Below are 122,500 nucleotides of genomic sequence, written 5' to 3'. Positions count from 1 at the left end.
CAATAGGCAGGCGTGGAAAACGTAGGCGGAATTCAGGGCTAGTCCATTACCTGCCGGACATACCCCGTTCTGGTACTGCCCAGTGACACCCGTTAACTGAGGGACAACCAGTCAGCGACATAGGACATTATCTATGCACATCAGAAAAACTGAATTAGGTCTACTCTTCGCTAAAGGAGGCCTAAGTCACCAGTGAAGAAGATATCAACATTTACGTGTGTGAAGAGATTTTCACCCACCTTAAGCGTCCAACATAGTTTGCTATGTTCAAGACAGCCGCCAACAGCAAACCTTGAGGAAATATAGAGAATTGCAGCTTCCGTAAATGGTGATGTCCATCAAATGTTAAGCAGCGTTAAACACTTACACGTGTTGAAATTCCATATAATGTAGGATTTAAAAGGGTGGCGCAGTGGCTAAAAGGAAGAGGCCAGTCAACAGCGGCGGTAATGTGCTATTTAAATGTTGCTTTGAATGAAACAGCCCCCGGCCCCAAAGAAAAAATCCTCAAAAATACAAATTCGTTTTAAAGGAGCAACAAAAAATATGAATTTAGGACTGTAAAGAGAACAGAATTGTTTCCAAAGTGTCACAGGTAAATTGCTCTTGCACTTTCGCGGTTTCTAAGAATATCTGCTCCTCGGTGTTAAAATGGCCTAGCTCACAGTGAGCGTGAGACACACCTATGAAATGAAAGGGAATCCCTTACTACAATGCACCGAAGGTTGCTTTCTAAAGAAATTATTCCGATCTCTCCTCTGAGGAAGAAAGAAGCAGAGAATTTGTATAGGATCGCAATTTGTATTTCCTTTTTACTTATTAGACCTAGCTGCTCAATTAGTAGGAGGCCAGTAGGACCCACCCACCAACTGGCAGCAATTATTTTCTACTTGAGAAAATCCATAATTATAACAACGGCGAGGAATCATGCTGCCAAACCTATCATTCAATGGACATTAAGGCGCCGACAAACTCAATACTCAATAAATCAGTGACAGAATTGGATAAAAATTAATGCCAAGCATTTAACAGAATAATTTTGCTTTCCTCTTACAGAAACAAAGCTGGACATTGTTTTGTTTACAAATACCAAAAGGCTATAGTATTATCTGCATACCTAAAGATAGATGTACGCCATCTACAGATCATGGTTACGGACAAACATATATTCAATACATAATAGACGTCACCTTGCGTTGTCTAATGGAAATTATTATTGTACAATCTTGCAAACACGATTTCATTGATCTCTACGGGCAAGACGCGGTATACTCCAGGTCTCTTATACTTTTCATCATGACAGATGTTGTATGGGTTTAATTTTCTGGGACTAAGCATAAAATACAAAAGTAATTTAAACACACCAAAAACGATGCATTACGTTACTAGATATGTGGCTGGCACAGCAGCGATTACAAGGATGCATTTCACCTGTGTGTGTCCTGTGTGTCTTCTTCTCTAAACAGACGAATACCTGTGGAGGAAAGTTTGTCTAAAGGCAAACTACATTACCACAGCCTTGTGAGACGGAATAAAAAAGAAATCAATTCTGTATAATTTGCTTTGGACATAACGGTATTGGGAATTTAGAGCTTGCCTCGAGTGACGCACTCGTTTTTTGTATACACAGCAATTATTTGCATCTCTTATTAGTGGAATCTTACCCTTGGGGTTATCGACAACAGGTACTCTGTAATTCATGACTATGTACTGTGACAGAGACGAGATCAGGGATTAATTTCAGGTGACGTCACTGAACAGAAACTACACGTGGGTGCCTATACAGCTACACATAGTTAGTTGTTATTGCATATAGGTTAGAAAAACAAAGCAATTTAACCCATCCCAGTTTTGAGATGCCTTTTAATATCTGAAAAATGTCTGTACAATTGAAATAAATCCGTTTATCCAATGAGTATCAAAGAACCACCCACGAGATTGATCATTGCCGTCGCGTCTCGCTTGACAGCCACAGGGTTCCTGTTTCTGTTCTGTATCACAGACAACAGTCGTCAAAATAATGGATTGATTCATTTAATTATGCATCTGAATTGTAAGACGTCTCCAGCCTTGGAGCTGACAATTACTCAGCGTATGATTGCTGTTTCCCTACGTTAACATCTAACACCTTCGTGCCATTTATGTGCCGTACATAGAGACGAGTTATAGTCTGTCCAACATGATGAAATAAGATTCTATTGCTGGGAAGAGTTATAGAAGAGCTGTTCTAACTGGAAAAACTTTCTGCAATCTGTGTTGATATAAATGGGCTGGACAGTAACAGAACACTGGATTTTGTATCTTATTTGGAAGTCGAATGAAATCCAACTCAGTTTGGCAAGCAGTGAAGAAATTTGAAACAATGGATAGCAGAACGAACAGTATCTTATTGGTCTTCTTGGACTACGAGTGGAATACGAATGTGAAACTTAACACTTAGATTTCACACTGTCAGGATGACCAAAAACATATGAATTTCAGTCACTAAATTCTGCCACCTTCCTCTTGTTGAAAAACCTTATGTGATTTACTAAGTGTAAATAATTTCTCGCTTTACATACATCACTAAAATTTTCTGTTAAACTGCTTACCCTACACAGCGGTACAAAGTTGCGTACTCAGAGCAAATAACCCATCGATCACCCTTTCGCAGTGAGTAAGAAGCAAACAACTGGACTTGCTGGTAAATACTGACAAGTCCATTTTGTGCGTGAATGTTTGGACAAAGACAGAAGTCGGTCGTATAAGTGTTCTGTTTGTGTTGGGGACATCAAATATTTTGTTTTATATCGAGAAAGTCATTCTTATTTAAATGGAGGAACTGCATGGAATGCTGCGTGATGGAAACACGAACATATCGAGTACATGCGCATTAAAAACATCACCACAAGGTGTTAAGTACCAGACACACTTAAACCATGTGACATACATTCATGATGTTCAAATATGATATTAAAGGCAATGTATACGCCCGGAACACCAGCCTAATCGCTCACAGTTAAGGTCTCATAACGAACACTTTAACACTAGTATATACTAAGGGAATAACAAGCTTTCTGTACATGAAAACAACCTAAATGTCTTCCTTCAGTTATTTGCTATTTCAGAATGTCTTGCATGGAAACGGTGAAAATTGATCTTGGCGTACATACTGGTCATGCTACGGTCTAACGTACTCTTCGCACCACTGCCTAACATACTGGACACACTACCGCTTACCGGAATGAGTGTGATGCTGGCTACCACACTGATCATACTACTGGCTATTGTACTGATCGCACTACTGCCTACCACACTGGTCATACTACTGCCTGTCATACTGGTTGTATTACTACCTACCATACTGGCCATAGTACTACCAAATGTCCTCTTCGCAGTGCTGCCTGCCTTACTGGTGATATTATTGACTATCGTGATCTTCGCACTACTGCCTACCACACTGGTCATACTTCCGTTTACCGAACTAAGGGTGCTACTGCCTACTGATTACCGGAACCATGCTGTTCATGCTACATCTTATCGTGTTGGTCGTGCTGCTGCCTACCCATCTATACTTACTGGTCGTACTGCACCCTACTGTACTAGTCGTACTACCGTTTTAATCATGTTGTTCACACTATATCCTACCATGCTGGTCGTATTACTGCCTACCGTTCTAGTCTACCGTAAGGGTTGTACTACTTCCTGCATTTCTAGTCATACTTGTCGTACTATTGCCTACTTTCCTACTCATACCAGTCGCACTACCATTTGCGGCTCTTATCTTACTGTTCATACTGCTGTCTACTGTACTGGTTATACTACTATCTACCGTTCTAGTCATGCTGTTCATACTACATGCTACCGTGTTGGTCCTATTATCGTACTGGCCGTACTACATCCTACCGATCTAGTCATACTAGTTGTACTTCTGTCTACCGTTTTAGTCGTGCTGGTCGTAACACTGCCTACCGTTCTAGTTATGCTGTCCATATATCTACGGTGGGTCGTACTGCTGACTACTGTATTGGTCGTACTGCTGACAACCGTATTGGTCGTACTACTACCATTCTAGTCATACTGGTAGCACTGCTTCCTGCCATGGTAGTCGCACTACTGCCTACCGTGTTGGTCGTACTGCTGGCTACCGTATTGGTCGTACTACTTCCTACTGTTCTAGTCATGCTGGTCCTACCGTGGTGGTCGTACCACTGCACACCGTTCTAGTCAAACTAGTCATACTGCTGTCTACCGCTCTCGTTATGCTGTTCATACTACATCCTACCGTGCAATCTACCGTACTGGCCGTACTACTGGCTAGTCAATATGGTATTTACTTGTAATGGTTACGAGCGTTTCAGGCAACCCGCCACTGGATCTGTCCATTTATGGGTAATGATTGTTATATATGTCAATTACACGGCGCCTACATTTGCATAATTGTATCCAATGAATATATACTTCATTACTGAGGATATGTCTAGAAGCCTCGAGCGTGTAAATGTCCTAAGTGAATATGAGCTCGCCATCACAAGAATGTGTGATGGGTTGTGGGTGCCCAGCTATCTCTTCTTAAATTCTCATTCCTGTTTTGATTAAATCCCCTTCATACAGCCTTAGTTTTTTGTTTGCCTATAATTAATACATTCGTCTAAACAGACATACGTATACCAGCCATCAACCAATAAGGCATTATTTCCATTTAGTTCAAAATATTTCTTCTCATTTGCTGATCTGAATCACAGTTTGTTTACTTAGCGTGCACTTTTGTCTGAGCTTAAATTCCTTTCAGTGGTGCTTTTTCATTTTATTAAAGGCAAAGAAAACTGTCCACAATTGTTTACAATAGAAACACGTTTTGCCCATAGATTATAAATGTATGTAAATTCCTAAATAAGCTTCATATCGCACTCAAAAAGTAAAAAACGACGGGTCATAGTGGTATAATAAAACCGTGGCTAGAAGCTAAACATTTGATTCTTCTTTGTGCAAAAAGATCCGAATGCATTCTACACCGGCTACGGATATGACGAGAAAGGCGCTAGTGGTGACAGTGAGTCAAATGGTGGATGTAACGGTGGTGCCCAGAATAAACCACTCGCTTTTGGCAGGTAACTAACTAGCTGTTCCCTTGTGTGTGTGTTTGTGTATACCACTTTGGTGGACGGCAATTGTCCCAGTGGGCGCCAACATAATTCTACAGATGTCGATTTCTTCCTGCAACCAAGGTCATGCGAGCACAGTAGGTTACTTGGGTACTGGAAAATACCTCTTTGCAAGGCTGGAATTGAATCAGTGCCTCATTTCTCCCAAAGAATGCAGCCCAAGAAAAAAAATGCTTGTACGTTTTCACATTTTTGAACAGCAAATGAAAACGACAGAGATGGCACTGATGTACCCTTCCCATTCTTTACCTGCCTGTTTCGCGTTACCGATATAGATAAAACGAAGCATAAACAGGCGTACTCAAGTCCCACAGATCTTATCTCGTGTAGCGTTTATAATGCCTGAAAGCCATCATTAGAACTAAATGATTTCCTGGTCTTGAAACCTTGAACCCAGCATAGTGCATTTTGCAGGATGTTGCATTTGCTTTAGTTTTTCCTAAAACAAAGCACGTGCAATGAAACGTGTGCTAGTAGAAGTTTCATGAACAAAAACTATACATTTAGAATGTTTACCTTGTCGCAAATGTCCGATTCCAATATAAGCGACTGCGAAAATACTGTAAACGCTCGGGCCACGCGTTCACCAAGCTAAAAATGAAATATGAACACGAACAGCATTGGTTTAAGTTTATAACGGGCAGATAACTGAAAAGCAGACGTAAATGAAAGTATTATATACGATCAATGGGTTTATTGAAAAGAATAATGAAGAACTAGCTCAGGTAGAGATACAACACCCGTTTGTGACCTTATGATGATGGCTTCAATAAAGTGAATGGCTTGATGAGATCCTTCACGACGGATAAAATATCATTTAATCATGAATGTCACAAATGTGTGGTAAAAATCGGGCATTTTTGTAATAAAATATTGAATGTGTCAAATATTTCAGCTTCTGTCAAAGAAAACGGTTGTACTTAAAAAAATGTTTTGGGTCAAATTTTAATTGCAGTGTAATTTATCCTGTCCAATTTTACGCCTACATAAGTGAAGTTTTATGGTGACACATTGCAAAGGAAGGGTTATGGAAAAGAAGCTTTCAGTGGCCTCACCGATGTGTTCAACCATTGCTTTAGGAGCATCTATTATACGTGTCGGATGTAAAAGTTGGCAAATGAACGTCCGGAGTTGACAATATGATGTTAACAATCATATTAAATGTCAGCAGTTCAACATCAAAAACTTTGTAGAAACAATTACAAATAAAAATCGAACTATGGATACAGCAGCATTTTAGAGAAACGAATTAACCTTATCGTAACAAAGGAGAGACGCCATCAACGTGTGACGGTTTGTCAGCTACCACACTATCGTCGCCGCTTTGGTTTTAGTCTCTGTACAAATTAATGATATTTGAACATCATTAATGTAATAATGAATAATCACAGAAATGCCGTGTGATGTTTTTTTAGTTGTGAAAGGTATGCAATACAAACCTTTATATAAGTATATAGTACTCGCATCTAATAAGACTTAATTCATCTAACTTGTAAACACTATGCACAAGAGGTGTGTTTCATTTTTGCAAACTTCTTTTGTTTGAAATAGAAATGTGGAGTTGGTGAAAGTGGAATGGGGGATGAGGGATTTCACCATCTTCAAGTCTCTGCTTCAATTCCCTCAGGTTTTTGGTCAAGGGTGAGATACTTCCTCTGTCTTGGGGCGACATTAGGTCGATGCTGCATATGGACAATTTTCATTCTAATTATATGAATATATTCATATTCTTTAATTTCAACTTTTGGAGCGAGGTGTAAGAGAGCTGCTCGCCTTACAAGTTTTTTTCACATCACAGTCGTTTTGGTAAAGAGTATGCAGGCCTTGCTTCTGACAGTTTCTCCAAACACACTGGGTATAAAGAAAGAAAGAACCTTTCATTTTTGCATAAGGGAAGACAGAGTTCACTGCCTTTTCAAAGCCTGACACTACCGTCACGGCTCAAACTGAAGGTGTAGTCTTGTAGATGAGTCATGAATAAGTCTCAGCATTCTTTCGTATGTTGTTTGCTGTCTATTTGGTCGAAGAGCATTCACCAGTTCTTCTCTTATTCTTCTCTTGCTCTCTTCTGCATACGTCTTTTCACGTCATCGACATGAATTTTCTCTCTTTCGCGTGACCCGGTATTTGTACCCGCCATACTTAGCAGCCTGCCGCCCTCCATGTTAGAACAAACTCAAGTCTGTGAAAATGCCACTGTTTGGAATGACCATGTTCATTGTTAGCTACCTTTATATAGCAAGAGTGATCGATTTTCAGTCAATAAATTAAAGTATTGACAAAACTGTACTCATGCTAAGTTGCTGGATTTATACCACACGTGGATAAACCTTTCACTACATGTTGACTCTACACAGTGGGTGAATTGAGATGTGAAAGTTGGTGAAAGTGGCATAAACCGCATCGTGTATGCACCCAAATGACACAGGTGTTGTCACAATGCGTCTGACAGTTTAGTGTGTCCAGGAGTAATACAAATCCGATTGTTTTGAGATTGTTCTGCTGGGGGCAGGTGATCAAACCCAAAACAAAAGGTATTAAGTTAATACTTGCCTCTATCCATTCACCACATGCATTTAAACTGAAAGTTTGAGGCGCCAAATAAACAAAACAACAACAGTAGTAAAACTGGTTCCACCGTTTTGGGATCGGCAATCCATCACTTCTTTTGGCAAGTTGGATGCTATTTTAATAAAGGTTGTGTCTGAATGTTCAAAATACACAAGTGGATAATGACATAATGTAACATAGAATACATGTATATAGAGCTACATTTTATATCCTTCACAGTATTTACCAGTTTTATTCTTATGAAGAGCAGTGTAATTATTTGCTGACTCATGTGTGAGAGTCCTTTCGTCTTTATCATGATTATCATTTGAAGAAATCCTTTCACAGTAAATCGGCCCACTGGCTCAGCACAATGGCCAAGGTTCCTGTTACCAACGCGATCGCTTTGTGTTCTAATCCAGTTTTTGTTAGTTCTGCCAGCAATCTGCAGGTAGCCGTGGGTTATCCTGGTCCCCCCCCCCCCTCCCATAATGCTGGCTGGCGCCGTATATGTCAGATGTTCTTGAGTACGGTGTAAAACTCCAATTAAATAAATAAATAAATTTAACAATAAGCCTCTGCCTTACGTTGAGAGAAGAAAGTTTGATATCATCTTAACAGGTGCAACTGAAATTTGAAATTTCCTTTCAGAACTCTTAAACATGCTCTAAATATGTCCTGTTGTAAGCATTTCAACAAATAGGTCGCTTTTTGCTTTTAAACGTCAGAAACTGTGGCGCCATCCCTGCTATTGCTTCTTTGTTGTAGCTTACAGTACATTCAGATAATCGATTTTCGCATTAAGCCAGCACCATCATATTATATGCAATGAGACTTAAAGACCAGTAGGATCAATGTAATCTTGTTAGCTCTGTGCGGGACAACGCTCTCGGCAAAGCTCAAACAACCTCTCCTCATGTCACGGTAAAAAAAGGAATCCGATCACACAAGCTTCTAAGTAAATTTTCGTCGCATGTGTCACGTCAACAAGCCTTATTTGTTTATTCTTCGGTGTACAGCTTTCTGGCAGTGCCCTGAGGTACGCACGTGAAAACAGCGCATGAAATCCTCTCCATTTCTATGCGAATAACAGTAAAAGTGCACTTGTGAACATACTGCGTCTAGAGTATAATTATTATCATGCAAATGAAAGCTACCGTCCTGAATGATGTCTGAATTTTGTTCATGTTTAGCAAATCATGTTACCAAGTGGTTATATAAAAATATCTTTACCTTAACCAACAAACGTGAATCTGAGAAAAGGCAACTTAAAGACGTATAACCTCCAGTTTTAACTCACTCTTTGTTTCTCCAACGAATGTTGGTAATATATGTCAGAATGTTGCCATTCTTCTCTGTAACAAAGGGCTTCAAATATTGATTTTTTTTCAACCTTCTTAAATGTTTACATCAAGGTAGTGTTCTGCTTAATTCATGAAATTCATGAAGTCATAATTCTCCAAAAAGTAAAAAACAAAACAAAAGAACAACGTGATTAATGTAATTACTTGATGACATTTGCAGTTACATTTTTGAAAAACATATCTTCATGTTCAAGTCAAAAATTTATGCCAATGTGCCATACGTATATCAAAAGTCGAACTTCAAAGTATCGGTAAACTATAAACCATATATTGGCTTATATATGTACTTCATAAAAGCTTCATTTCAAATTATGGGCGCACGGTTTAAAGGTTTATTTGATGTGAATTTAAAGATAATTCATATGGACGCATGTGGTGAGGGGTGTATGACAATTGCTGGACGGTAGGCGTAACTCTGACAAGTAGGGAGCTAAATATCCCCTAAGTAATCGTTCACTTTTACCGACGCAAGAAGTGTCTTGTTTGAGGTTAAACGCGAAGAGATTTAATTATTGATGTGAATAGAATACATCTGGAATCAACGAAAGGAAGGCATTGATAAATGGACATGGACAGCAGAGAACGTTCGTTTTTACTGCTGACAAGAAGCGGAATGCCATTTATATCTTTCATAGCTGCTTTTTCTCCTCCAGTGTATCTCACACTTGACAGCAATACTCCCAACTGACTTATTTACAACCTTGAAAGAACAAGAGTACAAGCGGAAACCCATTTGTCTTGGATACATACAACTGTCCTTAAAGGAGATATTTGAGGTCCTCCAAAAGTATCATTACTTCCAGTTCATCCAGAACGAATTAATGGAGGGTACATTATCAAAAACTTGAATGCCGTGTACCATCCACAAGCAAACCTGATATCCACTGAAAGTCGATGAACATCAAAAAACTTCAAGGGCCATATAGTTCGCACTCAAGTGTTGTCATTTCGTTTTACTTCATTTCACTAATTAAGGACAAATTATTCATGGTAAACTTGCTTTGGTCGGCAAAAACCCATTGGCTTATAATTCTTCATTAAAACGGTAAAATATGTATACTTTATGGGTATGTAAAGTACACTGGTTTGCATTGTATATGATATTATGTACTTGCAATTAACATAAAGATTAAGAAAGGCGGGTACTATTAAATTCTTAAAACTCCTTAAGAGAATTCCTTAGCAATTATTCACACACTTACCTATATAAATGACTACAGGATTATGAACAGGGCGCCTAATTAATAGTTTCATTTTGGTTGATATATTTGTTTTTATGTTTGATAAACTGATATATTGGTTTCGATAGCTTTTATATCTAAATAGGTAAGTCCACAGAGGATTAATTCAAATTGTTTTGCGCTAATTGAATGTTGATTTTAAGATGTTACACATATTTTGATATAAAATATTAAATTCAGTCACAATTACTCAAGAACGCCAAAACTTTGAGATGCGATAAACCGATTGGTACATTAAGACAGTCTCAGCGATCGAGAGCTTTAGTTGGAATATGTCGATGTGGAAGCTTTCTCTTAAATAGAGGTCTGAGCTGATCGTTAAACACCAAAGGAGGTTTTTATGGTGTCCTCGCTCGTACCTCGTTAAGGTCCCAGTAACTTAATAATGAAGCAAACCCAAGTTTGTCACGGGAAGATGGATGACTGCCGGCCTGAGCCGCCACCTCTTAGACCAGCGATCTTATGATGTGACCAATTCTTGGCTCGCCAGGTAAACAGTACTACCTTACCGGCCGACAGCCTTCGCGGCCCTCATCTGTCTTTGTCATGTCGGCAGGATATAGGGCTTCGCCACACACCTCTCCAGTCATTTCTCTGACAGAAATTCTCGGTGTAAGATTCTTCTGATTTAAAGTCTGTTGAATTAGCAAGAAACTTTCGCCTACCTTACACAAGGATAATAAGCAATTAAGGGGGGAAAGCTGAACTGATTTGTATCCCAACAGAAAGGCTGTTTTCATTCTCTTAACAGGTACTTTGTTATTTCCAGATTTCCAGGCCCCGGACACGATTAGCGTGGAAAAACGTACGCCCACTCTACACCTATTGATGTTGTTTTCGACGGCGTCCAAAAAACCCCGTAACTAAAGTTTGTTGCAATCGTACAGTTAATGAATTTGTGTAGATTAGTTACATCACCCATTCCGACATCTGATATCCTTTAATACTATTAACAGGCGCCGTGATGGGTTTGATGAAGGTCAGTTACCACCGTTGCAATTCAATGGATCACGTACAAGATAAGCTGGAGTCATTTATCTGGTCTGTCTTTGTCAAACAAGAAAACGTTTTAGACCTTAACAGAGAAACCTGCTAACAGACCTTAAGAACGCTCTGCTGTAAATCCAGCCTTGGGCGATGGACAGCTGTTAAGTCCCCTCATTCCTCAGCTCCCTCCGGATATTATATAATAAAAGAATAGTAGTTGTCAAACTGTAGCATACATTTATGGTCGTTTGTACAGCTGTTGTGACATCCATTCAAGGGTACGTCTAATAATCAATGCGATTCCCTTTAAAACGGAATATCCAGTGGTTAAGATCGAATATTTAGTTTATGACCGTTAGATTTCAGTACCTAGCGTGGGATAATGATCTGTTTTATGTATGCATAAACTATCCACCATAACGAAAACATAGGTTAAGTGGAGGTGGAATGCTCCGTGCAGGATTCGCCTGGTGAAGCTTATTATACCGATGTACCATCAATGTCTGCTTCAATGTTGGATGTTCTCTGATATACAGCATAGAATCACAGTATTCAGGCAATTTTTCGGACGAATTCGAGTAAATAATCTTGAGCCGTCGGTAGACGAAACATTTGCCTCAGAAAAATACGGTATAATACGATCGTCATTACATACGAAGCAATTTGTACAATTTGACCAGTCAATGTGGAGTCACGCAAAAATAAATTAAAGACAAAAGGGTTTACATTAATTCCGCACAACTGTCCACATCTTACGGCAACAATATTCATTGTATTTAGTGCTTCAGTCAAACCTTAAAGAGCGGATTAAAGGCCAATGTGCCACGCTATAAAATATCAAAAATATATTAATCTATATCATAAATACCACTATCTGTTTAGGAAATTGCACAATACATATGGTTCATATACAGCTGAGTGAACTTGTCAGTCCAAAGCTGAAGTCAAAAACAACTCACTGAAACTAGAGTTATAAGCCTACGGCTATATTACTGTTATAAAAAATAATGTAGCACTTCTGAGCTATACGGTACAACTTCAATTAATAGGATTTGAATTACTGCCCAAAAGATTTTTTTAACTTCTTTCTACTCTTAATCCGTCAGCAGAACAATCGATTATGGAGGGAAGTAACAGGGCAGGTGCCTGGTGCTGTCTCTAAACGTATGATTACATGTAACGTTTGAATAATCTCCCATCAGTACACATGTTGACTCTTTCAGTGGCACTTGGAAATTGGGATCAAACAGAAGGGAAATGTTCTTCAGTTTTATTTAAATTCTATTAATTCGCCTTAAATAAATGGGAATTGTAATCCATACGAATCCCTTTCCCGCCACAACCAAATTCTGCAGCCATAACTATACTCCCACAAAAGTGGAAAGCAGTTTGCCCCACTGATTAAGAGCAGAAATGAAAGCAATGAAGAGGCATTTACATATACACATGAACGTTCATTGTCTGATCTCTAAAGTTCTAACGGCCGTAGGCCATCTCCTACATAATTTTATCCATCAGACGTTAATTTTAATCCCCGTATAACGCGATGAATTTCTTGTCTTGCCAGTGATGCCTGATTTTGATGACTTACCTGCGTGGCCGTTCATGGTGAGCCGACTGTGGACTGGCTCCCTCTATTTGCTGGATATGCTGCGGTTATTCTATACAGCGTTGTCTGATTTCCGATACAGTCAGCCTTACTCCATCCAACAGACAAACCTGAATGACAGGACGGGAGATTGTGCTGCTGTTATTGGAGACAGGTACATCCTACTTCATCTTGGTCCACTGCGGGGAAAAAATGGTAGAGGATCATTCGGAAAGTAAAATAGTCTCAATAAAATTCCCTGCAAAGAGCCAGAAATCAAGGAGATAGCGCACTGCGTACGAGATTTTTTAATGCATTTTTGCATACGTGATAATCTAAGTGGGGATACTATATATACGATGGGGCGAACTGACATTAGACTAGCAGGATTTTTTATTGTCCCAGAAAAACAGCCCAAATCTCGCCTATCATATTCATTATTTAAAGCAACCCACTTCATTTATTCGTGTTGCTTTTTTTTACTTTATATTTCAGATGAAATATTTATGGACTGCTGCAAGAGAACTAGACATTCACCTTTTTGAACCCATTTAAACGTGAAATTTTAATACACTTCGTTGGAAAACTAAAATTTAGCATTAGTTGCCATTTGCGTTTAAACGGTATCCAAAGCAATACTTGCATAAGGAGTCATCACTTGCACACTGTGGACAATCCCGACCAATAGCATATCATTTAACACTTACAGCGTGGGAAAACAGCAGACTGACGTGTCTGTGTCTCCATCAATTCGGTAGCAAGAAACAACGCTGGGACGAACAAAGGGTGCACCATTGCAATGTATTCAAATCGATAGCGTAAAGCAACCTTGTCTTCCGCTGGCCTGTAGGTATTACAGTTAAAGGACTGGGCTTGACCCTGTGAAAATCTCATTTGTCAACATCATAAACCACTTAAAGATTTCCGTACAAAACGGGTAATCTCGCCCTAAACCTTAATTACGTTACGCCACCCACGACAATCAAACGAGGTGACCTGTAATCTGGCGGCATATCTTAAAAATGTACCGTGTACACCATGGGTGTATGCATCATGACATGAACCATCACGTGGTCGCTCCGACAGCTTATCCACCAGTCCATTAGCCCCAGGAACAAACACCATTAACACTTTTTCCCTCTCAGAAAGGAGCTTGCTGCATGGTAGCGCTCAAAATTTGGACTACGAATTTGGTATTTAGACTCACGGGCATGTTTTATACGTAGAGAACAAAAGAGATAAGTCCAAAGCCGACGTATATAGCCGACGTATATATAGCCGACGTACAGATACGTTCTCAGTAAAACAAACAATAAGCAGGACTTCTTAAATACTACGTTTATTATAAATTTACCATTAGAGGCACATACACAGAGGACTCACAAATGGTGTCTGATTTGTTTTGTTGATATGATTGGCCATAAAACTGTCAAATTAATTTTACGAAACAGAAAGTGTAAAACCTGTACGTCGTCACCAAAAAGAACATAGTTTAAGATAATGCGTTTTAATTTTTACCAACTGACACTCGAACTAGATGTTATTTTCAATACTCAGCATATCTTGTCACCAACCTCCTGCAGATTTCGAAAGGATATTTATCGTTCCTTGTATATGTAGCCAACGTGCTATCTTTGGCGTACAGAGCTCCTAAGAATCCATTTTGGTAAACTAACCACCCCCGCAGGGAGATTGCCGCATGCATCTGGCGTGAGATCACACTGTCGTGTCACCCAATTTGTAACAAAACATCAGGACACATGTATACGAAAGACTCATTTTTGGCTGAAGTGTTATTCTTTTTTATAGGGGAGTTGCGGTATGGGGCCAAACAAAGAACTATCTTCGTCCCAGAGGTCTCGTTACAGACTGCTCGCACTTCTGCTCAGTTTGCAATCTGAGCTTCAAAGGGTTTCTTCAAAGCCACTGCCTCCGGCAGTGTATTTAAACACTGTGTCTGGCGCAGTACAAACCGCGTTAACAAGATGAAATTGCCACAGCCAATACCCTTATGGTGAACGTATGCTTTGTATACTAATTGAACATTCATTTATCCTGACATGGTAATCGTTGTGAAGCCCCAAGAAAGTAGACCTGTCCATGAAGTGTCTTCTGTTGTTTTCTAGCCCTGTTGTTTGCCTTCTTCGCTCACAAACGTCCTTCTGGGTTAACAAATCGTAGATAAAGGATGAACAACGTCAAGATATTTAGGGTGCATGTAGTTTTCTGTTTCGCATAATGGCGGCTTGACACCACCACAAATTACTAATGCCCACTTTTCCATTCCAGATGCTAATCATTGTTAAACTAATCTGAATACATGCATTGCCTTGATAGTTGAAGTCAAAAGGGAATTCGTGCAATTATAAGGTAAAGTAACTACAGAGCATATCAACAATCTTATATAAAACTGACTAACGGCGATTCGTGAAATGTGCATTTGCGGTGTGGTTTTCATCAGGTTCAGTCCTAAACAACCAAAAATTACCATCTACTATACACTTTATACAATGCGTCATGCAACAAAGCGCGTGGAAACTAACGACTTGAACTATTTTTCGTTCGGGACATGTTAAGCAGGCGAAGTTTGTCGAATCGACTCGATAAATAAAAATATGACAAACACTGTTTCAAATGTGATTTGAAGACAAATTGCAGAGTAGCTTTAGTTGCCACAGGTAAACAGTTGTGTGTTTGGTATTTGAAGGAACAGGAGAGAAAAAGTCGACAATTCGTTTCACTCAAATACTGGGGAATCAAGGGTATAGTGTGGCGGTCAGATAAGCACCTACAATACCATCTGTTAGGACACTATACGTCTTACATGAGGCACACAAGTAGAACCAGGGCCCGAAGACATTCACTGCCTCGTGTTCAGAAATGTGTTGCTCCTCTTTCTGCACTGTAGCATTCCCTAGTTTAGTAAAATCAATCTTTTGCCTTCATACTGTGGTCTTTCGCTACTATATGTTTTGAGCTTTATCATAAATTTTTCATAAATATTTTAAATTATTCTGCTTTTTACAGTTCATATTGAACGGTGCACGTTCATATAATTAAAAAACTACATTTTGTTACTACGTTGTAAATCAACTAGTAATTTTGTCCCACTATCTCTGCATGGGCGTGCCACTATAATTTCCGAATGATCGTAGCTTCAATTGTTTTCTCTGTCTTTAGCTGCATTCCAAAGTTAAAAAACGGACCCCCTGTCAATCTTTTCAATAAAAGAGGATATATTAAATGGCGGCCATTGTCGAGACAAGTATGAGCGGAAATAATTTAATCAAGGGCTGTCATGGGTACATACCATGGGCCCTTGTACCACATAATCCTAGCTGTAGATGATGCCGAATCTTTCCCGTGTGGATTGTAATCGGTGAGCAGCTTTAATTACAGACGCATTAAGCTTCGAGACTCGTGCCTAGAAGTTTCACTGAACATCCCTGTGTTGTTGGTCATCTTTTGAAGAACGAAAATGTAGCCCGATAAAAATACGGGAATCACACAAGACGGCAGATAATGCTTTTATGGGGAGGAACTATCAATTTTGCCGGAGGTTCAGCTTGATTGTGGTACAAACCTCAAGAAAGGACCTTGATCGAGGTAGAAATCAAGAGTATCACAAACAATAATTACAATAAAACTGGCCGTCGGCAGCCGTTTGATCTTTCCAACGCACCATTCGCATAGCGATGGTAATTTCACTCGTCATGCAAGGTAATCTTGTAGACATAATTTGATCACATCATCTTCGTAAATTTCGGTTATTTTGCCTTGAAAACGTACCATGTTAGGTGGTGGATGGGCCAACTATGTGCCGTTATATTAAATGCTTACTTCCACGGCTGTAGACCCCCTGTTACATGGTATCAACTTTGTATCGCCACTCCCCGAACACTCACCTGGCTTTACATTGACAAGCTTATCCGTAACTGAGTGTAACTTATGTGGACTTTCCATATCCGTAGGTATACCACTGAATGGTCATCCCATTTCTCAGCACGCACGCAGTAATGTCATTATTTCTTAACTGCAGAGCAGTTTGGACAGAAGGCCAAGAATGAATCCAAACTGCGGTCATTAATACTTACCGAACATAATGGCATTTACGATATGCACTACTAAGACGATAAACTGTCCCCTCGGGTAACTCAGACCGCAGTCCATTGTTGAGAGGAGAATTTGTCCTTCGTCTCCATCAGGGAAGCGTGGCGTTTCGATGATAAATACGAGGAGTGGATATTCTTAAGTTATTGGATTACTGATAAAACAGATCCCTCTCATTATAGCCGATGGTTCCATGAGAGGATAGGCCTGCTCAGTACGGTAAACACGAACATCTTGTAAACGGACAGCCTTTGGCCAGTGATCTTATTATCTAGTTCCTCTTCTGTTTATATATAACGACTGTGACAATATCTAATGCCTAAGTGTTTAACAATGACAGTTTCTGTCATTCCACTTTTCTTCATGTCTGAATAATCATCGCAATGTGTTCCATTTTCAGGCCTCATTATTCACATAGATGGAATCTAAAACAAGGGGAAATGCTTTGTTTTTATACTGTTTATGACCCCAAGATAGCAATGCTGTGTTATCTACAGTATTAGGTATCTGGTTTCATCTTGCAAATGATACAAGGTCAGCCTTTTTTAATCGTGGGTCTGTGCCAGGTAGTTCAAAACTGTCTAAACACTTAATACCAGACTTAACTTTAAGTAAAGTTTTCAGTTTTTTACGCTGACCCGAAGTAATCGCGTAACAGCATATTAAATATGATCTAAGTCTTCTGTTATTATACTTTGGATTTGGATAACTACAATAGCTGCCAAGTTTCCCTCAAATTTTAAATATATAATATGACTTAATACCAACCTAATATATTTTAACATAGTTTTATGATACTAGTATTACTTAGTTTGATTTTGATGTTCAAGTGATCACAGCTTTGAAATGCTTTCATTCAAGATTTATTTATTTATTTGACTGGTGTTTTACGCTGTACTCAATATTACTTTAGTAATATGAAGGCGGCCAGCATTATGGTGAGAGGAAACCGGGCAGAACCCGGAAAAAGCCATTCAAGATATAAGATTCGAAAATAACTGTGTTTTAAATTTTGATATAAATTTTTAAAAATGACTTTGTGAATTTCACATCTCCGTTGGAATTTCACTTATTTCCATATTTCCGTTGGAACGTAACTCGTGACAAAATTGTTATCAGTCCAGCTGGTCACATTCCTGAGAAAGCTCATACCTAAAGCAATGTCTCTTAATTAAATCAAATGCCACTCATTCTTTTAACCCTTAGATTCTGTCCTCTTAATTCCATAAGTCAAATAAGTTTCATTCTCACAAATGTCGAATCGTTCAACTCTATTTCTCTACAGAGGACAGAGTCACATATAAAGTCATTTTGCCATGCTGTAGTTCAAACGCCTCCGCCGGGAATACTCTCCCCATACTTGTACACTGGACATCGTCCCCCCGGTGCATTTCATCTTTGTGCAATGGATCGAAGCTTCCAATTACCGTCAATCTGATCAGTATATTTCCCTTGTCGCATACCTGATAAGCGTCCTCCTTAATGTAACAATGTGATCAAAGAGCCATTCCTTCATCTGTACTCATCTATCACGGACATGTTTGACCATAAAGTCAACAGTCGATTGTAAACGTGCAACAGAACAGGCCCATTGTTTACAAGTATGATTAGTGTTTCCTTACACTCTTAATCATGCAGATAGCTTCCTGTTCAAGGGATTTATAACAAGGGCTTCAGTTCTATATTTTTAGTTTAAAGGCGTCTTTTGTGTATTACACTATGAATTTGTCACCTTAAAAATCATTAATGCCACAGTTGTGTCAGTAACGTGACTTTGCACGTCAAGATCTTTAGAAAAACGTTTGTCTTCATAAGTGAATTCATGCTGTAATTACATAGGTAGTTATGATCTTCGCTAGTACATCTGTTTTCTTTTTCTCGTGGGCTGCTACATTGCTGATATGCCAATATATTTTAAAGTTCGACGGAGCCTTGATGCTACTTCATGAAAGATAATCCTACGTTAGCCATAAATGACGCCGTAGACTAAGGCTTTTGATGTCATTTGAGTGAAAGTCTCAGTTTTTCAAGGTCACAAAAGTGAAACAGAGTCTTCAGTTATAAACATTAAATGGCGCTTTATATCGTAAATATCTTTGAACCATGTTGCCAAGTCTGTTCTGAAAGATATCCTTCATATAATTTCAAAATGGCAGTTGACATATTGTATCGGAACTGGAGTAACTCTTTAATAACACTGTTTATTTTGTTAAGTGCATTTATTTTTTAAAACCTCTGACTTAGATATTTTAAATAACTCCTGCATAGTTAGTACTTTGTCATCTTGTCAGGTGATACCATTGTATTTGCAACATTTATAATATCGATTTCAGGTTTGGTTGTCAAAGATGGATTGCTTACATGATACACGTTCGCAAATGTTAATAGAACGACAACATGACACCTTAGCTTATCGCAGTAGAATAATTTACCAACCACATCGGTTTTGATTAGTTTGACTGTAAACAGAGATGTTATGTCAAAATTGATGCCAACAGACAATATGAAAAAGGTTGAGTGTAATATTAAAGTTGCACATAAAAACGGAACTGCTGAAATATTCATTTGTTTTCATAAATAACTTTTGTATAGAGATAGAGTCAAGGAATAAAAATTGATTTTTTATTTGTTCTTCGAGTTCTGGGCTTCTCACATTTAGAATTATTATCAGCTTTGTATACTTATACACTGTTACGTGGTTGACAAGGAATGTATATAAAATATTCCCATATATTTTGACATTTTATTAGTTAGACTCCACGAATCTTAGATAATTTTTTCTGTGAGACAAACCTCTTTAAATTAGCAACAATTACTGTTCTGCAGCGATGGCCATTTTACTTAAGCATGCAAGGATTCATATCCATTATTGGTTAAAAGTTTACAGCTATTTATGGCAGTAAAAGCACAAATTACTCGCTACGGTAATTGTTTTTTATTTTCAATGTCTTTGATGTTAAATTTCTCTTATCGGTTATCTCAGTAAAAAAAACTTGTCACAGTGTCCTTTCGTCAACTACTGGTAAACCTGCATATCTCAATCCCACTTCTGTTTCAATACCATGTTATAAGACAGTTTGGAGCTTCTCTCGGCCAATTCATTCCAGACTTATATTCATTCCTACCTATGTACATTGAAAAATATGTCTTGCTTTCTAAGAGTACCTTGGGGTTGAACTTACCTTACGTATTGTTAGCCCCCTTTGAGAATCAATCATTATAAACTATGCAGATTCTCTTGATAACTATGCTTTTAGGTCAAGTTAACTTTCCTACTCAGTTATGAGAATACAAATTTCACATTTATCCTTTACTTCAATTCAGGTTTCTAACCAAATAGTATGTCAAAGCTACTCACACTTCAAACGTCACTTCATTGTAAATTATACGATTTATAGTCACGTTGCAAGCCTTGGAACAAACAGCGCTTACTGCCATCGTCACACGAGTCTTAGCCATTAATTAAGATTTCCATGTGATTGATGAAAGTTAATATCCGGGCATTACTTGTTGCTTACCGCCTTCTAAGATCTGACTGTGCTCATAGGATATTGCCTGCATTCCTGCACTGATGTATGGCATACTGGATACCAGACACCACCATAAATTTAGTTACTTGATAGGTCTATTTTTAATCTCAAATCAGTCTGAGAATGTTCTAGTACATCATGCGAAACATTTTATCTTCCATATATACAGCATTTTTGCATCTCAATACTATAACTACCGATCAAAAAAATCTTCAGGAAAATCATACAAAATAACACATGTATATTCCTGTGCATTAACCTGTGATCATTTCTAAGTGGTAATCATTTACAAAAAACGTAATCTTCATAAATTACTGTGTTGTCAAAAGAAAATGTGCGTTGGGTGTCCAGTGATGGATTGTTTGTATTTTAAATAAGGCGGTCATACAGTGTTATCTTCTGCAGCGATAGTTCAATGTAATGGATACGGTTCACCTATACTCACAAGGTTCATCTTAAAACTCCATCTCGCTGTAAGATGACAGGTAGTTCCTGCTAAATGTGAAATGTAACCGAATGTTCACATCAACAAAAAGGTCAATGGGCTATTGCGTGTCTTAATATAAATAACAGGTGATTTAGCTAAAATAATTCCCAAGAAGGAAAAATATAGAATATCGGTGTGCACTAACTAAAGCCTTCAACTCCGGTTGAAAAAAAACTGTTGATGTGTATCGAGTTTACGAAAGGTTCTTCTGTGCAGTGGTCGTAATAACCAAATCTATATACTCGCAAGCACAGTTCAATGACAGCGAAAACTTCTGCATCATATTCATCTACTCAGTCCTAATGTCCAAGATGCGTTAAATGTAAAATGTTCCAGCCACGACCTTGATTTAAGATCCGTTTTGTGTAACAAGCATTGATCTGCTTCATTAATAGCTTGACTCTCGTAATCAAAGTTCCATTACTGACGTGTCGGTAGATATTATTGACAGAGGTAATCGGTGGATTCGCAGACTGGTCGATGATATTGGCATGCATGCTTCCACCTTTGGAAAAATGTGAGCACACGCCGTCTGTTATTGCAGATTTATTAGGCCTTGAAGAAAGTGTGGCTGTAAGGAGAGAGTCAGTATGATCTGGTAGATTTCAGTTGTGATTGATGATCCAGAAATCACCAGATCGACAATGACCTCTACTATGTCAAAATAAAACAAGGTCCAAAGACAGTTTAATTAACGCACTGCGTAAATCAAGTGTACTGTGCAAGGGTGCTAGAGCGAATTTGTAAGAATTGGTATAATGTGTCACTTCCCACAACAATGTTCAGGAGTCCATGCGAGGTAGATAAGCACACTCACCTTATTCTGATTTACTTTATTTATTTATTTGATTGGTGTTTTACGCCGTATAACCCCATTTTGACTAATGCCACATTTAGTGTTCGGGGTAGCATGGAAACACATTACCTTAAAGATTTCACACTGTTTCCGTGTACTCCGTGCGACTAACGGCTTTTAATCGCATTGACATAATATGTCTTGGTCGCAAAAGAAATCATACCGCATGGAATAGAAACTTTAAACTCCGTATCCACGTTTGGTTGATGATGATCTTTACTCTCCTGTTTAAACTATGGTAATTTGAATTAAGTATCTGGTTTTTCTAGCAATCACCTCTGAAATGTAAATTTAGGCAACGTTCTCACAACAGAAGGCAAAATACATTAGGTATGATCTTCAAATTTAGTATATATGTTCAGTTGAGGTTAAGCTAGATTCCAATTTAAACTGGTCATTTCCATCAATTTTCTGGTTTCTATGGCAACCAATCCCAATAGGCTTGCAATAGACGCCAGACTGCATGAGGTATAGGGACAATATAGTTGTTAGATATGTTCAGTTAGGGCTAAAGTAGATTTCTGTTCAAACCATGGTCATTTTTCGATTAAATTTATGGTTTTCATCAAAAGCAACCATAAAATGATATATCGGACGATGTGATCGCAACTAAAGCCATAAAGTCTGATATATGTGTTCAGTCTGGAATGAACTATCTTCTTTGTCACTATTTTGTCCACTTCTTCGCTAAGCGGATTAAATTTCATATACTAGCAGTACTAGTCGTTTTAAGCGTGAATGAGTTTGCGGAGGCCTATTTGTTCTTATATGGAACTGTTTTATGCTTTGAATGTCCTTGCGCTCGGTAATGCGACACAAATGCATTTACGCTGACATGCCTCTAATATATTTGCTTTGCATGTTTTACCTCTGAATTACCTAACAGTAGTATCGTCATATATTCAGAAAGTGTTATCCCTAATAATGATAATACAGTTAAGTATTTCCATGCACTTAAAAGCAATGTAGCATAGCTAAATAAGAATTTCACGCGCTGGACAGTTATACATTATAATAAACGCTCTGCAATACTGTTCTTAAACTGGAATGATCATAGCTATGGACAGGGGTATAAATTGGCTTGTCTATCGTTAAACAACAAGTGTCGGTAACTATAACACAGCTGACGTAAGAGCTTGATAAGAATCTTTGCGCTAAAAGTGGTTTACTACCGATATAAAGCCGCTGGGGCAAAGCGTAACGTAATGACCTCGTGTGATGCGCTGGCGTCTGTCAGCCAGGGCAAGAGGTAATCACACCGGTGACAGCTTTGAAGAGTGTATAACTGAGCTTCATGTTAAGGAGGCCAAAGAAGCAAAGCCGACATTTTATTTATTGGATTACTCGGTCAACAGAGCCCCGGCGTTAAGGTTAATAGCGTGGCCTCCCTGGAGATTTGGGCTGGTTCAGGAAAAAACACCTTTTAAGCGGCTGGTCACGTGATCCAGCTTTGCAGAACATGGTGGTTGAGCCACTGTCACCTTGTGGACTGATGTTCGTCTGCTTACCTATATTATGCTGTTGGCACAACAAATTGCATGCGAATGATGAAATGAAATATGATATGGCTCTGATTAAGGAGTCGTGATCAAATCAATTTGCTGCAAGCCATTTAAGAATAAGAGAAGTGATGAAGATCACAGGTGGGTGTATTATCGGTGGCACATCGCAATATGAATACTTTTACCCTTTTTTGTACATGATGTTTATGGTGACAGTTATTTATAGCCTCTGTTACTAGTCTCCTGAACCCCCTAGGTTGTTAACGCATTCCTTGATTAAATGAAGCATCTAAACGTCCCTGCTGATATTCGTGAATTTAGCTGACCCACTGTCGATCCATAGCACATAAATTATGACACTGTACGCATAATACAATGGTGAATAATGTAAATGAATATAAATAAATAAATCAATCACTAAGTGAATAATACAGAGCCAACTACCTTCCACACCCACACCTCCCTACCCACGCCACCCGTGGCACTCTCATTTTTAATGACTTTGCTTACCACCCGACAGAATGTTGTTATTACGTGAAGTGTTTCTTTCCCATGACAAGGAAACACCTACGGATAATTAAGTGCTGCCAAACAGTCACAGGTTCACACGGTATAGATGAACTGATTCCTGAAAATAGTCCTTTGCCATTCAGATCTCTTCTTTTAGAATTGTATGTCCCAAGGGGGGCATTACAACAGGTATTGCCTATACACAAATGGATTTACATTTAAACCCACACGCCGACATATTAAAAGTAATAGTTCAAAATATTCCTATAATGTTATAGCCGACTACTCAGAACAGAGGATATGCTCGCCTGTGTAGGTGTAGGATCATCAGCCTCCTATTTATTCAACATGACAAGACGGACACCTGTTACCTGAAGCGTCATAATCTGGTTAGCGTTGGCCAGAGTCTCCCGCCATATACAGCCGTGGGACCCTCTCCCGGGCATCTTTTCGAAAACTAATTATTGAGATGTGTGATGGGTGAAACCAGAGCAAGCATCGCTCGGTCATTTTCCTTCACACAGGTAGCCGTTGCGTTCGGAATCAGAAACATAGACTGTTACAACAGATTCGAAATGCGGCTTTTATACAGAACAACCAATCATTATTTACTTAATTCCTTGTTTAACATTGAGATAGCAACAAGAAAGCGATACATCCTAAATGTTCAATATATATATATGTATCGGATTGGCCTTTGCTAAGCATCACTGAATGTCTTCTTTTTATCTGCTATTTGAGACGCCCAGAGACCCCTTGTGGCTTATGAGTGGTATATTAAGGTCACATTGAAAGGCTTTACAATGAATATGTAGCCTTCCAGGAAAAAAAAAAGAAGTGGGCTTCTGAGATCACGATACATTCTTCGAAAAGGAAACAAGCGAAAATTCACAACAGCCGCGACATCTCGTAAAAAGTCAATGTCTTCTTGCACTTAGGCCTCTCATTAAGGGAAAGGTCGATGTTAAAAGATAGGATGTCAAGAATGTGGCAGACACAGTGACTGGCTGAGCTGCTTGTCACAGTTAAATTGGACAATAGTGTCGCCACAGCATTGACCTGATACTGAAAAAAGACGTACCATATCGCACAATATTAAAAGATAAAGAAACAAAAACATGACCATGTATCCCTATGCTTGGATATTCTCAAAAGATGTGCGCCAGAGAGCGAGAAAACTATGAGAGACAGTAAGGCACAATTTGTGTTGCGCATTCTAGGGATTTGACTCGGTACAAAACAAGGTTCAGCGGTATCGGGTTACAAACAAACACCGCTTCGGCGGTGTTATACCCTTATGTAGTCATGATTTATCCCTTAAGTGTGTCTATATACCAGTCATTACACTCTCACTGATGGTTTGATCAGTTTTGTGTGGTGCTTATGGTATCTATCATTTGGACAACCCTCAGGCGTTTTTCTTCTGACAGTATTAAAACTATGTGGGCAAGATGTTATTTCACGTAAAGAAAAGTGAGGAATATCGTATATAATGTTACTTATTTATTAGAGATAAAAGTAAATGGTCAAATTTAATGGTCCAAAAAAAAGCTTTTGAACCAAACTTCTAATTCAACTCATATTATCAGTTTTTACTCACGACTATGCTTTAGACAAGTTTTATACTAGAGGGCCATTAACTTTCAAATGAGTGTATTCACTGATTCTAAGACAGCAATTTATTCATAGCTTTTGTCGGTTTAAATGAATTTTAGGACACGTGTTCAATGCCTAACCCATTTCTTATTCATGGTCTTCGTCGTGAGAAAAGATGTCACTTAGTAGCATTAACGCAATTAACATAGATTGTCATCTGTAAAACAGAGGCCAGGACAGTAACCTACAGATCCGTTCCCATTATCATTTCGCCTATCCATTCCTGTAGTTTCGTGCGCAATATATTTTACACAGTGGATGTCACGGCAGCGCAAGGAGCCGGACACGTTGTATTTCTTAATTAAATCAGTGTTCTTGGTTCAGCAGTTGACTTGCCACATCATCACACGCATGAACTACTATATATGCATAGTCCTCTTAAAGAGTTCTAGACAGAACCCAGTTTACCAAAATCGGTCTGATGAACCCTGGCAAACAGTTTGTGGTACCTAAATTTTAACCCTTGAATTTACTGGGTTAAATGAATATGACGTTCGTCTGAATATTGGAAATACTATATTCTGTTCGCATTGTCAAATGATAGTGATTTACGGAACTAACCCTATGATATCTTGGTGGTTGTATGTGTAGACTAATCTCCTTGGACGTTGATTACATAAAACATCAATGTCGGTATTGTCAGTCTCTCCGCATTTTCAGGTGAAAGGTGAAAATCTTCACTAAGCCACAGATGCCCATTGAGATGTAGCCTGTACAATAGATACAGTACCATAATATTAATCCTTCACTCCAGGCACCGGCCTCTCCAATTGAAACCCACCATCATGCCTCGTCTTAGATTCGAGTACAGTTTTCACTCTGTAGTCCTACAGTTTCACAAGCAACAGTTACACAAGCAATTTTCTGGTGGATAAATCTGGTTTCTGGACGTAATGAGCGTACAGTAACAAATGACTAGACATTACGGTGCACTTGGTAGCATGGTGGGGTCACTTTTGAATTTCACAGGGACTAACCAGCTGCAGTGGAGCTTATTCAGTACCGTGTAAACTACCTCTCGCATTCACAACAGCAACGCAATGTTGTCTCATTGACTACCTAACGAACACGAACACAGCATTCGTCAACCTACGCCATTGCTGTACCAACATGGTACCAGTTCTGGAACATTCTGGAGTTGAAGCCTCAAGGGACGAAGTTCGATGGGACTGAGGTTAGGTGAACTCGATGGCCACTCAATGGCGTCAATACCAGCATTTTGCATTAAATTTCGTGTCAACGGCTGTGTGTGGTGTCGCATTGTCATTTTGGAATTGGAGGCCTGGAACATAAGCAGCCATGAACAGTACCCGATCCGGGGCAAGGACCTGGTCATGATATCCCGCTACATTGAGGTTCCCACGAATTAAGTGAGCGCACGTTCCCACAGAAAGCTCAACAATCCATTCTGCTACCGCCACGAAATCGATCAACTTCCTTTACGCAGCAATGGGCGCGACGTTGACTGGTCCAGCGCTACGCTCGCACCCTTTTGTCGGCAAATGACAGCGTAAACCGTGATTCGTGAACGCAACCCTATTTCATTGTCTCTGGTTCCAGCGAAGGTGAATTGTGCCCAGCGCAGATGTTCATTACGGTTTACCTGTGTCAGAAAAGACCCAACATGGACGAAGATGGACAGCGTGCTAGCGGTTTCGTATGGTCTAGGCAGTTACGCGATCCCTAAACAATGTGTTACTGGTTGACGTTGCAGGCGTAAAAGGATTACGCAGATAACGTAATCGAATTTGATTGTCCTCGACAAACCCTTAACCAGTGATGTCTTATGGTCGCAACAAGTCGCTGAGTAGACAGCGGCTTGGCATCAGTTTGTGTGGTATCCGGCGAAGGGCAGCGTTTTTGTCCAGGCTATGTGCAGTTATCCCCTACCATATACTTTTACACAGGAATAATAGGAAATATTTTACTATAGATATCCGCGAGCCTGCCCCTGGTTTGTTAGTACGCAATTGAAAATTGCCCAAATGTACCTGGGCCCAGTCCAGACTGGTTGATTTTGGTAAGATTTTGTGTCTGCCAAATTTAAAAATTTAAGTTACATGATAAGATGTACGTAATGAGAATAAAGATGGTTGACTGGAAATGTAAGTTGTTCTTTATATAGAAACAAATCCGTTTCGAAACTTCACAGTGGGCCCTTCGTGGTAAGATGACGGGAAAGATACAAACAAGAGATCTGAGCAGATATCCCACGTCAGCACGGATGCACGGATTACATTATGGAAGACACGATTCATAGCTCAGGAAAAAGCCTTGGTCACTCCTACCCATAGTGCAACACATACTGCATTATGGTCAGAATGCACTGGTAATGCTACCCGTAATGTAATAATTATTACACCATGAGTAGCTACCCATTATGCTATAATGCTGCACACAGTGTAGTGTGTATTGCATTACGGGGTTTTATTACACTACGGGCGTCTACACCCCCTCCCACCCTACAACAACCCTTCAATGCAGTATATCATAAATCATGAGTCCTTATGCCTATGTTTCGTTCCAGATTTGGTTCTATACCGGGGGGTTCACACCATGTTTTCGGCGAACTCTTCTTGGTTATTATTGAAGCGCCTAGCCATCTGGACGAGATTTACAATTGTTGCAAGTTTCATATTCTTGGGAGTGAATCAGTGTCTCACTCCATACTGAATAGTAAGATCTCGAAAAGAAAATATTTTCCGTTAGATTCAAAATTTCTTTCGAAACAAACAAATGAGCTCATAATTATGTATTTCCTTTACGTTACCCTATTAAATGGAGATTGAGCAAATAAACAACACGATACATATGATGCTATCTTTCTCACTGGCAAATTAAACTACTTCCCTTGCCCAAGACGTCCTGGTTGCTCAGCAGTATTTGCAGCAAACTCTGTATGAACTGTCACACGTCCGAAGAGAGGCAGTTGAGAGTTTAACTACAAGTCCAACGATGTTATATTATAATATAACCAATGGTGGTAAAATTTGCAATAGTAATATTGAAAGTGTATTTTAGTGATGGTGACTAACGATAGAAGGTTGTTCTACACATGAAAAATATTTATTTATTCTAACGGCTGTGCCGCCTTCACTGCTTATCTGACAAACTGATCTGACGTAAAGCCCTAGGCGGTCCAGGGCAAACGTGATTCGAGAACTACGCCGCGTCAATGGTCAACGGCTACATGTGATTTAGAGCGACGATTATGCCTACGATTGAAACTCATACTCAGCTCAGATGTTCCCCAAGTCTATTCTGTCTAAACTCCAATGTCGTCATTTGACATTCGTAATAATCACATAGAGAGATACAGCTATCTTTTCTTCTGAAATTTATTTATTTATTGTTTGTCTTGTATTGGTTGTCTATCAACCCCATACTCAAGAATTTTTCACTTATCCTACGGCGGTTAGTTTTGCAGGTGGCAGAAACTGGTAAGTTAATGACGAACTTTCCCACGCGTGACGAACAGATATTTTGTAGAAGACAGAGGTCAAAGACAGCTACAGACTGCGCAACCAACCACAAGAGCGTCGCCGACCCTTGTTGTCCCCAAGGCCCATTGAACAGTGGGAACGAGGGAATCTATAAATTACTTTAAACCATCACGAACTCTCGTGTATTAAAGGCAAGTAACCTAACTACTCGGCCACGTCCCACTCCCTTCTCTACTATTTACGAGTCGCTGCTTTAGGCAGATCCCGATTAAGATCCTGACTGAGGTAGCGATGCCATTACATATCTGTTCTACAAAGGCAGGTGTGTCTTCTCGCTTGAAGCCTTGAAACTAAAGAAGCCATGCGCCCCGAATTGCTGAAAGTTTTTCTTCTGAATTTAATCAATTTGAAACGCAATCAAAAACTGCTTTGTTTATTGAACCATGCAAATAACGATGCAGTCGTCAGTGTCAAGTAAATTCGTATACATATTTAACAGCATTTGAGTTGCACCCTATAAACACACTGAACCTATAAGAGAAGAATGCATATTCTGGTAGAATTGGCTGTGGACCACACAGCTCCCATATTCCTCATTTTTGATTTCTGTATTAATCACCATTTTCATCTAAAAAATCAGGAAGTTTACCTCGGGTTAATCCGTTTGCCTTCTGGGTATCAGCTTCCAAAAGTCGGTTAACGATCAGCATTATAGGGAAGACCACATTACCTTCCGGTGTGTGCGTAAAGAACTAGAACAACCAGATGCGCTCCTACAATATACTGACATCTTTATAACCTTGGTTCTATGCGCCTATACAGACATTCGTATACAATTTCAATATTATACTGTATTTCTTGTAGTGCCTTCGTTTAGAGAGGAAGGCGCATGTGACCCAAAGATTCGAAGGCAAAACCCATAACCAAACCACTAAATCCATGTACTAACATGATAAGCATAGTGGGGGTATAAATAGTTATTCATAAATGATTGTCAACACAAATCTTATAGCGTTGCACTGGTTGGTCTCAAACTCTAAATGAGATAAAGATGCCGTATTTCACCGGTTACGTGTGACCATTTACCAACCATCATCACACTGTCGTCGCTGCTCTGCCTTTGTTTTCTATAAGCTGTAGTTTTGTATATCACAATGTGGTCACATGTACGCTTTGAATTTCTGTTTACTTGTACAAATAATACTGTATTGAGCGCTACAAGTAGTATACAGTATTCTGGGGAAAATTCATACAGGCCTGCGCGTTATAAATGTGGAGAACAAATATGCCCTACAAGTAAGTCAACTATAATTTTGATTTTTCTACAAGTTGTTTAATGTATAAAAATGCATGCTACTTTGAACATTTGCAACATCTGGAGGGTGTTTATTCAAATAGATTATTAAAGTGAAAAAAGTATCAATGTTGCAAGGAATAAAATACTAATTGCAGGTCCACGGTGCCATTAAGGTGAAAACATTATTTCCATGAGAAATATATGAACCCGGTACATATTCAGGTAAAAAATTACACTTTCCCTTGGTGTCCCTACATTGTCTTAATTTATTGTTGGCATGTGTTGCAGATCTTACACGATATCGACGAGACGATAATCCCTGACAACATAGCCATCAACATGCCGCAATCAGTCGGAGTTCTCTCCCCTTTAACTTTCATTTTAACCACCTTTTTGGCATTCGGCGTAATTTATAATTCCACATATATATAACTCATCTTCGGTATTGTATAATCAAAGAATTGTGCTTTGTCATGCGTCCTAACATCCTTGTACCACTGACGACGCAAAGCACGTATCTGACAAGATAGACTCTGCTGACTCTCTGCAAGTGATAATTGCTTCACCCTCAGTTCTCTTTTTGTGTCCTGCGGTGTCGCTAATCGTCGTAATCTGGATAACACGGACATTAAAACAATGGGTGATGGATTATCACTACGTAAGATTGCTTTTGTACCTACTCTCAACCAGTATTCAACGAGATGGCACTTGTTTTCGTACCTTTGATGAGTGATTTAATCAACAACCAGTATTTCAACCTGTCATTATTCCTTGATTGAGAAATTGAGCAACACGATTACTTTGGGATTGTTTTCGGGTTTAATCGTCTAATGTCATCGGTCAGACACCGCTAGCATAGCGTAGCTTTCAATCAGCCATTGCGTTGTTGCACACAGTTCACAGTTTGTTCATTCATTGGTCCACAGGAGTGACACAGCCAGTGGGAAAGCGACATCCATTTTATCCACTTTTCTTTCACTTTACGGGCATACAGAAGATTGATCAAACCAATGACGAATGAACTCCCGTTTTGTTTAAAACTCACCAAGCACTACCACCTGAGTTTACATGTATTTAAAGCCTGATTCTTCCTCCATGCTGTTAAAATTGAGCTGCCCGCCAGGATTTCCAATCCCAACCCCTGTCAGCCCGGTAAAGATTTGGCTGTATAAAGCCATGGTGGGTATAAAACCATTCCGTCTTGTGGCGTGAATCCACGATTTCCTGAGGTCCAAATCGTCTGGAAACTTGAAAAAACTACTTCCAGGGTTCTTCGACGACCTGTTTTTACAACAATTTACAGAAGACCAAAGCATTTCGTGCAGAAATTCGATATGCTTGTTGTCACTTGCGTGGCTTTTTAACTCTGAGTTAAATCAAAATAAAATGGCGAAGCTCTGACAGCTCGTAAAGGTTGGCCTTCATTCGGCGGAGGATACAGAGTGTTGGCAGAAAAATGCGTCAACCCAACCTAATTACCTGGTTATTTTAATGCCATACTGCTCAGATCACTGTACTTTTGTCCAGTATTTTATTACACTCAATTTAACAATATATACAGGGGTAGCTAATTATGAATAAATGACCAGTCTGGACATTAATCCTTTAATAGCAAAGTATGGAAACTTCCATAGGCTAAATACAGCGTAACTTCCAACTATATGAATACGTAGGCCCCTATACAGAGTGGTTTCTGTTATCAATTCATAAATTAGCAACCTCACTTTGTCCTGTGTGATACTATAATGAAGTTGTTCTCCAACTTTCAGTGAAATACCAATACGTCAAGCATAACATCAAAAGATGTGAAGCATATATTAAATGAAACCGAGACTCAAAACACGCCCAAAACAGCATAATTTGAAAAAAAAAAATTCATAAACCATCAGCAAGCTGGAACTTATCCTATATCACCGTGGACAAAACATATACGCAGTCTCAACTAAAAATCTGAAAGTGTAACGAAAATAGGTGCGAAAGATCAACAAACGAGGTGAAAACCTATAGCGACCTCTGTAATCACTGATTTGCAGGTTTAACCATACAAAACACGAGATACGTGCTTCGTAGTATAGTTCGTATGCATAAAAACATATGCTAAAAGCCTATTACCTATAGTTATTTTTAAGAACTGCACACTATTTCTTATATCTCTGTGGTGCAGCTATAAGATCACACAGTATTACGTATCCATTTTGGTCACTCGTTTGAACGTCACAGTATGTTTGGTGGGACTCTCTTCCATGTTTTTCACGATAGTCAGCAAATAGAGTCCCATGTAGGGCAAGGTAAACTTCGCCCTACATATGCCATTCTTCGTAGATCCAGGCATTCTATTCACAGCCACAAAGCTGTTCATGGCAGCATTTCACCAGCTGTACAACCCAGACCAATAATCACACCAGCAATTACCAATTTGTTGCAAGTTACAGTATTTCAGGTTTTATAGACTGACTTGTGTTCCACGTCATTCAGAAGAGTTTTTCACTTGCATCATGGCGGCCAGGTTTGTGGATGGAAGAAACCGGAGTGCTCCGAGTAAACCAAAGACCACATCGTCACCTAACAATCATCTTAACTTAAAACAGCAGGTGTTGCATTCAAACAAGTGACCTCAAGGCGCAGCGCAGAGCGCCAATGGGCCAGCGATGTTTCTGTAAAATCTGAGCAATAAATTTTTTTTTACATGTGTGTTATGGATGCTTTTTGAGTATAGAAGTTAACGATATATTTTTTTTAATGTCAATACTGTCGTTAATTCAAGATGGTCTTATTCGGTAGTATTTATACATGGTTCTTTTATCGCGATAACAATCTACAGAGTTGTTCAGTGGAACCGTTCATGATCTGCCCTGGATATGTAGTCTTATCAATATAGACAGGCAAGGCCTATACGGTTTGTACCTTTCAACTGAAATCCACTGAAACTAATAATGTTTCTATTCGAAGATTTGATGCATGCAACAAATCTTACCGCATTATAGCGGCTTTGTTAAGATTTATTTGTTAATATGATTGTTGCTAAACGACTGAGTTTTTCACTTATACGACATCGGTACGTTTTATGGGTAAAGGAAATTTCGAGAGCCCGGGTTAACCCATGCACCGACCTTCTGCAAGTCATTGACTATTTTCCCACGTCGTTAGCCACTTAAATTGTTGTCTCAAGACGAAGTAATCCAAAAATTCGCTGGCGAGCCTTGCTTGTAGCAGGAGCTTGGTCAGTGGTCATGGCATAGTCAACGCTTTTTTTCTTTTCTTTTAAATTTAATTAAACTGAAACTCAATCAAAAACTGCTTTGTTTGTTGAACCATACAAATAACGACGCAGTCGTCAATGTCAAGTAGATTCGAGCTTTTTGCATAACCCACACGGAACAGCACATTTTACGGTACTTTGATCTCTGATCTTGATCAACAAGGCTCAACTTTTGATCTTCAATCCGCTTTATATGCACCAAGACAACTCACAATATATATATATATATATATATATATATATATATATATATATATATATATATATATCCACTGTCCATTCCTGTTATTCATGTACTAAGACGATCCACAGATGGGCTATGCCAGATCTGAAACTGATTAATTCCGCCCTGTTAATTTATTTACGTGGTCGCTTTGTGTTCCATCCCCTTTGGCCTATTTAACAATATTTCACAAACACGCCTGCAGGCATGGTCAAAAGCCATGTAACGCTATCAAAACTATAGATATTGGGCTTGATAATCACCTTGATGTAAAGCCATGGCCTATTCAGGTGGAACAGGACGAGGACACGCGACATCATTGAGTCGCACACAACCAGCTGACCATGTGATAAATAAACGTTTCGGATATTATCTGAGGATGTCACGCTCCTCAGCTCCTGAAGAGACATTGTGCACCTGGTTCAACTTTTGATCTTCAATACAACACAATACTCTATGGCATCTACCTTCTAGAATAACAAAATATAACATCCACAAACAGGAGTGAAATGTGAATATCCAGACATATGTATTTTCATTGAGTGTGCACCACCTTCAGTTTATAAAGTCAGACCCTTCGCATCGATATACGTAATGTCTGGGTTGATTTAATGAAGACGAATATCCCAAAGAGAACAATCTATCTTTATTACGGTAGTTTTATTTCGTGGGGCAGGGGTGCAATATATAACTTTCACGAAAGAAATCATTCATCCTTTCTTAAAATAAGAAACAAAAACACAACACCCCCCCCCCTCAAAAAAACTGATTCGCCATGTCATATCCTTTTATGTGATTTCCTGGGCTTATACCAGTATTTGTTGACTTTGGAGTTCTGTGACACGTATTAACCATTGTTCAAGACTCATCTAGATCAATGTTCAATCTTAATTAAAAAGCACTGTTATCAAATTTATAATCATCTTCACATTAAACATGAGCTGTGAAGATGTAAGATGTAGAGCGACCTATACAACCAGTGTATTCAATAATCTGAACCATCATTCACTTTCATACTTAAACATACATAAAGTTTGTTAAAAATCTCCATACCCATTACTGACCTTCTGTATCCAAAACATGTGTGACACATTATCCATAGAGTGAGGCTAACAGGAACTACCCCAATTCTTCTAAAATTCGGGACAAATATTAGTACTGTTGAAAGCAGAATATTACATTTCTTTACCAGCCTTTTTGAAAAGTAAAGATATGAGTTTGTTGTTCATTAGGTCTAACCATGTGAGAAAAAAGAAATATATTCCTGCTAGAATTACATATATATTAGCTAAAATGTGCGTCCCAAATTTTAGCAGAAATAGGGTATTTATACTTCGCAAATTCTTGTACGCAATATAATTAGGGTAATAAGATTACCTCTTATCCAGAATCAAAGCTTTCCTGCTTCTTTAAATCTGTTGTACAGAGGATCATTCTCTTTTACAGTAAACATAAGTGGTTTAAGTTTGTAGTAATCAGGTAGCAGCTTAATATTATTGATAACATCTGTAAGAAGATGTGCCCGCTCAACACCTGAGCCAGGTGCTTCCAGTTTTACATGGGTAAAATGTACATGCAAATGGTAGTAAGAAGGCTGGTAGTGGAAGTATATCCTCAGTTTGCTTGGTGGAACTCCATATTTATCCTGGATTGCTTTCTAAAATACAATGAAGTCAGCATTCAGTTAGAAAACTAGGCCATATATTATGGAGATGTTCAGGATATTACACCATTTAACACAAATGCCATTCATTATAATCTACTGCCCCCATGTTAATAAATAATTTCAAAAGACAATAAAGTGTAAAACAACCAAGACATCAAGATGAATGTGAGTATCACTGTACATAATTTACTATCTACTTGGACTGCTCAATGGAGAAGTAAAAAAGAACAATGTTTAGGTGAGTCTTCATTAATAAAGCTTCATGAAAACATTTCTGTGACTGTCCATAAACCTACAAGGTAAGATTATCTATGATGGCAAAGAGTAAACAATAATGTACTCACCTGTCCGCTCATCAAAATATTCTTCAAGAGAGGCAAATGCTCTGGGCCAAGATCCCGCAGAGACTTTAAGGCACGATGCTGCACAATCGCGGACAGATATAACCGACTTGTATCCTTAAGGTCCCATTTCATGTCAGGTATAAGAATAAAGCCTGTCTCTGGATCGCAGTCCTCATACAAGATCCTCTCAGATTCCTTCTTCTTCTCCAGAATGTTATACACCCACTGTATAATTAGCCCACATGATTATAATACAGAAAATGGCAAAATTATCTTCAACAAACGACCAAAAAGATAAGAGTGTATGTGAATTTCTAAACTTTATATATTTAACATCATACTTAACAATTCTTCTGTCACATGACGATGAGGAGTTTTTAGGTGTATACATGTACATATACTGTGTCTTTTTGTGGCAGGGCAAGTCCAGGCTGATGAAAGTGCTGCCATGACTGAAGTATCATACTGAAGACATCCCTCCTAGTCATTAGCCATTAGGTCACCAAAGCTGTCTATGATTTAGAGTCTATGTAATACTGTAATACATGATGCTAAATGTTTGAAGTTCTGAAGTGATTCACCCCATAAAGCTCTAAAACTCAGACATTTGTTTGACAACAAATACTGCACTTGGCCAGGATATGTTCCCCATTCCCTTATAACTGTCAGAGAAATGAAACCAAGAGAAATACTTTTCTCTTTGTGAAAAATGTGTGCATAATGCACTTCAGTACACTAGCCTACAGGTAAAAGATGAAACTTTGGTCATAAATTATTATTATGTCACTGAAAGTAGTGTAGAATCTTTTTCATTGTCAGGATCAGTGATGTTATCCATGCTTAAATGCTCACATGACTGTACTAACTCTACTTAACTGATTGTACACACTATTAGCATTATGTCAATCTAAGGTTTCTCACCTGTACACTAAACTGTGATTGGTTTAGGTATGGCAGAGTGATCTTTTCATAGTCTTCAGCTGTCTCCTCAACCAAATGAACATCCTGAGCTATGTACTTCTGTACATGTTTATCTGTGGCAGGGTAGATCACTGTTGCCTTTAATGCTGAAAAAAATCACATACCTTTTGCAAATAAATGTGTTGGTAAGAAATAAAATAAAAACAGATATTGCTATTTTCTTACATATTAATTTGAAACGAATTCTACCATTATAGAATGGTATTCAAAAAAATCCTACATAAACGTACAGGTATTAGAGATCAGAAGTAGTTGATCAATCATCAGACGATCTAGCTTTCACAGCTGATTACAACTGTGCTTGAATGCACTTTACACCTTTGGTGGCATCAGTTTCTGTCGTTGGTCTGTTTCTCAGATGTTCATTGTAAAAAGCAGATTTTTCAATGAATTGATGTCAATCTACCACTTGACAGCTCCAAAATAATTTATAACTCAAAAGATAATGTATCATCTTTACTTTCCTCTAATATTAAAATCTGCTCTTAAATCTTAACCACCTTAATAAATTCCCCCAGGATATTTTCCCTAATGAACATTTCCCCCTTTGGACATTACCAAATATAACATATTATACACATTCAAGTTCCTTGATAGAAGATAAGAGTGCATGTGAATGTATAGTTTTTGTTTTGTCACATAGTATATTTAATCATGTCTTCACAACATTATTAGGTTTTGCAGCACAGTTTTACCTAATTAATCTATAAAACTATAAAAAAATTTTATAATCTTGTGGATTGGAGAGGATCACTCACGAAAACAAGTCAACACCCTTTGAATGAATGATCTACTAAAATGTATTTGGTACTAAGATAACCTAATATTAGCCCCAGAATATACTGAGTGTACTGATGCTACAGATGTGTGGAGAACATTTTTTTTTTGACAAATTCAGCCCTTGCAAATGCCAGATGGTGTTTCCCGCACACCCTATTAAAAGTTCACGACACAACAATTGCTGAGGAGGTCCATACGAACAACCAACGTAAATCCAAATTTGTTGGCCACTAATATCCTTCAATATGGATTATCATTTATGAAATTATCAAAGATGGATAAATGAATGAAGAAAGGGCTTCAAAAATTATCAACTACACTTGCTATTAATATGTATAGTACTGATAATTTTAAACAGAACTACTGTAATCAGGAACAATAATGGACTTCAAACAAAAATTAATTAGTTAATTAGTGGCTCACGGTACCAACATCCACTTAGGTCATGTACAATTGCTTGAAGTGCAGTGCATTATTCCAAATATTTCTACTGGGCTTTATGAAATTGGTTATTGCCGCTCAAAACAGTTATATTATTAAAGCATGCCAGTTTTATGAACTGCCTTGCGACACTACTCCCAAAAATGTGTGATGGATGACTACCAGTCAGGAAATCCATTTTATTACAGCTGAAGTACCCAACATGAAAATCATTTATGGCCACCTGGCTCTATCAAGACACAGGTGGCTCACCTCTTATGTTTTATAGTTTTCTTCATTTAAAAATCTGGGTTGATCACAGGTGACACTTCATGAACATGGAGAGGATCACTCCATTATTATTTTTTCACACGGTGCTTGTAATAAAATTCTCTTCAAACGTTTGTAATCTGGGTCTTTTGTAGCACTATCTTGAACAGCTGTTACCGGTAGGCCTACACTACTGCTGACCATTACAAATTTATACACACTGGATGTGCGAATTCGACTTTTTAGTCCGAGTACACTCACTGTTGGCTGACAAATATTTGGATACGACATATTCATGGCTGCTCAACAACCATCGGTGCCTTGAGCCATTGAAAATAAGTATCCAAACATTTTTCAATCAACATTTCGTGTACATGGACTACCGATTTTTCTGGTGCATTATTTAGTTACAACACTATGTTAAAGATATGAATACTTTTGGTAGACTGACATGAATTTTATGAAGACGGCGTGCAAAGCATTCATGCAGTTTATGCAGGGAAAACTTTCAATAAACCCAACGAGGTATATAACTAATATATGCACCCGTAGCTCCATGATAAACCATACCAAATTATTACCCAAAAATTTCATTTCCTTGTTTTGTAAAATTATAGTATCTTTATTGTTCTTACCGTTTAATTTTGGATCCGGATAGACGTCATAAGTGTGATATATGTCATTCTGTAGCGTTTCCTTCAAATTAGTGTCTTTACACAGCAAATGATTAGCATTATCTGTACAGAATGGTGTCTTTTCCAACAACACCACGGCTTTGTTTTCACTGCCATCAAACCGACCCTGTAAGAACAGAATTTTGTTCTGTGGATTATCATTCAGAACTTTATCTATTTTGAATCCTTCAAACGTGCACCTCGGTGAAACCTCAGATTCTTTGTCGGCTTCGTTGTCTCCCGAGATGTCCAGCTTAGCGATCTTCCGAGGTGGTTCACACGCTCCATCTTTCACTTCGAAATTTCCGCGCACATCGTTGCCGGCATCCATTTTGTCGGTCACTTCCGTTTGGCCATACAGAGTTACTTCCCTTGCTGCCTCAGTGAGCAAACATTTGCAATTTTAGATCCTTTTGTTAACTCTTGTAAGCTACGTTTTCTACTGTGTGCACATGATGCAGTTTTGGACATAAGAAATTTAATGGCAACATCACCAGTGTAAGAAAGAATCTAGCTAGCCTGGCTGATGGTTACTTGTCACATGAAATCCATATTTTTTTTTAGTGCCGGGGTAAGCCTTTAAGCCGAGCATTTTAACTGCACATAATCATCACACTGTAGGCTAGCCAGTAATCCATTTAGCATAATATAACTAGTAGATAAACAGAGTTTGCCACACAGGAATAGATATATCTGATTAAAGCCAGTTTGATCTCACTTTCAGAAAAGTGCTGGTGAACTAATGCTGTTCGGATGTCGGAACATTTAGTGCTGCCTCGAAGATTCATCAACTAAGGACACCAGACAAGACACTTTGTAAAAGAGGGTTTAATATTGAATTTCTGCCGTAGGAACTTTTTTATGATTCCTTCACACAAAAAAAATGAATTTGCGAGCACTACATGCAACAGACACCAGTAATATTTATTTCATTGTTTAATATTCACAACCTCACTATCTGGTAATATTTTGATCATAGGGGAGGAAATCAGTGACCAGAGTTAAACCACCTATCTTTGGCAAGTTTTGACAAACGAACTTTCCCCTTTGCATGATGTAAACATTCACACCTTGGTGGAGGGAGGCAAGTTGTCTTAAATATCAGACTGTGTGACGGCCCCATGTTTGCTGTCCACTGCTTATTGTCATCAATGCCCCGCAAGCATTGAGAGCCGGGGATCAAGAGCCAGCCATTGTGCCTACATTTAATGTGTCCTAACAATACAAAGACAAGCATCTTTACCACTCAACCATGACCTGTTTCTACACCGGTCATACAGTGTGCATCCTTCACATTTTAAATCTCAAATGCCATCATATAACTTGTCAGTGCTTGCGCAAGAGACTGTGCACTGAAAGCCTAGCTACTCACAAATCTAAATGTTTGCTAAAAAACTGTTTGTATATCATTATAGACCTTATGACATGGGGAGTCCCCTGTTAACTTGTAAGGAATATAACACCACTCATTATAGAAGCTCAGAACAAAGACAGATAAAACATGCATTTTTAATAAGAATAAATAAAAGATGCAACATACAGCAATTTTAGTGATTTTGCAAACACAGACTCAACTTTCTTTAATAATTTCTACATGGACAGTCTTAATGATAGAGCTAATGTCATCTTGCATGCAGAATGGCCTTTCTTTAACATCGGGATGCTTCTTCTTCATATGCCAGTTCATGGAGGACTTCTGCACACAGGAGTATGGGCAATGGGGGCACTGTCGAGCTTTACATCCAACATGAGCTGAGTAATGAGTCTGTAAATTATACTTGTCTCTAAAACTTTTACCACAGCCTTTCCACGAACATGAATGGATGCCAGTGTGGAACACTTCGTGCTTTTGTAGCTGTCTTGCCGACTTGAATGATTTATTGCAGCCAGATGCATCACATTTGTAAGTTGTAGTAGAGTGAACAGAATGTTTATGGTCATTCAGGTCAAAGTTCAGTTTAAACACCTCCTTACAATCCGGATATGGGCAACCTTTTAGTTTAGGGGAATCTCCATGGTGGACGTAAGCTTCATGTTTATAATATCTGTCTATCGATACAAACAATTTACTGCAAATACCACAAGACACTAGCATTTTGTGCACATGGAGTAGTGATTTCTCCTTTCCAACACATGCAAATTGACATTCAGTGCATTTAAAACTGATGTCTGTGCAAGCCCATGATTTACACTTATTAACTGTGGCTCCAGGCACTGATGGTGGAATGACACTGGATGTTTGTTCACACTTATCTGCCAAATACTGTTTTTCAAAAGAGTTCGTTACATCACTTGAAGCTGGGAGATCTAAATCTAAAGCCAAAGAGTAAAGGCTGGAAGAACTTTGGGTCACATTACCTTGGTACCCTGACTTGACAACTAGAGGTATTACACCATGTTTGTTTTCAGCTTTTGCTAATTCATGAAATTTATTCTGATATAAAAGTGTTGGACTTTCTGATAATTTTATTGGGCAGGAGATGGCAGCTAACTCATTCACATCATCAGCCTCCTTACAAGTCTTTTTATGATGGACCCGTCTACTATGCCTGAGAAGGTTTCTATTAGAGTTAGTAGAAAAGTCACAGGTGTCGCAAGTGAAAGTGACAGACTTTCCATGTTTTGAAATCAGGTGTTGCTTGAGTAGGTTTTCCTTACGAAAGACTTTTGTGCACTCAATGCAACTGAAGCCAGGCAAAGGTGTGTCTTGTTTACTTATCTGTCCAGCAGGGAAAGAGATTTTCCACTGCACATTTTGACCAATAAGTGCATGTGAACCCAGGTTAAGTTTTTCAGGAATCACATATTGCGGGTCATCAATGCACTCCAGGTAAAGGTCAATATCGGGAAGAAGAATCTCTTCAGCACAGGTCAGCATTGGGTCAGTGGTAGTACAGGTTCCTCTTGGGATGTCATCTAGACATGCTGGGATAATGTTATTTGCACCAGGTTCATTCTCTCTGGAATACACATCCTCTTCCATTTCATTAATGGCAACAAGAACTGACTGATGAAGCTGACTTCTGGTTTTCACTCTGTGTTCAGTTCAGAGAGAGTATTCTTCTTATGCTCTGAAAAGGAGAGAAATTCAAAATAGATGACAGATCTAATAAGTATTTTAATCTGATTATCAATTATGGCAGGCCACGTAATCACAACAAAATAGCGTGTCTGGACTAGTCTGAAATTTAAAGATCGTAGAACATCTCTCGTCATCTTAACAACAAAGGGAGGAAACCTGGTCCAAAAAATCCATTTTGCTAAATATAGCAACTTGACTGAGATTATGGTTGAAGGGAAACTGTAGATAAACTGAACATTCGATTGTCATTTATAGTCAGATACATATACAGTACACATTTGGAAGTCTCAACTTATGTAAATGATGTCTAAAATAACACCTAAAAACACACGCACATCATATGCGCTGCAACAGTGGGGCTGGGGGCTGACCCCCCCCCCCCCCCCCCCCCCCCCCCCCCCACCATGTTTTTTTTATTGACCAACTGACATCGGCTGAGCAGTTTGAATAAAAATGCTTAATAAGTAAAGGACACTGTGTTACTAAATTGCGTCACCAGCAATGTAGACGGTGAGGGCTTTCGGGGCCCTTGGCGGCCCCTGGCTGATGATCCGGGGTACTGCTTCCGCTGCCTCAGAGCCCTCAAATTTCGTAACCTTCCGTCGCTCCTGTACATGTATGTATTACTAGGTCTTGCATCCTTAATAGTAGCCTATATTCCTAAGATGTCACTTGGAAAACAACATGGCATAGATTAGTGATGTCTAGTCGTATAAAATGTGACTGTGTCAAGTCTACATTCATAACGATTTTTACACCTGCCATGTCACCTAGCTTTGTGGGTCTAACACACTGCGGGTGAATGGATATCAAAGGCCAAGGAAATACCCCAAAATGAAAAATCTAGAGTAACGGACTGGCCCTGTCTCTTCTAAGGCAACTTAAGATTAAATTACTTCAGGTGGTTGCATGTGTGCATCCGTGCAATATACATTTTATAACAAGAACAATATTCTATGCATATCACTGTAAACTTCCGTCTTCGTCAAGAACCACATCGCGCATGCGAAAATATTTTTCTGCGGTCTCAACGGACAACATGCGATTCTCATCCGCAATCCCGAATGTAGGAGAGGTCCATAGAACGCAACCAATGAATGCCTTGTTTTCACACATCCGGGCAATTATTCACAACATGGCAGCCGTCTGCGGAGTGACTTGGTCAAAATTCTCTGGATAAAAGAACAGTTAACTCAGGTACTTTTTCATATTATGGAAATTTTATGAAGCAGTTATTGAAAGTAATGAAGTGGCGCACCCAATAAGTCATCATCTATCAGCAACAACTCAACAGTAGAAGATGACGCACGTCTGCACAGTTCGTGAATTCCGCCATTTTACTACAACCTATTTTCCATATAATTTGGGACCGGAGTACATAACATAAGTCGGTCGTTTTTGCTGACACACAATGTCATTAATGGTTAAATTGACTCTGCTGAAGGTAAAAGGGTTTTATAGCTCTGTTTCAGAGGAGAGACGCGTTTGTCCGTCAAAAGTACTCGTATATTGGGCCTTCGATAGCCACGTGCGGTCTACACCAATGCTTCCCTAAAATTATTTTATAAATGTAAATCGTGTGTTATATTAAACTGGGTGTGTTTTCTCTTCTGATTAGAAATCTGTTTTTTGCCTTTAGTGTTGTGGCCCTTGCAGATGTTAAAGTAAGCAAGAAGGGATTTTAGTGATAAATACTCTTTAGTTACCAGGTCTCTTAACCTTTCTCTGCTCATTGCATATTCGTAGGCATAGGCATGATAGGGCTTCCTCATTCATGGAAGTTCTAAGAATAGCATTATTGGTTTATAGTGTTATTAGCTCTGTAGGGCTGTGATTACGTATACCGTCACAGCCCTGTCTTGTTCCATAAGTTTACCTTGAACACCTCTGTACTTTCCTTGCTGACTTCAATATACTACTGCGAGGTACCAAGAAATTTCTCTGTCCATAGTCATGGTCGTTTCGGCTATCAATCTAGGTAGATGTTTCCATGTGTCATCACTAAAAAATCCACACAAGCATGAAACTAGTGGAAACTCGATAAATTCTAAGTCCAACTGCCATGTTTGAATGCATACTTCTCACAGTGATGTGAATCACGTATACAATTATCACTGCCACTATTAGGCAAGTTAGACCTTTAGGCGTGCACACAGGATAATTGTTTAGGATCAGTTCTAACCAGTAATGGCATAGAGGGAACCCATAATCAACATTGATGAATAAAAAAAGTTTCTCAAACAATTGATTAAACAAGATGTACAAATTGCTAGCTATGTCAGTAGTTATCTCCCTTGTATGGGCTGTGAGGAGTATGTATTCAAACATGGCGGTTGGAGTTGGAATTTATCGAGTTCCCACTAGTTGCATGTTTTTGTGGATTTATTAGTCCTGACACATCTGAACACCTGCCTGGAATTTATAGTTGAAAGGACTATGAGTACAGACAAATTATTTGGTGCCTATCAGTAGTATATTATTTCCAGCAAGGGAAATACAGAGGTGTTCAAGGTAAGCTTATGGAACAAAACAGGGCTGTGATAGTAAATGTAATCACAGCCCAACACAGCTAAGTGTATATGTACATAGATGTTGGGCGAATCGAACATGTCAGTAAATTCAAGTAAATCGCTCCATTGCTATTTGTCGGCCATAGGCCAGCAGTGCAATATTTGACGACCTTACCCCATAAACCATGTGGCAGTTTCGAAACAAATAAATTGGCAGTTTCGAAATAAATAAAATGTCAGTATCCTACTCTGTGGATAAAGAACATTGCTTGGCTTCATGTTGAAACATATTTTATTCATTTCCCTGATATATTAAATCATTTGATCATTTGCTGTCAAGAACAGAGAAATCTGGTCAATTTAAATATGAAACTGTCTAAAAACTCTAACCCTAACCGAACTAGTTAAACGAGTGAAGTTGACGCCTGATTAAACAATATACTAGCGTACCAAGCAGGTCAACATCACCCACTCCTCAGATGAAATCACCAATGTTGGAAGCAGAAAAACTTGCTCCTTGACACAAAGCTTCGAAAATGCATTGTAACAAGCACTGATGTGGTATATTTTTTCAGAGACAAGATCAAGCCTATCTGAGCATTTCTCCAGCTTCGTATTGTAGGTTCCAGTCAATGTATACAGTAAATCCATGTATTTTCACTACTATCTCCATCTCGGGGAACGAAAGCCAGGCTAACTGCACAATCTCCTGTAATGTGATGTGACGTGTGCTTGTAGGGTCTTACCACACAGGGAAGCCTGATTTTGCATACAGAACTCACCGATGGCGAAGATGTCACAAATGACCCATTTAGTAATGTACTGCATACATTTCAAACCGATCGCTTCATCTAGTATATACAAGTTATGATTTTGGCTATGATCTTCAATATTGTCTCTTATCTGCAAATGCCTTCCCACTTTATAGTTTGTGTTGTTGGGTTCCCTAAATATGCACGAGATACCATGTAAGCCACGTACTTATTTACAGCTGATGATGTATCTCACAGGAATCTCCAAGTCACATGATTGCCAGAACATTTCTCATTTGGTCTCATTTCTACCAGGTTTGATTGGTGTGGCTATAACTGAATAAGTCTGCGTATTAGAAAACCAAAAGAGACAGGGTTCAGAATTCATATATCACATGTTTTTATGTTGTAGAGTGATTGTCACACAGGCAGATACTGGTACAGAATATATAGCATGACTTATACGTCCCATGTCTTTTCTAAGTTATAGGAGAGATAAAAATAGTGCACCTAAGACCCCCATGACATGTGTTCACAAGAGTGAAAAATCGCTCCTCAAAACATTCCAAGGCGAGTTATTGTAAAATGAGAAAAAAAATCACGCCAAATTTCAGATATGGGTACTATATTTTCATGTGTAAGTGACGCACCAATAACTGATGAATTAAATTTCGGAAGGAAAAAAATTTGGTAGCCACATAAATTGCAGAATAATTTTGAGGATTTTGCCCTATGCCCAGCTAGTTATCCTGAGATTGCCCAAAAAGTGTGTGATTAGCATGAGTGGTGTGAAAGCCATAAACTGATAAAACCATAAACCGAGAAAGCACAGTGGGCAGATTGAACCAGGAAATAATCTGACGTCCTGTGGATCCATCTATGAATTGTTGCCATTGACAAATTATCTGGCATGCCTGGTTTTGTCTTTGCACATTGACAGAGCCACTAGTCCTAGAAAACATTTGGGGCTTTCAGCATCCTGTCTATTGGGCAAGAGTTAAGCAAGTCTGAAAATTTTGCCACAGAAACTAAAAATTTTAAGGTTAGTGTAAGTTAGAAAAATAAAAATTGGATGTGTATGAATTATTTATGGACTAGAGATGGGCTGGCAGGGTGAATTGTTTTATAGGCGACCAGTCTGCACTTCCCCTCAACAGTGCAAGGGCTCCCAAGTGCGCTCATTTCATAAGGACCCTCTTGTCCCTTTGGTACAAAGTTAAGCAGCATACAGTTGGATGCCTATTTTTGGAGATAAAGTAAAACTACAGTTATCAAGTGAAATGTGACCAAATTCAAAATAAATCTGAGCAGTCTTGGAAAGAAGAAACATACTTTCTACTAAGAACACTATCAACTCTTCTTGTAATGCAGATTTTATTATTCGCTTTAGAGAAGCAGTATTGCCAGTTTATATAGTGGGTTCATTAATTACAGTACTTGAAGCAATTTTTTTTTCCAGTTACTAGCTCAAATAATTCCAATTCTCTGCTATTCTAGTCACACCAACAGTCCTTAAAATCTCCTATAACAACAATACAATCTGAATTTATGATAACATTGTTGACCAAGTATGTCATAAATAGGTCTTGAAACTGTTGCCTTAATTTTTTTGTTTTTTTTTTGTTTTACTGTCCCCTTTCAACCAGTGGAAGCCCAGTTCCAGGACTTGAGAACAACCATTTTGTAAAAGTAGTTGTCAGACACAAGCTAACATTTTGAATTAATGAAATTAAAAAGTTATAAGATTACCATAATAGATTTCCAAATTTTCTCATCATTGGGTGCTATCACAGGTGTAGTCTCCCTTTGCTCATGGTACTCTACAAGATAAATGAAACTCGCCATCAACAGATACCATGCTTTGAGGTATACCTTGTAGTGTGTTCATGTTGAAACATGAGCTCTAAAGCATTTGGCATTTACTCTGTGACATTGTCAGTCATGTTGGAATGGTATTTGGCATATGTTTTTTATACATTTCTTAGTTTCCTTTATCTTTGATTCCTACTGAGTTAAGATGCCTTAGTGAATACTTAGTTTACTTCTGTGTCAGCTTTACCTTAGTCAAGAACATTAGTGCTGTTTGGGTACTGAAAACAAGGCAAATGTATGACTTCCTATTCTCAATACAACAACGTGAAAAGTGACTGCTATGATTCACAGGTTGCCTTTTGAAATAAATTGATGTTGTTAAAGGCAAAGAGAGAAAGGAGTGTGTTATGCTCTTTGAAGATACCGATTTTGGAATCCAAATTAATATGAAATCAAGCTTTTTTTACTAAAAATATTCTTTGAGTTTTGGACTCAATTTTATAAATTGAATATTGATTCGTAAATATGATGTATGAATCCCTGAGCTGGACCCAGTTTCACAAAGATGTTGTATATCTGTGATAATCCCACATATTGGACAATGGTATGGTAATAGTGAACACCAAAATATTGTAGACAAATGTACGATAAAATAATGTTATGTCGCTTTGTAAAGCAGGCCCTGATGTGCCATTGGTTTGGCAATCCTGTACATAGTATGTGGATAGAAATGCTGTAGGGAATGGGCCAGAATAAATTAAGTTTATTTTATAATTTTTTATTTTCTTTCACAGGTAACATGTGGGCACCTTAAAAATAATCTATGGATTTGTGAAAAAAGACCATCAACATGAAGATTGATCGAACAAAGCTGAAGAAATCTTCAACAGAAGTGGTGAGCTATTAGAACTGGAAGAACTAGCCAGTTGTTTTTATTCAAAGTTTAGGTTAGTATTTGAGAATAATAAAATCAGTTTGACATGGAAATGTCTGCCAGCAATCTGCGGATGGCCTGGGTTTCTTCTGGGCTCTGCCCGGTTTCCTCCAATCACGATGCTGGTCACAGTCTTGTAAGTGAAATATTCTTGAACAGTTGACAGTGGGGATGACATACAGTAAATCTCCTATACTTAAATTTCTCACCATAATATTGCACATCGGAAGTAGATTTTCTATTCCCAGTTGACTTAGACAAAGGATGATGGGAATAATTTACAGGGATTGTTTTCTGGTGACACAGTTGGTAATCCAACTTTGCTAATGTTTTCATTTAATTCTTCTACAAAGCGTGCTTAGTACAAAACTGAATATCTTATTCAAAGTTTTGTTTTATGGTTCAGATCTTTTGTAAAAGTATTTGCAGACTTTTATATCTGGTGTCACTGTTACTTTATAGATAGGAAATGACTTCCAGCAAGTACATGTAGATATTATAGATATAAGATGCCTTTGGAGTATAGCAAACTGAATTTGATTTCATTTTTCATGTTTGTTTTTCAGCCCGCTGATTGTAAGGTTTTAATTGACAAGCTAAAGGAATGTAGTAACAGTGAATCAAAACTGTACCGGGAGTTAAGACAGATTCAAGCTTGGACTTATGGCAAGGTGAGCAAAATTTAATTGTATGGGTTCATGGATTTTCTTGACAATTTTGTTTTGAAAACTCAATTTAAAGGGAATGGAAAAATAATTTTGGCACAGAAACTCAATTTCTTTCACTGTATTGTATTGCAATACAAAGGAAACTTATTTGGTGTAAGTTTCCAGTGGATTTGTTCTATCGCTAGAGAATGAAGCATTTACTGATCAGTGCATAGAGACTACAGCATAACAATTTTTTTTCCAAAAATCTCCAATATAGTCTCTTTAAGTAACATTTCAGGATGCAATTGACTTTCCTCATCTTATTTGAAGAAAGTCTTTTTTATTTACAAACTATTTACATTTTTGAAAATTGTAAATTATTTTAATATTTTTGTAAATTGTACGTCCATTACCGACTGTATTTCATAAATTTGAGATGTTCTTTGTTTTGTTATTTTTATCAATTTATTTCTTGATCAAGTGTGAGCTGTATCACTGGGCAGATGTCCTGGACATATTTGATGATGTTTTGGACAAAGCATGTAGGAAAGAGAAAGACAACAAGTGGACTCTGGCTTGTGACTTGCCTGTTAACCCAGAGGTGAGGAAAAATCTCCTGAAAAAAAAGAAAAACTAAATAAACTAGAAACAAAAATTCCTGGATCCAACAGTGACATGTTATTTGTAATAACACAGATTTTTTCCTATTGTTTGCATTGTGTATCTTCAGTCTATTGACTTTCACAGTTTAGACTGACCGTTAATCAATGCTAGAGAAACTGCAGAATTTGGCATCGTTGGTAAACGGCCGTTTCGTGTTGTCTTACCTGGTATATACAGCTGCCACAGCTCGTTTGTTTTGTTTTTGCATTTAGTGTCCTATTTTTGGCGCGTTGTCACTTTCATACATGTATGAATAATTAAAAGGAGTGAGTTCAAAATAAGTTAATAGTTTTGGAAGTTACATAAATCTTTATTTTAACTTCTTGGTATAATTCACTGCTTTGTTTTTTAACTATTCTACAGCTGAAAGATCTTATGGTCCATGTCCTCCAGTTCACAGCCCTGTTGATAGAACACAGCTTTTCGAGACATCTTTACAACTCTATGGAGCATTTGACAACTCTTCTATCCTCTTGTGACATGTCTGTAGTGTTGGAAGTTCTTAATCTTTTGTATGTTTTCAGGTAAGCGAGTTTGACTAATCTTGGATAGTAAATAAAATTGTAATGTAATAAATGAAGATGAAAGTTTAAAATATTTATGAGTCTGTTTTTGTTTAGGGGGCAAATCCTTCAAAGCAAAGAAAAAAATCTTGAATGTGGCATTAGACTAATTTGAAGAATGGAAGCCCTCCCTGGCTAGGTTTACACATCAGTATAATTGAAGGAATGAATAAATGAAGAATAAAAGCAGAACGCTACTGTAAATCCTTAAATTTCTGTTTCCTTGTTTCAGCAAAAGGTCTAACTTCATAACAAGGCTAGCTGCTGATAAAAAACAAGGATTAGTTGTTAGACTGACCCATCTGGCTGAGGTATGTTTTACATTATTCTTTAGCATAAGTGCGTGTGTTCTGTCCAATTGAATGTATGTCTGTAAATGATTTGAAATCTTATAGTGAAACCTTGCATGATATATGTTAGAATTTATTTAGTTAAAAAAAAAAGTGAAACAACATTAAACTATTTCAGGTAAACTATCATAAAGTCATGTACACGTAGGTTTATTACAAAGAAGTTTTAACAACACTTATTTACCATGGGAGGGGTCTCCGTGGCCGAGGAATTAGCTCGCTAGCATGGTGCAATGTCCCAGTAGCCTCTCACCAATGTGGTTGCTGTCAGCTCCTGCTGGATTCCTCTCTGGCCGTACAATGGAAGGTCTCCCAGCAACCTGCAGATGGTCATGGGTTTCCCCAAGCTCTGCTTGGTTTTCATCCACCATAATGCTGAAATATTCTTGAGTGCAGCGTAAAACACCAGTCAGATGAATGGAGGAATTACACTCAGCCAGTTATAGACTGACCCCTCCTCTCCCGTAGATGGATGTAAAGAATGCTATTGTTAGGTCATCAGAGCCTACATTGGTAAGGCGTGAAGATGCATGAGTGTTGTGATGTAAACAAACTGGGTAAATATGGATTTTCTAGATGTGTAATGCTTTGAGTAAGTTGGAGCAATATAGTGGCTCGTGTTAAACAAAGTTATGCAACATTTGGAAAATACAGAAAAAATTCCCCACTTAAAATTTTCAGCCTGCCCGATTTTTGCGGGTTGGTCCGGTTAACCACAACAGACAACTTCTTAATGATTGCCTAGTCTGCCTTTTCTCAGAAATCAGTAAACATGTTTATTGATGCTTTGCTCAATTCTTCACTCGAATGACGCCTGTTTACATGATTTTTTTTTTTTTCCTAACTTTTTAGAGTTGGGGTGGGAAAGAAAATGGATTTGGATTAGCTGAATGCTGTAAGAACGTACCCCTGTCGGTAAGTTTAATTTGTATGTAAAACCTTGTCAAAAATAATGCAACAAATTGCTTCTCCTTTGTGATAATGTACTTTAGAGGTTGTGTGGTTAAACTTAATAGTTGCATTCGTACATATTTTGATTGCTATCTGAGTACTTCCTAGAATCTGTTGCTTATCTTACAGAGTTACCCACCTAGTGCTACCACACTGCATTTTGAGTTCTATGCTGAAAACAAAGATGAAAAGTCTGGAAAGAAGGTAGGAAAGGATTTCTTGCTTGTTTCTTTTGAACTTGTACTGGGCATTGAAAATTCTATGTGAATATATCGCGTGGAAGGTGAATGTATAATTTTGTTTTGGTTTATAATTCTTCAGTGTAGTTTATTTTCATTAAGTGTTGGACATTCTTTCTCCAAATTTGAGGCACCCTGCTGAGTTATTTTGGCTAAATTTCGGACCAGGAAATCATGCAGGTCAATCTCTCTTGATCCTATTTAATGTATCATTTCACAAGATATAAAAATAAGTCCTTGCCTGTTTTTTTTTTTTTTTTTCCAGGGTTCCTCTAACACCATCACCTGTATTCACATGGAACACCTAGACAAGGCCAACAAGCTGTCATCAGAAATAATGGAAGACCTTCTTGATCAATTCAAAATACCAGAGGATAAACATGTAAGGAATTCTTCAGATGTGTGGTCATATAAGCTTTACATTCATTGATATAATATATATAAAAGTAGTTAGAACTACCTGTAAATGTATATGGAGGAGAAAGGTTTATTGAAGCCAGTAAACCATTTGATGTCCTTTTTAACTCATTTAGACAGATCAGACTCGGACTCCCTTGAATTTGAAGGCTGGGGGAGGTGCTGCAGTGTTCAGCTGGAATATAACTACAAATTGGCTGCACTTGAATTTTATTTTTCTCTCCTGAGAAAATAAGTAATTAATATTTATCTTGCAGATGCTGTTGTACACACACATTCGCTTGGCTCAGTCTTTTGCATCCGCCAAGGCAAGGATCCAATGTGTGCAAGCCAGACTTCAGGCACTCTCAATTTTGGGTAAGCTGAGTAACCTCCACTATTCAACATTTTGTCTTGTCATTTAAATTGTACCTGAAGATAGAAACATGTTTGTGACACGAGTCAACATCTGTTGTCTGAAGTTCATTTTTGCTTAGTTGATAGCAGGGGTAGCCATTAACAGGTATTGTAACTGTTGCTTTCCAAGATTATGTTTGTTTGCAAGGTATGGGTTAAAGTTTCTTTACATGGCATTTAAGCCACCACAGGCTACTAGTAAAATTTAGTGCATGCAACAAATATGAAAACACTGGCACTGTTATGTTATGTTATGTTATGTGGTGACAATACATGTAAAGTTACTGCTGTAAAGTGGGCTTTACAGGAGTCTGATTATTTATTTCAGTATACTCCAATGCAATACAAGAAAATCTTAACACACTTCTTTACAATGGACTTATAGAAGAATTGGTGGATGTTGTGGAACTATCAGATTCATATCTTGTGGTAAGCACCAATAAATCTGTATTATGTAGAAGTTAAATTTCAGTATCAAGGAAATGGAATTTGTCTTTGACAAAATTTTGATCTGTTTTGCAATATAACAGTTTCACTGTTTAAGACATTTCTTTTTCAGTTTCAAGAATGTGGAAAAGTATAAATTTGTCTCTTTATTTCAAGGAAATAAAAGCAGCTGCCCTAAGAACACTGACTTCTATTGTGCACCTGGACAGAAATCCAAAGTAAGTTAAATATGTGAAAATATGAAACCAAAAAATATATTCTGTGCTTGGGTTTGTCTTTGCAAACAGCTGTTTGCATTGTGTATCTTCAGTCTGTTGACTTGCACAGTTCAGACTGAACGTTAATCAGTGCTATAGAAACATTAATCAGAAGAAGTTTAATATTTGTGAAGTCAAGTAGTGATGCTTAGTTGTTGCTTGTCTGTGGATCATGAGAGTCACAGGGTGTGAATTAGTCCAAGCTTTGGATAGAGAATTCTGTAGATTCCCATGCTTCCACTAATATTGGAGGACCATTTAGGGGGGTCTACAAAATATAGCATACAAACAGAGTTTGCTCTTGTATGTGGCAATGTGTGTCAGATTTAGAGACATTTGTCCGGTTTATAGTAGTCAAAGCTTGAAATAAGACCTCACACCATCGGGGCTCTGGGTCAGTATTTTTTTTTAAATGCACGGAATTGGATTGTTTTCATAGGGAAACTAGCGAAAATACACTTAAAACCCCAGAAAACTCTCATGCCTGTAAAGTACTAGGAAAACTTTTGAGGTAATTTTTGTATAACGTTTGTACATTTTCTTAAGTAAATAAATTTGTTGCCAAAAGCATTCAAATTTTATCGCCATTTCAAAAAATTGTTTTAAATTCATGACAGTGGCAAGTGCCACCGGAAGCCCAGCATCAGTAACTTATTTTTAGGTTTGCAGGATTGTTAACCTATAACCCATTAGTTTACAGGGTATGTTACAGTAGTTCAACCCTGTTACGTGAGGGTATGTATTATGAAGTGATAGCATTTATTCTCTATTTTTTATTATCTTGAGTAAGACGTTAAACACAAAGTAATTACATAAGTTAGAAATTATTTTCTCAAATCAAAATTATTTGGCGTTTTCATTTGTTATTTTATTTTAATGTTAATTTATTGTGATGTAAGTTTAATTTATTTCATTTTATGTTTTATACCAGAACCAAGAAAGCATGAAATGTACAGTTCAATTTCTCCGGTCTAAGGTCTTATGACGCTGTAAAATGTGTCGTTTACTTAAAACTTAGCATTGCATCATTACAGTTAACTGCAATGATTTGTGAACATAGCTGTCATTTAAATTATTATGTTAAAGAATTTAATACAGCTCACAGTGACACAGTCAGTGCCCAACTTTTATACACCCCGAGTGCAATGCACTGCATGACAGTAAATGAGCTAACATTAAACTATTCGACTGACAACATGTTAGAAGTAGATCACGTCAGTGGCCTCATGCATCACATTCTGGATTTCAAAACAATTCAGTTTTGGACTTTATAAGAGAATTTTCTTATAATCTTATAAGAGAAGATTAGAAAAGTGGCAAGTTAATTATCGTGGAACGAATGTCCTCGAAAGATGTAGGTAACTGCATTCATTACTGTGATTTTTAACCTTCCTTACTGTGCACCACGAGTCCAGTTGCGGTGCATGACGATAGTTGCGGTGCATGACGATAGTTGCGCGATGCATCAGTTTTTAAAGTTAAATTTTTCAGTCATCGGGGAATTGGATTTACAATACTAACGATTTGAAATAAATTATCAAGGGGTTGTGCAGCTCCACTCAACAGATTTAGTCATTCAGGTTTTTTAGTATTTTATTTTTCTCCAGTTTCGTCAGTTTGTCATCCGAAAACTGTCATTGTGTAACCTTCCTGCATCCTGAACGATGGTTTGAAGCTTATTTCATGCCCTGAGTGTAAGCCCTGTAATTTACCCTGGCCACCATAGATTTAGCTAGAATTTGAAATCTGGCTGTCTCCATTCCAATTCTCACCTATTTTCCCTGTATCTCCCAATAACTTACCTTATATAATAGTGGTCAGATTTATTTATGAAAGAAAAGTGGCCAGCGTAGGTTTAGGCAGTGGGGTGCCTTTTAAGACACTTTATTCTGACAAAATAAGCATGAATAATGCATTAAATACCAGTCAGTGTAAGATTTGTGCAATTTTTCTGTCTTAATTGTAGATTGAATGCTATTATTGATGCCACTGGAGCAGCTTCCTATCATGGCTTTTTGCCAGTCCTTGTGAGGTCCTGTATTCAACATATGACAGGTACTAGTATGTTGTCTACCTTTGCCTTGCATACCATAAACATACATACATACATGTAAGCTTAATGCAGCCGCGGCCACATAAAAAATGTTGAACTGCAATGATGTTTCACTTGCTGCGTTCTATTTGGTAAACTTCTAACCCAAATTCACTGATATAAAACTTCACTGCAGGATTCACTTGTTGTTGCCTCATACCTGATCCAATTTTGGTCACTGCACATGATCATTGGCCTAGTTTCTTGGATCATATGGTCATATGAACAGTGTCTTCAAAACTGCATACTGGGCAATAATATAAGTAGTTAGTAAGTCTCCAGATATTATGTATGCAAATATATTTGAAGAAAAATTTAAATTATTTATAATTAATTATTGTCCATGTTTTCTCGTACAACTGAAGCGGTTTTGTTGATCTTCTTCTGAACATTTAGGTCACAGGATCAAATCATGGGCTCGGGTTGTTTGCAGACACTCTTGTTCCCTCCACCAAGTACTTTACCATAATTGTGCAAGTGAACAATCAGCATTTATGCATGAACAGATAACATTTAATCATGTTATGGAAAGTTAACGAAGTTACAGAAAAAAATAACTTGTGAAACCTGTTTATTTCATTAGTGAAATCTGCATTTTCGACCGGCATATTTATAACTATGTTTTTCTCATTTAGATCCAGATCTAGTACCATTTCCTCAGCCATTTGCAACGGCATTGTTCTCCTTCCTTTATCATCTTGCAAGCTACGAGAATGGTAAGTAATAACCAGGAAATCTGCACATAGACACTGGCTTTGTTAAGCAGTTAAATTCAGGAGCTTTCGGATGTTGTGAAATTTGACCCCATTTATTTCTTCCTATTAACTTGACCGCAGTCAAAAAAGTGAAATATTTTTTACGAAACACCATTCAGATAGTCATTTCTTATTTGAACCCAATTTCTCTTGTAGGTGGAGAAGCTTTAGTATCCTGTGGGATGATGGAGCCTCTTCTCAAGGTGATCAACTGGTATGGTGAAGGACAAGAACATATAACGGTATGTAGCATTTTTTGTACATCTTCCAATGTTGGTGTCCAGTTTCATCTGATGCATAAAAAAATCCTCACATGGTCTCACAATTAAGTAGGCGTCCAAGCTGCAAATGAGAAAACTATTATTCGTAGCTCAAATATGGTTAGATACCACGAAAAGTGAATCGGAACAAAGTGTTGGTATATGATCACCCTATTTCGGGGACCGAAATTTAACCTGGGCTTAGAGGGTAACTTTACAAGTACATGATCTTGAACTTCCTAGGTAACTGTCCATGATTTTTCAAACCATATTGTGTATTTTCACATATCATCATGGCTGTGTTGATGAATGACTTACGTACATTATCATGCTGCAAACTGCTCTGTACTGTAGCAGTAGCTGAAAAACAATCCTGCAGACTGCTTGGAAACTGTGATCAGTTAAAATTTTGCTGTGCTCTAGAATATGAAATGTATTTTGATGGAGTTTGAAATATTCCTGATTAAATTCTTGTGTTTTACAGTTTGTGACCAGAGCAGTGAGAGTTGTTGACTTGATAACCAACCTGGACATGGCTGCATTCCAAACACACACAGGACTGACAGCATTTATCAACAGATTAGAGGTAAATCAAGGAGAAGAGTAGAAATATTTTTGCTTTATATTTTATATTCAAATATGCCTTTGACTTCAATATTTCAGTGCATTGTTTACACATTTTGTGGCTTCATTTCAGCATGAAGTTGGATTATGCCGCAAGAAGCAGCCTTTTGTGATAAGGATTGGTAGACGTACATCATCGTTCTCTGACATCAATCCAGAGTCACCACCGCGTGTTGCTATGGAAACAGACTCCTGCCCCTTGAATGACAAGAATCGGGTAAATGAAGGGGCCTCATCTTCCTCCACTGGACTCCCAGATTATAGTGCTGCCAAAACAGGTGCGTAAATAATATCCCTAAACCAGCATGCCAACATTTACTGTTGTTTATCCCTTACAGAATACTGTTCTGAGCTCCATATAGGAAATTGATGTGAAGGAATGTTATATTTGGAAATGTAGTAAGATTTGAAATAATTTATTAAAATGGTTAGTGTAAATCATACAATGTACAGTAAATGCATTGTGTATCTTCAGTCTAATGACTTTCACAGTTCAGACTGGTCGTTGAACAATGCTAGAGAAACTGCAGAACTTGGCATCGTTGGTGCACTGTTTGCTTATGCAGTGACACCTGGTATTTACTGCTGTGACATTGAAGTTACATTGTTCCTTCTAGTAGGAATTTAAAAACCTATGTTTGTTTTTACATTACAGGATTGCTGTGCTTTCCCCAGAGAGCTGCTTTGCTCAAATCAATGCTAAATTTCCTGAAAAAAGCTATTCCTGATGCAGCTTTTGCAGAAAGCATTAGGCATTGTAAGTAAAAGGTCACTCATATACCTAAGTAAACATATTGTTAAGTGTGTCATGTGTATGGCACTGCTGGAATACAAAAGTTAAATTGAATTAATTTTCTCATAGAATTCTTGTGTGGTATAAGTTAAGAAAATTAAGTTTATAGCTTTGTAAATTTTGTTTTCCAGCTCTAATTACCAAGCATGTTTTGAAGTCAAATGTTTTCTTTTATTTCAGTAATGGATGGATCCTTGCCGTCCTCGTTGAAGCACATTATTAGCAATGCAGAGTATTATGGACCATCTCTCTTTCTCCTTGGTGAGCTTTTACTAAAAGATGAATTGTGTCAGCTTGTTCTATTATGTAGTATACGGAAATAGTTGGATTGTTTTTATCCAAATAATTTTTTTTTTTGTTTTTGGAAAAGAGGCATTGTATGTTTTACTTATACCTTTTACATTTTGTGCTTTATTTTTCTTGGTTTCAGCCACAGATGTAGTGACAGTGTATGTGTTTCAGGAGCCCTCTCTTCTCTCCTCTCTACAAGACAATGGATTGACAGATGTTGTTCTTCATGCTTTGCTCATCAAAGATGTGAGCAGCAATCTGACATGTATATTGTCATCAACAATCTGCTTAATATATTTACACAAATTTGTTTCAAGGTTAATAGATGGAGTAATATTAATGGGATCACTGTATCCACTTTGGTTTAATAAATGAAACAATGTTCATTTACTTCAAAGATTTTTGTGAATTGCTCATTCTGAAATTATTCAGATTGTGTTATGCATTTTGCTTTTGAGAAGATACAGCCACAGAAATTCTTTTTAAACTTAGCATAAATTTGCCAGTGGATAACAGTCAAAAGATTAATTTCTTCAATTTGAACTTTGTAGGTGCCTGCAACCCGTGAAGTTCTGGCGTCGTTACCAAATGTATTTAGTGCCTTGTGTTTAAACGTTCGAGGTTTGGAGTCATTTGTTCGGTGTCGTCCATTTGATAGGCTGTTCAAAGTGCTACTTTCACCAGATTATTTGCCTGCTATGAGAAGACGACGCAGTTCAGATCCACTTGGTACGTCCAACTTTCCCATTCTTGACTCTTTTGTCCTTGTTATGGATGGCTGTGGTAAATTGTACTCCCGCTTGATTTATTTCATTTGTGTTTTACTCTGTACTCTAGAATATTACACACATATGACTGTGGCCAGCATCTGTCATCCTCAAGTTGCTAACAGGAAGCCATCATGAGCTGGACTTGATCTCAAGAGAGAGGTTCCGGAGCCATTGTGCTGCCCAGCATGGTAACCCCTCATCCAAGGAGGACCCTACTCTACTGAAGTATTGAATGAAATTTGTATTGTTTTCTAAATCACACAGGGGATACAGCTAGTAACCTTGGCAATGCAATGGATGAGCTAATGAGGCATCAACCTTCATTACGAACTGATGCCACCAAGGCCATTATCAAGGTAAGTAATATTTTATGAATGTAAGTTTTATATTGGTGTACTTCACCATTGTATTATATTCATGCCAACACATATTAAGTGCATTAATGAGCTAATTAATTTAAATTTTTTAAGGTTTTATACACTTGTCTACTGCCAAGGAGATTTGCATCATTATCCATGCTTTTTCAGTGTTGCTTAACAAATCAAGTGTCTTGATGGTTCAAATTGAGGAAATGTATCTATTGACAGCTTCTTGAGGAGGTTTGTGCTATGGGCAAGGATCCAAAGTATGTTTGTCAGAAACCTCAGCCAAAAGCTGAACAAGCAGGACCTGTTACGCTGAGGTCTCCACAACCCACTGATGCTGGCTCATCTGATGAAGAAGAAGAGGAAGATGATGTTTCCAGCAATGCCAGTCAGAGTAGCAGTGCTAAACAGGAAAACACTCAGTAAGCTTTCTTTTTTGCAAAGGTGAAGTTTGCATACAGAATACAAATTCTACCACAGCATGGATTGAGAATATGAACAACTTTAATTTGGCTCCCAAGATGGAAGCTTGAATATCTGCAGTGGAATTCTCGGTGTTATAACTAAGGGCTTTGAAGTTTGTTCTCCTAGGTAGCTTAGTTTGGTGGCTATATTGGACTTTAAGCAAAACTCCTTTAAACATCTTCCTAGGAACCAGTGGATGAATCCATCTGAAATTTGATATACATGTAGAGCAATATTAGTTATATAAAGTTTGAAACAGGGTTTAAAATCTGTTGAAAACATTGATCAAATATATGTTGTCTTATTTCAAAATGGACTGTGTATCTTAATATACCAATCGATGAGTTGCCCAAGGGCTGTTACATTGTCATTCTGTAAACTGTTTTGTACAGAAGCTGAAGGCTAGTCTTACAGACTGCGTGGAAATCCCACAATTGTCGGCAGTTCTAGCTCTAGGAATGTTGTGGTGTTTTTTTACTTATTGGTCTGTCAGGCCTTTTGATTTTGTCATAAGTTCAAATATATGTTTATCTGTATTTGTGAGGTCCAACATTTTTTTATTTTTACTTATTTATTTTTCTTTTCAGGAGCAGTGGGAACACTCCAGAAAGACAAGCCATTCCATTAATGGATTATGTTCTCAATGTTGTAAGTTCCATTTTAATGTTACGTGGCCTCCACACAGATGTAATCCTTGCATTGTTATTGATCTCCAGGTAGTTAAACTTGGCTGGCTGGTATACAACAGTGCGACAATAAAACAGTCATTCCAATGTTTACTTTTGATTGTTTGACTGTACACGTTTATATTACCTAACATTTATAAACATAGTATTCTTTTATTTTAAAGAGGCTATACCAGATATCACAACGAATCCATGTATGCATGAAATTGAAACATTTCCAGTTGTGTATGGGAAGATGTACTGGCAACCTGTGGAAAATGTCCCCCCCCAAGCTCTGCCTGGTTTCTTCCCTTAATGCGGGCTGCTGTCTCATACCTGAAATATTCCACTGTTTAATGCTCCAGTGAAATTAAGTTAAACATTCAAATAAACCAAATATTACTGTATCTTTCAAAAATTGTATTCTATCCCTAAACTTTTCATTATTCATTCATACATTAAATTATTAAATGTCTTCAGATGAAATTTGTGGAAGCCATCCTCAGTAACAACACCACAGATGACCACTGCAGGGAGTTTGTAAACCAGAAGGGACTTTTGCCGCTGATGGGCATTCTGGGATTACCAAATCTGCCGATTGACTTCCCTGCTTCTCCAGCCTGTCAAGCAGTGGCCAGTGTTTGCAAGGCAATCTTGGTCAGTTTGAAATTAACTCTTGTGAAAATATTTCTTTCATGAATTTGTCATGCAAAACTGTATCTATTTTATAAACACAATTCTTGTGTTAAAGATTTCTGTATATTTTTCCAGGTTTTTTCAAGATGTTTGTCAAGGTGTATCAAGTGGAAAGTATCGAATAGAAATTTATGCAATTTTTTAATGTATTTTTTCTGTTGATACAAGCTGTCTTTTTGTGTAGCATACGTCTTGCATCATTCTCTCTTCTAATTTGTCGAATGTCATGTTACAGACCCTGTCAAGAGAGCCGCAGGTGTTGCGGCAAGGTTTGCTTCACCTGAATGAGGTGTTGCAGGAATTAGAACCCCTGCACAAGCCTCTTGAGGCACCAGGTGGCTCTGTGCTGCTTCGAGAGTTGGCTGGTGCTAGCCAGTTGGCTGATCCCACCCTCTCTCCTCAGTCCACACCTTTACTACATGCCCTGTCTGCAACACATGCTTACATTATGATGTTTGTCCATGTCTGCAGAATGGGACAGGTAAGAGATATCGTGCAATGCTAACCCAGCTCATTTACATGGACAGTTTTTCTGACCAAAACAGAATTTGGCAATGCATTGATACAACCTAAATTTTTAAAGACTGTATTTGTTTTTTAATGTTGCATAATCGAGAAGTGGCAGTTCAAAATAAGCTAATTTTTGCATGCTAACAAATTTATAAGTACAGCAATGCTATCAGTTTAAACCAATAAGGCAGAAGTTATCATCTGTTAACATTGGCATCACGCGAATCCTGTTTTGCCCTTAACCTCATGTGCATTAAGTATGAGGGCATGAGTTTTTCAAACACAATGTATTCCATAGCCTCGTATTTTTTTTTAGGATAAAAACTTGATTTACATTTACTATATCTAATGTTATATTTTATGTTTTACCTTTTTACTACTGTTGCTTGTCTGAAGGCATTGTTATGAGAAAAACAAAGTAACTAAACAGAACACCCTGCAAGTTTGATACCTTTGAATACGAAACTCAGTGTACTTAAATTGTGATTGTAGACGGACATCCGAACCATATCTGTGAGTCGTTGGGGTTCAGAGTTGGGCCTGCAAGTATTACGTGGCCTGAGCAGGTTGTACACTTCCCTTGTATGGGAGAGTACTGTGCTTTTGGCCCTCTGCAGTGAGGACATCCTTCCAGCAGATTCACTGTTTGGGAAAGAAGACATTGAAAAGCTGATTCCCAAAGAGCTAAAACCTGACAAAGATGGGAAAAAAGATGGTGATAGTTTGACCAGAAGCACTGGTGAAATGGGAAGCAATGGTGTCAGTGCTGCTATGGAATCCTTGACCACAGCAGAAGTGTCTGAAACAGCCATGGAAGTAGATTTGGGTGGAACAGGTGATAAAGACGCAAAGAAATCTAAGATGTCTCCAACCCTGCAAGCCCTTATCAAGCAGATCAAGCCATTGCTATCTGCTTCTTCTCGCCTGGGCAGAGCTTTGGCTGAGTTGTTTGGACTGTTGGTGAAGTTATGTGTTGGCACACCAGTAAGGCAAAGGCGGAGTCACCAGTTGCCCAATGCACCCACAACCCCCACACCAGCAGCCCAGCAGGTGGCTACAGCATTAACAAAACTTTTGGCCAATGGTCTCAGCTGGAAACCCCCTGTGTATTCACCTGTACCTAAACTGCGGTAAATTTTTTTTTTCCAATGAGATAGAAATATTACCTGTATACTTCTAGTATTACTCACTTATTTATTTGGTGCCAGACATGGATGCATTATATCTTTGATTATGGAGATGTTGAGCAGTGTATGTTCTTTCACTAAGTTGTAGCTTGTAACCAAACTATTTTACAGCAATTCTGCATGTTGGCTAAAACATTTTGTGTGATGGTAATGTAATAATTTGTGTTTGCAGATTGACTTTCCTGGTATGCTCTGTTGGTTTTACTTCCCCTACATTATTTGATGAGAAGAAACAGCCTTACCACCTGATGCTTCAGAAGTTCCTAACCTCTGGTGGACAGGATGCCTTTTTCCAGTAAGTCAACAGAAGTCTTCTTTTGTTGATGTCACATGGTTAAACCCAGATGATGTTAAAACAAATGATTTCCTTTTGAATAACAATGCATTCTTCATAATAATATTATTGTCTGTTTTTAGGGCATTTCACTGGGCTTTGTCCATGGGAGGAACAGTGGCACTTGGGGAGGGACTGGAGAACCCAAACTTGCCAGGTATATTCAGTCTGCATCTAAACACAAGTTTGACTTGTCGGAACTGCCTTTTTAATTAAAAAAAAAAAACAAGAATTGATGCTTCCATGCTGAAAGATATCTTAAAATTTTGAAATATTTGCAAATTCACATCATTAAAAATTGCCATTAATATATTTTTAAAAAATTATAAGAGAATCGCATGTGCTCTTGTGGTTTGTAGATGGCACAGGTGAATTTCTTGATGCCTGGCTGATGCTTGTAGAGAAGATGGTGAATCCCAAGACAGTTCTTGAATCTCCACATACCCTTCCTGCCAAGTCAACCCAACCAGGCTTTGTTCCATTTGACCCAGTCCAGTATTTAATCCGAACGCAAAAGGTAAGTCTTGAATATGAATTAGAAATACTGCAAACATTAATTTACTTTTTAAGTTGGAAAAACATCTGAGTAAATTATTCAAGAAAAATGGAAATATTTCCTTTGGCTGAATTACACTGTTACAGTAAAATGTTTTTGTCTTCTTTTTTTTTTTTTCTTTTATCTTTGTCAGGCTGCCTTCAAAGCTGTGATGCACCTGTGGAACAAAAAGCCACTGAAAGTGTATGGTAGTCGGATGTCAGAATCCATACTGGCTATCCTCTGTCATATCATCAAAGGAGAAAATATTATAATGGTAAGTGATGAAATAGAAGTGGTGCAAGTCGTGCAGTCCATCACATTATGCTGGATTACTTATAAGCCTGATATAGAGACTTCAAGAACTTCACTCATAAGTTTCACCCAAGAATGGGAAAACTTCAAGCTCTTGCTGTGTGTAGAAAAATGAAATTTTAATCCATGAATGTATTGTTTACCTACCTGCAGGAGCGTCTAGCTAAAGAAAAGGAAGGTGCGGGTGGTGAGTCTGCTCCTGCAGCCACATCCTCCGATTCTGCCACACCCAACAATGCGGCCCCAGTAGTTCAAAGGAGGACAGAGCCTGAAGTAAATCCTGATCATTTGCAACAGGTAGGTACTGCAGTCTGTAAAAGAAATAAGTAGTGTTGAAATAAAATCCAGATATGGTAAATGCAAATGGTTGACGAATATATAAATGGAATTTTGAAAGTAGTTAAGTTTTCGCTTCTGCCGATGGCAGTGTGTTGCTTCTTGCTCATGGTTGCTGCGGTTGTGCACAAAACGTGATGTTTCCCAAATATTTAACACCTATGGTATTCCTTTTCAGCTGATGGATATGGGCTTCTCAAGAGACCATTGTATGGAAGCCTTGTTGCACACAACCAGCTTAGAGCAGGCCACCGATTACATCTTGAATCACCCTCCACCTGCCCTAGCAGTTCAGGTGAGGGAGTGTACATTATATAAACACACATTTCTTTTTTCTGTACATTTACTGGATTTCTAAATGTTAATGTTGTGCTGGGTATTGATTTTTGATGCATATTCTACCTCTTGAAACCTGAGGAGATAACCTTGTTCAAGATAGTTTATGGTTCTTCCATCATGAAATGATATTGACAATAATCTGGGAAATTTTACATATTTAATGGTCATTAAAGGACTAAAGAATGCGAAGTCATATCCACCAATTCAGTGGCACAGTGTAAGGCTTTTAAAGGGTTAAAAGATGAAAATGGAACAAAGCAGAACATATGTCAGATATTTATACCTTAAATTAATGAGTACTTATGGTGAGGAGGAAGCTTGTAAAATGATGATAGCATTGAACCCTGATTTCTGAAATCTGTGGAGATAATCCTACTGTCTGATATTGGAGCTTCTCATACCTATGTTGCTTTAACTGCTAGTATTTAGAGTACTGTCTACATGTTTGACATGACTGGTGTGTATCCCACATAGAGCATTGCTGGCATGGAATTGGACATGACTGAGGAAGACCAGATGATGAGAGCCATAGCTATGTCACTGGGAGAAAACGTGGTCATGTCCACAGACCAACCAACACCTGCTAATGTAAGCTACATGTCTTCTCTCAAACTGTACATATAAAAGAAATACCTCAAACTTGTTTTCATAAGGCTGGGTAAATTTCTTAAGCATAGTTGCAATGTATTTTCATTGTTGCTGTGAGAGTTATCATATTTCCACAACCCTTTCGCAAGGACCCGAGACCGGTTCATCTTGCTGCGTGCATGACAAGCCTACAATATTTCCCTGTAGGGGGAATAACTTGTTTTCATACCACTGGTCACTTAGCAGCAGATTGCGCGATGGGTGGTGTGAGTGTAGACAATGCACAATGTAAATACACAAATTCGTGAAATTCCTGAAAGTTTCCACCGTGATGTGCCGTAAATAAATTGTAGTCAAGTATGATAATAGCCGTCACTCGATGTTGAGCGCAGCAATCAGGGATTCCAAGTCACTGAATTCTAGGTCAAACTTTCTATGCCAACACCTGCCTAACACTGGTAACCACTCCATGAAATCCACTGATTAACTTCATTTTCTTGCTTGAGAGCTCATTGAAGCAATGGAAGCTTACTTTCACTACGGAATCTGAACATGTGAAATCAATGGTAATACTAAAGTCTTCAATGGTTGTGGCTGAAAGATGACCAGTGGTGTGGCAGGTCTCAAAAGGCTATCCGTTTCAAGGTCGTGTGTACACTGAAAGTGAAGAACATATTTCTTACAAGTATATATTAAATGTATTGGGTGTATTTTCCGCAGTACTGAAGAATATTTCGCTCATATATCGGCAGCCAGCATCATTTTTCGAAGATTTCACAAAATGGCGATCATAAAATCAGTGTTCACAGGTTGAACATTGTGTTCGCATGTGTGGAATATGATGCCCATTAACAGCTTCATATTGAAACAATATTAATCATTGTATTGGTGAAAGACTATTGCCATTCCTCATCACATTTTCTGGGAACTCAGTCACATATGCCAAATTGTCACCAAACAGATGAATTTATTTTAATTGACCCTCCTCTTGGAAAAAAGATTGATTGTGAAATCTCCTGCCAAATTTAGACTAGATAACTGGAGTTCAAAAATTTACGCATCGTCTTGTACCTAGTGATGATTACAACTTTTAATTATGACTTTGAGTTAGGCCCTGATTCAGTGGTTGCACAGATCAGTTTTCCGTAAAATAGAAAGTAACACTGAATATAGAAGTCACAGTATTAGTATATATTTTGGTCACTGTGTTTGTGCCATCATCGGGAAATACGCACAGTTAAAAATACGTAGGCTTACATACATGTAGCTGTGCAGGTATACAATGCATGCACGTATAAAGACAAAAACCTGGTAATGACTTATCATGCTTTGTTTTTGTCTTCATACATGCATGCACAGCTACATGTATATAAGCCTGTGCATTTTTTATTCCCTGGCGATGTTCGTAGGTACTTTCTTTCTATTTTATGTTAGGCCTTGATAGAACCATCATACAGTCCTGTACTGGTAGGTGTATTATAATGATGTTGATAACACTTATTCTATTTAGCATGGGGAATACAACAGGTGGTCGTATCAGGTATCTTGCTGTGATTGACGTGTCCTACAAACTAATTTGGAACTGGGCAAAGTTGCGATTTGCATATCAATACCACTCCTCTGTTTATCTGTTTAAATTTGAATACGCTCAGTCAGTTGTAGATTGACACCTCCAAATATTCACGCAAATAATGCTAGCCATTTGTTAGGTCATCAACCTACGAAAGTATAAAAAAAAAATCGCAGATTTAATTTTCAGTTGTCAATATTTTGGAAACACAAACATTGTTACTATGATTTAACTTTGTTAGGTCATCAGAGCCTGCATGGGCATATGTTCTAATATAATTGATACAGATACAAATTGCAATCAAACTGGGTGAAAATGAACTTTCTTTCGAAATCGAATTTGGGCAAGTTGAAGCTCGTGCTTAACAATGTTTTGGTCAACCTATGAAAGTATAAAAAAATCACAAATTTGTTTTTCAGTTATCATTATTTTGGAAACAGACAAACATTGTTACTATGATTATCAGTTTAGAAACTTCTACATGCATCTTGTAACCATTTTCAGAAGAAAGTGCAAGCATAAAGTGTGTGCTTTTCACAAGTGAATGCATGCTCCATAACTATACATGTAATGTGACAACAATCTCACATTTAACTATAGCTGTAAATGGTACAAAATGGTGTAACATCTCTGTTACAGTGTTGGTGTCGAAAAATTTATTTATATTTGTTTAAAAACTGAAATGAATTACACTGCAAGCAAGACTTTAGTTCCGGTTTAGTCCATTGGCTATACCTCTGACATGTGAGTCACAGTTTTGATTGGGTGGAGCACATTCTACATGTATTTATTCATGTGGCTGACAGTTTAGTCATATGCCACAGGTAATTGTATATACATGCTGTGTGAAACAAGGAATAAATGTCTAGAACTTGAGATACATACTGTTGAGAAGTTAGAAGTGATCAACACAAAAATGTGTTGCTGGCCAGCGCTCAACAGCCGTCTTGTACTGCGGTATACAGATGCAGGCACAAGAATATGATTACTGTTATATCGAGAAATAAAGACCACCTGTTGTCTTTCATAGTTAGGGGTCCAAGCAGGACACATCTTTAATTCAGGGGCCTCCGTGGCTCAGTTGGTTAGCACGCTAACCTGCGGATGGTCGTGGGTTTCCCCCGGGCTCTGCCCGGTTTCCGCCCACCATAATGCTGGCCGCCGTCGTATAAGTGAAATATTCTTGAGTACGGCGTAAAACACCAATCAAAAAAAAAAAAAGAAAAAAATCTTTAAATCATTTGGATTGTTATTCTTAGTCATCTCGTAAAATTGCAATGTCTCAAACTATAAAAGGTAGAAAAACCAAACTTTAGAGTCTTAATGACAAACATATGAAGCAACTTTTGACGATTTGTGCTGCGTTTCCAGTCACGTGATTTAACGGCCATTTTGAATTTTATTGATAGGCTTAACAGCAGCAGAATTTATGGAGATGAACGTTTCATTTACTGTTTTTAGGTGGATCGCCCTACCCAGATTATAAAAAGCTTTTAGTTTGGTATGCAAATAAGACCAAAACTGACCAATGAAATTGGCTCAAAAGTAGGTCAATTTTTAAAACTGCTTAAAATCATAAAACAAACACACTATCTGGTGCCCCTTGACATGACAGTTATAAATCAGCAAGAATTATTTTTGTACTTCGGGTAGTTTTCATGTTATGACTAAAAAACCACCAAAAACTTGACAAAACCGTCATATGTAAATAACATAGGAGCTTCGTGCTAGACTGCATGAAACCATTGACTGCAGTTTACCATGGCGTCGCTCTGGAGCAGTATATGTTTTGTCTTCTGTCCTTGTCCAGAAGCTGAAGATCAAAGCCTCCTGATCCTTGTCCTAGTCTTCAGTACTTGGCCAGCTATAAGTGATGCCTGGCAGCCTAGGGTTCAAATCCAGTCCATTCCTTTCCTCTTTTTTTTTTTTTTTTTTTTTTTTTTTTTTTTCGTGTTTTGTCCCATTGTCATGAACTATATAGACACCAGGCTACCAGAAGTGATAATAGACTAGTAGTGTGAACCCTGGCAATGCTGTTGGATAACAGCTTTAATTTTGGACTATTTGTTGTAAATATCATAAAGAGTGACCAGTATTTGTCATGTACTTGCAAACAGTCGCCTGCATACGCCCATGCTGGCTGACTGACTCACTGGTGCTGTTGTTGTACCGGATCTCCCAGCTACCAGGTTTACATGTGTCAGACCTCCTGCAATGTGCGATGTGTGTCTTACGAGAACAGTATTACCCCATAATCTCCCCATGTGCCTGCCATGAATTCAACCCGACTTTTTCATAAGTTTTATTGCCCCTTGCATGCGAAAAGGGTGCGGAAATACAGTAAGAATAAGTAAAAAATAATTGTTTGTTGATGGTACGTTCCTTTTGTAGACTGAACAGCAGCCTAAAACAGAAGATGCAAAGAGTGAAGAGGATGCCCCCATAGTTTTGACGAAAGAGGATCCTTTAGAAAAGGCTGAATTGGATAAATTTACCACAGATGTTTTACCAGGTGATCATTTATTAGCTTGTAACCAGATAACTTCATTTTGTTATTCTTTGTCCACAAATAAATGTCCTCAAACCTATAAAGAGAAACTAATAAGTTAAACTTATGTATATATCAGTGAAATTTTTAATGATTTTTTAAGGAAAATATCTTTGTATTTTTGTTTGACAGGGTGTTTACAGCTATTAGATAGCATCCCTGAAACTGTATACCGAGTCTGTGATCTGTTTGTTGTTGTGGCACATCGCAATGGCAATGACTGGAGGAATGGAGCTCTCAAAACTGTGGTCAAAGAGGTATGAGATATCAAAGTATTTGGGTGTCATTTCTTCAGAGTTTGTGTTGCATTTTTGCATAGACATAGCTTATTTCATACCCCAAGCATTGGCATTGAATAGCAGGGAAAACAAGATTGAAGTAAATGTTGGGGGTGGTATTTTAAAAAGTGCTGCATTAAGTGAGCTGAGGTTTTGCATGCGTGTATATGGAATAACAGTAACACATGGGCAATGTTTCATCGTTAAAGCCGTGTGAATATTTATTACCATAATCTTCTGTAATAGAATCAATGTTATGGTAAAATTTAGGAGTGGTATCTCAAATACTGCATGTATTTGTCTCAGGTTTTGCATACCGTAATCAATGACAGTGTTCGACCAAAACGAATACCTTCATGGTCACATGATCCCGCCAAGTGGTGAGCTTGATCAAAGCAGGCACGCGGCAGAGTTCCGGTAGCCTCTGCAGGTGACCATGGTCTCTCTTACACCAAAGAGATGGCATCATCCGACAGACATACATACTGAGGACTAACTATAGTTGTATTCTGCATTAGTTTGTATACGTTAGCCTTTTGAAATATACACGAGTTTATGTACATGCTGGTACCCGTGTGGTATGCTCGTCGTGTTGTTGTTTAAAACAGCAGTCTACTTACTGCCTTGAGATACCAGGTGCAATTGAAGAAAGAATTGCTTGCTTATAAATATTATTCTCGTCGTTTCTAAGGCATCATCAGTACTCTTGTGCATAGGTATAGTGGTGTATTTGTTCCAAGTTGAAGAACACCTAAACACGCGGTGATGCCCTTCAGCCTGGCATCAAGTATAGAGACTATGCCAGGGATTTTATAAGTTGAGGATCTAAAAGGGGTTGTCCAACTGCGGGAAAATGCAAACATGTAAACAGAATGCACATTTTGTCTTCTGCAATTACAGCTCTTCCATAAATTCTCAGAGTTCTGCTGTATACAGATTGTGGTTATTGCAATAACAGGTTTAGCCCAGAAACAATTGTCTTCCAATATTTTAAAAATGAATTTAACCTGTTGCCAAAGGGATACGCTTTTTACTTTTTAACTGTATATTTGTTGCTATTCTTCAGTGCCTGGATTCCTCCCACCTTAATGCTGATCGTGGTCGTATAAGTGAAATATTCTTGATAATGCGTAAAACACCCATCAAATAAATAAAATAGTTCTTAAGAATGAAATATGGCACAGTAGCCTACCAGTATTAGAAAACAATACACTTTTTGAAAAATCAGTTCCATGGTTGAGCTAAATGTTTCTGTGCACATTCATACAAATAAGAGCTGAGGCCTGGATCATCTTTGATGTTTGCAACATTGCGAAATTTATTTGTCGTTTAATCAGTATAGGCTGTTGATGAGGCTGCCTTATCATGTATGAGTGATTTTTGTACAAATTTGTTTCATCCTTCTCAAGATTTACACTCAAGGGGAACAGCTGTTAAACTTCATGGATGGTAAGGATAAATCTGAAGGGAAAGAAGGCTCAGACTTTACCAAGACACTCTCCACCTATGAAGATGGAGCAAAGTTTTCCTCAAGACTCCACATTTTAGCCCTTCTGTTTGAGGTAAGGGTAAGTGTGCAATTCAAAATTCTGTAATTAATATATTTATGATACAAAATATAACACTATACTTGTAAGGAGTTTTTCCACCTGTTCAACCCAGTTGTTGGCATGATCATGATGTTTGTCTGTCCACCCAATACTGAAATTTCAACAAGTTCATGTGTCTTTAAAAATTTCATGGATTTATTTGATTCATAATATGTAGGAAAAATCTTAACGAATTCAGCTTGTGCCCTTGTGAAACAGTTTCTCTAAAACCAACCCAAATCTATACCGTAATCTTCCTGCATGCAGGGTTAGCTAGATATATTTTGATTAGTGTTACTGATGTTTCAGCCGACTTTGTCAGGGTGTAATTTGTCCAGTGTGAACAAGACTGCTGCACTGAAGTATGCCCAGGCTTTGTGGCCTCTCTTTGTGAACTGTGAGCAGAGGGGGTTTATTAAAACAGCCTCGTATTCTCTTTGTAATGTATTTTATACACAGTCCTTACTAGAGTGCTTGTGGAGGGTTTATATATGTTAGAAAGTGGTGTTTTTTCAGGAAATGATGATGCCGTGTGCAGAAGCTGTGGAGGAAAGCCAGCTCATTGATCTTTTAGTCCGAGTCTTATTGTCAGGACAACAGTGTTTGACCAGTCTGAAGGATCTTCCATTGCAAAAGTAAGTGCATATTTCATTGTAGCTGTTGATATCATTCTGCTCACTGACCTTATTTTCTCCTAAACTTTATTTACAAATTAAATAAAATGTTTAGTATTCCTTGTTTGTATTGATTTCACTATTATATTTTGTGAGTATGATAATGAAAATAGAATTATGCTGAAATAATTGTTCAGTAACAGTAATATCAATTGTTTCCAGATGGTTAGGCCCTCTGTTACTGCTCATTGACTTGTATGAGAAAGTTGCGGTCACTTCAGAAAGAAAAGCTGCTGTAGATGTTCTCATGGTGAGTTTATCCGGAAGGACTCATTTCATTCGATATTTCAATATTATTTCAATACAGATGCAAGTTATATAGAATCTTAGCGGTCTTTCTTTGTGTCTCTAATCCAATGCCCTAATCATTGTCACACTGTGAGGAAACAAGAAAGGAATATAGTAATTTCAGGAAATTTAATGCATAATAATTGCTGTGATGAGCTAACCCTTTACTATCATGTTGACTTCGTTACTCTCATTCTTTATATAATTATTCTCAAACTTGGTGTAAACCTACCCAAATGTTGAACACCATACATTCAGAACATCACTTCCATGCATATGTTCTTCTTGTGCTGTTTGGTTTACAATCAACAAAATTATGGACATTCTTTAGAAAAATTTTGGTGTGGATAGGTCTGTCACAAACTTGAGGATGGTCATGTGCTGGGCCGCATTGTACAAGTGACATCGTTGAGTATGGCGTAAAACCCCAATCAAATAAAATAAGTAAAATGGAAACTGTTGGTACTCGAATTCTTTAACCTTTCAAGAGCTATTTTCAATGCAGTTTATACACATTTTTAGTTTGATTTTGGAAACAAAACTACATTGGTTGGATTGGCCAGTTTCAGGGCTTTAAAGAAAGAGTATAATTTTATCAGTCAACACTGAAAGTAATGCTTTCAGAATTACAGTAATTCTGAATTGAAACTTGGTGCATGGGCTTTACCCAGACAAGTTACAGACCATTTTGGAGTTTTGTACACTTTTCATTCATTCATTATTTACAACTTTTGGCAGTTTTGTTTAAATTTCTAACCGTGTTTAATTTGGTCCTTTACTAACCAGTAGTATTGGATTATGTGTACGACACGAAGAATAAAAGATGTGTGCTTTTTCTGAAAATGATTTTAATTGATCATTTTCGTGTTTGTGCCATCTAACAAGACCTACATATCACATACACAGAAATACATGTGTACACATTCTAGGCAAACCAGGAACATTTTTAACAATACAGAGCATTAGAATACATATACATGACAAATGTGTCGCGAATGGTGTCCCAGTTACTTGCAATTTGACTACACATGACTGTCAAAGTTCAAAATGTGATGTAGTTCCAACTGATTTCTGTCTCAGATGAAAAGAAAAAGAAAGTCATTAGAATCATTAAAAGTGTTTTATTAAGTTGGTTAGGCCAGCTTGGTATATTTTGTGGTAATTTAATACATCAAATTGTTATAGTATTAGAAGGTACTGATACATTTGTGTGGATTTTGCCTTCAAAAGTGGTAAGTTAAGCAGGGATATGGCTGCTGTGATCTGTTCTCTAGGCATGAACAGCATGTTTAAATCCAACATCAGTTAACTTGATAGAGATCCTGGAATCCTGTTGTGTTGGTTTTATCTTGCCTTGCTACCACCTTCACACATGTCACTCTGTAAACGTATAGATACTCATGTACTCAGCTTTAATAGTTCACACCCATCTTTGACCTGGCCTATCCAGCCGTTACATGGATTGCTTTTTTGATAACAAGTGCAGAACTATGGTTTGTAAATTGCACTTAGTGTGTAAGGTGTAAAATTAAGTTATTTGTTTGACTTTCATCCCACTGTGGTTTAATGACTGGAGGAAAAAGTATGACAAGCATGTAAACAAGACAGTACATCAGATTTACTTGCATTGAAACTGAATTGCTTAACTTAAAAGTAGTATACCATGTTTAATTTGGTCAATTTACTTGAGTGGTAGTATTAGATTATGTGTACGACACAGACATTAAGACATGCACTTGTTTCTGAGGGTTACAAGTTTCCCAAGCCTAGCCTAACTCCTGCAGTCTCGCATGCATCGAATAGAAACATATTCGTATGATCCTGGATGTATCTGAGCAACCAGTGTATTATCTTACTACAGAATAATACCTATCATACATGGAAGTGGCTAGATGATCGAGGAGGAAAGTGGTGTAATTACAACGCTAGTAACAACAAAACTATAGATGATGCCTATGTGGCTGGATATTCCAATGTCAGGTGAGTTTTCTGTAGCAATCAAAGCAGTGGTCTTAGTTTCATGCAGATGTACCCCCAGATAGAGTTATCCTCACCCCAGCCCCAAAAATCATTGCATTTTTTTGACTTCAGTACAGTGTTTCAGGTGAGTGGGGCGGTTTCTGTTTTCAGTTCAAGATTTATTGTCTGCCTGGAATAATATAACAAAAATGACCTACGTATATCTGAGACCAGTATAATGTTGTAAAACATTTCTGATTTCCAGATTTTGTAGTAGTGAGATGTCCACCTAAATAATTTTTTTTTTTTTTTAAATTTATTTTTTTAGCGGCAATTTTTTTTTTTTTTTTTGTTAAACAAAAAAATTGAGCTGTTTTAAAAAGTACTGCATGTGTTGAGCTCAGGTTTTGCATACATGTAGAGCACAATAGCATTGGATGTTCCATCATTCATTCCCTGTATGCATATTAAAATCCATAAATGACAAATTTCAGGACTGTGTATCGTGTATTAGAATCAGTTTTAAAATAATGTGAGGGGTGGTAACTCTATAAAGTACTGCATGTATTGAACTAAGGTTTTGCATACATGTAGAGCACAATGCCATGAAGGGGATGTTATAAAATTCACAGCTTGAATGCATTGAACCAAAGTTTGGCACTCCTGTGTCTTCTACAGGTAATCACTTTGGTAGCAGTCTAAGTTTGATAAATTGTTAGCATCTCTATGATGTTTGTTTGAATCACATGGATTCCAACTGCAGAAAGCCAAACCCATAACCCACAACTTTCTTTGTGATGAAGCCTTCTTTTTTTCCTCTCCCTTACCTACCTATTGTGCTAAATTCTGTTATATGCAACATTAGAAACCTGAGGAAAGAAAATCACTGTTTATATGAGAAAAGAATAGTACTGGTATTTCTTCCATGAAGTGGTAATTAAATTTTGGAATTTGTATACTTATGAATACCATTATGATTTGACTGCTTTTGTTTGACCTCAGCCTTTGATGTATATTTGGAGAATCAGACAAATGAATGGTAAAATGCATTTTGACCATTAATAATTATACTTGTTGTGTGAGCATTGATTTCAGTGTATTTAATAGCAGTTTTGTAAAATTGTAAATATTGCATCTTTTTAAGCCTTTGTGGATTGTATGATGATCTGCTGACAAGAACATGTCTAACAAATATTTGATTTTCCATTAGAGTGTTACACGATTTAGACTGAAATTTGAATACTGCAAGCGATACTACATAATGTAGAAAACAAAATGTTGGTAGCAGTGACACCAAGATATTCTTTGTTTCCAGATTTTCTGCTGGAAGACGACGGTACACAGTCAACTTCAGTACAATGGTACAGGTTAGTGTGTTGGTTTCTATTTTCAACTAATGTTTTTTTTCCTCTTGGAATAAAAAAATGATGACAAATATGACAAGCATATATCTGAGACCAATATGCTGTTGTGAAACATGTCTGATATGCTGATTTTATAATAATGAAATATTCACCTAAACTGTAAACAGCATTTTCTTTAAATAACTTGTCAACAACTCTTTGATGCTTTAGGTTCTTTTAGAATTTGTTTTCTCTTGAAAAGTGTGCTACAATGGATTATTGCTCTCGTAGGTTATATTCTTGAAAGATCATTGCACACAGCATTAAAAAAATCTGTTTCATGATAAGAACGTGAAAGTACGCGATTCCTTTTTTTAATTGCTGAGAAAATTTTGTTAATTAGCAAATATGGCACTGAATGTTGAAACTACTTTACCTTAGACTTGAGAAGAGACAATACCTGCAGAATGTGCCTGAACATTTTGAATGGCATTAAATCACTAAGTTACACTGTTTGTATCAGGTTAAGAGTCATTAAAACAACCTAAACAACATAAAAACGAAACACTGTCCTTCTTGTCCCATTCTATGTCAAGCAATATAGTGTGAGCATAAACAGTGTCGTATGGAGCAAGGGAGGGAGAATCATCCCCCTCCCTATGACCACCTCTCACCCCCCACTTGTCAATCTATATATCTACATACTTAGACCTATGTTATATGTACACTGAGAGTATACGTGCAACGTATCGTCCAGACACGATTTTTTTTTTTTTATGTTTTATTCGACCTTCAGAATTGTGTCGTATTAGTCTGTTGGTATTTCACCTGTCTCTTAATTCAAATTGCTTCCTACCAAAATTTTGATCTATGCGTTGAAACAGACATTCGTATACACGCCGTCAACCAGTAAGGACTTTCTGGGTCTCAATATTCACAAGGTCAGTTCCCAAAACGACATAACACCAACCACAAAAGAACTAAGAAAGTAAATATAAAGTTCGAAAATAGGACAGAATTATGCAAAGAGAAGCAGCCAAGGGCTTTCAATGATGTTGGAAAGACTCAAGATATGTTCTAGGCGGATAAGCGAAATCAGTATTCAAATGCTAGAATATAAGCTGTCGATAACAAAATGTGTATCTCAGTTGCCCTTTGATAGCAATTGTTCATATGTCCAACGTGGTGATATAATTCATTACGATGAATATACATCCCCAAACCCCGAGTTAAGTGGAATTAGACACAATCATGAAGCAGAGTGCTTGAGATTCTGGACGCTCTTTTCCATATTTACTAACAAGAGAATTATACTCATTGTAAAACTTAAGAAACTTAGAGTGAAGGTGTTTGATGGAATAACCTTGACACAGAAGTATTTGCATTAATAACTTGTGACGTTGATTCAAATCATCACATAACACACAGGATCTAACAAATGCTACAAGGCGAGATGTGCTCACGCCATCTGAAGGACCCTTCGGCACATTGCTGTCCAAGTAAGGATAATTTACTCTGTCAAAATTGAAACTATCCCTCTTGTCCTATGGTAGGAGAGAGAGGAAAACCATTTTGGTCTTTAAATACACATATTATGATCCATATAAGATGTACCATCTGGAGAGTCTGCGGTTTCCTTTAGGTCCAGCAAAGGTGGATATATATCTTTCACATAGACTGCTTAAAGGTAGCAGATTATCAGTATACCATTTAGTGAATGAGAAAAATCGGGCCTGGTAAGGATTTTTCCTAAACTCATTAGCTACCACAACGTCATACAGCCCTCGCTACTGCAACCCTGATCACCGCTTGGTCCCCAGAAGGCCACAGCAGAAATACAATTTTGCACTAAAATATTTGAAGTTTTTGTTTTATGATTTTGGAATAATTTCACCATCAGATATTCGGTGGCAGTTGGTATTTTTGCTCTTTGAAGCGTGTAAACATAAAATTAATCACTTTATTAGAACAGTGTATCTCTCGATTTGAGTTAAATTGCGTTTCCATAGATCGTGTTGTTGTTGTTACCTGTACAGTTTCCGATAGTTTAGGTTCGGGTCTTGTTAATTCTGGAGCGTAATTGACCTAAAGTTAATTCCTCTTTGTCAGAAGACTCTTCTATGTCACTGGTAACATCTGAAACGGAATATCCGAATCGTAATCCTCTCAAATGTCTTATTCATAAAGCGCTCGTAAGGAATGAGTTAATATGAAAAAATGATAACAAAAATGATGACAAAAATGACAAGCATATATCTGAGACCAATATGCTGTTGTGAAACATGTCTGATTTGCTGATGTTACAATAATGAAATATTCACTTAAACTGTAAACAGCATTTTCTTTAAATAACTTGTCAACAACTCTTGATGCTTTAGGTTCTTTTAGAGTTTGTTTTCTCTTGAAAAGTGTGCTACTATGGTTTATTACTGTCGTAGGTTATATTCGTGAAAAATCATTGCACACAGCATTAAAGGGGCATATGAGAAGTGGCTTTCCAGTTAAATTATAAACTGCTTTTTCCTCTATTGACCACATGATAATGCCATTGTTAATTTGTATTTCTAAAAGATAAATGAGGAGACAGGAAATAGACGTCCCATTATGTTGACCCTTCCAAGCAAGGAGGACATGGAAGCTGAAAAAGCCAAAGAGGACCAGGCTAAAGCAGATGCTAAAGCTGCCAAACCAGAAGAGGACTCCACTCGTACAGGTAAACTGTCAGGATGTAAAGAAGTATTAATTTCTGTAGATTGAACTTATGTTTCACATAATTATAGGACTAACTTGGCCATGTGATAGACTATTTGTACCAGTGAAAAAAAGAAATGCTAAGTGATTCAGCATGTAACTCTATCATCGCATTGTTTCTTGCATTAACTAGAAAAACAGCTGCTGTTTATATGACAGACACTTAGGAACAGATCTCTATTGTTTATAACTGATTCCTTTTTCAGAAACAAAAATGGAAACAGATTCTTCTGTGACCAGTCAGAAAAAAGAACGTAAAGTTGTTGCTGGGCTGACCAGTGATCACACTGCCAGTATTATTAGGTAAGACCTTCCTTCCTAATTTGTCTGTCAAGAAATCTGTGCTGCAACATTTATCTCCACATTTCTTTTCAAGTTAATTAACCTGAACATTGATTATACATACAGGGCTAGAATTTAAGCAGAAAGTCTAACTTGCCAGCAGGAACAGTATTCTCAAAGTTCTACTGGTCCTGACGAAATGAAAAGGGCATGCTTGATACCGCCGTAACAAGCACTTTAATAAAACGGCTCATTATTTGGAAACAAATCATTGGGTGTACAGTAGGTCTTGCTTGAAACAAAACCATTCCTAATTTTGCATTTACAAATTAAGTACTGTATTTCAGCTTAAGTTTCATCTTTGGCATGTATAATGCACTTGCAGCAGCACATTTACAAACCTGAAAGTGACATGTTTGATGCATATAGGCCTAACTTTTACTGATAAGAAATTAATCAAACTAAAAATTAATTAAAACAACACGAAATCCATAACAAGTGCTAATGTATTATCAGTAACTCTATGCACAATACTTCAATTATGACAGCACACAGTGAGCTGCTGGTCATTCAGGTTTAATTGGATAACCCTATGGTGACTGGTAGGATAGTCATGAAGTGTCACTTAATGGATGCCTTTATTTTCACGCTAAATATGCACAGTCACTACACACGGCATTTGTGCTACATTAGTCTACTTAATTTATAATCAGTTAATCTTGCTTTCTTTTAACGAGTCTTAGCTCTGTCTAATTATCGCCACATTTCGACGTTGTTGTTTGCCTTTACATTTATTGCCGCGGTTAGAGACATACAAATCGATAATTTGCACTGGGTGTGTGTTACATATCATGATACGGTATACATACAATGAGAAAGGCTTTGTTTTTTTATCGATGTACTTGCCTTCCAGTCAAGATCACCTTTCCGATGCGATACATCGCTCAAGGGTTTCCGCGCTTCAAACTTTCTTTTCATAATACCGGCCCGGATAGCACAGTTGGTAGAGCGTCCGCTTTGGGACCGGTAGATCCAGGATCAATCCTTGATCGAGTCACACCTAAGATTTTAAGGCGTTCAGCATGAAGGGGATAGTGCAACGACTGGTTGACCTGTATCAGTATAATGGCTCGGGCGGGCGGCTTACTTGCCTTCGGGAAGTTGTCTCAGTGAAGCAGCACTAAATAAAAGAGCGGTGGAAATCCGTCCTGCAACAAGGAGGCACATTACACGTACATGCACCCTAATGATTCCTTCGTCGTCAATACTGAAAAATTGTTGAGTACGACGTTAAACCCCAAGCACTCACTCACTCACTTTTCATAATGATGTCATATACCTCCCTGGTGTTTCCGTCTACCAAACTGCAACCAGTGTGGAACAGAACCCCAGATGATGGCAACTGCTGTTTTTCAGCAAGCCGCACTCGATGTATGAATGACATTTATGCCGCCGATGTACAAAAAATAAAATGTCCCGATTTGTAAATAAGACAAAGACTTATCACTGAAAGTTTTTGTATTTTCTACTGGCCCGTTGGACCATTGCTTTGCAAACTCAACTGGTCCGACAGAAAATCCACTGGCCTCAAACTGCCGGAGCAGCGCTTATTTCGAGCCCTGACACACATTTTCTTTTTGGTGCCTGTCTGATCATTTGGAGCTATACATTCTGTGTACTGGGAAACCTCTTGGTTTATGTCTAAAAACTTGTGTCAAGAGTTCATACTTGTTAGGTAACCTAAATAAATTCAATTTTTATGAGATGTTTTCCCTACTTCAGGTCTGTAGTCAGTCTGATAGGTATCCCTGTGGATCCAGACACACTCCATGCGTCCCTGCGTCTCACACTAAGACTTACCAGAGATCACAAGCATGCCCTTCTTTTTGCTCAACTTGGAGGTCCCAGGCTGCTGTTGAACTTAACACAGGCATCAGCATTCCAGGGGGTCACCTCCATGATCACACTCATCTTCAGGCATGTGCTGGAGGAACAGTCAACCTTACGGCATTGTATGTGGAAGGTAAGAAGGGATCAGATTTTGCCTATTTGGTTGATGCTTGTGATTCTTGTCAATGTATATTTTATGGGATCAGTGATGAATGAGATAGACAAGCATATGTCTGAAACAAGATGTTGATCTATTCTCAGGTCTGATGACCCAGTAGGAACCTCTAGTAAAGGGCATACTTTTTCAGTTTTTGCTGGTTAATATACATTGATTGATAATTTGTATCATGCAGTTGCACTCGTGTTCATATGGCTGATTCTTACAGAGAAGCCTTGTATGTTGACCTCTGACCTTTGAACTATGGCTTTTGGTTTGTTTAAGGTGATGAAAACTGCCACCTCAGGGCCTGGATCAAGTGTGACTGGTGTTACTCAGGGCAGTCCCGGATCCCAGGAGCTACACTATGTATTGAGGGTTTTGGGCCCAGCTGCCTGTCGTAACAGTGAACTTTTCTGTGATGTTGCAAATGACACTTTAAGGATATCCATGTTACCTGCTTCCAAAAGAGGTACACTAGGTCCCCAAGCTATGAAAATACTACCTGAGCTGACAGAAACTTTAAAGCATAGCCTACATTTAGTTGGTCATTTTTAGTTTTAGTTATATTGGAAAAATATTGCAATTTGCAGTTTTCACTATACCAATGCTGATAAGAAATATTTTACGATGGAAAATTGTGTGAAATAACTTGATCAGCTTACAGAAAACATAATTTCTCATAGATTTACATTGAAATCTTCTATTTGACTTAATATTATTTCTTAAATACCAAATATAATATGGCTATCATATATAGTGCAATGAGACATTCATGGTTGGTTGGATTTTTAGGAGAGGAATTCCGATATGCTGGTCCGAACAGCGCCCAAATCCTGAACTCAATAGGTCCAAAACAGCCAGCTCCAACCACAATGGACCCTCTTGTGAAAGAAGTACTCTGTGATCTACTAGATGCCTTGGTGGCCAAACACATCCATACACCTGATGATGGTAAAGTTAATGTAAAACACTGAACTTACAGTGTCCGCTGCTGTTAAACTAGATCGACATTCAATAATTTAAAAAATTGCACAGTGTGAATAGCATCCTATATGTTTCTCCTATTTTTGTTTGACTAGTGAAATTTGTGCATGCAGCAAATCTAAATGTATGAATGCAGCTTGGGCCTTCAAGGCTGAACAGATGTTACATTTGAGTGATTGAAAAACTTTCTTGTGTCATAAAATTTTAATGTACATGTGTTGTCTATTATAGCCAACCCCAGTAGTGTAGAAGTCCGGCCTGCTCAGACACTGGCAGAAGCTATCCAGGAAGTGGTGAATGAAGTGAATCGTGAGATCAGTGACCAGCAGCAGATTGTTCGGCAAACCAACGAAGGGGAGGAAACAGAGGAAGAGGTACCTTGCCCAGTTTGTCTATCAGGGCAGACGTGCTTCAGAAAATAATGAGTTTTCAATGCCAAATTTAACTTGTAAGCTAAATCATGCTATTGGAGATAAATGAAATGGAATAATCATAAAAATCTTGTTTATGTAAGTTATAAATTCTTCAGAATGTTGTCATCTTACTTAACAATGTCATCTTACATTTCATATGCTTGGTTTGGTTTTAGACTGCAGAAACTGCAGATACCTCAGATATTGCTGCATCAAAGTCCGAGGATAAAAAGGTCAAGGATGGGAAAACGGCTGAAGAATTGAGAAAACTGAAGCCTTTGTTACCCAAGTCCAGTATTTTGAGATTATTATCTGAAATTGTGAAGTCCTACAGCAACTGTGCTAAACTTATCACCCAACACACATACCATAGTGACCAGAGTGAGCTGATAGCAGAGGTAAGTTCACTTGGGCAAATTTCACTGCTGACTGTCAAGAACCATCTTGTCTGTATCTCCCAGTGGTAAGCTCATACATTAATCACAGCTTCTGTGCATGAGATCCATGTAAGCAGTATGACTCTATCAAACAGCTGATTTTACGTCAGTGGTTTGTGTACCCATTCTGTTTGTTTGTTTTTTTATCAGGACTGTAATGTATTGGCCTACATCTTGGACAGCTTGCTGCCTCAGTGCCAGACATCAGGAGATAGGGATTGTCCTGCCCTGTCTCGTGTATTAATCGCCAGTATCGCCTCCTGTAACCACAGCCCAGAGGCACAAACTACCCTGGTTAGTGAGGTGAAGGCTGCCTTACAGAGGGCTCTTGCGATGCCTGAGAGCATAGAAAAGCACTCCAAACTGCAAGCTTATTTTGGCATAATAACTGTGATGATTGAGTCATGCCCAAGTCCAGGTCAGATTCCCAACCAGGTTTTCAAAGGACAACAGAGTCTGATGAACAGCATTGTAAAGATGTTGCTGAAACGGGGTCTTGTGAATGATCTTGCACGTGTACCTCACAGCCTTGATTTGTCAAGTCCATACATGGCCAATACTGTCAACGCAGCTCTGAAACCCCTCGAAAACTTGTCTCGCATTGTCAACCAGCCACAAAACATCTCCATGAAGTCAAAAGCAAAAGGCTTAATAGATGTTCTGTCTAACCAGGCATTGGGATCAGAAGGAGCTGCCAACAATCCTCCCTCAGGTTAGATATGGCTACTTTTACACCCCCCCACCCCCACCCCAAAAAGAAAAAGGCTGTATAATACTTCAACAAAATTTATCTTTAAGTGAGCAGAGATGTAGGAAAATAGAGATTCAAAAAGAAAAAATAGAAAGAAAGAAAAATTTCCAAAGTGGAGGGGATCTACTGTCATTGTTCCTGTAAAGCTTGTTATGCAGGGGAAATCAACCTATAACTTGGACTGTATACATACTTGTAAATGTATGGGAAATATGGTTGTACACATTCTCTCTTAGAAAAGGCATACATGATGATCCTTCACTACTAGCCCTAGTGTAATGGCACAGTGATGGGTTTAACCTTGGAGAACTGATATGCCAAGTTAATTACTCTTTGATTTAAACTGTGTGTACTGAAGTATAACCCATGAATGGTTTTTCCTGAATAGTAAGAAACCGATATTTATCTAATATTGCCTGTGTCTGTGCAGAAGACCCAGGTGAGGAGACAATGATAGAAAATGGCCAAGGAGAAATCACGATTGAAGATGTCACTGAGCAGGTGGAGGGCCACCAAGATCTAGATGAAACAGAACCTGCTGAAACCATTGAGCCAGAGATGGACTCCATGACAAGGGTGAGTTTGTCCTTGATTAGAGTGTACAAAATCAAAATCCTGACACCAAAGGCACAGCAAGTATGTGGGTGCCTCAGTGTGACCTAAACAGTAGAACCTGTTTGATGAGAAATACTAAGGATGGCTGGTTGTGGAAAAGTTGTTGTATGCCAATTCACTCAGCATGTTTAACTTTATGTGAAATATGGTGGTTGAGTGACTGCATAAAACAACTTAAATCTCGTACTTAGTGCAAGTATGCATTTGAAGTTTGCAACTTGAAAGCATGTATACTTTAATAGATTGAGTTCTGATATAAAACCTTAAATGTGTTTTCATAGGATGAGACAGAGCTGGAGGATGTGATCGATCAGCTTTTGGATCGTGATACCAATGAAGATTCTGAAAACCAAGTCCTTGGAGACATCATAATGGAAACAGGCAAGACAAAGCACTTTGTCCCATATGAAATGTGACGATTTTTCCTTACTGCTTAGTTGACTGTTTTGAAATGTAAGGCCTTGTATGTAGCAGTCATTGTTTCAGTGGGTCTGTGCGTCATGTTTGCTTACATTTTAAAACTGCCTGAAGGAGAATTTTGAAACTCACACATTACAATCAAATATGAAACCTAAGAGCTATAATTATTATTTTTTAACTTTTGCTTGCAGGTTCACTGTGTAATCTCAGATTAAGTTTGAAATCAGCTGGATCTTTGCATATGTTTTGCATAGTTCGTGATTTCTTGTATTCTGATTTGCTGTGGGTTCCTGTGGAATTACTGCTTCAAATATTGTCTGAATTTGGTAAAATTTTGTGTTCAGGCTTACTTAATAATTCCTCTGATTTTGATTGCTTTTTGTGCTACATGTACATGAAAAATTTTTCTGTTCAGATTTACTTTTTGCAAGTTTGAAAGTTTTGCTTACTTAATGTAGTGTTATCATTGGAATTACATAGGTCCTTTTTACATTAACCTGCAGGCTTTCATAGTGCCAACTCAGAACATTACTCATACACATGTAGTTTGTGTCAGTTGTCCAAGAGCAAATATTGAATGTGTGAACACCTTTACAGGTGAAGAATCCAATCATGTGTTAGAGAGCGGCAATGATACAGATGTTATAATTGCTGTGGAAGTTGAAGGAGATATCGACCAGCATGACTCACAGATGATTACACAGGAAATTACAGGTGCGATCACAAGTTGATTTATTTTAATTATATATTGGTAAAATGTCAGGATTTCTTTCAAGATATTTTACATATTAGACATAGCTATTGTTCATATATTTTGATATTTCATTGTCGGATGCTACAAGTCAAAAAAGATTTATTTTACATTCCAATCAAATCTAAACGGGATAAAACCATAATATAAATTACTCTGGTCACCCTGTTTTCCTACACCCATGAAAGCCTGACTGCAATTGTGTAAGTGAAAATTTTTTGAGTATGATAGTTAACAATAATTAAATAAATAAATTTAATTTGCTGAATTTTGATACTTCTAATTCTTTGTAGATTTTCAGTTACAGTTTGGTATTCACTGACAATTCACTTCTAACCAATGAATGAATGAATGTCGATATACGAGCAATATATATATTTTATGTTTGTTTTCTTGAATTGTAGATTTGCATGATGACGATGACTCTGGCGCGAGTGGCTCAGATGATGATGATAATGATGGGGATCATGACTGTAATGATGAAGACCATGATGATGACGATGATGATGATGATGAAGAAGAGTGCGAGGAAGATGTGGTGGGTGTGGGCATTGTGGCCATTTACATGATGATTTTGATCATAAGCGTTCTGGTCGATGCTATTCAACAGTTTTATCTAGATGAAATTTATTAAGGAAGGAGACAGAAAAGATGTATGATAACGCACAAAAAAGTACATTGCTTGATACAACGTTGAGCTTATTTTGACATCATTACACTGTTTTTAGGGATCTGATATGGAAGCAGATGATGAAGAGTATGCAGGAATAAATGTGGACAACCTTGCCACAGGCTATGATGATGATTTCTTCTTACACATTGAAGATGTTTTCCCACCAAGTATGTTGAAGATAAAAAAATTTTATTCTGAAATGATTGTCCCTTGTGGTACATGGCAAGATTAGTCTTTTGTGTTTTTGTTGTTACTTCTTAACAATTGTATTTCTGGTTTAATACGGAAGTCGGAATGATCTCCCTTCTTTCATTATTGTCACACAATTGCTTGATAAAGATCAGCTATGAACCTTGTGAAATGACAGTTCTGTCGTGCCCAATACTTTTGATATTCTTTTGGAGAGCATTCAAAAATGGTGACTCCGGACTTCGATCTGAGGATGTTCAAAAGGCCGTCTCATTTGGTGTTCTCATAGTTGGGTGACTACATAAATATTTTTATAAAAAAAAAGGTTCCCTCAGAGCTAAATGAAGAATGACTTCACCATGCGTACTTGTTTGTTTATTCCTCTTTTAGCTGTTGGTCAGCCCATTGTCTTTGATGCCCCTGTTCGTGCTTACCAACTACCAGCCTCAGTTGATGCAGAAAATGGAAACAATGATGGTGCTTGTATGTAAACTTTTTTTTTACCATCTTTCCTCAACCTCTTCTCACACAAGAATCACTCTCATTGTGATTTATGTACCTTTTTAATTTGATTTTGAAGACAAGACTGCATTTGTTGGGTTGGCTCATTTTCAGGTTTCACAGTGTAGTTTTATCAGTCTGCACAGAAAATGGTTCTATGAACACTTTTCAGTTATGAGAAAAGATTGAAGAATTACAATATATTATCCGTGAACTTGTTGTCTCACGTTATGTATATGTATACCTGTCTGTGATTGACACCCTAGTTAGCTAGTTTTCCTGGCATAAGTGTTCTTTTCTAATTTATATTTGAACATGTTGGAAGAGCACTGAATGGAATAGGAAATGTTTTCTTCTTGAATTTCTTCAACTGTCAAATCTTCATGGTAAAGGCAAAGTATAGTATTGTGGTGCCATGTTTGCTGATGCATGTGAACCCTCTGCAATACTCATTTATCAGGGAATTGTCTTCGTTTAATCAACAAGGATAGCATCTCTTGACATTTTCCCTTATTTGGTCATCATAGAATTCAAGATAAAGGATTATACTACTGGACTCCTGCTGTTTTGATCAACATGTCTGTTTCCTCTTTTTCAGTGCCGGCAATACCACCTGCTCCAAGTACTGTGTCCTCCACTCATCCTCTTCTGGTGAGGCAGAGTGAACCACATGCAGTATTAAGCACTATTGCTGCCCGTGTGCATCGCAGTGGCCGCTCGAGAGGGACATATCGATTTAACCCAAGCACCCAAACCCTGCATGTCAACTTCACCACCAGTGGTGCACGCCACCCAAATCCCCCAGTTATTCTACAGAGGTAAAGCCATGATTACCATTAGCAATACCATAAATGCTTTATTTTAAGGAGCAGACGGAGAGGTTGATGCTTGTCTCTCATTCGCAGAGACATATAAGATGTGAGTTCAACCCTGGCCTTGGACAATACATGCTCACTTTTTCACTGTTCTTAAGGCTTTGGTGACAGTAAGCAATTGACAATACTCATGTATCCATTTGAACAGTTTAATGCACCTTGAAGACTGCTTGTTTTACACCAATAAAGTGTCACATTCATACTATATATCTTCCATGTAAATAAACAGGTATTTAGCCTTTGTCGTAGGCAAGGAGACAACCCTCTGTGGGAGATTCAATACATTTATTATAAGTGTAGCCTCACGATAGCGCACCGCTTTGGGGACAGGTTCCTGAGCATGGTATAGGCTACCTAGCTGTATAATGAAATGACCTTGAGATCCAGTATACTGGTCAACAGTCTGTCTTATTGTTCATGATTTCTTCAAGTTCACCATTTAATGTATGTCATGCTAAATCAATGCATTAAATGAAAGAAAGAGGAAAGAAGCCATTCTCAAATGTTTGGGCGAGTTCATATCAACTCAACTCACATACGTCATCATGCAGATGCAGAGTACATACATCAATTCTTTTGTGAGCGAGCAAAATGTTTTGCATTGCTGTCTAAGCCACGGTCATGTGGAAGTTACGCTGCAACAACAACATGTGCATTGGAATTGTAACCAATTATAACCTCTTTCATTATTCACAGAAAAATCCTTCTTTCTTTTACTTATACTCAAGTAATCTTAACCTAAAATATCAAATAACACATGGGTCACGCGCTAATAGTAGGAAATGAAATAATTGATGTCACTATTTATGTATATTTCTCGCTGAAAAATACTTGTTCATGGGCAGATGTAGCTATTGTCATACGAAATCTAAGCCTTCTTACACGAAAGTACAGATTTTTGGGTCGCATTATATCCCATTTCTCACTATAGCGAAGCTACACTGTACATAGGAAATATGACAAACACTTCCCATGCAGTTGAAACCTGCATACCTGCACAGCTACATGTACAATCAAATGAAATAGTGTTTTTCACCAGGTCAGATTTTAAATGTTATCTTGAATACAAGTTGTATTAATTAAGACGTAATTCTTTCAGTCACTGGTCTTTAAAACTGTTGTTCTTTGACAGATTGTTTGATGCACATGTATGTATATTTGCCTTTCAGATTGTTAGGACATTCAACGGCAGCTGATGTGTTACAGTTGACGAACACCTTTTCCACACAAGCCTCTAATCCAACCAGGGTTGTCTTGGCTAGAGATAGGCTAGGATCTGAGGATGATATGTTTGAGGAGTTGTTCCAAGTAAAGTTGATGTTTGTTTTATCAGATTTTGAGTGTATAACAGGATTAGTGAAGCTGTACACATTATCGCCTGTTTCTAACATTATGGTTGTTTGAAAGAGTTTATAAAGATGTGTAACACTGAATTGTATCGTAATCACCATCATCTGATTCATATTCTATGATCAGCTGACTAGAAAAGATGCGTACATCAGATAGTCAATAGCAGCTTGTCAAAGCAATAGAAGTGTGTGCAACCATGTACATGTAACAATGAAAAATTGTCTTTCAAACCTTGCAGGCTTCAGGCTTATTGGTCTATACTATTTTGATTTTTGACTGGGTACACCATTAACTAGTTAATTGTTGACTCGGGGGATTTAGCGTAAGGGAAAATTACTACTATTTAAGACTATAGTGTGTTTAAATATAAATTTACATAGGGTTAAGGCTTATGTAGAGTTTAGTAGTACATAGGTGGGTTTAATATTTTAGGATACTTGTCCCTATAATCAGGAGACAGGGTCCGTGGGCTCAGGTGTGCTGTCGTGTATCCCATCAACACTCACAAGGTGGACAGAGGAAGCTAAGGTGCTGGATGGGGATAGCGTTCATGATTTGGTTTCAGGTAATTATAGTACTCCTACTATTTGATATTTTTGATTTGATTGAATTTATATTTTATACTTACAAGCCAATATGTTTCACATACAGGGATAGGTTTTATTTGTGTACATTTTTTGAGTCATTGTGCAAAGTGGATTAAAAAAAGCCATAGAGACTTCCACTGTTTATGTACTGTACAGAATGAAAACCTTTTTCTTTCTCATTCACATTTAGGCTGCCTTTGTTTCAAGGCTAAAAGTGTTGGTAATTTGTTTACATTTTTCAATACACAGTTCTGAAACTGCAAATCATAGAGTGCTTGGAGAAGCACAGAGATGAAAAGCTTGCTGAACGTCAGGAAAAGAAAAAGAAGTCTGAGGAAGAAGCAGTTTCAAAAACAAAGGAAGAGGATGGAGAACAAAAAGAAACAAACTCTACATCTGCATCTGCAGTGGGCCAAGCTCTGTCCTGGGTTACCCAGAGATCAGTGAGTATCCTTTGGTGTCATCTGTAGTAAGCCGGAATATCATGTTGTCATTTATTGTTTATTGTAATATTTCTTACAGCTCATTTCTAGTCCTCCACCATATTGTCCATAACATATGGATGGAATGGGTAGATTTAGAAATTTAAATTGTGAAATTCCATATATCAAGAAGAAGTGATATTTACATCATAATGTAACCATATTTCAAGAAACAGCCTGCTTGGATTCAGATGAAAACTTCTATTTCAGGAGCAGAACAGTATTTTAAGTAACTCCAGTATTACAACTGTGAGTGTGGGGTCCTCCTCTCAACGGACAGAAGCATCTCCATCTTTCAGCAGGCCTCCAGCTGCTAATCCCCAATTCAGTAAGTTTTTGCTTAAAGTTTTAAGCCTAAAAAAATTTTACAGGTAAGATTCAGGGTTCGCACAGGTTCTTGAAAGCTCTTAAATACAATTTGGAAAATTCAGGGCTCTCGAAACATCTTGCATTTTTTATATTTTTGTTATGGCTCTTTAAAAGTCTTGAATATAACGAGGATCCAAGAAAACGTAAAAGAGTTCAAAGTCAATCCCAATTTATTTGAGCTGAGTGTCAACCTGAAGCGAAATCCTTAAATGCAAACCTGTTTATTTCCTTAAAATGGCTGTTGCGGTGGCGGAAATCCCCGAGTGTATAGAGTTGGTTACATGTTACTAGGACTGCAGTACAGTCCTCTGCTAATACATATGTCTGGGACAGCATGATCGGTGATCGTCATAGATCAGGGAACCACTATAAAACATATTTGTGATACAAGTGCTGAAAATCAGTTCGGGTTCAAGGCCAGACTGGGACATGTTCTATTTCCTCAGTATTATTTTTCTTTCTTTCTGTTTTTTTGTATGAATTTTGTAGTATGTGTAATATCTTTGGCTTGTAAAACCCTCACCACCCATCTGATAAAATGGTTTCGTCCTCAGGGGGAAATGATCTAACCTGTGACGAGGGGATATCAACGATTAGCTCATGGAAAGTTGTTGACTAGTGAAAGTTTAAATTCAGTTCAAATTAATTGTCACTTTTCCCCACTTAGTGCGAGCTTACCAAGAGCACAATACATGGCTGAGGAATGCTGCAAGATAGCACATGTTGTGTTAATAACAAAGGAGTGAGCATGCTCACAGCAGAAAAATGTGGGTCTGAAAGCCGAGGGTCTACTTTCCTTAATAGCCAAAAGTTTAGCTAATTTGTCACCTTTTTCCCCAATGCGTAGGACTGTTTATAAATGCTTTGTTTTAACATGGAAGTCTTCTCAGTTGTTACCTATTAGACATCGCCAATATTGAAGTTGATAGGCAGTTTGTAGACAGCACCAATGACAGACAGGAACGCGGACCTCGACGCTATCCATTGATAGCAGGAAACTAGTTACCACATGAAGTGCATACTGGCATTGAGTTCAAGTTTGATAGAACAAATTAGATCAAGACTTTGTAGCATCACTGCACCAGATGACGGCTTTTGTTATATTAGCGCTTGTTTCCTTGCCAAGGGACAAGTATTAAAACAACCTGAGGTAGTTCTAACAACTGACACGACTTTTATTTTGTGGTTGCTGTAGTAATATCATACGCTAAGGATGGCCGTCAAAACTATGCTCATGAATGTTAAGCCAGCCAATTAGGATGGAAAGTTATGATATATAGTGTGCTACATGTTTATTAAATATATAGCTGGAGTTTCATAATGGAGGGTTCTTGAATTTGGACTGGATGGGGTATTTGAAAGTTCTTGAAAAGTTCTTAAATTAGAGGTCATGTTATCTGCTTAAACACAGAAAATTGCAATTTAAAATAAAAAGTATTTTCATATATTTAGTTTTTATCTTTCTGACTTGTTTGAATGCATAGCTGATGAATTTCTTTATCTTGCCTTTCTAGGCGACAGTGAAGCTGTGGCAGCTGCAGAGAGATTGGCAGAAGCAATGGTTGAAGAGGTCTTGTCCTGTGCTGGTACCTCAGCCAGCCAGACTGTTACAAGCCCAGGCTTAGTAAACTCTACACCCACGGCCACCACAACATCTTCTGTGTTCCCATGCACACCCTCAGGACCTTTGGTCAGAGCAGCCCTGTTGGCACATCTGCGACCCAGGCCCCCGTAAGTACTGAATTCATTTAATTTGTTTATGATAGAAAGGAAAGTGAACTTGAGGTAGCAAGTAAGTGTCTTTTACCACTAACTACATTTATAAAGTGATTATTCCTCTTCATGGCCTTTTACCAATGGCTTTCAATACTGTAGGCATTGTCGTCTTTATAGTATTGTGAGCACTTGCCCATTTGAAGTATACTGGAATATACAGAAACTGTTTTATTGTCACTAAGCTGTTCTGGAGATCTGATGGATGTCGTGTTAATGTACAATCCAGCATGCCGTTAAAGATTGCTGATACCATTATTACCTAATTTGCAGATGTAATATTTTTGCAGGAATAGTAGTGGAGAAAATTTTGAATGTGGGTTTTGGTCAGAGTTTCTATAAAATCTGCAGTATGTTGTTTATCGTCCTAAAGTGAAATAACCTATTTCTTGTTGCAGCGAGGGTTATGTGATGATGCCATCCCCCATTTTGCCGCAGTCTTCTCCCAATCCAGTGGGAGGTTCAGCAGGTGTGGGGGTGTCTCGCCAACCAGAAACTCCTATGGAGGTGTCTTCAGGTACACAATCTACCCCAACGACAGTACAACCCCAGAGCATGCAACCACCAGGAGTAACACCATCAGCAATTCCACCTTTAACACCCCCAACCCAAGGTGTTTCACCACAAGGAAATCCACCACCTGATGCACAGTGCCCAGAAGTCAGTAACTTGGTGTCCCTTCTACTAAGTGAGGATGATGATCTGCCAAGCCTAGCAGATGGATCTTCAGCAGCTGGTGGACTTCACAGGCCTGTACAACCTTCGGCTCCACCTTCTGAAAGCCACCCCTCAAGCCTGCCTCAGTGTGCAGCCACAGGAGAAGCTACTCGCACAGGCAGTGGTGAAACAGTCATCACTCCAGAGGAGTCTTCCAATATCACTAGCTCTGATGCCGTTACTGTCCATTCAACAAGCTCTGGTAAGTTGCATGTGCTTTAAAAACAAATATTTGAAGTTGCTGCTGCTAAAATGGCCCAAACAATTTGCAAGGTATTGTAAGACATTGTAAAAAAAAAAAAAAAAGCTTTGTAGTTAATTCAACTCAGTGTAATATTGTAAGAGTTAAATTTCATTTGATATTCTAAACATTATCCTTACAGAGAGTACTGATGAACTGAGCGATGTGGGAGGTCAAGCCACAGCTGCTGTCCCTAGCAGTGCCTCTACTGTGATCAATGTTCCTTCCAGTCAGCTGATAACCGCCATAACCCAAGCCTACCCATCCCCAGTCTCATCCAGGTTTGTAGAGTCAAATCATTGTGAATAAAAATAAAAGTTTGTGGTAATAAATAGTCTGATATATATTTTGAGCAGAGAAATAGCTTACATGAATGCTACAATTTTTGACTGTCTCTTTCAGTTCCGCTGGGACGCCTGGAAGCGGGCAAGAAGCTAGCCAACCAAGTGGAACGCCATATATGTTTGGAGGTAATAATTCCAGAATTTAATGAGCTCTAAATCTCTTTCCTGGTTTCCTTCCACCATAATGTTTTTTGCCGTCTTATAAATAAATTATTCTTGAGTACGACGTAAAACATCAATCTAACAAATTTATCAACAAATTCAGTCTCTGCACACTGAGTTAGAATTACCTGGAATGGACATTTAAGATAAAACTTCACTGAACTTTGTTAGACAAGTCATTTCAAAACTCTTATGTTCTTTGTCCCAAATGAATGACAAATGGAATGAGATTTTATATTAGTATATGCCAGAAAACCTGCTGCTGTGCATTTTTGTCCATAAACTCAAACTAGGAATGTTTTCAAACAGAGGGTGTTGATCCATCTTTCCTGGCGGCTTTGCCGGACAACATTAGGCAGGAGGTGATAGCGGAGCAACTACGACTGCAGAGAATCCAGCAAAGAGCACAGCAGCAGGCTCAGAATGCAGAAAACAGTGGTGCAATTGAAGTAAACCCAGAGTTCTTGGCTGCCCTTCCACCTTCCATTCAAGAGGAGGTAAATATATTTGTACTGAATCTTCTATTTCAGAGGAAAATTGCCTTACCATGGAAGCTTTGACTGCTCCATGTGTGAAATTGGAGACGTCTGCTATCCAATTAGAGTGCAACACCTGTCTTGTTGCCCAAGATGTTCTGTAGTGCCAAACGTATCACTAAATCAGTAGTTTACCATCTTAAAAATGCATTTGCTCATATTTTTATTTTCTTAGCCTATCCATGCACTTGCTAGTGATGAGAGATTTCTTACTTGCTGTCAGAGGTATGTAAATGGTAGTTTGCTTTTGATCTTTGAATCATTTATAGGTTTCTGAATACTGCAATTACAGACCTGAATTCAGGATTAACTGTTTTTATGGTGTTTTAACAAACTTTACTAAGGGAGGTGGTAATCCATTTTCACTAGCATAAATGGGGGAGGAAAGAAAAAAAAAACAGCATTAAACCCCAATGTCTTATTACAGGCTAGGTGATAACTTTTGTATGCATGTCTTACAGGTGTTGGCTCAACAAAGAGCAGAGCAAGCCCGATTGGCTGCTTCTCAAGGAACCAGCAATCCAGAGGCACCTGTTGACCCTGCAGGCTTCATTGCGTCTCTGCCTACATCCCTTAGACAACAGGTGTTGTCTGACATGGATGACTCGATGGTCGCTGTTCTGCCAGCTGATTTGGCAGCAGAGGCTCAAGCCTTGCGCAGGGAGCTAGAGGAGAGACACCGTCGTCTCATGCACGAACGTCTCTTTACCCAGGCTGGCGCGGGTTCATTGTCTGCTATTCTTCGCCATACAGGTAAGTTGGACCAAATTAAATTGAGGGAATAATTGCTTACAATAAAAATATTGTCACCAGTTGTGATTGTAGGCGGGTACCTGATGTTTTCTTGGTTGCCATATTGGCAATTAAAGTCTCAACAATGTTTATTTTTCATGAAATTCAAGCAGAGATATAAAACTTGCCAGAGTGTGGATTTAAAGTTACAAGAACAGCGCAACCATCATCAACCGCAGGCAGCAAGTTGTGTGAGCTATCAAATGCCAGAAATGATCTGTCACATTCCTCTGATAGTCCATGGTAAAAGAAATGCTGACATGACACGTGCATTTGAATCGCGTGCAGCAGAGAGATGTTTTGTCAGCAGAAGCCATGTGATACCGATGAATCCCGCTTACCTAATACCATATGAACCTCTGAAGTAGAGGAGTGTTGAAGATAGTTTTGTTTGTCACGTGGTTTTACACTTTTTTTTTTTTTTTACCATGCTGGTATAAAAATATTGTCCGATAGAAAAAAAAAAAATGTGTCCCCTAGTGATTTGGCCTCTAGACAGTTTCAGACTAGGGATCAAATGGCCCCTCAGTAAATGTTCTTATTTTTTCCCCTGCAAGGGCTTGTAAAGGAGTCTCTTTTAAAGAAAGCTGTGTTGCAAAGCTATGCTGGCTTCCTTTCCGGTTTCAACCTGCGGATGCTGGCCGCCGTGGTATAAATGAAATATTCTTAAATGAATTTTGTGAAGAAAAATATATGTTCACGAATTGCACTGACTTGTTTTGGTTTGTTTTGTAGGATTGGCTAATCGTCTAGGAACACGCTATGCCATCCAAGCCAACCCCAGAAGTGGTAATCAGTGGTGCTTTGGAAATAATCGGGCTGGACAGTCTTCTGGCAATGCTAACACTGTGCGCTTAAGAGGCCGTCACTTGTTGGATCATGAGGCTCTGACTTGTCTCCTTGTCCTTTTGTTCGTAGAGGAACCAAAACTAAACACTGGGCGACTCCATAGAGTGCTAAGAAATCTTTGTTACCATGGCCCCACACGGATTTGGGTAGTGCGGGCACTTCTCTCCATATTGCAGAGGACTGGTGGGGAGAGCAAGATAGACACTGCCGAGGGCTTTTCCTCCTACAAAACCAATGACAGGTCCAAGAGGAAAGCGTTACACAGCTCAAGTGCTACTTCTCCCACTATTGACTTAACTGCACGACAGGCTGCAATGCAGACGGATCCAGCTGCTACAGTAATGGTAAAAACAGACACAAAAAGTCAGTGCTCCTGGCTCTCCATTAGTCTGGAGGCAGCCCTTGGTTGCCGTGCTAATGTCTTCCAAATTCAAAAGGTGGGCAAGAAGCATGCAGGAAATGTGAATTCAAATGTGTCAATACATCCTCAGGCATCACCAGTTGTGTGTAGACATGTGCTAGATACATTAATATCATTAGCCAAGAGCTTTCCCGATCAGTTTCTACCATCAACAAAGGCCAAAGAAGCTGTTCGGTGTGAAGGAGAAGACAAAGAGACTGATAGTGCTAAAACAAGGACCACTTCTGGTCCAGCTAGTCCAAAGGGCCAGAAGGTGGACAGACAGGATTCCAAGTCTGATTCAAATAAAGAAAAACAGCCAGAGACAGACTTTTGGGACTTGCTTGTCAAACTGGACAGTTTAGGTAGTGGTAGAAAAGGTAAAGGTGTTCAACGAAGCCACAGTTCATCTGTACAAGAAGCAGAAACAGAGATTAGTAGTTTTGATACTTCACCATTGGGTCAGCTGATGGGCATGCTATCCCACCCAGTGGTACGGCGAAGTCAGCTGTTGACTGACAGACTGTTGCGGCTGCTGGGTCTGGTATCCATTAGACTTCCAGATGTCAGTCAGAGAGTATTCAGTGCGAGCTCTGGCACAACCACAGCCTGCACTAGCACAACAGTAACCACGACCTCCACAGCCCGTGGAGTGACAACAACAACATCTAGTCTGACTCCACTGGCTATCCCATCTGTACAACCTAGTAGTGACACCACTAAACCAGATGCACCTGCTTCTGAAGGTTTGTGTTTGACCTAGCTACATCTGTTTGAAACTAAAGATTTGATGTTTAGTTTTGAAGGCTTCCCCTCCAAAATGAAATAGTAAGTGGCATTGTTCTGTCTGATACATATACAGTACTGGGAAGCTTATGTACCTTCTAAAAGGCAAGTGAAATTTTGGCAACCTTCATCACTAGGAAAACGTTTTAATTCATTTATCTTGCCAATCTGACAGGTTAAATCTATTTCCTCGATCTGTTAATAGCAACTTCGGGGAATATCCGGGTGCTATTATGAAATTTTTCCCCCCTAATTTGCCCGAAGGGTATTTTCGTAGTCCAGTACATTTGTCCATCTGACCATTACTAAAAATATTGAACAAATGCTATACTTATGTTTTAGATTTTATTCTGCCCTTGAATAAAAACCTTTTGGAAAATTAGTGTTGTTACGCAATATTTTAGAGAGTATCATATCACTTTTAATTGAGTATTCTGCTTCATTTCTCTTACCTCCAAAATTATTTCACGAAGTTCTACGAAACTTAATTGATGAAGTCTCTTGTGGGTGCCCCAGATTGCATTTCATTTTAGTCAACTCAACTGACCTTGGGACACTTTCTCACATCAGAATTTGTATGAACCCTGGTGTTTAACTCGTCAGTATTGTCTGCAAATATACTTAGCCAAATTCAATGATTTAAGGAAATTCTCCAAACCAGTCTTGATTTTGAGTGAAAGTGACTGGGTTTTTAATCACTTTTTGGGACCAGGTGCAAACACTGTCATGGCCCCCTATACCTGCTGAGCAAAAACATGTTTTCTTGGTAATTTGGGGTGATGATCCACACAGCTCAGGGTTTTTGGGTTAGTGGAGCTTAGTATTATGCCTTGTCCTAGTTTAATAGCTTTAAATATTTTAACATCAGGTTTTGGATGAAAAATCATTCTGGTATATCAGATTGACTGGTTGCAGGAGTAATTAAAGCAGAGTGAAAAAGTTTTTTGCCAAATGTTCAACTGCAGCCGGACTCAAAAACTAATGCTTAGCTGTATTATGTTACTCTATGGATAGTATGTGGGAAAAAGCTGTCAACAGTGGTGAATAATTGTGGTTTTGTTGGTGAATTCTGAATAAAAAAAATATCAGCATTTTTATTTAATATTTTTAGGGGACAAACCAATGGAGGATAAACCATCAGAGGTAGAGGAGCCACCTGCAATATTGGAAAACCAGCTTCCTCTGGCGGTGAAAGTAAGTGTTGCGCAGGAGGTTGAAAACTTCAATTGTGATTGAACTATTTTTTTTTTTAAATACTCTTATTTATGTAATATTACAGGTTTGTACAGAATGTATTGGTATTAAGGAAATAAGAAAATTGATTACTGGATAAAATTATGCTGAAGATATTCCTTATTCTTGCACAGGTGTTGACCTCAAAGGCTTGCTCTGAAGAAGGCTTGGAAGATGCCACAAGTCTTCTACTTCAGTTATCCAGAGCAAATAATTCAACCCGATCAGCTGTCTTGAACTTGCTCTTAGCTGGAGGGCGGGAGCTTGGCTTCACCGTTTGTGGCCATATCAGGTATTCAGATTTTTGCTCAGTTATATGCAAACAAACATTCATAAACTCAAAAGTTACCTGCAAAATTCTGAGAAGGACTGAAAGGTGTCTTTAGTTGAAGTAACATGTATTGTTTGATGTCATTTTTCTTTAAATCCTCAGTGTCATTGAAATCGTTTGATGTAAGCTAGTTCACAAAGCTAAAGTACCATAAACAACTAAGAAGAAAGAGAGAACACGTCCTCGGACAAGTGTATAAAAGGATGACAATGTCTTAATTCCACCATAAACTTTAAAAGCAGTTTGTTCCTCACAAGTATATAATTTGGATCTTTTAGTTTTATCAGATTAAAATATAATACTTTACATTCTTTCATTCTAGATGGAATTTTGGGAAGTAATAAATGGAATTTGGTGTAATGCCTATTTACCAAATGGCAAACTGTTGGGATTTTGATTATTTTTTTTTTTGATAATCATTATTTTTTAGAAATCTGATGGCGGAGTTGCGCTCTGTGATAGCCAAATACAAGGAAAGTCAGGGTGATGAAGATATTAAAGATCCCGACATGCCTGTAACATTCCCAGGGAAAGGTGTTCTTCCAGACAGGTGAGGTTTTATAAGTTATCAGTGGAGTATATAAAAGAAGGGAACTAAACTAATCAATAAAAAAAGTTGGATATTCTTCAGAGAATACTTGAGGCGTAATTATTTGTTTTAGGTTTGCGGCTGGCACAAATGTCGTGGTCGCAGCACCTGCCAAAGTGAAGAGTGTTAGAGAGCTTCAGTTGCCATCCATGCCTGCCTTGACGAGCAAGACTTCCAGTCAACAGTTTTTCCTGCGCATCCTCAAAGTAATAATTCAGTTGAGAGATGCAGCCAGAGAAGCTGCTAAGAAAGCCAGAAAACCAGGTATGTGAATGAATAGGGTAAACTTTGTACAGTTTGTAAACATTAGTCTGAACATGGATTTGCTATTTTAAAAAAAGTTTGTCCTACCATTCCATCTTCCAATCCGAGTCTGGGAGTTTTAACACTCTGCGCCATATTTTGTGTTGCATGTAAGTGAATTAGCATTTCATAGACATTGCTCACTGTATGTAGATTGAGTGGGGTCTGCTTGTAGATGCTAGAGAACCAGTAAACATTGCAGAAGCCATGGCTGAATTGGACAATGAGACAATTAACATTGTTGATGCTATGGCAGAGTTAGAAACGGAGGCGTCTACATTAGCCTTGCTGTGGTCAAGTCCAGCCAACCAGCAGAATGCGACTGGGCAGCAAGATCAGGAACAATCATTGGCTTCAGCAGTGGCATCATCCGCGACAACTCCACAGGCAGCAGCAGATAGTGTTCCAGCAACACCAGATCGAAACCGGCAAGCCACAGAACCACCTCGTATTCCTCTAGAGGGCTCCCATGTAGATGGACCAGAAATAAGGCAGTCTTCACCCATCACAGGGTCAGTTAATCCTGCCTCCCTGCCCCAGGCTGTGGTCAATCTGGTACCAGCTGATGCTTTACTGAGGCAGGAAGGCTCTGATTCTCCCTCCACGCAGAATTCTGTGACTCTTCCACCAAGTCAGCCATCAGCACAACAGCCAAGCCCTGAAGCACCAATGGAAGTGGACCAATCTGGTAAGAGAGAAATACCCTCAAAGTCCTCTGTATTACACTAGTACATTTGTTTTCAGAGATAAATGCCAAACTGTCTGGCATACTACTTTAATACACAGCTTGTTTCCATCATGACTTCAGGGTAACCTAGTAAAGGTTGTTTTGATCAAGATCTGTTGAAGCTTTATTTTGCAGCAGGCATTTGTGTGCAGTACTGCACAGCTGAGAAATGTGTAGGCAAAAGATGTTTGATCAAGTACAATATAGACACGCTAAAAATTATTTGTAGTTAAAGGTAGAAGTCAGGATTGAATGAAAAGATAACTTTTTTATTTGTAGGTTCTGGATAATCTTTAATAATGTGATTGAAGATAAATGGTTTCTTCATGAGAGTCTTTGGACTTTGATAGTGAAATTGACTAAGTATTCAGTTTGAACAATTCATTGAACAATTCTATTCGTCATTTACTTGAAAATGGTTTATTCAATTTTCCTCCCCACATCCTTTTTTTATCAGCAAAATATTCCTGAGTACAGAGCTATAATCCAAATTAATCATTGTGCTGAGTTTGTGATTGCAAAATAAGAAAAATGCTCGGTGTTGAGTGGGATTCCACGATATGTACTAAAACACGTCTTTTGCAGAGAAAAATAGCACTATGGTGGAGGAGTCCCCAATTGTATTGCCACGGCTAAGTGAACAGCTAGAGTTGGATGAGCTTTGGGAGACGTTAGGAGAATGTCTGTCAGAGTTGGCAAAAATGCCAGACCACCATGCAGTGCTGATCCTACAGCCTGCCGTGGAAGCTTTCTTCTTGGTTCATGCAGGTAAAGTATTTCCATGAAATAAAACACTCTTCAAACTAAAGGAATAAATCTCTGATGTGAAATTGCCATAATTATTACTTTGAGAATTGTCTTTACATCCCTGATGTCTCTAGATTTTATAGGCTCAAGCAACAATAACTTTGATGGTCAAGTTTTTTTACTTGAAGTGGAATTTTGCAACGGTTATCCTAACTCCATCTTTCCATATAACCTTGTCATTGAATCCTCTCAAGAAGTACTTCTAGCACAATGAGTTTGACATACCTTTTTGTTTAGCCTAGAGCAAGATGACTATCAAACCGGCTATTGATTAAATATGCATTGCGCAATAAGAAAAGCTTTTCAACAAATCTCAAGGAGGTTTGTTTTTTACTGGATGTACAATGTAGACTGTATGAGCTCAGATCAGTAGCCCTTGACCAATAAAGTCGCTTGTTGAATCTGTCTCTTTCTTGCTTAAATACGACCTTATTTCAGGATTGTTCTGGACACTCAGTTACTCCACCTATAAACCCGACCTCTGTCATATAAAAACAAAATTCTTCTCACAGCAGTTTTACAAATAACTACTCAAGACTTGCCAGGCATATGTAAAGTCTTGGTTTTGGAAGTTAGAAAGATAAAATTGAATTAAAAGAGCATGGCACACTATTTTCTCTAACTTTTAGGAAAACAAATCAAAACTGAATATTTAGGCGGCCTGTGAATGGAAAGCTCTTTCACTGTTTGTATTTAGAATACTCTGAAAACAAATTATCCCAAGATAGCTTTTTTCACAGGATAAAATCTGGGAAAGCCATTTCAGTTCTGGTTGATGTATGGAATTTAGTAGTCCCAATTAATGTTTTCAGGTGAGAAGGATGGCTTGAAGAAGCGGGAAAGTCATCAACAGCGAAGAGAGGACCAGCTTGCTCACTTAAATGTGGAAGTTGCTGCTCCTTCTTCGCCATCGCCAGCCATTTCTTCAGAAATTGAGCATGCCCCTCTTCTGTCTAGAGAGGATTCCTTTATGTCTGTATCCTACATGTCTAACCTCCCAGCAGACACACAGAAGTTCCTCAGGTTTGCAGGTATGATTATGGATTTTGCAAGTAATGTTGCAAATTTGCTGAATTTTGATAGCGCATCCATCAGTTCCATTTTGCAATTAAAAAATAATAAGTAATGGAAAGTAAAATAAAAAAAATAAAAAAAATTTAATGATTCTGTAACTTTGAACATATGTACATCAGAGTATTTTACCCTTATTTGTGGTATTTCTGATTTTTAAGAAATAATTGTCTTATTAAGTGACGAAAACTAGGCCCCATGTGTTGGCTTGATCATAGTGAAAATAAAATCAGCTTTTTTTTTGTTGTCTGACGTTAATCACATGCCTGTAATGTCTGCATGTACTCTATTAAATTATTGTATGCATTTGGAAATGTTGAAGGCTTTACCTGTATTATAAAAATGTTACTTTATTAAGATAAAGTGCTATTTCAGTCCTAAGTCAAGCTAGGTGGAAATGATATGAAGGATACACTAGGGAACAGAGCTAACACCACGGTTCAAAAGATTTACGATGAGAAACACTATTTTTACCTCATTGAGTGTAGAGTCCTCAAAATCTAAATCTTTGGCAGTTTCCATAAAATTTTCCTGATTTGGCGATAAATCAGATAAATGTGACATCGAGTAAGGCAGTTTTGCTGGCATGAAGTCGTGTGTGTGAAATTATTATATCATTTGTTGCTGTACGTCGAAGATGGGTGATGCCAAGTGATCTTGCATGACGTCACACCAGGCAATATTGGAAATGACAAATATCCTCTGATAGTAACATCAGCATTTTAATACATTGCAATTTTTGTACATTTTAGGAAAGCAATTCATACTATCTTGATCCTTATCATATAACTTTGCATTTAAGACATACACACTCCAATAGCTCATCAACTCATTGACTCCGACAGCCCGCTGCAGCCGCCAGTACAGTGGCGGGCTGTAGCCGTGCCTGCCTTCCGCCCGAGCAGGCGTCAGCGATCAGCCTCAACGTCCGTACTTGCTTCAGTGTGAGCTTATACTGGAACGCCGAGTGACGCAGATCATTTTTCTATTTGAGCATTGCAAAGCTGGTTGGATTTTGTCATTTATGTTTATTCAACGTAATCTTGTAAAATATTAGTGTAGTTGTGGACGTACATTCATAAAGACATCTATAAAATGGGATTATCGAACTGAACATTCACAGAAAATGCCACACCAGCAAAAAGTATTGTAATTTTGGAGGTGACGATATGCAAATTCGTGTACATAACCCCCGCTTCTCTGAATAAACGTATGTGTTTCTAAGTCATCAAACTTTGAGGAAATACAGAGAAACCAGTTATTTATCGTGGGTTTGTTGAAGTGTTGAATAGAACTGTACTATTCGTTGTATTCGTTGTTCATTAGTCAGTGATTACCCTAGAGTCTGTGACGTGACACAGGGGGACAGAATCATTGGTCAGTGATATTCAGGTCAGATCTATACACTCCTTTCAGATTAAATGATAAATACAAAACAAAATAATGTCATGGTCATCAGATTCACTTTCTGATACACTGATATCTGATTCAGTGTCACATTCCCTGTCAGCAGATGGTCTATCATCGGTTGTGAACCCTAAACAATCCTCTTCTTCACGGGACTCGGCCAACAAAGACACGACACTCAAGTGTGTGCGGCTCGAAAAATAGGTTCTGATTTTGTTGTGGTTACACATTCAAGCCAATAAAAAAACCAAACTACTAGTAAATACAAGCCTAAGACAACAAGACAGGTGTGTTTTGATTGATTTATACTTCAACAAAACATTTGAAAGCTAAATATGCACCCAGTGAGAAGTGGTGTCATATGCGGGTTTAGCCGCTCCTTGGGAAATGAGGTCCTATCGGCCGCGCAGATATACCCGCTCCTCAGGTTGAGACAGAGCACTCTGCATGTGGCCTGAGCCGTGCGTCGGAGTGAATGAGTTCAAAGGAATAAGTAATATAGTGATTACTTCATATGCTTTCTCCAGAAACCCACCGGACAGTACTGAACCAGATCCTGCGACAGTCTACAACTCCTCTGGCTGATGGACCATTCTCAGTGCTTGTGGATCACACACGGATTTTGGACTTTGATGTGAAGAGGAGGTACTTCCGTCAGGAACTTGAAAGATTAGATGAGGGCATGCGCCGAGAGGATCTGCCAGTCCATGTAAAGAGAGAGCATGTCTTTGAGGATTCTTTTCGTGAGCTCCATCGTAGAGCCTTCGATGAGTGGAAACACCGTTTCTACATTGTGTTTGAAGGTAAGAGAAAATTTGATTATAAGTTTTATTCACACAAAGTGATTTTTACATGGAGAGGAACGACTTTTTAAAATTATTTGGCAAAGTTTGCGATATGATTTTAGGCATTAGTTGCATTTAATCAGTGGTTTGAATTTGTGTATTAATAGCATTTATAAATTTGATACCATATATAGAAGTATAATTTGTAAATTATTAGCAATTAAAACTTTAAAAGTGAAAGAACATACTCTGGAAATGTTATTCACACATATTTAACTGTGACCGGTTTTATCTTGGAGAAAAGTAGCATGTTTTATCAGATTAGGTTTATACATACATACATATTAGCCATTAATAGCATTTACAGATGTATGTTAACACAAGTCAGTAATTGAAAACAGAGGGACATTTGAGCAAAGGTTATACATTGTTTCTTTCTAGGGGAAGAGGGTCAAGATGCAGGTGGTTTGCTGAGGGAATGGTACATGATCATATCCAGGGAGATCTTCAACCCAATGTATGCCCTCTTCAAGACATCACCTGGGGACAGAGTGACCTACACCATAAACCCCTCCTCTCACTGCAACTCAAACCATCTCAGCTACTTCAAGTTTGTGGGGCGCATCATTGCTAAAGCCATATATGACAACAAGCTTCTGGAGTGCTACTTCACTCGCTCCTTTTACAAGCACATCATTGGGCAGACAGTCAAGTAAGAGCACCTGAAATGTTGTTTCAGATTTCCTTTCAGGGAAATCCAATGTACTTCATGTTGTTTTGGCATTTTGGTTTTAATACAAATATTTTTTGTATGTTCAGATTTTATTAGAACCAGAATTGACTGCATAATCCTAACAGATATTTGGGAGTTTTTTGGGTTTTTTTTTTTTTTTTTTTTATCATCTTTACATTTTATTGAAACTCATTCTGTTCTTATTTTAGAGTCAATGATATGGAAAGCGAGGACTTTTCCTTTTATCAGGGCCTGATTTTCCTGCTTGAAAATAACGTCAATGATCTCGGTTATGAGCTCATGTTCAGCACTGAGGTAAGTCCCTGTGTAAATCAATCATTATGACTAACAGAAATAAGAAACTGAAATGTCAGCTCAGCATTTATAACATTTTTCATTTGACGTACCGATCAATACATGTGTATGCTACCAGGTAACTGTAACATTCAGTAAGATATGTTATTTCCCGTGTACCATCCTTGGCCAAAGAGTATTCTCATAGTCATGTGTGTCAGTTGGTTTACAAAGTAGCTGAAGAACCTATTCTGATATGTTTATAAACTTTGGTTAATGTAAGGCCTGTAGCAATAGGAAATCCATATTAAATTAGTGAAGTGGGATAAGACTTTTAACATACTTTCTTGTGCTTGGAATTGATATTTGGCTAGTTGCCTGTCCAAAGTTGCAAAGAATTTACTGGAAGGCTGTGCAGAAGCATACATGTATTAGAATTGTGGTCATGCCATTGCTCTTACTTTCTCTGGTCAGATTTCATATGTGAATACTTTTTACTAAATTAAGGGATACTCTGTCCACTTGCCCTACACTACATTACATTCTCATGAATCATTATTTTTTTCAAGAAAAATAGTATATCTCAAACTGCTAGACTAAATTCAGTGATGTTTTCCACATACATTCCATGACAATTTCCCCATTACATGTTGTATTCTGATTTACACAAAGGAGTTGTATTTTTCTTAAATCAGAGTTCATGTTTGGGTTGTTGCCAATAGATCTTCAAAATCTTGCTATGAAACTTCGTGTATTGACTGGTGGATCCCCTGTAACTGATCAGATTCTGGTCAGTACAAATTGGCTAGGACTTCCCTTTGTAGATTGAGTTGTGTATTTGGTTGGTTAACTTTTGAGAACAGTGTCTCTAACACTTCATGTTGGACACTAAAGATATCCAGTATTTTCTGATTGTTGAGAGCTTATCGTGATGAGTTTCAGATAAAAGCGATTTTGATTCACACAAATTTTTTGTTATTTTTATGTTAATCCACTAAGAAGTTTTAGAAGACCTTCCAGGTATTTCCGTCATAGCAATACCATAAATGTCTGGTGGACAGTGGCATGGCCATGCTTAGGTTTTGCTGTAGACTATATGTACACATACCCTGGGATACTTAAGTACATGTTTGGTTTAACAGTCATAATTTAAGTGAATCTTTCTTTTTCCTTGAAGATTCAAGAATTTGGTGTCACTGAAAGCAGGGACTTGAAGCCGAATGGGCGTAACATCATGGTTACCGAAGAGAACAAAAGGGAGTATGTTCGCCTGGTGTGCCAGATGAAGATGACTGGAGCAATACGGAAACAGCTGAACAGTTTCCTGGAAGGTTTCTATGACATCATTCCTAAGAGGCTTATCTCAATCTTCAATGAGCAGGAGCTTGAACTACTCATCTCTGGCCTACCAACTATTGACATAGATGACTTGAAGGCCAACACAGAATATCATAAATACCAGACCACATCCCTTCAAGTAAGTTCACATTTCTTGCTTCCATACAGTCTTTCCTACCCAGTAGGGGTTGTGAAAAATTCTATATTTTGTGATGTGGTAAGACTTTACTGAATGACATGTGAAAGCTTTGCCAGGGGTTATCGATCAGAATAGAGGTTCAAAACATCGCTGTGACTACATTAGAAGATATATCAGTTGTCTAATAAGTTGCAATGATTCATTGTAGTTGTGCCCACTTGTACCAGTGAACATTCTTTATATGCAGCCCATAAGACATCAGAGTCTTTTGCAAACCCAGCATGCCATTGGCTGATGAAGATTCCCAGTGTAATTTATGGCTCGTACTTATTGGAATATTTGACTGTTGTAAACTGTTGTCTTTTATAGCTGTAATTGAAGATATCAACTGCTGTACCTTTGTTTCAGATTCAGTGGTTTTGGCGAGCCTTGCGATCCTTTGATCAGGCAGATAGAGCCAGGTTTATACAGTTTGTTACGGGTACATCAAAGGTTCCTCTGCAAGGTTTTGCTTTCCTAGAAGGGATGAATGGAACCCAGAAATTCCAAATCCATCGTGATGACAGGTCAACGGACAGGCTCCCTTCAGCCCACACATGGTAAGACATGGAAACATAATCCAGAGTTTTAGCACACTTAGTGCATCATTCTGTTCTTCATGCAAATGTTGTAAAGTTAAAATGTCAGCCATTTTGTTAGTAGGTAATTAGCTTTGTGTTGAAGTCTATAATGCTCCAAGAGAACTAAATTCTCACTGATGGGGCATATAGCCTGAAGAGGACTATACAGCTTATTCTGGTGTCATATACACTTCGCTTTAGTATATGTGTGGAGTTGTTCACTTCAGTTCTTTGACAATACTGTAGAAAGACCCCCAATCAAACACCTTACATTAAGCCTAGTCAGTAACCCAGCTGAGTGACTGGAAGTTTACGTGTACAAGATGGCATGATGAAATATCTGTTACCCTAGAGTTCCTTGTAACGATATTGGCATTATTTTCTAGGTTATTGGTTTTGTTTCCTATCAAGTCATCCATGACTACTTGAGTTTCAGGACTAACTACCTTGTTTATCGGTTTCAGCTTCAACCAGTTGGATTTGCCAGCATATGAAACCTATGACAAGCTGAAGCATATGCTGTTGATGGCTGTGAATGAGTGCTCAGAAGGATTTGGATTGGCTTAAACATGCCATGGATATTTATGTGTACTTTGTACAGATCCAAAACTATAGCCATAATGTCCAATTTTAGCTTTCAAAAATACCTTCAGTTGAATCTGTTCTTTGTATGTAATTTAATAAATTTTTAGGATGAAAATATTATCATGTCCGTTTTTTGCTTGTAAATAGTTTGCCTCTCCGTCAGATGCTCAGTGTAAAAGCTACTTTTAATGTATTTAAATATGTCCACAGTGAAAAAAAAGTTACGTATGGAGTACTGATGCAACCTCCTTAACAGTTGATAATATATGTACATACATATATACAAACTATCTTTATTGCTGATTGGGGTGTGCTGAGGAATACAGGCATAAAAACTGGTCCAAGCAAAGAAATTAGTATATTTATATATATTAGTGGGTTACTTTGCCAGCTTTAAGTTGAAGACTATTGTTTGCCCAAATTCCACAGCATATAACTTTGTTTGGTATATCACTGGATTGCCAAGTTGGATTTTAGTATGTAAATGTTGATTTAAAATGGATGTGATCAGTGCTTTTCCCTCAGCTAAACAACCAGCCCTGTCTTGGGGTACTGAGAGCTTCAATGCTGTTCAGTATTAGCCCATTATCTTGTGGTGTGGTATTAATTATAATTTGTATGTGATTTCACAGTTGGAATAACATGTATTAAGTATGAGTTTTGTGGTTATGAACGTTAGATTTGGGAAGAAACTTATGGAAAAAAAATTGTTCACATTAAAGAACCAATTTCTGTGTTAATGAACATTAAGATATGGAAGGAAAGAAGTGAATTAAAACTATTTCCACATCCAAGTAAAATCTGTTGTGTGTCTTTGTATGCATTATATTTGATGTAGAACATTGTCTGGGCTTTTATTACTGAATTTTGATGATATAGAGTTGTTCTCTGAGTATCACTTTTACTTGGGCATTATAATGAATTATGACAGGAGTTTAAATATATTATCATCTATTAGTCCAATCTTGGTAAAATGAACATGGACACAAACGCTGGAGTTTTGTGTCCCATCTGTTGATTGAGCTGAAGCTGGGGTCTCTTGTCAGCCACTATACATGGAAAGCATGGTTACCATTGTCACTGAAAGCGCCACTCCAGTAGTCTGACTTTGAATTATTGCCTCCACAGGCAAAGCTAAGTCCATGTTATGAAGCTAAGAAGTGAAATACATATTTTGACAATTTATTTTGCTGCCATCAGGAGAACTAACGTTAGTTTATTGTGTTAACAAGTCAGAAAGGTAAAAGTAAGACAATGTGTCACATGACTTAGAAAGGTCACCCATTTGTGGTAGTAGCAATGGTTAAAAAGTTGACACTGAGAGCAGAGGAAGTATTGTTACTAAAAAGCAGCAGTGTGATTGATAAGGTGTTCTGATTTTGGATAATCTTCCATTGTGCATTGTTATGAAGGTTGACATCAACGCAGGATATAATTCTCTCCTACTTTAACTTACTGTAAGTAAATCATCAAAAAAAAAAAACAGCAATCACACCCATGGAAGACCTGGGATAAAACCCAGGTCAGGTTACACCAAGATCTTCAAGAATGGTACTCCATCCGCCTTGCTTGGCACAGCACTGAGAGGCGAGGGCAACGAAACAGGACTGGTTGGCCTGGTCTCAGTATAATGTGACTGGGTGGGGTGTCATGTCTGGTGTCTTTGGCATAATACTTCAGTGGTGGCAGCATTTTGACATGGACCCTTTCCACAACACACAGTATACATGCACAACTTAAAGATTCCTCCTCATGTGACTGGACAATTAAGTATGATGTAAAAACCCCAAGCATGCAGCAGTAGCTGCATCGTTTGTAGCCCACAACCTTCATGCTCCATTCAGATGAGGCCAGATCCATATGTTAAATTGCACAGGAATTTTTCACTTTTTCCGGTTTGTGGGTGGAGGAAACGAGTTAATCACCTACCTTTGCACGTGACACACCTCATGACTAAGAGCTACAACAGTATCAAAGCCCTTGTGTTTTAAAAATGGGATTGCTTTCCGAAATTCCAACAAATGTGAATAGTACTAAAACTTCAGATTTGTTCTTCTAGTAGACTATCTCTTCCACACAAGATCATTCCAGGAAAATTGCCTTGTCAAATCTGTGTGACTGGACGTTGTTCAAGCAATATTTTTATGTCGCACGCAAATTTTAAGGCAACAGCTGAAGATTATGTTTCAGAACACTTTGTTATATGCATTAAATAGTCCTGAACTAAATTAATTGTTCAAAGGGCCCAACGTTTGCAGCAAGCCTGCTAAGCCTTCAATGTAATTCTGGACCCAGCTAAAACGTAAAAAGATTTATACAACATGAAGTAAAAGCTGGTCAATAATATTAAAGCAATAAGAGATATACATATTGTTGTAATAATAACAATATATCACATTTTCAAATGACAATGTTTATTAAACATTACACCAAGTACACTTTTCTCCTTTTCAATACTCAAATAGAAATGGAATAAATAGATTGCACACATGATGAAGCCACCCAGTCCTTAAAACATCAACTTTCCATACAAAATATTACAGGTGTCCATTATGGATCCAAATTGCTTAAACTGCACAGATAATGCTAACAACAGTGTACAAAGTAGCAAAACTTTCCAAACATAATTAAATCACCCAGAAAATGGACGTTAAATCTCCAGAACATGGAGACCTGAAGTGATTTTACATATGGACAATAATTTAGTTTTGGGATGATGCATGATAATATTTTTGTAATATTCTGGGAACATTTTCCTTCAGATGGTTTAATTTCAAGAGTGATTTAGAGATGTACCATTCTTTAGAGATGGATTGTTTGAACAAGCAGCTGATAAGTGAAGAATTCTTGATTTTCATGACACTTGCTGCATGTATCCAGGTTTATCCAATATCTCTGCATCACAATGTATTTACTCTGGAAGTTTTGAACTATGGTGTTCGTTGAAAGACTGAGGGTGCCACAAAGGCTAGCATATCTTTTGGACAAGAACCACAGCTATAACAACATAATACTTGTATAGCCATCTGTCGAATGCAGCACACCAGTGACCACTGGCCATTTAAATGTTTATAGGAGTCCTGTTGAAATTCAGTAGTCCTTATAGAAGAGCTCATATTTTGGAATGTCACTGGGATCAAGTGGACTGCGAACCATCAGCTTTCCTTTCATAGCCCCTCGGTAAATAGTCTCCACTACATCTATCAAATGCTGTTTCTTCTTGAAACCACCAATAAATTTAGTATGGTCTGCAGTTCTGTTAAAATAGGAATGATAACTGACATTATTGTCACGAACTACAACATATGTTCCCACATGCTTCATACACCTTGCTACATGCACACTGAAAAAAAAATCAGTACAGAACCTTCACAAACAGCTACGAACTAAAGCTACAACAAACAAGCTAAAGGAAAAGACAAGTGTATTTAAACCTTTTTAAACACCATTATTACTATTTGCTCGTACACTCAACAATTTATGCTTTATGCATTCAATGTCCAAGCAAAGTACTCTTTACCATAACACACATTTTTTGAACAAATATGCACGAAAAGCTAAATGGTACTCCAAAAGCATGTGCAGCGAGCATAATAGCAGACTAATGTATTTTCTAAAAAAAAAATCTGGAACTGACTATTTTAAGAAGGAAATGTTCCAAACTGCCCCATTTTTGTTCTTCCTTACAAAAGGTGATGTCTCTCACTTACCATTGCAAGAGCCAGCATTGAACCATGCAAGTTCTGACTTAAAGGCAAAATAAACCACTCAACCAATGAAAGCTTCTAAAATTTCCTAAACATTGTCTAGATGTTATACAAGAAAAAATTTGATACAATCATAGTTTTAACTATTTCCATCTTTTCCTTGAAGGTCTCCATATAGTGTCTGCATTATCTTTCCCCCCAATATGATCAACTTGAGACACTGAACAATCTTAGCAATGGACTGAGAAAAATGTAAGCCATTATATAAGTCCTATTGTCCATACAACTGAGGGAAATGTATAAAGTGAAATGCAGACAACAACTCACCCCCAGTCTACCTTCATGTGTTGTCCGTTGAAGAAGAAAATAGTAGCTGGTATGAGTGTAATGTCAAAATAATGCCTGTAGACTGAGACTTGGTCCACATCCACTGCATAGACAACAGCCATACGTGCTAACTCCTGTACAGCCTTTGAAAGCTGAAAAACAAAATATAATACGGCAAGCTACAACCCTAGATTCTAAAGAAATAGAATGAATGCTTGAGTGTGGCTTAGTGCCACATATACATTATCACAGCCATGTTGTGGGGAACTAAAAGATTAGAGATACAATTATTCTTAATGAAGATATTACACAAATCTGTATCCAATATAGATAGTCCCACTTCAGTAATCATTAAATGATCTCACATTGATAAAACTTTATGTTGAGTTAGAGAGATGTATCTCTGTATTAATGAGCTCTAGCATATGACATACCACAGTACAGTTTCACAGCACATGAATGTTCTAACCGGTGTTAATCAATTCCTTAGTTTCATTTATTTCATTATAAGGTCTACTTATTGATGTATACATGTATTTAAATGTTGTTCAACGCTAAGTCGATCTCCTCAAAAATTTTATCAGGTATTACAGGCGATGGAAACAATAGTTCCTGGGGTATACAACCAACACTTGGCTGGTTACTGACATAGTTTCCGAAGGTGATTATTACATATGACAGCAATAAATTACTACCTGGCACAAGTACTGGTAGGCCACCATTTAGTACTTACAACATTATCAAGTTGAATGCAAGACGAGTCGTTCTCTCTTCCAAATCTCAACACCAACACAAGGTCCTCTGTCGACTTAATAACATCATCCACCTCTCGCTTGGACGACAGTGTTGGCAATAAATACGCAGAACTCATGCCGACACAACTGACAGTGACATCTCTCGGTCACGCCAGCGTATTGTGGAGGTTTGTTTTGTTGTCGTTGTTGTTGTAATGAAATAAGGAAAGTGCGACTGCTTAAGTTTACACGTTGCCAGCCTTTTCGAGTAGAATCTCCAGCATCATATTATCTTATAAATTGTTTTCCTCGTTAAAATTAGCACAAGACTTAAAATTGGGCTAACTAATGTAAAGAAATGAAAGCTGCACGTTCTTCGACAGCGTAACAAGAGTAGAGCATAAAACACTACAGGCCGATGTCGAACACCTCAGTGTATTTCACCCGCATGGGTAATAAAATTACTCAACTGGATAAGGTTTTGTTTTCAAAGTATGACCTATGTACGAACTAAGTTATTCAGCCAGGGTCTGTAGTTCTGTAGGAAATCGCATGTTTTTGATTCTACTGAAAAAGTCACACAGATTTGAAACAAAATGACTAGGGTAATTTTATAGTAGGGTACCTACAATGGCGCCATGCACATTTGACTACACATGGTACATATGCGTAATGTCGAATCTGGTGTTCATGTGATTTGATCGAGTTGGCACTGAAAACATTAGGTAAGTAAGGATAGCAGAAAAATTCAACACATCTCTGTCGGGAATGTTAATGTTTCTTGACTTGTTATCTCAGGAGTTGGCTCGGGTCATTGGAATAAGGCAGTTTGAGTTCTGGTAGTAGTACTACAACACCACAAGCTGAAGCTCGTTTTATCGTAGTCTAGCATGGTTTCTTTTGAGTGTCATTCAGTGGATCAGTCATAAAAGTGCAGCTCATGCTTCTAAAGTGACATAGGAAAATGTCAAACTTTTCCTGACCTAGGGTTATTTACATGAAGGCAGTCTGCATTACGGTGAGTGGAAGGTGGACTCCGTCTGGGGTTAAATTAAACGTTGAACATAACGAAACATGTTATGTGAATAAAAGTAGCATATAGTTATGATGTTTATGTTTGATAAATAGAATAAACCTAGGATGATGTCCATGGTGCAGGATGATGTTCACACACAAACTTCATGAAAATGGTTTTTCTTCCATTCATTAATGTCAAATACTACACCTAGCCATCGTGTAATAGTGGATGTATGTAGGCCTACATTTATCTGCGTATATTAATTATTATAGCACTATAGAGTATTAAATTTAACTACAGATGACCCTGTTTTACCAATCTACCAATTTTACATGCCAGCGCCTTTGTTGCAATAATTTAGGGCTATGTCTTGTGGCATTCTAAGAAATAATTTGGCAAAGGTGAAGCATGTAGGACTACCAGTCTGCGAATGGTCTTAATTCGATTTAAAATTCATTGCCATTTATGTGGCAGGCAGTTAGGCCTACATGTAATCTCTGATATCATCTCTTAACACGGCAAACTCTTAAAGCTTAATTTGTCCTGGAAGAATTTTGTCTGTAGAGAATAGAACTATTTAGATCAAACAAAATTATGCCTGTTTCTTTCTTTTGCTTCAGGAAGGTTGAGAGTAGAATGGCTGTCAGCTGCCGTGCATTGTTTCTGAGAGTTGTGTTCAGACAGGCTTTGGTCTTACAAGGACCATTTCCATCACTTCCAAAATGGGGTTGTGGACTTCTATATAGCAAACTGGTGACACTGACAAACCCAAAAAGATTTGGATTTTCAATAAGGCAATATAGCAACTCTGCTATGGAGCAACAAGCAGCTGTTGTAGAGAATGCACCACTAACAAATCGTGTGCACGTGGCAGAAAGTGCTGAAGAAATCCTGAACTCTCTTAGTCCCGAGATGGAGAAAAAACTGAAGGTTATCAAACTGGAATATGAAGTCATGCAATATATGAGCGAATCAGTAAGTTAAGTTGTCAGGCCCCATGCTGGTACTCAGACTGATGTTTGATTTTTGCTGGTGCCCATTTCACAAAGTGCAAAGTTTCACAGCATTATGCACACATATCTTCCATGATGATCATTATTGTAGCCTGTATTACACCGCCATGGTAGTGACATGACAATGAGGTCAGTTGATCAAGTTATTTTTAAGTGAAATATTCTTGAGAAAAGTGTAAAACACCTGCTGTATCTGGTAAATACATGAACCGAAGTATGCCATATGAGTCAAATGCAAGTCATCCCTAACAAGATATTGTGAGACAACCGATTTGCCCATACAGCTGGTGTGGACTAATTGCCACCAAGTCTAAGATAAAATGTAATTGATATGTCTTAAATAGTTCCTGAATACAGAAAGCAATTTTACCTGCCACAGTAGCAAGGTTTCATAGGGAGGGCTGTATAATCATTGAAAGCAAAAATATAGCTACGAGTATATATTTTTGACATCCAGAAGTTAACGGAAACCTTCACACAAATATTTCACAGACCTCTTCGGTGGTTAGAACATCTGCCTCAAAGTCAAGAGACCTGGGGTCAAGTCTGTGTCAAGCCTACCAAAGACTTTTTGAAATGGTGTGTGTTGCTGCCTGGCTTGGCACCCAGCATTGAGAGGCTAGAGCATGTAATGTTAATTTTGCCCATTGTCAGTATAATGCTACAGTGGGGTGTCATGTCAGGTGTCCTTGCTACTTCAGTGGGGGCAGCACTTTGGTGGCTTGGATTTGCCCTGATACAAAGAGACACAGTCTATGTACACAAACCTACGAGTCATTGTTAAGCATGACTCCAGAAATACAAGCATGAGCAAATATTTCTTTGTTGCAGGTACCAGAGAAAATGACACCTACAATGTGGGTAAAGTTGCTGGAATGTGAAACAAAATCAGCAAGAAGGCGTCTACATAGGTACTTCAGAAGTTGTGAGAAGCATGATCTTGCCAAGGAAAGGAAAAAAGCATTAAAAAGAGAGTTGAGGGAGAAAGCTTTACAGTCTGTAGAAAAAGAAGAAAAACCGCCGCTGAATACAATTTTCTTAAGACTTAGGAAGAAAACCATTCTCAGATACCATAACTCCAAACTAGCAAATGCCATGCTATTTGGTGAGCCTCTTGTTATAGACCTAGGATTCGAGGATACATTGCAGAGTCGAGAAATAATTAACCTAGCCGAACAGATCTTGTACAGCCATGGTTCCAACAAGAGCCATAAAGAGCCCTTTCATTTAATTATGTGCAATGCGAAAAAAGCATCAAAAGTACTACGTGCTTTGCAAGATCATTCAATGGCTTTGCCCATTGAGGACTACATGTTCACAATAACTGAAAAAAGTTATCTGGACTTATATCCTCGAGATCAGCTTGTTTATCTGACCCCAAATGCCCCAGAGGTCATGAGGAAGTATGACCATAACAAGGTGTACATTGTTGGAGGGATAGTAGACAAGTCCAACTCCAAACCCTTGACTCTTGCGAAGGCCAAGCGAGAAGGCATAGCCATGGTCAAGCTACCCCTGGACCACTTCCACAAGTAAGTACAGGTCATGGCATGTCGGATTAACTGTTCTTGAATGCTTTATAATTTCAGTGTAAATCAGAACAATTGCAGTTAAACATTATGTGATGTACTCATAGCACTTGTTCCGTCATTTAACAGCAGGTTTGTACTGCTATTATAAACCGTCCTGCAATCTGTGATAGTTTTGAGAGGGAAAATCTTGTAAAACTAACAAAAGATTGGGAAAGAAATCTGCATATGCACCTTTGTAAAGAACAGTCATGACTTTGGTCACATATTTTCTGTACATATTAGCAACTCATTGATGTCTTTTTTTGTCTGTAAATTATTTTCATGTTTATGAACAGAGGTTTTTGAGTTATTGCCATTTTTGTTATAATTTGTACAGGTGGGGAAAAGGTACAAAATCCTTAACAATTGATCAGATGGTAAACATTATGTTGGACATTCAGTTGACCCAGGACTGGTACACTGCCTTCCAGCACATCCCCAACAGAAAAATTGCAAAAGAAAACACTGCTTATGGACGTATGTACTAATGTGCTAAGGACATATCAGAGTGTATTGCCTACATCTTAAGTTGATTTGCATGTATAGGTACATGTACATATGACTGTGTGACCAACCAGTCCATCTGTTGGCACAGGATATCAGCAAAGTGCGCGTGTGGTTGACTTGCATAGCACAAAGGAAGAATGCTTATCTCATTGTTTCAGTCATAATGTTGTTGTGTACACAATACGTTCTTGTGTATTAAAGGAAATTGATTGTGGCTCAAATCTTGTTATGACGGTCTAAATGACATTTTCATATAAAATATGAAACAGTTCATCCTGACTCAGGGATTAACTTTAAATGTCACATGAGGAAAACGACAGCATTGCAGTGGTCAGTGAGCGTAGCATCTGAATAAAAGATGAGAGATCCGGGTACAGTTCATTTTCCATTTCATGCCAATGAGTTTAATGACAATCAAGGGCCTCTGTGGACCAGGAGGTTAGCACGCCAGCATTACACAATGACTCAGAATCCTTTCACCAATGAAGTCATTGTGAGTTCGAGTCCAGATTATGTTGGCTTCCTCTCTGGCCGTACGTGGGAAGGTCTGTCATCAACCTGAGGATGGTTGTGGGTTTCCCTCCCACCATAAAGCCTTCTGCCGATCAAATACATAAATTAAAGACATCTTGGTGCTTCTTGACATAGGACGTAGGATTACGGGAGCTACATGCACAAGTACTACATGTAGTTTAGTGTTGACCTGGTGTCAGTTTACTGCATCTTCCTGCCAGCAAGGTTGATATTTCACTAGAGGCTTTGTAATCACCTTTACTTTACTGTACATGTATATATATAAAAGTCTTCAGAAACCTACTCTTTTGACAGCTAATGACATGGCAACCATTGATCGTCTCTTATAAAGTGGGTACGGTATTTACTTGTTGAACCAAATGCAAGAACGTCTGGAACCGATTTATTCCTAGACACAACATTATACAACAGCAATAAGCAGTGCTATGAATGATGATCGCTGTGCTTTTATTGAATCGAATGGCAAGCGGAAAGTCATCAGGCAATGCAGGTGCTATCAGGCAATACATGGGGTCAATGTAGCCTATGTTGTTGTTGTTTCATCACTAATTTCTATCTAGCCTATTTTGCCATAAAGTAACCGTCTCCACAATAACCATTAAAATGTTGATTTGCAAGGACTTACTCTTTGTACTAGCACTTCTACATCTAGTGTGAAATAAATATATTCCATACATCGTATACTTCTCACTTCGACCACATCCCGTGTTGTTTTGAACTCCTGTCAGTGTCATTAATTAAGGTGGAACCTGATTGGACCATGAATCCTGCATATTCATGATCGAAAGTTCAGAGAATTAAAGAGCTGATATAGCTCAGTAAATCAAGCGTATTTAAGAATATTTCACTTACACGTCAGTGGCCATCATTATGATGGGAGAAAATGGACGACCATCCGCAGATTACTGGGAGACATGTCACTGAGTCAGCATACTGTGACTGGTTCAAGCATCAAGTCATTGTGTCAGTACATTGTCAATACTTTGTGACTGTGTGTGGCGTCATGTCCTGCGTCCGTATACTGTGACTGGGTGGGATGTCTTGTCCAATGTCAGTGTACTGTAATTGGGTGGGGCATCATGCCCTAGGTGTCCGTATACTGTGACTGGGTGTGGCATCATGTCACTGGGTCGGGTGTCATGTCCCATCAGAAAACTGTGATTGGGTGGAATGTCATGTCTGGTGTCAGTATACTCTGACTGGGTGGAACATCATGTCTGGTGTTAGTTTACTGTGACTAAGTAGAACGTCACGTCTGATGTCAGTATATACTGTGACTGGGTGTGATGTCTTGTCCAGTGTCGGTGTACTATAACCGAGTGGGAAGTCATGTCCCTTGTCAGTGTACTGTAATTGGGTGGGGCATCATGCCCCTGTGTTTGTGTACTGTATCGGTATACTTTGACTGAGTGGCATGTTGTGTCAGGTGTCAGTATACTGTGACTGGGTAAGGCACTTTCCCTGTCAACATACTGTGACTGGGTGTGGGATCATGTCCAACGTCAGTATACTGCAATAAGGTGGGGCATCATGTCCGTGTGTTCGTACACTATGACTTGGTCGGGCCTCCTGTCCTATGTCAGTATAATGTTCTTGAGTGAAATGTTGTGTCAGGTGTTGGTATATTGTGACTGGGTCGGGCATTATGTCCAGTCAGTGAACTGTGATTGGGTGGAACAGCATGTCTGGTGTCGGTATACATGTACTGTGACTGAGTGGAACATCACATCTGGTGTCAGTATACTGTTACTGGATGGAACGTCATGTATGGTGTCAGTATACTGTGACTGGGTAAGGCATGTCCTCTGTCAATAAACTTATCTTGTCATAGACCTATGCGCGTTACCCGCCTGATACAGAACCAGGCAATGTTTTCCGTATCACCATTCTCTGAGCTTTCGCACACACCAAGCTACTTTCACACTGGGTTACCTCTAGCTGGGAAAGCCCTGTCTTTTTAAATGGGAATTTCCATGCAGTGCTGACTTACATGAACATGTGATTTACTGTCCTTAAACCCTCAAAAAAAAGTTTAATTTTCTGCACTGTCTGCATGCTATTATCAAAGGAAAACTGTTTATAATAATTATTTGCATCATCATCTTGTGTTCTAAGCTTTGTGATTTTTTTGTACGACCAGATTCCATTCTGTGGCGTATACAGCTGTCATTTCAGGATAGATTTACCGTTCACACCATCTGCACATGTAGTGTCATCGCCATTTTACTTCGGCATCAACTACAGGAGAAAATCTTCCAGTAGTGTGTGGTATAAATGCCAGCCAATGGGAAAATCCATAACACTGCAATTCATAATGAAGACTATGACAAAACAGTCTACGTACCTGACCGTTTTAATGAACCATAGTGCTATCTGAATGGTGTTTTACGCATGTACTCTAGACGATTTAATTTATGTGACGGTGGCCAGCAACTCGTACTGACTACAAATGCAATGGTCTAAGACTTAGTCATGCGTAACACTTCAATTTTTGATTGATTCACTGCGTAGACTGTTCTCTAGTTCAGGTTAATTGACGTTGTTCATTCCGTCGTGGCTGTGGACCCTTGTGAAAAAGTGTTAGTGTTTTTGCAGAACTAATTTTGCTGTGGCTATGCTAACCGAGTCGCGTTCTTCAACGTTGAAGGTACGTTTGGTCTGGGAATTAAAAGCGTAAATACGATAGCTTTTTTGAGGACGAAAATGACAAATTCTTGCGACAATAGTTGGATTATGGGAACGCCAAGTAAATATACATATTTCATAAACATGGGTATTGACCGAAACATGATTGTAAACTTATTGGGCCTACATGTCGCTGCAACAGGTAATTCTTTGGTGACAATCACCGACAAGAACTGCCTGTAGCTGACAGGTAGGCAGGTGTTATTTTGACCCCTGCATAAAACACCAATAAAATTTGTAAAATCAATACCAAGGTACACACAGAACTGTTTTAGTGTCTTACTGTTTTTACTTATATTTCACGTGCCACTGATAACACAGTTAACAGGACTTGCATATGATACTCAAATTGTGAAATTCATTAGAACTGTTCACACAATGTGTTGGTACAAGATTAGAACTGTTCAAACAATGTGTTGGTACAAGATTAGAACTGTTCAAACAATGTGTTGGTACATGTAGTTGATGAGCAATACAGAAATAAAGTCAATAAAAATGTTCCACTGGATGGAAATAAATCCAATTCATATTGCCTGCATTTAAGTACCAACATACATGCATATAAGTAAAACAAGTTGGTCAATTGAGAAATCTTCATCTAAGATCTCTCCCTCAGGATTGTGCTCTTTTGTCAAAATTTTCATATCATTAATTTGCAGATGGTTTATTGTAAATTCACTTAGGCTTTTACTTCATGTACTGACAGTATGTTACTCTAGCAGATGTACATGTATATGAACTGAAAATTTACATAACCTATTCATTGCTATTAAAAACAGTACGTCTGTGGTTCCAATATCATCACACCCATATTTAATGATTTAGAAAGTACAAGGTCTGAATGAATGTATATATATATATCTATATATATATATATAATTTTATGCGGTGACATCAGAACAAAAGATTAACAAAATTAACAAATGTCATTATGCTTTTTGGGTCATGTTGAAGGTTTTTCTTCCGTCTCTTTGGACTCTTGACATTTACAACGTTCATCCACAGGCACATCCTTCAAGCATTCCTCAATGTGATTTCCACATCCTAGAGAAAAGCAAGTTAAAACTAATTAGTCAAAAAATATTAACACTCAGAATTCATCTCTCTTTAACAACAATTAAATTACACAATTACATCTTTGTTATCAAACTTTATATTTATTTGTAACCACTGTGGCACTGCCAGTGTCATTTTCAGATAGCCGGAAACCAAAGCAGTATTTAATACTGCAGCATAAAGCCAAATAGCCAAGGCATCAATCCCTCAATTGCCATGACCGCAGAAAAGGTTGTCAGGGATTGATGCCTTAGCTATGAAGCTTTACCCCACTAACAAATTTACAGTGTATTAGACGATATCCTGGACACGCTGTTGTTGCAGAGAGGTAGGTATTTTCTCCAAAGAGTACCCTAATTCTTCTAATGTTAGTAGTGCTCAAAGCACAATATTATATTTCCTTCCCATCTTTTTGGAAAAGTAAAGATATGAGTATGTTGGTCATTAGATGGACTAATCACGTGAGAAAAAAGAAACTAAATATTCCTGCTATAATTACCCGTATACTGGCTAAAAAGAGTGGACCTGGTGTCCCAAAAATTAGAGGAAATAGGGCAATAACCTTGAGGTACAGCTCTATGTCAATTCAGAACTATAAAATACAGCCATATTGTCAGGTATCAAGAATTCAATTGAATGAGCCAGTGAAAGACCCTGACAAGATATATAAGCCTACTTGCACACTGACCAAATGGAGTTAGATTCCTATTGGCATAAGTAAGCTTAGTCTGTGAGTGCTGAGACGTTTGGTTACGCACTCCATTTAGAAACTCAAATGCCGTATCAGTTTGTCACAGAGTTTGAGACGAAATTACCCATCAAATACATCTTTACGATTTTGCCTATTTTTAATGTTAACCACCTGCGGCGAGCAGGCAACTTCTCAGCAAACAAGGTGTCTAGTCATACTGTCTAACAGCCAACTCATCTAAGTCAAATTGTCTAATACCTTAGGTCTTATCTTCTAATACCTTAGGTCTCGTCTTCTAATACCATAGGCTGAATCATCTACAGTCTAAGTCCGATCGCCTAACAATACATGTGTATGTGTTGGATATTTTGGTTTACTGATTCCATTTTTATCTGCATTTTTTTGATGTCCATATTTCAGGAAAACTTCATTTTTACTTCTCAGACTAGCAACTGCAAGTAGCCTCGGAAGCGGAGTTCTGCAAGAGGACAAGTTGTCTCCCTTTATCTCAGCGCGCCAAGCATGAAGAAAAAAATCAGATAGAGAATAAATTGACGTCTCTATATACATACTGTTGTTATTTTCAATAAAATACGCTGTTACAAATATATGTTTCTGTTTTAAGCCACATACGCTTTGGTTCCTACAGTTAAGGAAACTTTAATTCCAGCACCAAAAATATGTTCATACTAAGTGTTTCTTTCGAAACGATAGAATCTGAAACACATGGTATACTAATAATAAGTAATACTTGGACAAATGATATGAATGACTGTGAGTCAGTGTATACAACCCATTTTTTGTCCGAGCCCATTAAAGCAATATCTATTCTAAGTACAGAGCCCTGGACTGGAGCCAGCATATCCTGCCGATAATGCAACATACAAGTTGGTCAGGAGATTACTGGCCCTGCCCTTCCTGCCAGCTGATTTTGTGTGTCCCACCTTTGAGCAGTGACAAGACAGAAATGCAACGACACCAGTTCTGACAGCTCTGTTTGACTATTTCCACGCCACCTGGCTGAAAAACAGTGTGTGGATAGTCAGAGACTGGAGTGTGTTTGGGCGTTCCATTCGGTCAAGCAATGATGTGGAGGGGTGGCACCACAGAATCAACCACCGAGCAAGGCGAGGTGACATGCAGTTTTACATTCTCATAAAACTATTGTTTGATGAAGCACAGTTGGTAAGGCTTCAGGTGAGACTTGTATCAGAAGGGAAGCTGGCCAGGGTTCAGTGTAAGGCCATGACAGAGCACCAGTCAAAGATATCTGAATTGTGGACAAATTATTCAAACGGCATCATCACTGCTGAGAGGTGTTTCTAAATTGAACAGTCCTGTAAAAGACGGATACGAATCATTATTCTGTAGTAAATAATAAACTGTTATCAGGGTGTATTTATTATGTAAGTCAATTTGTATCAATTTGTTCCAGAAAGAGAGATGCATGAAAACATTTCTGATGCATAACTGTCAATATATTAGTATCTTTTGCATTAAATATATGTTATTACAGTGTATTTTAGATGTAAGAGAGATTT

At 38.2% G+C, this 122,500-nt stretch overlaps 5 protein-coding genes across 14 annotated transcripts; 2 read left to right on the top strand and 3 right to left on the bottom strand.

Annotated features, from left to right (window-relative positions):
- Window positions 1-34,086: 34,086 nt before the first annotated feature.
- Window positions 34,087-39,680, bottom strand: LOC135471431 (m7GpppX diphosphatase-like). Its single transcript, XM_064750664.1, has 4 exons — window positions 38,844-39,680; window positions 36,679-36,824; window positions 35,758-35,982; window positions 34,087-35,404 (listed from the first exon to the last, which is right to left on the bottom strand). The coding sequence occupies exons 1-4, from the start codon at window positions 39,211-39,213 to the stop codon at window positions 35,138-35,140; spliced, it is 1,008 nt and encodes a 335-aa protein (XP_064606734.1). The 5' UTR covers window positions 39,214-39,680; the 3' UTR covers window positions 34,087-35,137.
- Window positions 39,681-40,098: 418 nt separating this feature from the next.
- On the bottom strand, window positions 40,099-42,942 carry LOC135471343 (zinc finger protein 99-like). 6 transcript variants are annotated; one of them, XM_064750543.1, is made up of 2 exons: window positions 42,861-42,942; window positions 40,099-41,953 (listed from the first exon to the last, which is right to left on the bottom strand). In XM_064750543.1, exon 2 carries the CDS (start codon window positions 41,863-41,865, stop codon window positions 40,453-40,455), a length of 1,413 nt encoding a protein of 470 aa, XP_064606613.1. In that variant the 5' UTR covers window positions 41,866-41,953; window positions 42,861-42,942; the 3' UTR covers window positions 40,099-40,452. The 6 variants fall into 6 exon arrangements, with proteins under 6 accessions (XP_064606613.1, XP_064606617.1, XP_064606612.1 ...); XM_064750547.1 differs by having other exon boundaries at window positions 42,897-42,926; XM_064750542.1 differs by having other exon boundaries at window positions 42,461-42,920.
- Window positions 42,943-43,087: 145 nt separating this feature from the next.
- Window positions 43,088-107,880, top strand: LOC135471622 (E3 ubiquitin-protein ligase HUWE1-like). Of its 4 annotated transcripts, none has more exons than XM_064750915.1 (80): window positions 43,088-43,161; window positions 47,833-47,933; window positions 48,539-48,643; window positions 49,104-49,223; window positions 49,649-49,809; window positions 50,081-50,159; window positions 51,051-51,113; window positions 51,279-51,353; window positions 51,654-51,770; window positions 52,063-52,162; window positions 52,530-52,630; window positions 52,805-52,866; window positions 54,872-54,960; window positions 55,633-55,713; window positions 55,909-55,994; window positions 56,497-56,598; window positions 56,710-56,914; window positions 57,292-57,393; window positions 57,610-57,690; window positions 57,860-57,966; window positions 58,272-58,449; window positions 58,755-58,846; window positions 59,078-59,277; window positions 59,908-59,968; window positions 60,466-60,642; window positions 60,917-61,162; window positions 61,684-62,321; window positions 62,551-62,673; window positions 62,796-62,869; window positions 63,072-63,229; window positions 63,402-63,524; window positions 63,716-63,859; window positions 64,077-64,193; window positions 64,712-64,825; window positions 68,787-68,907; window positions 69,076-69,200; window positions 70,631-70,783; window positions 71,327-71,445; window positions 71,647-71,734; window positions 73,634-73,752; window positions 75,047-75,098; window positions 77,646-77,787; window positions 78,032-78,128; window positions 79,890-80,130; window positions 80,440-80,626; window positions 80,950-81,108; window positions 81,373-81,515; window positions 81,731-81,952; window positions 82,142-82,703; window positions 83,173-83,318; window positions 83,639-83,738; window positions 84,375-84,491; window positions 84,933-85,066; window positions 85,257-85,368; window positions 85,781-85,873; window positions 86,490-86,709; window positions 87,936-88,074; window positions 88,549-88,681; window positions 88,953-89,146; window positions 89,396-89,513; window positions 91,069-91,285; window positions 91,726-92,246; window positions 92,428-92,566; window positions 92,688-92,755; window positions 93,101-93,288; window positions 93,789-94,080; window positions 94,855-96,114; window positions 97,266-97,348; window positions 97,522-97,679; window positions 98,149-98,268; window positions 98,381-98,571; window positions 98,786-99,298; window positions 99,923-100,105; window positions 100,957-101,175; window positions 103,150-103,425; window positions 103,849-104,119; window positions 104,350-104,455; window positions 105,612-105,911; window positions 106,320-106,510; window positions 106,996-107,880. In XM_064750915.1, exons 2-80 carry the CDS (start codon window positions 47,889-47,891, stop codon window positions 107,096-107,098), a joined length of 13,761 nt encoding a protein of 4,586 aa, XP_064606985.1. In that variant the 5' UTR covers window positions 43,088-43,161; window positions 47,833-47,888; the 3' UTR covers window positions 107,099-107,880. The 4 variants fall into 4 exon arrangements, with proteins under 4 accessions (XP_064606985.1, XP_064606987.1, XP_064606988.1 ...); XM_064750917.1 differs by having other exon boundaries at window positions 70,631-70,789; window positions 88,570-88,681; XM_064750918.1 differs by having other exon boundaries at window positions 70,631-70,789; window positions 98,867-99,298.
- Window positions 107,881-109,519: 1,639 nt separating this feature from the next.
- On the bottom strand, window positions 109,520-112,292 carry LOC135470089 (thioredoxin-like protein 4B). Its single transcript, XM_064748836.1, has 3 exons — window positions 111,884-112,292; window positions 111,151-111,302; window positions 109,520-110,372 (listed from the first exon to the last, which is right to left on the bottom strand). The coding sequence occupies exons 1-3, from the start codon at window positions 112,019-112,021 to the stop codon at window positions 110,207-110,209; spliced, it is 456 nt and encodes a 151-aa protein (XP_064604906.1). The 5' UTR covers window positions 112,022-112,292; the 3' UTR covers window positions 109,520-110,206.
- On the top strand, window positions 111,751-117,276 carry LOC135470088 (mitochondrial ribonuclease P protein 1 homolog). 2 transcript variants are annotated; one of them, XM_064748835.1, is made up of 4 exons: window positions 111,751-111,811; window positions 113,523-113,877; window positions 114,747-115,447; window positions 115,824-117,276. In XM_064748835.1, the coding sequence occupies exons 2-4, from the start codon at window positions 113,539-113,541 to the stop codon at window positions 115,972-115,974; spliced, it is 1,191 nt and encodes a 396-aa protein (XP_064604905.1). In that variant the 5' UTR covers window positions 111,751-111,811; window positions 113,523-113,538; the 3' UTR covers window positions 115,975-117,276. The 2 variants fall into 2 exon arrangements, with proteins under 2 accessions (XP_064604905.1, XP_064604903.1); XM_064748833.1 differs by lacking the exon at window positions 111,751-111,811 and adding an exon at window positions 112,528-112,609.
- The last annotated feature ends 5,224 nt before the right edge of the window (window positions 117,277-122,500 follow it).

Source organism: Liolophura sinensis, chromosome 7, assembly GCF_032854445.1.
Source record: "Liolophura sinensis isolate JHLJ2023 chromosome 7, CUHK_Ljap_v2, whole genome shotgun sequence".
Lineage (NCBI taxonomy): Eukaryota > Metazoa > Mollusca > Polyplacophora > Chitonida > Chitonidae > Liolophura > Liolophura sinensis.
This window is presented reverse-complemented; position numbering and strand designations above follow the sequence as displayed.

Bases quoted from the DNA above. Each gene is read 5' to 3' on its own strand.
- LOC135471431 (XM_064750664.1), bottom strand. From the start codon at position 39,213: ATGGATGCCGGCAACGATGTGCGCGGAAATTTCGAAGTGAAAGATGGA. The intron at 35,983-36,678 runs GTGAGAAACCTT...CTAATTATACAG, and splicing joins AATCACAGTTTAGTGTACAG to TGGGTGTATAACATTCTGGA. The intron at 35,405-35,757 runs GTGAGTACATTA...ATTGTATTTTAG, and splicing joins ATATTTTGATGAGCGGACAG to AAAGCAATCCAGGATAAATA.
- LOC135471343 (XM_064750543.1), bottom strand. From the start codon at position 41,865: ATGGAAGAGGATGTGTATTCCAGAGAGAATGAACCTGGTGCAAATAAC.
- LOC135471622 (XM_064750914.1), top strand. From the start codon at position 47,889: ATGAAGATTGATCGAACAAAGCTGAAGAAATCTTCAACAGAAGTG. The intron at 81,516-81,730 runs GTACCTTGCCCA...GTTTGGTTTTAG, and splicing joins GGGAGGAAACAGAGGAAGAG to ACTGCAGAAACTGCAGATAC. The intron at 103,426-103,848 runs GTAAGAGAAAAT...GTTTCTTTCTAG, and splicing joins TTTCTACATTGTGTTTGAAG to GGGAAGAGGGTCAAGATGCA.
- LOC135470089 (XM_064748836.1), bottom strand. From the start codon at position 112,021: ATGAGTTCTGCGTATTTATTGCCAACACTGTCGTCCAAGCGAGAGGTG. The intron at 111,303-111,883 runs GTAAGTACTAAA...TTTGTTTTTCAG, and splicing joins GCATTCAACTTGATAATGTT to CTTTCAAAGGCTGTACAGGA. The intron at 110,373-111,150 runs GTGAGTTGTTGT...CTATTTTAACAG, and splicing joins CACATGAAGGTAGACTGGGG to AACTGCAGACCATACTAAAT.
- LOC135470088 (XM_064748835.1), top strand. From the start codon at position 113,539: ATGGCTGTCAGCTGCCGTGCATTGTTTCTGAGAGTTGTGTTCAGACAG. The intron at 113,878-114,746 runs GTAAGTTAAGTT...TCTTTGTTGCAG, and splicing joins TGCAATATATGAGCGAATCA to GTACCAGAGAAAATGACACC. The intron at 115,448-115,823 runs GTAAGTACAGGT...TAATTTGTACAG, and splicing joins CCCCTGGACCACTTCCACAA to GTGGGGAAAAGGTACAAAAT.